This window comes from Melopsittacus undulatus, chromosome W, assembly GCF_012275295.1.
Source record: "Melopsittacus undulatus isolate bMelUnd1 chromosome W, bMelUnd1.mat.Z, whole genome shotgun sequence".
NCBI classification, from domain to species: domain Eukaryota; kingdom Metazoa; phylum Chordata; class Aves; order Psittaciformes; family Psittaculidae; genus Melopsittacus; species Melopsittacus undulatus.
In genome coordinates this window covers 1,473,740-1,616,222 of record NC_047558.1, presented here as the reverse complement: position 1 = coordinate 1,616,222, position 142,483 = coordinate 1,473,740, and the positions used below count along the sequence as shown (strand labels likewise).

Below are 142,483 nucleotides of genomic sequence, written 5' to 3'. Positions count from 1 at the left end.
TGTTCAAGGTTTTTTTCCAGCCAGGTGGAGGAGGGGAGTCCGGGAGGAAGGAGAGACAAGACACCTGACCCAGGCTAGGCAATGAGGTATTCCATACCATAGCACGTGATGCCCAGGATGCATATTGGGAAAGAGAAGGCTGGAGGGGGAGCTCTGGAGAAAAATGGAGGAGGGAGCACATGGTGCTCGGCCAGGCAGGGTGGAGTGAGTTATGGGTCAGTGGCTGGTGGGGTGTTGTATTCTCTTCACTTGCTGTTTGCTGTATCATTATTATTTGTAGTAGTAAATGGCAGTAGGGGTTTTGTGTTATGCCTTAGCAATTAAACCGTTCTTATCTCAATCCGTGGGGGCTACATTCTTTGGATTCTCCTTCCTAACTCTCCGGGAGTAGGGGGACTTGGTTTAAACCACGACAACTATGAAGCAGGAATTAATCTCCAGGATTTGGAAGATCTCTGTCTTGCCATCTTATGCAGCTTCATTTTTCCACTATGGTCTCATTAGCCAAACAAGCAGTTCCATTTTCCTCATTGCAGAAGCATCTCTGGACTTAAAATGATCATGAGGGACTGTACCAATACTCTGCAAGCCCTGACCTCCCTTCACCCCTGTGTTAGGCCCTGCACCAGAGCACTGGGCAGAGGCACTCAAGTGAAATTCATCTGTTTGAATGGACCATGGGTGTGCACAGTGTTGGAGCTCCTTGGGGAGGGAGTAAAGGGGACCCTGGGCTCAGGACAGAGCTTAGAGCTGCCTGCGTTAGGCTGTGCTTATCTGAGCTTACTCATGACAGTGCTTCCCTGGGAGTGACAAGCTCAGTGGTACTGATCTGCACTGAGAGCCTGGCCACAGGCAGACTGGGAGGTGGGAGATGGTAGCACAGTGAATGAGCTAGGTGACCTGGGGTCCAAGGTATGAGTGAGAAAGAGAGAACTGCAGATAGTCCCTTTTGGGGGCAGTGCTGGCACCTCTAGGGGTTGTGTGGAACTTGATGTTTAGGCTATATTGACATAGTGGGTGTTTTCAGGTGTCATGTGGCTATTTCATGTCCTGAACCCAGGACACATGCCCAGTCCTGCACACTAGCCCACTTTCCTAGACCTGGGAGAAACACTTTGGATTCTGCCATGGATTTATCCAACCACTGCTCTGTTTCAGGAGAGTACACACAGGGATGTGGCTGTGCTGAAACCAGGAGGGTGTGTAGGTGGCAGTTTCACTACTTGCTGTGGTTATTGTATATGCTTTACCTGAGTTGCTGTTGCTGCTTTGAGGGAAGGCAGTGCTAGCCAGGCATCTCCAGTGCCCATGCCCTGACAAATATGGGGAAGTGCAGTTGGTTTCTGTTATCCTGGGGCAGCAATAAGTGGGCTTCCACTGCTGGGGGGGCCTCATGGGCCCCCTCAGCAAGTTTGCAAATTACACCAAGTTGTCTGGGAGTGCTGATCTGCTGGAGGCTCTGCAGAGGGATCTGGACAGTCTGGATCAATGGGCTGTGGCCAATATGAGGTTCAATAAGGCAAAGTGCCAGGTCCTGCATTTGGGCCACAACAACCCCATGCAATGCTTCAGGCTTGGGGCAAAGTGTCTGGAAAGCTGCTCATGGAAAAGGACCTGGGGGTGCTGACTGACAGAGCTGAACATGAGCAGCTTGTGCCCAGGCAGCCAAGAAGGCCAACATCATCCGGGCATGTACCAGCACTAGTGTGGCAGCAGGGCCAGGGCAGTGATCATCCCCCTGTACTTGGCACTGGCAAGGCCACACCTTGAATCCTGTGTTCAGCTCTGGGCCCCTCACTACAAGAGACAATGAGGTGCTGGAGCAGGGCCAGAGAAGGGCAACGAAGCTGGTGCAGGGCCTGGAACACAAGTGTGATGGGGAACGGCTGAAGGACCTGGGGGTTTAAACTGGAGAAGGCTCGGGGGGGGGGGGGGGGCCTTATCACTCTCTACAGCTACCTGAAAGGATGATGGAGTGAGGTAGGGCGTAGGCAGGAGTGTCTGCCTTGAGAACTATTCATTCCCTCTTGCACCAGGATGATCATGTCCCATTAGAAGAACTTAGAAAATGCTTTAGCTCTTCTGTAAATTCCCTCTTTTTCTTTTTCCCTGCACAACAGGCTTCACAGAGGATGAAACAATGCCAGATATCTTACTTCAAAAGAGTGAAAAATCATTACCATGTGTTAAGATAGTTGTGTCCATAGTCCATAGATGGAAGATGGGATAAAACACAGTGGTGTTTGTGCTGTGTGTTCAGGAGTGCACAACCCAAAGCAAGTCTAGCTTTTAGTTTCAGGTCCAGGCACTGCTTTGTTGGTGTTGCAGAGTTAGATCTGTGTCCTGCCATCTGTAGATGTATCAAAAGGGTGTCAGAATGAGAGGTCTGACAGCCTGACACAAGATTGTGCTGTGTAAATAACAATGGGCAGATACATCTTGATTAGTAATGTGCTTTCAAAGAAGCAAAGCATTCAAAACTACACACCATGGACATCACCCTGCAAGTGAAATACCCAATGTTACATCACTGCTACTGATACAAGGGTAACCAATGTACAGGGGGGTAATACAGAGAAATTGTACAAGGGAGTTAAAGGAATTCCTTTGCTTAAACAAAAGTATTGTCTGTCCTAAGTACCTGCCATTGCCACCTTGCCAAGGCATTGATTACTGCTGGAGGGGAAGAAGCAGATGCTAGTTCTGCTGACAAAAGCAGATGAAAGGTCCTGCTGATAAACGCCAGGAGAAGCAGACTGGGCGATCAAGCCTTAAGACCATGACAAAAACACAGTTGTTTGTTCCTACTGATAAGCGTCAGGAGAAGCAGACTGGGCGCCAACTAACCCTAAGTCCATGTCTGAAGATTAAAAGGTGTAAAGGTTAAGAAGAGGAAGACTCATTTACTTCATCTTGAAGACCCCTACCCACAGGAGGAAGACTCATTTACTTCATCCTGAGACCCCTGCCCATGATCAGAAGGGGCACTGCGCAAGTGCAAAGGACCTTCTGGCTCATTATAATACGAAGCGGGGATAGATAATACATATGTATAGGCGGATTGAGCAACCTCATGTCTATGTATACCTTAAGAGAATAAATGTAAAGGGACAACAACCCTGAGGTGTGCATGCTTTGGAGGAGCTATCCCCATGCACCTCAGCGCTGAATAAAAGCATACCTACTTTACAACTTTAACTAGTTGTGGAGTCTATCCGCGCATCAATTTGGCGAGCCAGGCAGGAGGCCTCTGTCCGGCTGCAGGATCGGCCAAGGGGTGGACATCCTCGGCGCCACAGGCTGTTTGCCTGGAGGACCTCCACTTCTCGTCTGCTCACTGCGGGGACAGACAACAACCTGTGCCGGCTGCGGAGAAACGGTATGCTTGGGGTTTTGGTAATTTGGGTTTTGGTAATTTAGGTTTTGGTAATTTAGGTGGCCTGTAAGGCGTACGCGTGGCCCGGGGCTGCTGGTAAGGCGCGCAGAGACGTCTGGCGCACAGCGAAGTTCCCCTTGGTTGGTATGGCTTGCAAGCGGGGGGCTCGCCGACCGATAGAGCGGCTGCTAGCGATCCTGGGAGCGGATCGGGTGAGCCCGGGTTTTCGTTGTATCCCAAGTTTTGGGAGCCAGGACGGACCTGCTAGGGGGGCAGGTGAAGGGTAAGCGAACCCACCAGGTTTCTGCTGTATCTCAAATTCTGAGAACCGTGAGGAGGGTAAGCAGAACCATAGTGTGAGTGGGGGATCCCATGTGTAACTTTGTGTTTCTGTGTGACTGAGACGTAGCATAGCTACGAAGTGAGTGTGGAGTCCCAATCCGCGGTTCCGTGTCTCCGCGAGGAGAGCGGCCGGAGACGGACGAAGTGTCTATGTTTTGTGGTCCTGTCTCTGTCCTGTGTATAAGATTAAAAGAAAAGAAAAAAAAAAGGAAGAAAAAAAACACAAACTGGAAAAAAAAATTGTAAAAATGTCAAAAAAAAAAATTAAGAGGCATGATTGCAAAGGAAATTTTGCTGTAACTGAAACTATGATCTAAGAACAGGGGAGCTGATCTGCAGAACTCAGAGATATTGTACTGATCCCCTTAATATCGTAAAACTTGTGTGTAGGTGCTCTCATATTTTCATAAGTGCATTTGCAGAGCACTGAGAAAGAAGCTATAGAGATTTGTAAAAGATTGGCTGAAATGGGAGCCGGTCAAAACAAGGAAATTCTGAAGAAAAGCCCATTGGGTTACATTTTGGCACATTGGAAAGAACTGAGAGGGTCTTCTGGGGCCTCTGTAAACAAGAAAACGTTGGTAAAATATTGTAACCAATGGTGACCTTCATATACTTTAGAAGATCAAGGAAAATGGCCCAAAAATGGAACTTTGAAGTATGATACATTGTTATAATTAATGTTGTTTTGAGGTGACAAGAAAAATGGAATGTATGCAGATGTGACAGTGCAAAATTAATATACCTCTTCCTGATCCCTTAATTTTTGCTTTGGAAAAGAACAGGAAAAACTAAAACCTAAAGAGATGTTATTCAGATTGTGATACTAGGGAAAGTTGTTAAGTTAAAGAAAGTTAAGGAGGGAGCTCGAGCAGCTCCTGTGTGAGCATGGGATGGGTGCAGGGATAGGCAAACAAATGGAAACAGACATGTTGATAGATGGGACTGAAGAGTTGTTGGATAAATGTGGACTGGGAGTAAAGGAGGAAACATGGAAAGTGGATAAAAAGAAAGCGGTTGCTTTGAAACTGGTGGAGAAGGAATGTTGAGCAGAGGTGGAGGAGTAGGCTCTTCTGTGGAACCAGATCCGTGTGTGTGCTATGGGGAGTCTGGACCCTGGAAGTGAGACTGCCCTGGAGGGGAGTGCCATGGGGCGGCTGCAGTGAATGAATTAGAACAAGAATGACATAAAAGCTGGAAAGAAGAGAGTTTATCCCCTCGTTGGGAGGGACCATTTCTTTCTTTTAACTACAGAAACGGCAATAAGAACTGCTGAAAAAGGGTGGACACACGCGTCTGGAGTAAAAGGACCCATAAAAGGAAAGTTGTGACTGAACCCGGAGACACCAAGCTGACCCTCAAGAGGACTCAGATAAGTAACTGAAGGAATTTATATTGACTCCTGTAAATTTTATATGGGAAATGCAGATATAGTTGAAATTATTTTAAGAGCCAAGTGTCCCAGTTGTTTGAAGTATATTATTACTGGTAGGGGAGACCACGAATAGTTTTTGAGAAATCAATTACAGTTCTTTTTGCATTCGGTGTGAAATTACCACCTCGTTGGAATAGTTGTTGTGGGGTATACCTTTAACCTACCAGAGAGGGCAAGACCGGAGGGAGTCGGTGCTGCAGCTGAAAAGGTCTGCCAAGGGCTGCAACCCCTGGGGCTGTGACCGCTGAGCACTATGATCCTGACCGGACCTCTTTTGGTGTCAGTTCTGATAGGAAAACCATTCACAACAACTGTAGAATGCATTACCACAACTAGACAAGGGAGAGTAACCTCTCAAATAATGATCTACCACACCGTTTATGAATGCAAAGGAACAAAGACAGGCAGTTGCATATATAATCAAACTCAGTGAGGACAAATCCAGAAGAAGATTAATTGGAATAAGTTATAATGAAGTTATAACCAATTCGAGTACCTCACTGTCAATTTTTGATGCATGTGATATTATAGATGATAATTTAGATACTAATTGTGGAAGTTTAGAGTGGAGGTGGTACTATAGTAGCCAACCAAAATATATTTGCCCAGGTGGATACCAATGTCACATAAATCCTGATGATGTACCTAGTCAAATGGCTAGATATCAGTCATCACACCTCTGTGGAAGAAAAGGATGGTCTTGTGTATGCTGGAATACTGCAGGCTGGAGATATGACTATAAATGTAAGACTCTATGAGGTTTAATAGCAGGAATAGCTGTACAACCCGTGCCTGCAAGCCAGTACATTTAACTGAAATTTAACTGAAAAATTGGAAACAGAAAAAAAAAAGTAACTAAAATTGGACTTAAACTGGAGAAGACCCAAATGTGATTATTAGTATTAAGATCAAAGAAAAATATAAAGAGTCAATACAACATCATGTATTATCATGAAATAGAAACTGGAGTCCAATATGAAATTCCCACAGTTGCTAAAAAAAATCTCTTTGTAAATCTTGCTGAATATATAGCTAAAGCATTGAATGTAACTAACTGTTGTGTTTTTGGGGGAACTAACCGGGGAGAGAGATGGCCCTGGGAGGCAATGGAGAGTAATATAAGTGACCCTGCAGTCTGGAAAAATCTAAAAGGGAACAAATGGACCAGGCCAACAATGGCAGATTGACTTTACAGAACTGCCAAGGAAGGGGGGTATAGGCATTTGTTACTAAATTGAATAATAATCAAATGGTTTGCTGTCTTGGATTTAAAGGACTCTTTCTTTGCTTAATATTGGCCAAAGAAAACCAGAATTTATTGGCTTTTGAATAAGGAAAATCCTGACACAGTAAGGAAAACTCAACTAATTTGGACAGTATTACCTGAAGGGTTTAAAACCAGTCCAACGAGTTTTGAAATCAGTTAACACTGGAACTAGAAACATGGAATCCACCCACTCAGAGGGACTCTGTTACAATATGTGAATGACCTATGTCTCGTTAATGGTGGGATTATTGAATTTTCTGGGACTGAATGATTATCAGGTATCCAGACAAAAGGCCAAACTAATTCAAACCTGAGTTTCCTACCTAGGATATGAAACAACAGGAGAACAGAGAAGTTGGAACTGCTAGAAAAGAAGCCATTTAACCATCAAGGAGTTCTGTACGTTCCTGGGAATGACTGGATGATGCAGACACGGATACACAATTATGGTGTTCTGGTAAGACCACTATATGAACTGTTAAAAGAAACCTCTCTCTTTGGAATAGACCGATTCTGTAGAGGAGGGATTTAAAACAGCTAATGAGAACTGCAGCTCTGTGACTTCCGGATGTGACTAAATCATTTTGGCTATATTCCTATGAAGAGGGAATAGCTTTGGTCCTTGCTCAGAAGCTAGGACCCTATAAGAAGACAGTGGTACATTTTTCAAAACAGCTGGATGAAGCAAGCAAAGGATAGCCCAGATGCCTAAGAGCTGTGGCTGCAGTTGTCATGAACATTGAAGAGGCTTGCAAATTTACCTTGGGACAAAAGATTACTGTACTAGTGTCCCATGTTGTATTAGCAGTTCTGGAACAGAAAGAAGCCCACTGGTTATCTCCTTCATGGTTTTTTTTTTGGTTTTTAAATTTAAGCTGGTGACTCTGATCAGGAAACTGGAAATAATTTGGCCAATATTGAAGGCAAACAAGAAGCTGAACAATCTAAAATCATTCTTTTAATCCCTGATGGCAAACTAACAATTGAGAAATCTAAACCTAGATATTCAAAGGAGGATAAAAAATTGATTGAAGATCTCAAAGGACAGGAAAAAAGGGGGTTGGGTTCAGATACATGATGGGCGAATTTTAATTCCCTGTAATCAACTCTGGAAGATACTTCAGGAGGAACCTAATAAAACTCATTGGGGTCGCAACTCTTTGTATAAATACTTAGACAGGAAAATTGTAGGAAGGAGAAAATAGAAATCAAATTGATACAACTGGGGAGGAAGCTACCCAGGACAGTACTGGCAAATAAATTTTCCTGAGTTACCGAGAACAGGTTACCAGTATTTGTTGGTGTTAACGGATACCTTTTCAGGGTGGCCAGAAGCATTCCCTTGTAGAATAAATAATGTAAGACAAGTAATTGGAACATCGTTATATGATATACCTTGTTTTGGAGTACCAGAGGCAATTTCTTCCGACCGAGGCTCGCACTTTAGAGCAAAATAGTTACAAGAAACGAGCAGAAATTAGAAGCTGATTGGCAACTACATGTACCATACAGGCCCCAGGTCAGTGGGCAAGTAGAAAAGACAGTTCATCTGATCAAAACATCAGACTGGTAAAATATGTCAGGAAATAAATTAATATTGGTACCAAGCCTTACCACTGGCTCTATTAAGGCTTTGAACTAAACCTCGGTCGAAAGAAAAGGCTAGACCATGTAAAATTTTATATGGAAGACCATATGGAGTCCAACAGGGAGTGCCTCTCCAAGTGGGAGAAGAAAACCATGTGGCTGGAACTCGAAGCAGAGGACTGGAGAGTCCAGTACATAATATACAACCTGCAGATTATGTATACATAAAAGCAGTACAAGTGCTGCACATACTACATGAAGCTTGGCCTAATTAGGTGTATACCCAACTGCTAGTGTCCGTTTGGTGTACACCCACAAGAGGCAACAGGCACAGTAACAGGGGACAGTGAGCATCTTGTGGTTTGGGTCCGCAAGACACAGTGGATGTCTTGTACAAAAGGTTTTACGCACGAGAGGCAGCGGGCGTCCTGTGGTTTACAGACACAGGGGGCAGTGGGCATCTTGTGGTTTGGGTAAAGGTGTAAAACAAGAGGCAGCGGGCGTCCTATGGTTTACAATCACAGGAGGCAGTGGGCATCTTGTGGTTAGGGTCCTGCAAGACACAGTGGGTGTCTTGTACAAAAGGTTTTAGGTGTAAAACAAGAGGCAGCGGGCGTCCTATGGTTTACAATCACAGGAGGCAGTGGGCATCTTGTAGTTAGGGTCCTGCAAGACACAGTGGGTGTCTTGTAGAAAAAGTTTTGGTTTTTAGGCAACAGGCATCTGGTGGTTTGAGTCCTGCAAGATACAGTGGGTGTCTTGTAGAAAAGGTTTTGAGGATTTCAAAGGTATGTGCTGCATGAACGTAATCTGACCATTCTGAATCAATCCATGCTAAGCTGGGAAAACTGCAGGAGAATATGCAAAAGCTTAAAATTGTTGGATGTGAATTGGATGAGGAGTTACTGGATGGTTCAGAGATCTACTTAACCAAGGCCTTCTCCAGGTATAATTTTATCAAAATCACTTCATAAATCAATAGAAGGAACATGGATAGGTCTGTCATAAATAATAGAGTAAAAGAATTTACTCACTTTATAGAAAAAGGGGGGACTGATACAAGGGTAACCAATGTACAGGGGGGTAATACAGAGAAATTGTACAAGGGAGTTAAAGGAATTCCTTTGCTTAAACAAAAGTATTGTCTGTCCTAAGTACCTGCCATTGCCACCTTGCCAAGGCATTGATTACTGCTGGAGGGGAAGAAGCAGATGCTAGTTCTGCTGACAAAAGCAGATGAAAGGTCCTGCTGATAAACGCCAGGAGAAGCAGACTGGGCGATCAAGCCTTAAGACCATGACAAAAACACAGATGTTTGTTCCTACTGATAAGCGTCAGGAGAAGCAGACTGGGCGCCAACTAACCCTAAGTCCATGTCTGAAGATTAAAAGGTGTAAAGGTTAAGAAGAGGAAGACTCATTTACTTCATCCTGAGACCCCTGCCCATGATCAGAAGGGGCACTGCGCAAGTGCAAAGGACCTTCTGGCTCATTATAATACGAAGCGGGGATAGATAATACATATGTATAGGCGGATTGAGCAACCTCATGTCTATGTATACCTTAAGAGAATAAATGTAAAGGGACAACAACCCTGAGGTGTGCATGCTTTGCAGGAGCTATCCCCATGCACCTCAGCGCTGAATAAAAGCATACCTACTTTACAACTTTAACTAGTTGTGGAGTCTATCCGCGCATCAATTTTCGCATCACTACAGTACAGAGATTTTTTAACTTAGAGTTTAAACATCCAAGAGTCTTAACTGAAATGTCACATCTGATTTGGTACCCAGGATGTAAAGCCTGCAGCTGCCCTTGGGCAACCCTGGTAGCAATGCTCTGTGTCAGCTCATCTGCCTGGCAGAAAGATGTGTGGCTTCTCCTGAGCCACAGGACCTGTGCAGCTCTTCTACACTGAGCCATGTGTGGGTTTATACATTCAGCAGGATATCAAATACATCACTGTGGTGGAAGAAGCTCTGGGGATATCTTAGAGCAGCTCCCAGTGCCTAAAGGGGCTACAAGAAACCTGGAGAGGGGTTTTGGACAAGGACCTGTAGGGACAGGCCAAGGGAAATGGCTTTAACCCGCTAGAGGGGAGATTAAGATGAGCTCTTAGGAAGAAGCTCTTCCCTGTGAGGGTGCTGAGGTGCTGGCACAGGGTGTCCAGAGAAGCTGTGGCTGCCCCATCCCTGGCAGTGTTCAAGGCCAGGTTGGACACAGGGGCTTGGAGCAATCTGCTCTAGTGGAGGGTGTCCCTGCCCGTGGCAGGGGGTTGGGACTGCATGAGCTTTAAGGTCCCTTTCATTCCAAACCAGACTGGGATTTTATGGAGCAGCGGGGCCGGGTGAGCCGGCGGAGGGCGGCCCTCCGCGCCACCAGGGAGAGACCTGCAGTGCGGGGCGGGGTCACGTTGCCGGGTGCGAGCGGCGGCGGGGCAATGAAGGAGGAGCGAGGGTTGTAGTTGTTGGCGTTTGGGGCGTTGCGGATGTGAATGACGAGTTGTACGAGGAGAGGAAGGTGTAGGCGCTCGAGACGTGAGAGCGGGGAAGGCCGGAATCGGGAGGGAGGAACAACGAAATTGATATAGCTCAGCCAGATCCCTTAATTTTGGCTGTGGAAAAGGACAGGGAAAAACAGAAAGCTAAGCTGGAGAGATGCTGTTCAGCCTGTGATATTGGGGAAAAATGTTTAAAGCTGAAAAAAAAAACCCAACAAAACTAAAAAACCCCAACCAAACCCAGAGTAATCAGGAAGATAGGTTGGAAAATTATCTATCACAGGTATCTCTGAGGGAAAGCACCCTCTGCATCTGTCCTATCTGATACTGATAAGGAGCAAGAGATTACTGTCACTGGCACCAAGCGGCAGATGCATGTGGGAATTCTTAAAGAGCCAAGGCCACGTAGTGAGCAATCCCGATACCCTGAGCCTTGTTACTGTAAAGTAAGAAGATTCTTGGCAGGCATAAGCAAGGTCAATTGTCTTGTTAGGCCTCTGTAATTTTCCACTGAAAACATGCAGAGGATGATCTCTGCCAAGGTTGTAGTTTCCCACTGTATTTTTAGAGTAAGGTATTTAATCGCAATTATAACAAGTTGTAAACATTAGCTCTGTAAATGATAGTAACCTCTAGACTAACCAATTAGAGCTCAGAATCCAAGGCTGTTACATAAGGGTGTAAGGGTATAAGAAGAACACTGTATCTGAATGAACTTTGGCAATCGCTTGATCACATTTATCGTCTCCGCCTTGTCCGTGACTCCTGTGTCAACAGATGCACATTCTGAGTTAAGAAAAGGTTAAACCAGAAGTGCTGTTGCAGAGGCAGGCATCTGCAGCCCCTGCAGAGCAGGGTGAGCAACTGTGAGGATAAAAAAAAAGGGAAAACCAAGGGGGAAAGGAGGGGAGCTCGCGCAGCTCCTGTGTTTGAGCATGGGATGAGTGCTGAGGCAGGCAGACAAGTGGGAACAGACATGTTGACATACAGGACTGAGGGCTTGCTGGACCCTCACTGGACAAACCCTTTTATTTGTATGAAGTGATATTAATTAATAATGATGATTTTACATTAATGGTGGACAAAAGTCTAAACCCAGCTCAGTTCTTATATGGGAAGCAAAAAGAAGGTTTAACCCATAACTGTTCAGAAGTCATACAATGCCAGACCAAGATTCGGGAGGATTTAATGGTACAGGCTGCCCCGGAGTGTGAAGGAATTTATGTGGATGGATCGTCTAGATGTCTGCAGGGAAAAAGGATGTCAAGGTATGTGCTAGTTAACGGAGAAAAGATGCAAATCATTGAAAGAGGGTAATTACCCTCAGATTGGTCTGCTCAAATGTGTGAGAAATATGCTCTGAAAAGAGCTTTAGAATACCTAGTGCATAGGAAGGGAACTATTTATACTGACTCAAAATATGCATTTGGTGTAGTACACACCTTTGGAAAAATTGGGAAGAACAGGGACTTTTAAATTTAAAAGGGAAGGGGTTGATTCATTGAGGACTTATCCTGGAAGTCTTGGAAGTATTAAAGTTACCTGAAGAAATAGCTGTAGTGCATGTTAGGGGACATCAGAGAGGAATGACACCCGAAATAAGGAGAAATAATTTGGCAGACCAACAAGCTAGAGATGCAGCAGAAAATGGAATTGAGAGAGTCATGTTAGTTCTGGTACCTGAGGAACAGGAATTGGAGATTCCAAAATTCAGTGAGTCAGAAGAGAAAGAGTTAAGTAAAATAGGAGGAGAACAAGATCAACATGGGAAATGGAAACTCCCTGACGGGAGACAACTCCTTAATAAGCCATTAACTAGACAGATATTAGAAAACATACACCAAGAGACTCACTGGGGTACACAGGCCCTGTGTGACCACTTTTTAAAAGAGTATGAATGTATTGGAATTTTTGGGTTAGCAAAACAAATAACTGATAAATGCATGACTTGTCAAAGAGTGAATAAAAAGATTATAAGAAAAACTGCCTCAGGGGGACGTGTATTGGCAATGCGACCCTTTCAGAGCATCCAAATAGATTTTACTGAACTCCCTCCTGTGCAGAGGTGGAAGTTCCTGTTAGCAATAATGGATCACTTAACTCATTGGATAGAAGCAATTCCAGTTGTCAGGGCTACGACAAACATAGTATCAAAAACTCTTTTGGAACTAGTTATCCCTAGATATGGGATGATCAGCAGAATTGATTCGGATAGGGGGACACATTTTACCTCAAAAATTGTACAGCAATTAACCCAAGCCTTGGGGATAAAATGGAAATTACACACCCCATGGCATCCTCAAAGCTCGGGAAGAGTGGAAAGAATGAATCAAACCTAAAAAAGAACATTAACTAAGTTAATGATTGAGACCCAGATGTCCTGGGTAAAGTGTCTACTTTTAGCATTGTTACGAGTTCGAACACAGCCCAGATCAGACTTAGGGGTATCTCCTTATGAAATGATGTTTGGATTACCTTTTATGACAACCCAAAAAGAGACTGCTACTTATGAGGGAGAAGAGGCGAGTATCAGAAGATATATCTCCACAATAGCTCAGACTCTGGAACATTTAAGATTAAAAGGATGGATTCCCCAGTCAACACCTCTGGACTTTAAAATTCATAACATTAATCCCAAGGAGTGGGTATTAAGAACTGGAGTGAACAATCTTTAACTCCAAAATGGGAAGGTCCCTTTCAGGTATTGCTGACAATGGAGGCTGCGATCCGGACCAGAGAAAGAGGATGGACCCATGCGAGCAGGATTAAAAGACCAGTGGAAGAACATATGGAGTGGACTGTCGTATCTGTGCCAGGTGACACCAAACTGACTCTCAAGAAGAGGACCATGTAATAATATATATATATGTAATAACTTGCAAACACAGTCTCAAATTCCCTTGTGAGATACCCCGAGGAAACTGATTCTCCTCCTGGGGAGATAATATTCCTCAAGTTAGGGGATCTGGATTAAATTAACCAGATAGATATATATATAGGGAACTTGCTTAGGCTTATGATTCTGTAATTGAGGTATGAGAGTCTACACTAAGATATGAGACAAAAGGCTAAGTGCGAGTCTATATAATTGGGGTGTTCTGACTAGTCAGCAGAATAGACAGCTATTACTAAGTGCTGACTGCTTACTCTGTTCTGTGACTGGGTGTTATTGGCACCATCGGAGTGGGAGGTAACTAAAGACAAATAAGTATTTACTATAAGGGTCTGTGAATAAAGTTTGTGTGAAAATTGAATGTGAAGAAATAAGATGGCCGAGGGCAAGTCCAGGTTGGCCTCTATGCCTGCCACCAAGAAGCACAAACATACCTCGGCTGTGGGCAGCAACCTCACAGGCCAGAGGGGTGGAGGTATATGTCATACTGGACCTCTAATCATCTTATGGCTACTGTCCCTATCACAAGTACAAACCTCCTCCGATTGCACGGAATGTATAAAGACCACTTTGAGTGGGCACTTGAATACGCAAACTTTAATCTGTCACACCCATTATCAATGCAGTGGAACCCCACTCGAGATGTGTACCCATAACAATACAGAGTATGCCAGATGTGATATTAAAGGCAAGATAATCTGTTATGATCCTAAAATGAAGGCGAAGGAATGGCGGTTGGAAGTGCAGTCTGTGGGGAAAGATGGAATAGTAGTAGGGCGAACTGAAATCACTAATCTAAATAATCCAGTAAGTATAATTTTTGATGCTTGTGAAGCAATAGACAGTGGTAAGTGGGCAGAAGGATGTGGAAGTATGGAATGGGTACGAACCTACTCCTGCGACCGGAAATATATGTGCTCCTCTTGGAGATACAAATCTAAATGGACAAGTACTGATTGTACAAGCAACTGGAATTATTGTTCTTCTTGGACCTGTGTTCTTTGGACCACAGATTATTCTCCGGGGAAGTATACCAAGAGACTAGAGGAGTTAGGATATTGGGTAGTTAAGCTAGAGAGACTGACTGCCCCAAACAAATGCAGGAGAAACCAGTGTAATCCACTGAACCTAACCATAAATAAACCCAGAACCTGGAATGAGGATTGGAAAATGGCCGAACACACTTTTGGCCTGCAGATTGACATCACTGGTTCAGACCCAGGAACTCTAGTCCATATTAAGATCCGGGAAGTTGTACACTCGGACAAGGAGGAGGAACTACTGTTCCATTCTTTCTATCATGAAATGGAAACTGGAGCCAAATATGAAATTCCCACAATTGCCAGAAATTTGTTTGTGAACTTGACAGAAAATATAGCAAAAGTACTCAATATAAATAATTGTTATGTGTGTGGAGGTACCAATATGGGGGAACAATGGCCTTGGGAATTGAAGGAAATTAATATCACTGACAATAGTATATGGAATTCAAGCAAAGTCCAGAGAGCGAAACAATGGGCATTACAAACGAGTATTATTGGCCAGAACTGTTGGCAGAAGCCCCCTGGGAGACAAGGGAGGAAGCCAGTGGGAGATTTGTGAAAACAGTAGAATTTGGAATGAAACAGTAAAAATATGGATAACTTGGGGGCATCCTTCAGATATTGCAGAAGGGTGGAAAAGTTGGACTTTAAATAAGAATCCTGGGGATAAGTGGGAAGCTCCGGAAGGACTATATTGGATCTGTGGAAAATATGCTTACTCTGAATAACCCAGGAATTGGACCGGAACATGTGTTTTGGGAACCAACCGGCCAAGCTTCTTTTTGTTACCAATATGTAGGGGGCAACAATTAGGGGTACCAGTCTATTCTGATGTATCTGAAATACCCCGTGCTAAAAGGGGCCTGCAGATTAGAAACTGGAAAGATGATCAGTGGCCCCCAGAGAGAATCATTGCATATTACGATCCTGCCTCCTGGGCTGAAGATGGATCCTGGGGATACCGGACACCTATATATATGTTAAATCGCATAATTAGGCTGCAGGCAGTCCTGGAAATTGTGACTAACAAAACTGGTGATGCATTAACTATATTACCCAAACAGAACAACAAAAAGCATACAGCGGTATATCAAAACCGCCTAGCCCTGGATTACCTCTTGGCCCAAGAGGGGGGTGTGTGTGGTAAATTCAATCTATCCAACTGTTGCTTACAGATAGATGATGAAGGAAAAGCTATTGAAAAAATAATTACTGAAATGAAAAAGGTCGCACATGTTCCCATTCAAACCTGGAGAGGATTTAACTTGGATATGAAAAAAATAGTGGAACAATAACTGGTGGAACTTCGGGGGTTTAAGAGGAATTCTGCTGAATTTTGTTTTGCTAATAACTGGTTTACTTGTTGTACCTTGTGTTGTTCCCCTAATGAGTAGAATGATTCATAGGACCATAGAACAATTACGGTTTGAGATAATTACTCCTGAGGGAGCAGAATCTAAAATCAGAATGTTAAAAATTCGGTCTTGTGATGATCCCTTTGAGGAGGCAAAACTAATCTTTGCAAAAAAATTAGCAAATGAGAAAAGCCAGAAATGAAAGTTATGGCTCAAGCCAAATGGATTAAGAAAAAGAAAAAGGGGGGATTGTGATAAACACATAAATGTATTGGCTTTCGCAATTATCATAGATGTGGTTATGTGGATATAACTATACATGTTTATAGTAACAAAACCAAAGCTTGATAAAGACACAAGATGAGCAAAACGGAGTCTTATAGTAGAAGAATCTGTATAGGTAAAAAGAAAAAAGGGGGGGTTGCATGCTTGATAGAAGAAAAGCTAGTGCCTGTAAAATATAGAGTTAAAGTATTTTTTTAGCTTAACTTAGGTTGTAGAAAGAGAACAATGTTTATGTTGTTAGTCTGTGGAATTTAGTGGCCCCAATAAACATTAGTTAATTGTTTCACACTGGTCCTCTAAAGTATCTTTAGCTTTAAAGAACAATGTTTGTGTTGTAAGTCTGTGGTGAGATAACAAGATTTAGTGACTCCACTAAACAGGAATGAGTTATTTCACACCATCCTTCTACTTATCAGTTATTTCAGAGACAGAGCCTCCCAAACATCTGCTAGCTTGGGATACTCCTTGTCTGCCTGTCCTGCTATAAATTTTGCAGGAAGGTCACACTGTTTTAAGTCTTTGTTAGTTATCAGAATAATTACAGCTATGGCTGGTTTTAGCGAGTTGTGTGGTTACTGGGGTGTCCAACTGGGCCAAAGGTGAAAAGCACACTGTGAGGAAGACTGCTTACTTCATCTTGAAGACCCCTACTCAGATGAGGAAGACTGCTTACTTCATCCTCAAGACCCCTGCCCACAATTATTGAAGAGCAGTGCACAGGCACCAAGAGGAGGAGACTTATGATAATAAATTACTGGACTTAATTATAATATTCCCTGCCTATATGCAGGAATTATGAATATGTATGTGACTAATGGAATTGTGAAAGTATATAAACCTGTAACAAATACTAATCACCCGCGCCTCTGGCTACAGTCACGCGCCCAGCGCTGTTTGCTTTTGCTTTATTGACTTTGTCCCTCAATAAAACCTTGTTATCTTGTTTAGAGAAGTGAATTCGTATTTCACAGGCCTGCGCACTGCTCTCTGGTGATTGTGGGCAGGGGTCTTGAGGATGAAGTAAGCAGTTTTCCTTGCAGTGTATTTTTCACCTTTTTCACAGTTGGAGGCCCCAGTAATCACACAACTAGCTGAAACCAGCCATATCTTTAATTCTTCTGATAGCTGGCAAAGATTTAGACCAGTGTGACCTTCCTGCAAAATTTATTGTAGGACTGGGCAGATAAGGAGTATCCAAAGCTAGCAGATATTTGGGAGGCTCTGTCTCTAAACTAACTGATAAGTAGAAGGATGGTGTGAAATCATTCATTCATGTTTAGTGGGGCCACTAAATTCCACAGACTTACAACACAAACATTGTTCTTTATCCTCTACCTAAGTTGGGCTAAAAGTACTTTAACCCTATGTTTTCCAGGCACTAGCTTTCCTCATATCAAGCCCTCCCCCCCCCCCCCTTTTCTTTTACCTTTACAAATTCTTTTGCTATGTGACTCCATTTTGCTCAAGAGTTCTGGCCATTTTCAGCTTGTTGTCTAATCTTGTGTCTTTAGTGAGCTTTGCGAACTCATACAGTTATATCCACATAGCAACATCTATGATTTGTGAAAGCCAATACATTTATGTGTTTATCACAACGGGAACGGGGAAGGCCGGGATCAAGAGGGGGAATGGGGAAGGCCGACCCAGCGCTGCAGGGAGGGGCTAGGAGCGCGGGGAGGTGCAGGTCCCGGCACGCTGTGCTCCGGAGGGTCCCGTCGTGTCCTGTTGAGCTGCCACAGGATGGCACCGGCCCGGCTCCTTGGAGAAGTTCTGGGAAGGGGGTCACCCCAGGGGCCTGGGACTCTGGGCCTGGAGCGCAGGAAGAGCTCGGGTGGCACGGTTACCGTCAGGTCTCCATTCGCTCTTACCCCGGTAGGCTCCGTGTCTCACATCGCTGCAGCACCCACCACTGAAGCTCATCTCAGAGCCCATCGGCTTCTGAGCTGGGTCTGGGCACAGGGCCCCGGGAGGGGTCGTGCTGTGAGTCTCTCACTGTGAAATACGAATTCACTTCTCTAAACAAGATAACAAGGTTTTATTAAGGGACAAAGTCAATAAAGCAAAAGCAAACAGCGCTGGGCGCGTGACTGTAGCCAGAGGCGCGGGTGATTAGTATTTGTTACAGGTTTATATACTTTCACAATTCCATTAGTCACATACATATTCATAATTCCTGCATATAGGCAGGGAATATTATAATTAAGTCCAGTAATTTATTATCATAAGTCTCCTCCTCTTGGTGCCTGTGCACTGCTCTTCAATAATTGTGGGCAGGGGTCTTGAGGATGAAGTAAGCAGTCTTCCTCATCTGAGTAGGGGTCTTCAAGATGAAGTAAGCAGTCTTCCTCACAGTGTGCTTTTCACCTTTGGCCCAGTTGGACACCCCAGTAACCACACAACTCGCTAAAACCAGCCATAGCTGTAATTATTCTGATAACTAACAAAGACTTAAAACAGTGTGACCTTCCTGCAAAATTTATAGCAGGACAGGCAGACAAGGAGTATCCCAAGCTAGCAGATGTTTGGGAGGCTCTGTCTCTGAAATAACTGATAAGTAGAAGGATGGTGTGAAATAACTCATTCCTGTTTAGTGGAGTCACTAAATCTTGTTATCTCACCACAGACTTACAACACAAACATTGTTCTTTAAAGCTAAAGATACTTTAGAGGACCAGTGTGAAACAATTAACTAATGTTTATTGGGGCCACTAAATTCCACAGACTAACAACATAAACATTGTTCTCTTTCTACAACCTAAGCTAAAAAGTACTTTATTTTATAGGCACTAGCTTTTCTTCTATCAAGCACACAATCCCCCCCACCCCCTCACCCCCTTTTCTTTATCTTTACAGATTCTTCTACTGTGTGACTCCGGTTTGCTCAAGAGTTCTGACCCTTTTTTTTTTTAACTTGTCTAATCTTGTATCTTTATCGAGCTTTGTTTTTGTTACTATAAACTTGTACAGTTATATTCACATAACCACACCTATGATTTGCGAAAGCCAATACATTTATGTGTTTATCACACTCACCAAGCCCAGTCTGCCGGTGGGTGCCCAGCACCACGGCGCAGCGAGGAGGAGCTGTAGGAACTCGCTGGACATGTTTCTGTGGTGTTTCCGTGGGTGGCCGGCTCCAGGACAGTCATGCCTGGGGCTGAGGTACACGAGGGACTCATTGGGCAGCAGCAGAAGCCGCTGCAGGCTGGCGCTGGGTGGCCATCACCATCGTGTGGGGCCCGTCTCCTGTCAGCCTGGGCTTGTTGCCTTCTGGGGCCATACCATCTCTCCCTGAGGTCTCACAAGCTCATCCCATGCTCTTTCCTGGCTGCAGAGATGGGAAGCAGCTGCTTCATCCCTGGCCATTAAGTGTTCCTGGAGCTCTTCCTCCATAGCTGCTGTTTGGGCACAGCTGGGGCCTTCTTTTTGCAGCCTCCCAGGCAAAGGTCTGCAGGTGTCTGCTGGAATGGCTGTTTCCCCTCCGGTGCTGCCCATAGGTGTTCCCTGTGCTGTGTCTTCTTGCTCTCACTGTTCTGGGTGCTTTGTGCTGTTCCAGTCCACAGCTTTGCCTGGGAAGGACTGTGTCCTACCCAGGTGTTGCCTGAGGGCTCATCTCACAGAGCAGATCCTCAGGACAGCCCAGCACAGGGCTGATCCAAGCCAGAGGGTGAGTTTCAGGTGGGAGCTGTGGCTATGGTGAGCCTGGAGGGAAGCAGCCAGTGCTGTGGGGATGGAGCTGTTCTACTGAGGGGTCAGTGGGAGGCATGTGGGGTGGGAACCACATGCCTCAAACGTTGAGGGTCCTGTGGTGGAAGTTGTATGTGAGTAGCAGGGGAAAATAGCTCTTGGGACATGGTGTTTGCTCAGGAATAAACCCAACCCAGACAGCCTCTTCTTCTGACCTGGGTGTTTAACTTTCCCTCATTTTCTCTTTTCGTTGTAAGAATAGTTTCTTAAGGGTCACTTGTGGCAGATGTGGTGCACTGTCCTCATAACTCCAGGGATACTTCAGCAGCTGCCAGTGTGAGGGGTGATACTCATCCAGAAGCTTTGCTCTGGCTTATTCTGTCCCAGGATTAGGGTTTTGTGGTTGTCTTATACCAACCAAAGTCTGATTTGGGGTTAGATAGTTCAGCTGATTGAGCTGGAAACCCAGTTTGGGAAGGGTGTGAGGAGGAGTAAGGCAAGGGACAACCCTTTCTGCAGGTTTAGATCAGCTAAAACCCATCCTAGAATGGCATCAGCAGCATATGTCTCTGGCATCGAGCGAGGAGGGACTCACTGATTTTCAGTTCAGGTGCCTCCTCATGGAGCAGCTCCTGCTACTTGCAAACTCTGATGCTGTGTGTTGCTTTTTGTTGCCTTTTTGCCTCTTTAGTTACATCCTGAGCTCTTAAATGGGGCTTAAAGCTCTTGAAGAAAGCCAATGAAATTGTTCCTGTTCAAAAAAAGCTCCATACATTAAATCTAGGCAGCAAAAGGATCACTCTGACAGTCTGTGCTGCTGGAGTTCCTCCTGCTGGAGCAGGACTGGAGATGAAGCTGTTTGCCCTAAAGCAGCAGTTTGTGGGAGTGGGTCAGGCTGGAACTGTTGGAGAACTGGGCTTTGGAGTGGGTAGAGCGAGTGACCTGATTCCCCTAGGGCGCACAGTGTTTTGTGGGAACACTGGGGAGGCTGGTCCCCAGCTCTATCTCTGCGTGGCATGAAGAGTTCCCACAGCAGCAGTACACAGATGGAGTTTTAGGTGGCAAAGCAAGGGTGGATATCTGTGTTGGTGGCATTGTTCCGAAGCTCGCCATGCCCAGGTGAGCATGTCCTGTGCCAGGACAGAAAGCTGGTGATGCCCAGCGCTAGCTTTCTGTCCTGGTACCTTAGGCTTAGGAGCAGGGCCTGGATGTTTGTGCTTTGGGACTTGGGCTCTCAAAGACCTCCCAGAGAGGCAGTACACATTACCTTTAGCCTGAGAACAATGCTGATAACACAACAATGTTTTTAGTTGTTGCTAAGTAATGTTTACTCTGATCAAGGACTTTTCAGTCTCATGCTCTGCCAGTGAGGAGGGGCACAAGAAGCCAGGAGGAAGCAGAGACAGGACATCTGACCCAAACTAGCCAAAGGGGTATTCCAAACCATGGAACATCATGCCCTGGATAGAAACTGGGAGGAGTTAGCCAGGAGGCACTGATCACTGCTGAGATCAGTCAGTGGGTGGTGAGACATTGTCCTGTGCATCACTTGGATATTCTGAGTTTTTTTGTTTTGGTTTTGTTTTGTCATGCATTATTATCATATTGTTATTGTTGATATTATTTCGATTATCATTACATTTTACTTTAATTTCAGTTACTAAACTGTTCTTAACTTATCTCAACCCATGGGTTTCACATTCTTCTGATTCTCATCCCCATCCCACCTGGGGTGGGGAAGGAGTGGCAGTGAGCAAGTGGCTGTGTGGTGCTAGATTACCAGCTGGGGTTAAACCATGACAGAAAGGGATCTTTCCCAAGGAGCTCTTCCTGCACTTGGAAAGGGTTATGGCCTGGGATATTCAAACCTTGATGGGGATGTAAACAGAGGCCTGCAATACTGGAAGGACAGGGAGGCTGGTTCTCCCGAGGACACTGCTCATCCCCAGAGTTGTGCAGCCAAGGGTCTTCCCTTGAATCCAACCTCCATGGACCACAACTGGCAGCTTTTCAGTCTCCATCCAGTCCCAACATATGGGGTACTCTGCCTGTGGCTGCCCCAAAGCCAAAGCACCCCATGGCTCCCCTCCATGGGCATTTTGGAGTCCTGGGCTCCCCTCCATGGGCACCCTGGTCCCTCTCCCCCAGAAGTACAGCCCCAGATGGGGTTTGTGGCCAAGGTGTCCCCCTTGTCCTCTCTGCCCACCAGATGTCTGCAGACAAGCCCAGGATGAGCCCAGAACTGTTTCCGTGCAGTGTGTTGGAAAGAGCACAGCAGGTTCTTAACATCCTCATTAGCTGCTTATTTTTTTCCAACACAGTAAATCCTCTCTACAGCAACAGGTTAGTTAATCTGGTTTACATACTGCCATCTCGTGAGTGCTGCAGCCTTGATGCTACTGTGACAAGCTCAGGTTGCACTTGGACAGGAAAATGCATTAAATTCCTTTGTGACTGGGGAAAATAGGGAAAACCAACAAACTCCAAAAGAACAGGCCACCAGGGAAAACCAAACCAACCAACAAAACCAGGGTGAGGAATTGAAGATAAGCACAGCCAGACCACCTCCAGGGGAACCACATAGCACCGCTGGGACGAGAATGCAAAGGTGGATGAACCCAGGAAGGTCAGAGGCTGCACCAACCCTTATATGTATCATGTATATAGGTATCTTTATATATAATCATCTGGAAGGACAAGCTGAGAAAACAAGAGATCACAGCAGTATCTACAATAAAAAGGAGCTACACAGCTTTCAGAGTCACACTGAGAAGGAAGCACATGGCAGAACCAAGTGGGGGACACATGGGGACACTGGTGTTTTGTGGTGTGATACGGAGAAAACTCCAGGAACACGCCAACAAAGTTTAAGTCGACAAGCAGATATTTATTGCGGCTCCGGGAGACACGAGGGATAGCTCCTCCTAGCGTGTCTCAGCCGAACTTCAAACAGACTGTGGTTATATTGGTGCTTAACATGCATATTCATTAAACCTCATACATATTCATTAATCACCAGAGAACTGCTTTACATAATTTCACGCCCATTTTCACATGCGCATAGCAACGTGGTAGTGGTCTTTTGGGGGTCATTTACTTCCAACTTCTGGCAGCCTTTGAAGCACGTGCAGTAGATAATGCTTACACCAGCTTAATTGGTTTGGTAACACTGTAGACATAGCAATCATCCTGTCTTACTTATCAGTTAGGTTAGCTGCAGCCAATCCTGGACATCTGCTTGTTTCAGATACTCTTTATCTACAGGTCCTGTTTTTCTATCCTGCTTTTCTTACACTTATTTTTGTACTAAGGTCATAAGGACCTAAAATTATGCCAACTACAACGGTTTATCTTATACAAGGATTCTCATGTTCTCTAGTTACTCTATTTTTTTTTCTTCTGTGAATCATGCACCTCAGTTATTTTCCATTGCTGCTGTTACAAAGCTATCAAACTTAATCTTACTTAGAACTGATTCTACTTATTTACAAAGGTCTATGTTTCATTTTGTGCCTCCTTGTCTCAGGTGGCCATTCAATAGGGTGGGTCAGGGCATGGGTCTTGCAGCCAAAAGCCCTCATACACATTCTGTGAGCTCTGTGCCCCTTGCTGTGGAGTGGGGATGGGGCCTGGGAGGCAGTTACTTTGGGGGAACTGGGTGGGACCTGCTCACCCAGCTGGTGGAGACCAGTGGATCCCCTCCAGGTCCCTGCTCAGGTCCCCCATAAATCACCCACAAAGGCCTGAGCACCCATTGCCACTGCCCCTGGTGCAGGAGGACCTAGGCTCTGTGCGGGGTAGGGTAGGGATGGCAGCAGGGGCCAGGTGGGTTATGCAGTGACACAGCTCTCCATGCCCAGCACAGACTGGATCCACTGAAGCCAGTGGCTGGATGGGCTGAAAAGCTTGGGGAGAGCTAAGCCCTTGAGAGACACTCCACTCTGTGCAGGTGAGATGCTGGAGGGGGGGGGGGGGGGGGGGAAGAAGGGCTTGGGTGGGCCATGAGTGGCCAGCTCTGTGGGCAAAGCCAGCCACTGGCAAGCTCCCCACATCCATGGGCCACCCCACACTGACAGAATCCTACAGTGATGCACCCTGCAGGGCAGAGAGTGCTGAGAGGTCCTCAGCATTGCAGAGGGGGGTGGGAGTGTCTCATTGCTCATGGCTCCACGCAGTGACACCCACAGGCTGTGGTGAAACTGGAGGGGGATTTGCCATGTCACATCCTAAACACAGTGGCCAGGGACTGAGCAAGTCAGGACACACAGTTTCCCTTTACCCCCGACCAAGGGACCAAGGAAGTGCCAATGCGTGCAAGAGCAGAGGCAGGGGGGACCCTCCTCCGCATGACACTTTCCTGCCCCAATGGCTTCTGGAGCATGGCTGAGCCCACTGCTCCAGGGCAACCTTCAGGGTACATGACCAGGGCACGGGGACAGTTTGAGGGGTGATTTCTCACAATGCTGGGCCAGCTCCAGTGCAGCAGGTCCTGGGTGTGCTGGGGATCCTGTACCAGCTCTCCTCAGGGAGGACTGGTGGGGAGAAAGGGAGCTGCATCCCCGGGAAGGGCCCAGTGACCTCCCCCAATGAGCACTGTTCCCTGTCTTCCTTCTGGCTTGGCCAGATGTTGGTTGATACCTGGGCAACAACCTATCTCCTGTATCTCTTCCATGTCCTGCTGTCCTGTCCCATCCCACCATCCTATCCCCACCTCACCCCTGCTCCCTCCATCCTGTCCCCACCACCACCTACCCTCCAAAGCCAGACCCAGGCAAATGCTGGGAAGGTTGAGGACTGATGCAGAACCATGGTGACCGCTGGACGGAGCCAGGAGCTGAAGGCTGGGATGCAAAGCCCCTCTCCTTCTCCGGTACCAGACAAGGGCCAATGGCCAAGAAGACAAATTGACCCCGAAGGAGCAAGGGGCCTGGTGGAGGATCTTGACAGGGCAGGCATGTGCTGGTGTGATGCTGATGGATAGGAGATGACTCTGGAGAAGACATCAGTGGCAGGTGTGGACCTCAGCACGATATCTCCATGGTGTGGTTGACCTGCCCCATGGCCTCGGTGCTCTCTGAGTGGGTACAGGCACGTGGACGGGTACCATCCACTGAGCTGGTGCTGGTGAGGGAGGCTGTGCGGGAATGCGCCAGCCGGGTCATGCTGGCGAATGGCACTGCACAGGCATACAAACATGAATGAGCTGCTCAGTGTCCTCTGAAAATCCAGCAGGATCTGAGCCAACAGCAACTCAAACAAGCAAAGCCACAGGTCCCACTCCCTGAGGCAAAAGACACTGGGCACTAGCTTGCAGCATGAGGTGGTGTGACAACACAAGCAAGCTCCAGGCTGGCAAAGGACAGCAGGGCAGGGACAGGGGCCAATGACAGGCTGCACACTGGGAACATATCCTGGGAATGTGACCACTGGGCATGAGGCAGTGGGGACCCTGGTCACCATGCTCCAGGCAAGGAGTGAGCCAGGATGGGAGTGCTTTGGTCTCACCAGGGTGTACAGAGATGGTGCCAACCCTCCTCCATCCAGGATGCACAGTGGGCACTGCCAAGACTTGCCCACTTGGTGGGGGATGTCTCTGAATCTAATTTCTCAGCCCTCAGCCATGGGTCAGGGGGCTCATCTCAGGCAAAGCGGAGAAAGATAGAGGACATCTGGCTGAGAAGGGCCATTCCAGCATCCAGGCTGCTCCCAGAGGTGCCCAGGCAGCTCAAGGGCACAGGCTGGACAGCACCATGCAGCAGCAGGCACTTGAGCCTCCACTCAGCTGCTGATCCTTCAGGTGGGCAACTGACAGCAGCAGGGTGTGACAGGGGCAGGGAGGGCAGAGAGATGCCATCAGCCAGGCTGGCTGCTCTGTGAGGCCAGGACACCTCCACCCCCCCCCCCCAGCCCCACATGTGCATGCACACCTTCACACACATATGTGTACACGGACCTTCACACATATGCATGCACAAGTGTGCACACAGACCTGCACATACACATGCATATACACATCCTCATGGACCTACACACACCTACGTGCACACAGACTTGTTCACATGGATTCTGTGTGTCTGTGCGTGCACACAAAGCCCCTGCTTGTGCACGCTCACATACATGTATGTGTGCACACATGCACAGATGTGCTGTCCACACACATATGTACACACAGAGCCCTTGTACACACCTGTGTGCACATGGAGCTTGCTCACACCACACCCCACTCTCTCCCTCCCTCCCCCCCCCAAAAAAAAAAAACAAGGATAAATACACCACAGACACACATGCAGCTCTCCCTCAGGATGGGTACACCAGGGTACCAGGCTCCTCTCCTGCAGCCAGGTCAGCACACACATGCACATGGGCACACATACATGCGCACATGCAGACATGCCAGCCCCAGCACTCACTGTAGCCCATGCCCTGGAGGAAGTACTTGAAGGCCTCTGTCAGCTTGCTGGGCTGCATGAGAGAGCAGAGGTGAAGGACAGCACCAGGGCATGTCTCAGGCCCAGTATACCCAGTTTGGGGACACTGGGAGGGCTCACCTGTGTGACCTGGGGCAGCCCACCGGAGTCAGCCATCTACAGAGACAAGGTCCTGCTTAGTCTGGGAGGGAGCCTTTGCCACCCACCCTGTCCCCTGGTACCCAGGATGACACTGCTGGGGCCACCCTGCTCTCCCCATGGCCAGGATGCACCTAGAATGGGGAGATAGGGACACCCTGCAACCCTGGGGAGGAGGGTAATGGGCACTTGATGGGCAGCAGGGACCTCTTGGCTGCCTCTGCTATTGGCCTACCTTCAGGAAGGTGGTGTTGGTGGGGTCCAGCTTGGAGTTACACTCCACCTGCGGGCAAGAGGGGTGATATCAGCACCCTGGGATGCCCTGAGCCGGGCAGAAGTTGCACATGGGTAGTGCCACTGGCCCATGGCATTTCAGTGGCACATCCCACCCCCAGCCAGGTGGAGACAGGAAGGCAATCCCTGACATGGGACTGAGGGGACCTTTCTCCTGCCAGGCATCCTGTGTGTCACACATATGTACAAGCATGTGTATATCCACAGAGGCACACATGCTGGAGGGGGTTGTGCATGCACTTACACATTACATGCAAATGTGGTCACCTGCACAATACCTGAGGCTGATTAATTGTGCAAGCGTGGACAACACATGCGTGTGCCAGAAGCTCTTTGAGTGCATGTGGCCATGCAGGGAAGGTGCCTGTGTGCCAACACATCTAAGTGTGCACACTGTGTGCATCTGGGCATAAGAGGAAGGGGAGATTTCCAGGTGTGTCAACATGTACGTGCACACATGAGCAGGTAGGTTGGTACATGAGCACGCTCCAGCACATGGGTGCTCACACGTGTCTGAGTATGCACAAGTGTGTGTACCCATGTAGTGATGGGCACTACCACTCTGCAGGTACTACTCCATCACTCACCACCCCTTCTTCAGCAGGTGCATTGTCTCCAACCACCAGCATCACAGGGCAGCTGGAAGTGAGAGGAGGAAAAGGCACAGTCAGGACTCCACTGCCCTGGGACCAACCCTATGCCATGCTGGTGCAACTCCTACCGCAGTGTCTTGGCGTTGGGCACAGTCCCAGGCCGGTTGATGTCCAGATCCCTGCGGCTGATGGAGGAGAAAGAGGGTGAGTGTGAGCCTATGGGCCAATGCTGTCACTGATGCCATAGCACAAGAGCTGCTATGCCCCATAGCACTGCCAGCTCTGGGAAGCAACACCCAGCCCCACTGCCCCAGCATGCTGTGGATGGAGAATGCCATGACCCAAGCAGGGTGCAGCACCCAGTGCAGTAACAAGGCTCCCAATCCCCTGCATGATGGGACAGCATCTCTGTCCCCTTCCCTGTGCTAGCACCCAGTGCAGGAGACAGGGGGCATGTACCCATTGTGGCAGGCTCTGGGACATGGCAAGGCTCTGCATCCCTGGCCAGCACCAGCAGCCAGCTCTACACTGCTGCCTGTGCCAGAGGGTGATGGCAGCACTGAACGAGGCCAGGCATCCCACCAGTACTGGAGCCTGGTGCAGATAGGAAGCCCAGGGCACTCACCTGTTGTACATGTTGAGGAAGAGCTGGAGGTTGAACTGGTTCACCACGCTACTGATCTGCTGCCGGTAGCTCTGCACCAGCTCTGTGTTGTTCATCAGCTCTTCCTGTGCCAGCAGGGATGGGGATCAGGGCAGGGATGGAGATCAGGGTAGGCACTGCCTGATGCCATGCAGACACCCCACTCTGCCCCAACCTGCCTATGCTGTGCCAGAGAGGGAAGATGCTGGGCCAACGCAGCTGGGCACAGTGGAGCTGCAGGCAGCATTCCCAGGAAGGATGTGGGCGTGAGTCACACACTTGTGAAGGCTAAGCCCCAGATCAGGCAGGACTTGACTAACCTCATCCCTGTGTATATAGGGCAGGTCCAATGCCACATGGCAGGGCACAGCCCGCAGGGATGCAGGATGAGAAGCTGGTGACCATCAGGATGCATTGGGATCCCTTACCTGGCTGAAGAGGTGGGAGAGGACAGTATCCAGCAGCGTGCTGGTGAAGCCAGAGAGCTGTGGAGGGAGCACAGGGAGTTACAGCGCCACTTGGCTGGCTCCTGCCCCAGGGAGTGGGGTCAGGGCTCTGCCCACCTTGGCAGCTGCCCAGTCAATCCAGCCTTTGCCGTTGGGGTCAATGTTCATGAGGACCAGTCCTTCAACCAGGTTGGGGAAGATGAGCTGCAGCAAGCAAGAGGGGCAGTGATCAGCAGGGTAGGGCAGCCCCCACCAGCACCACTGCCCACTGCACTGAGAACAATGGGAGACCTGTGGCAAGACCTGGCCACCATGACCACACTGCTATCCTGGGCCCCCATTCCTCCAGGAGCCTTCACAGGGTAACAGCCTGCCCAGGGGTGTCAGATCCTGGTCTTCCCCATTCCCTGGGCTGACAGCTGCTACAGGTAACTCAGGGCCAGCCCAGCCCAGCCCCAGCTCACCGCAAACTTGGCCAACACGTAGGCTCCTGCCCCAACACCAATCCCGATCACGTACTTGAACCTGGAAAGTGAAGAGGTGCGTATGGGGGGCCAGTGGGCTCCAGAATGGGTTCCCTGGGGCACCCCTCCACCTGCAGCACAAGGGCACATGTAGGATGCCAGCTTACTGGGACACATCCCCAGCCCCACAGCATTGGCCTCTGCCCATCTCCCTGCCCAGCACCCCCAGCTGGCAGTGTGGAGGGGAGGTGACTTACCCAAAGTGCTGCACCACACTGGGGAGCATGGCAGCCAGCTGGTCCATGGTTGGGTACTGGTACCTGCAGCACAGGGGGGCACAGGATGATGTTATGAGATGCAGAGCAGGAAGGCTGGGACAGGACAGCAGGGCTGCCTGGAGTGGGCAAGGAATTGTCATCCACCTGCAATCCACCCCGTTTGTCTGCCACTGGCTTTGACACAGTTCAGAGAGACCTGCAGGCAGGGTATGACTGCTCAGGCAGCAGCAGCCCATGGGCAGGGTGGTGACATTCCAGCAGGCAGGGAGGCAACATCCTGTGTGCATAGTGAGCCCCTGAATCCGGCACCTACCCCTGAGGGAACTGCGAGGCTCCTGCCTGCTGGCCCAGTGCATCCACATGGCACACCACAAAGTGCTTTGTGATCTCCTGCATGTCCTCGTAGTTGAAGAAGGTATTGAAGCAAAGCTTGTCTGTCAAAGGGTAGGCAGGGATCAGACACTAAACACCCTGGCACGAAGGCCAGAGAGTATGCAGAAATGTTACCTACCCTCCCACTGCCCTTCAACCAGGAGGTGACATGTCACCAAAGCCCTCCCATCCCCTTCCTGCCAGGCTCCTTGTCCCCACAGCAGAGACCACAGCCACTGTTAGCAAGTCCTGCATCTATACTGGTGCTGGGAAGCATGGAGATGGACAGACACAGCCAGGAGAATGAGGAGTTTGGGATCGGCCTTGTCATCTTGGAGATGTATACTGGAGAACACAAAGCCCAGAACTGCAGGACCACCCTGGGCAGCAGGATCAGCAGCCTGGGGTATTATGAGCCCTATCCAAAATCCCCAGCATGGGCTCAATCAAACATGGGATTTGAGAAACAGTTGCAAATCTCCCTGCTTGGAAACAGTCAAAGAAATAGCCCTGGTGCTGCTGTGGACAGGCCACCACCATTGCAGTGGGATACAGCCATTGTCAGGGCTTGGAGGGGTTCTGTCCCATGGCATCAGTGCCAGGACACACCTCCTAAAACATAGGGGTGAGGCAGGTTTTAAGGGCCATTGCAACCAACATGGTGCATCCCTGGAAGTGAGAGTGCTCATTTCCACTCATGCTGACTCAGCCTCAGCTCCTCCTCACACAGGGCACTGGGCATCCCAGCTCAGCTCAGCTTAGGGATACAGCCCAGGATCTGGGCTGCAGGTCTAATCATAGAATCAACCAGGTTGGAAAAGACCTTCAAGATCACCAAGATTACCCAGCACTGCCGAGGCCAACACTAACCCATGGCACTAAGGGACTTGGCAACATGCTTTGTGAACACTTCCAGGGACAGTGATTCCACCACTGCCCTGGGCAGCCTGTTCCAATGCCTAACCAGCCTCTCAGTGAAGAAAATGTTCCTCATCTCCATCTAAACCAGATAGCACAGAATCCCCAGATCAGGTCTCTCCTTCCCTACTCTTCCCCATCTCCTTCAGACCCCACGATAGGGTGCGTGCTCTGGATTCCAATGAGCAGGCAGCAGCAGAAAACCATCCAGCATCCCCCATGTCCCATCCCTCCTGATATGGCCAGTGCACAGCCAGCAGCAAGGTGGCCAAGCACTCCTGGCCTGGGCTTTGGGTTGTGCTGAGCATCCAAACCCTCCTGGTGCTATCAGATACCTGGGGGCATCCAAAGCAACCTAGGGACCCTCCATGGGAGGGGGCAAATGAGCTGAGCTGGGGCTATGGCTGACATCCTGCACCCACTGCAGCCCCAAGCTTGCTCCCTCCTACCCCTGCACCCCATGGCTCAGGGACCTGCACTCACGGTTGAGGCCCACATCGTGGTATGTCAGGATGGCCGGGCGATTCCCCTTGGGAGAGCCCTGGATGACCACGTGCAGCAGTCCATAGGGGGTCTCAATGTCATGTTCCTGAGGGAAGAGGAGAGATGGGGTGATGCGTCTCCCCCAAAACATCCTCTCATGCCCCATCACCCCAGTCCTCACCCCGGGCAGCTGGGGCCCATGGGAGCACAAGGGAAAGAGGAGCAGCCATTACAAGAAAAACCCAAGCTTTGGGCATCTCTGCGATTGCAAATCACAAGGAAGGAAAGGGAGGACTTGGGATAGGATAATGGGATTTAGGATCATGGTGCATCATGGGGTGGGATCACAGGATGGGATCAAGGGGTAGAAGTTTGGGATGGGATGGGAAGATCCAAGATGTCTTGGGAGACAAGGATCATGGAACAGGACAGGTTGACCACAGCATGGGACAGGAGATCTTCAAGGGCCTGAGACTGAGGGAGATTGGCAACAGAGTGGGGATGACAGTGTGGCCCAGTTGGGCTGGATTCGTTGTGCCTGGGACAAATAGGCAGAGGTCAGACCCCAGACACTGCCCTGAGAAACTCTGCAGCCTGATGCCAAAATCACAGCTAAAGTAACTTAAAACATCTTGGTCTGACATGGCTGTGCCCCCATACAGAGACCAGGGCTGCCCTTTGCCTCAGTTTCCCTGCCTGGGAGGGCTCACAGTCATCATTCCCAGCCAGCAAGGGAAACTGAGGCTGTGAGCTCCCTGGGGACTAGGGACCAAGGTCCCTTCTGGATGCCCATCCCTGCCAGCCAGTGACCTCGAATCCAGGATCTGGTGGGAACAGGAACATCATGGGGTGGGCAGGGGATACTGGCACAGTCCTCACTGGGGGAACTGACAGCCTCACAGATGGGCTGGTGGGAGGGGAGCAGGAATGTGGATGCTCCTACGGGTTATGTGCTGCCAAAGACTCTGAAGGACACAGGCCTGAGGTGGGAGGAACTGCCTGAGGACATGGTCTTCTCACTGCAATGCCTCCCCTCACTGAGATCCATTGTCTGTGGGGGGATACAGTGCCTGAGGGCAGCTCAAAGGCTCTGTGGAGACCACACTGATCCCCAAAGGCACCCCAACCCCACCCCTCATCCACAGCTGCCCCTCCACTCCCCAGGGCTGTATCAGACATCAGGTAATGAGCAGAGACATCCCTCTGCACCAATGGTGGGAAAACTGAGGCAGAGGAAGGGCTTGGCCCAAGGTCATAGAGCAGGAGGCATCCATGTAGTCTGACCTTGGGCACAGGGCTGCCTCATTGCCATCACTGTGTCCATGGTCCCCATCATAGCTCCAACAGCTCAGGCTACATTCCCACCCCAAAATCACATGCCCATGGTGGCAGCTCCTTCCCCAGCACCCCCTCCCCTCATCATTCCCCCCCCCCCCCCCCGCCAGGCACATCCCTGCCCATGGTGCAGCCTCTGCAACATTCCTGGGTACCACAGCCCTGCCCTTTGCCGCAGGGATGCTCTCGGGGGGGGGGGGGGGGGGGGGGGGGGGAAGAAGATAGGGATGCAGGGGATGCAGGCAGCGAGGAGTGGAGAGCACTGACAACCCATGGCCCTAGCAAGAAGCAGAGTACGGTGAGGTGGAGGAGTGTCACAGCACCCATAGGTGACTCAGGCACCCAGCCCTGTACAGATCACCCAGTTACTGCTGCGGTACTCCCCCTCTGCACCAGCCTGTTGCCATCACTGCAGAGACCAAAAAGCATCCAAGAGATTGCTTCAAAACAGCAGGAGACGCTCTCTCTCTGCAGATCTGGGGTGGGGAAGAGGCAAGGTACTACCCATCCCCCCATCAGCAGCCTCTGCAGCCACACTCAGCCTGGGTGCAGCATCTCAGCTGGGCTCGAGGAGGACATGCTCAAGGACACTGCATCCCTGAAGCCTGTGGCACATCAGATATGCAGCAGTGGGGCTGCGAAAAGCAAAAGCTCCTCAGCAGCAGGTCCCCCCTCACCAACCTCTGCCTGCCCCACTCCAAGCCCTGCTGGCTACAAAGGTCCAGCCTCAACTAGCAGGGGAGGTACTTGAGGCAGAACTCAGCAAAGGGAGGGCAGCAAGCACGTTGCGGTGGTACCTACCCCATCCCAGCACTCAGGCATGGTGAGGAACTGGGAGGACAAGGATGCTCAGGCAGAGTAGAACAAGAGCAGGGTCCTGGTGCAGGGCACAGCTGTGCAATGGACTGGATGAAGCAGAGCTCTGCACTAGCTCAGCCCCTCACCTGGCTTTATAGCAGAGCCCCAGCCCTGCGCTAAGCCCTGCCTCTGCCTCCCTTCCCCCTCAACACAGGTTGAGCTCCATTGCGGGAGTGCTGCAATGGAGCCAGCACTCAGCCATTGGCTGCCAGCGGAATTAGTCATGCTCCAATTAGCCCCAAATATCCTTGTTTATGAAGGAAAAACTGCCTGGCGCCATGCAGAACCTGCTCCATCTTCCCTCCTCGGGCACAGCAGGACAGGCCAGGGTGCCTGGGCACCAGCACACACGTGTGGCTCCAGCCACATGAAAACATGCAGAATCATGCTGGACCTGCAGCCTGCAGCAATGCACATGCATCAGGAATCACAGCTCAAGCCCTGTGAGCTCAGCTTCAACCAGCAGGCTTGTTCCCATGGAGCCTCTGATGTCTAATAACAGGGCTGAGCTCCTTTTCTTTGGGGAGAGCCCTTTCCCTGACCTGGGCAATTGATCACCCAGAGCTGGTGGGGAGCCACCAAATGTGGTGTCCTGCAAACAAGTCAGGGGGTCTGAATGTTGAAGAAAGGATGGACAGAAGGGCAGAGGGATGGCATCCACCTTGCCTGCCCCAAAGAGGTTTTCCTCTGCATTGCTTTGTCCTGCCTGGAGCTCAGAGCCAAGCCCAAGATCCATCTCTGCTAAGGAAGGACCGTGTGAGGGGTAAGCCCAGCTTCCAGTGGGTTCTGGCACAGGTACAGAACTGTTCATGGGTCCAGGTGGAATTCTTGCTTTCCTCAGCCCTGCTGCCTGTGGAGCCAAAGAGCACAAGCAACCACAGCCTCCAGGGAAAAGCAAGATATGCAGAATCGCATGAGCAGGCAGAAAAAAAAAATCAGACAGTGGCAAAATAGAGGGAGAAGGGGTGGAAAAGCTGAGGTGAAGCAAGTCATGAATGCAAAAGGGCTGCAGGGACACGGGAGGGCTGAGAAAGGCTGACTCCACTTGAATGACACTGAATGTCATTGCCACCCCACTGGCTATGAGACCATCCGCTGGCAGGTGGCCCAGAACTTCAGCAAGGCCAGGGCCACCAGGTCCCAGGGCAGAGGCTCCTGCCCCCTGCATTCCAACAACTTGGCTTATTCCAGCAGCCCCAAGGGCTTTACTGTGGCTGGTGTGAGAATGGGGTCCCCTGCTCCCCCCCACAACCCCCCAGGCCAGAGCATCTTGGCAAAGGAGCAGTGATGGCTCTGGGGAGGAGCAGAGGGACAGCCAAGAGTGTAACTGGGGCAGGATTAAATACCCCAAAGAGATGAGGGAAAAGTGCTGGGGTGGGGGAAAAAGGGGAGGTTGCCACTGCACAGACTGGGGAGCTCATCCCATCCAACCCTGAGGCTCTTGGAGGGGAAACAGGAGGGCTCAGGGCCTGGGTGGTTTGGGAATGCTGCTTTGATCCTTGCCCAGGTCATCCTTTGGGTACCGAGGTGCATTGCTGGGACATTTGCTGTCTGGACCCACTCCACATGGGCACCAGCAGGGACATGGATCAGTGTCACCATGGGCCAATCCCTGAAATACTGGCATGCAAAGGTTGTCCTGGGAGAGTTGTTGCTCTTTAATATCCCCTGCATGCCAACCAAGCCCTGCCCCAGCACAGGTGAGTGAGAGCCATACTGGTGCCCATGGTGTTTTCTTCACCCTCCTCACCCTCACATCAGTGACACCAGGATTCATTTCCCCTCCAGTTGTCAACAGGGACCCTGAGCAAGCAGAGCAAGGAGTAGCCCAGACCTACACAGCCTGTCACTCCCAGCCCCAGCATCTCCCCAGATTTAGGGCTACTAGGAATGGTGTTATTTCTTTTCCACCACTGCCATCTTTTAAAAAATTAATAATTCATACTTTTAATAATTAATAATCTCTCCAAGAGAGACACCAGAAATGTCCTACTCTGCAAACCACCAGCCCAGCATCCTGATAGAAGTTCTTGCTCCCCAGCTGGCTGTACCTGCATGGATGATGGAGACTGAGCAGGCGGGTCCCAAAAGCCTGGGCATCACTTTGGATCTGACAAGAGGGACTTGTGCTCCCTTGCTCCTCTCCCAAGGTGAATGAAATCCAGATTCATTTCACCCTTGCAGGTGCTGCTGTTTCAGTGCCAGACCTGGCAGGGCTTAGACAGCACCATCCAAGCCCACCCTCCTGGTGGTCCCAGCCACTGGCAAAGCAGCAACATAGAACCTGAAGCCAGTCACTGGTGTCCCTTGGGAAGGGGGGATGCTTTGGGAGAGGGATAGGGAGCAAGCTGGGGTCTGGCAGCTTCATTGCCCTTTCTCCCCATCTACTGGTACCCTGGTCTCTGCAGGGGGAGCCTAGTGCAGGATGAGCTTGGGCAGAAGCGTGATGGTTAAGCCCACCAAAGTGTGAGCCAGGCATAAGCTGAGCTCCACAAGCCTTGAGGCTACGTCGTAGGGCTCCTACAGAGAGGTGAAATGGAAGTACAAGGTGAGCAGGTGCCAGCCAGGGAGCAGAGGGGCCCTGCTCTCCAAAACAGAGCCTCAAAAAAAGAAAGGCTTTCAAACATCCTTATGCAAGCAAGGAGCTGGCATTGCCTGGGAAACCATTGCCATGGCAATGGTGGAGGGGCTTGAAAAGCAGCTTAGCCCTCCTGAGAAGAAACTGACTCTTTTAAAGAGGTTTTGTCCCCAGCCCTTTGCCAAGTGCCCACAGCTACACCCAGTGCCAGCACAGAGATGCCTGGTACCATCCCCTCCTTCTGGCATCTGCAATGGATGTGCATCCCCATGTACAGATGCTGACCAGGCAATGTATCCCCATGAAAGAGGGGGACAGCAGCACCCCTAGGTCCACCCAGAAACATGCAGCCTTCCCCAGTGTCCTGGGTTCAGCAGTAGCAGTCATTTTTCTCCTTCTTGGTAGCTCGTGCAGCGCTGTGTTTTGACTTTCGAGCTGGGAATGGTTGCTGATAGCACATATGTTTTGAGTTACTGCTTAAATGTTTGGTTTGTCCAAGGACTTTCTGAGCCTCATGCTCTGCAAGGGAAGGGAGAGGAGGCCAGGAGGAAGGAGAGACAGGACACCTGACCCAGGCTAGCCAAAGAGGTATTCCATACCATAGCACATCATGCCCACGATGTAACCGAGAGTTACCTGGAAGGGCTAGGACTCTGGAGGATGGAGGAGGTATCGGTCGGTGCTCGGTTGGGCAGGGTGGAGTGAGTTATGGGTTGGTGGGTGGTGAGGTGTTGTATTCTCTTCACTTGTTATTTCCTTTATCATTAGTAGTAGTAGTAGTAGCAGTAGTGATTTGTGTTGTACCTTAGTTATTAAAGTGTTCTTAACCTGTGGGAGCTACATTCTTTGGATTCTCCTCCCCAACTCTCCGGGAGTTGGGGGAGCAAGGGGGGGAGTGAGTGAATGAGCTGTGTGGCTTAAACCACAACACCCAGCCTCAGAATTACATCCCCTGTGGGACCCAGGTTGGGGGCACCACCCTGTGGCTGGTCCTATCTTCCAGTCCATGTCTTCTGTGGAGAGGAAGACATCTGAGTTGTCCTGGGAAGAGAAGGAGTCCTTAGGGACAGAGACGTCCTCCCTCCTCTCACCCAACTCATGAAACCCCCTGACACCATGAGCACCCACTCCCCAGAGCAGCGCTGGCTGCAGGGGGACATGATGTCCACACATGTGCACACACATGCACACATCTACAATACCCGTACACACACACTACCTGCCAGTGCACACTTACATATCTGCATGAACATACATACATCATCTATCAGTGTGCACTTGCACCCCTCTCCCCCCCCCCCCGTGTGCTGGGCTGCACCCTAGAGTGTGAGCAGCAGGTCAAGGGAGGGGATTCTCCCCCTCTGCTGCACTCTGGGGAGACTCCCCTTGCAGTCCTGATCCAGCTCTGGGGCAGCAGCACAAGAGGGACGTGGAGCTGTTGGAGCGAGTCCAGAGGAGGCCATGGAGATGCTGTGAGGGCTGGAGCAGCTCTGCTCTGGAGCCAGCCTGAGAGAGATGGGCTGGTTCAGGCTGGAGAAGAGAAGCTGCATGAAGACCTCAGAGCAGCTGCCAGTGTCTGAAGGGGGCCTACAAGGATGCTGGAGAGGGGGGCAGGGGGGTTGGAACTAATTGATCTTAAGGTCCTTTCCAACCCTATGATTCTATGATTCTAATACCAGAACACATCTGCACACATGTACACTGAAAACCAACACATGTGCACATGTGCACCCAACACCAGAACACACACACCTCCCCAGGCTCCCACTTTAGCACCTACATCCTGAGGAGCCAGAGCCTCTGGGGTCACCACTCACCAGCTCGGCATCCTGGCCCTGCAGCCGTAGCTTCTCCTCAGTGAAGTGCAGCACATGCAGCCCCACCATGGTCATCTCATGCAGCAGCAGCCCTACAATGGAGGTGTCAGGGCAGGTTCTGCCTCCAGCCCCTTCACCCCATCCCCTGAAGCCTCCTGGGTCCCCCTCCCCATGGCACAGGACCCAAAGCAGCTTCACTCCAAACATCTACCACAGGGACTTGGTGCTTCAGCTTTTCCATAGGCCTCAACGAGCCCCTCTGCTGGGAGCTGGAAACAGTCACAGGGCAGGCAGTGCCTGAAGGTCCAGTTCTTCTAGTTAGGGACAGACCAACCTCCAGGGCACGGTCCTTGGCAAACTGTGAAACCAACCTGGTCTATCTACACTGGTCAGCCCTGTAAGCAGTCAATACAGGGCAACATCCCAATTCCACCCCATCTTCCAGCATCACCTGGAGAGAGAAAATCCAGCTTTTTTTCTGGGTTTAGGCTGCAGACAGACATGGATGGGACAGAGGGAGCTCTTCCTGCACAGCTAGGAAGAGGGATGATGATTCTCAGCTATGCTGGGAGGCAGAAGGATGCTCCAAGCAGCAGGGGAGCAGAGAGACTCTGAAGTTTGTATTTCACTGATGGAGAAAACCAAATGTGGAGCCTTTACTCCCAAATTATTCTTCTTTCCTGGGAAGCAGGTGCTGGCCAGTGGACAGCTCACCCCAAGGCTTGTAGGGACAGACTTCACCATGGTGCTGACTCTCAGCAGAGGTGTGATACTGGATGCTGTTGACAAGGGACTTTGTACCCCCAGCACCAGCATCTCCAAAAACACCCCCAGGCACAAGTCCAGCTTAGAAAGCAGAAGAGAACAAGGGGATGCCTGTGCCCCTGGCAGCTGGCTCCACACAGAAGGTGACAGATGTGGGGGACAATCCAGGCTCCCCTGTGTATAGATGAGGTGGGTAACTGGCAGGTCCCAGTGCAAGGGGATTATCTGAGCTCAGGCATGATCTGGACCTCAGGTCTTTGCCTTCACAGCCTCCATTTCCACCCCTTCCCCAAGGCCAAGCCTTTGGACAAATTGCTGCTCTGAATGGGCCAGCACCAGCCCTATCCTACCTCCATTGGCTGCCCACCCCCTGCAACGTCCCTGGAGATACTGGGGATGGAATGGGGCTGCACTAGCACCACAGCAGGCACAGACCCTGCTCCATCCACAGCTTAGGCCAAACCTGCTCCACATTTGCCCACTTTCAAACCTGGGTCAGCCCAGATGACTGATGTGGAAAGGCCAGGCAATGGTATGAGCATTGCAATGCCACCAGGAATATGGGAGTGTCGTGGTTTAAAGTCCACACACTCCTTTGTTTCCCCTCTCCCCCCCCTCACCTTCCCACTCCCAGAGGGATGGGAAGGAGAGCCAGAGGAATACAACTCCCACGGATTGAGGCAAAATCAGTCCAGCAATTAAGGTATAACAGAAATCACTACCGGTACCAATAACAAATCAATGTTAGAGGAGACAAACAGGGAGAGAGAATACGATACCACCCGCCGCCATGAGGCCAGCCCGGAAGAGAGAGAGCTCCCCCCTCCCCTCCTGGCCAGCTTCCAGTTCCCTCTCCGAGCCCAGCCCAGAGGAGAGAGCCAACCCCTCCCCTCCCGGCCAGCTTCCAGTCCCCTCCCAGAGCAGGACGTGCTGTGGTATGGAATACCTCCCCGACTAGCCCAGACCAGGCGCCCTATCTCTCCCTCCTCCCTGGCAGAGCATGAGCTACTGCTGAACCCATGACAGGGAGCTAGTCATAAACTCCCCTCCAAAGCTGGATTTGCTCATCCAGCTGGGTTTTGCATTCAAGACCCAAGCAGGCTGTGCCACCCGGTTGCTTTCTTCACACACTGCACTTTGTTTCCTGGGAGTCATCCAACAAACCACAACTGTTAGGAAGGAGAAACACCATGGGGAAGCCTACATGGAGTCCCAGGGCACCCAGCACTGGGGTGTCCATGTCACCTCCTGCACCGAGGGCCCCACTGCACAACGCCCCAGTGGGGAGAGGTGCCACAGCCCCATGGAGGGGCACCTTCCTAGGACATGCTGCTCTAGGCTAGGCTGATGCTGGGCAAATGGCTTTGTGCAAGGGGACAGCCCTCGCCTGCAGCCCACCAGTGCAGCCTAGATGATGCAGCCCTGCAAAGCCACCAACCGACAGCCCCCAACCCCATGGGACACCATCCCGGGGTTAAAAAAATGGGAAGAAAATCAGCCTCACCAGTAGCTGGGTCTGGAAGAGAGCAGGAGCATCCCACACTGAACACAGGCACCCATTGTTGTAGCCGCAGCCCTCAGCGCAGCTGGAAACAACACTTAGTGTATAGTGAGTGCCTTTAAGTAATTAAAGCCTCCAGCTAATATGGGAGGGAGGTGGCCTAGTCACAAGGGACGTGGCAGAGCTCTGTGCCAACTTACATTCTCAGCGCAGGGTGGACAGTCCCTCCGGTGGTGCTGAGTGTGGGAATGGAGCAGGGATTGGTATATCGGGGAGTCCCATGTGTGCAACAGCCTGCAAGCTTTGCTTCCCATGGCACCCTTGTTCCTGCCCCTGCCAGTGCAGCAATGGGGCTGTGGGCAGCCTTACACAGCCTCTCTGGGCCACTGTCACCCTGGAGGGCTGGTGAGGAAGCCATGGCTCTGGGTCTCCTGGCCAAGACAACTTGGTTCCCATCATTCTGGGTCTATGTGACTGGCAGTAAGCCCTTTTCCCTCCAGCTTGCCCCAGTGCTCCTCCACAGCACCCGTTCCAAGCACACCTATCTCTGTTCCCACTCTGCCTTCCCAGTGTGGTTCCACCATTTCCTGGGCACAGCCAGAACACACCTCCTCCCTAATCCCAAATCAGTCCCAAATCCAGAGTGACACCAGTGCTCTGTTTTGGACGAGTGCTCTGATTTGCTGGGGCCCTGGCACTATAGACAGGGATGGAAACAGCCACATTGGCTTACCTTCCCCAGGGATCTGCAGCCTTTATTGGCTTATTGGAGGAGAACAAGCTAATGACAAGGAAATACACTGTTGTTGTTATTATTATCATCATCATCATCATCGTGATGAGGCTATGAGAAGGGTTTAATATTGGGCATCATGTCTGATTGGAGCCGGGGTGCAGGATGAACACCCCCAGCTTGCTCTGCCTCCATGGCGGGGGGCACAGGTCTGCACCCCAGCACACACCCCCAAAGCCAGCCCAATGTGGGGAGTGTGGGAGAGGGCAGGACCCAGCTGGGGGGGATCCAGTGCCACCTGTGAAGGGCTGAGCACTGTGGACATGGGAAACAGCAGTGGATCTCTGCAGGAGGCAGGGACTAAGGGGAACTCCAGCCCCATCCCCGGGGGGCCCAGGCGCCGCAGAGATGCTCCAGCAGCCCCACAGGCACTCCACATACCACCCCCTGGCCGTCTGTGTGCAGGGAGGCTGCCGGCTGGGTCCTCCCCCCCAGTACCACCAGGCTGGGTTTCCCCCTCTGCAGCCCCGGCACCACCCTGACCCCAAAAAGCAGCATTCACCCAATATGCCCGGTCTGAGCCAGTTCGACCTTGTGCCGGAGAACCTTCATCCCGGGTGGCAGGGCCTGACGGGCTGGAGCGAGCAGAGCCGGAGCCGGGGCTGGTGTGGTATGCTCAGGGCGGCGCTGGGGCGAGGCTGGGGGCGGCCCCGCCGGGCCGGAGGGTGCCAGGAGGACAATGGGCCTGGCCCGGGGCCGGGGGTGATTAAACGGGAGATGAAGCGCTGGGAGAATGGTATACATCACCCTGTAGGGAACCATGGAGGTCCCAGCACTGGACCATGATGGCCAATGTTATAAATTGAGACCACAACGGATCATAATCCAATTAAAATTTTATTAATTATAGGAAGTAGAATATGAGCAAAGACAGCGCTGGACGGCAGGGGAGTCTGCGCTCCGCCTACTGCCGTGTTGAGCAGTTCAAAAAGCCCTCCCTTATACATCTTTTACTTCCGTGTTCATGACGTAGTTGAGGTGCTCTGCGCATGCTTCAGCTGTTTCTAGGGGGTCGACCTCTGCCTCCCGGTGGTCGGTGAGGCCGAAGTAAGAAGTCTTCCTCCTTTGTTCCATAGTTGACCCTTCATTTATGTCCTTATATGGAGTGGTTTGTCTTATTTCTGCCAGTTCCTGGAACATCTTGCAAGCCAGTTTCTGTAACATCTTGTGGTCATCTTATGTTTGCATAAACGGTTTCTGGTTTAATTGGTGTAAGCGATTGTGGTTTATCTTATCTTGCATAAACTGTGTCCGTTAACTGTGTGCATAAGCAATTTCATATCTTTTGTTGTCTAACCTTTATATTGGGCTTAACATATATATACCTAACATATATCTTAATAAACAATACCTTATTCTTTAGTTTTTCACAGCCAATGAGTCCAAGGGGTCCCTGTGGTCACAGGATCCCAGAAACAGGGGACAGTGGGAGCCCTGGGGAGCCCCAGGAATGGGGGCATGCCTGGGGGTTCTGTGGGGTCCCTGAGAGCAGGGGATGGTGATGATCAAGGTGCCCAAGGAGGATTCCAGGACAAGAAGGGACCTGTGCTACCTAGAACAGTCATTTCACAGCTACAGGTTGGGCAGCAAAGAGATTCAGAGCAGCCCTGCGGAGAAGGACTTAGGGGTGTTGGTCGATGAGAAAATGAACATGAGACAGCTTCAGTGTGCACTCACAGCCCAGAAAGCCAACTGCATCCTGGGCTGCATCAAAAGGAACATAACCAGCAGGCTGAAGGAGGTGATCCTGCCCCTCTACTCTGCTCTTGTGAGACCTCACGTGGAGTATTGTGTGCAGTTCTGGTGTCCTCAACATAAAAAGGACATGGAACTGTTGGAACAAGTCCAGAGGAGAGCCACGAGGATGATAAGGGACTGGAGCACCTCCTATATGAAGACAGGCTGAGCAAGTTTGGGGCTGTTCAGCCTGGAGAAGAGAAGGCTGCGTGGAGACCTCATAGCAACCTTCCACTATCTGAAGGGGGGCTATAGGGATGCTGGGGAGGGACTCTTCATCAGAGACTGTAGAGGTAGGACAAGGGGCAATGAGTTCAAACTTAAATAGGGGAAGTTCGGGTTGGATATAAGGAAGAAGTTTACTATTAGGGTGGTGAGTCACTGGAATGGGTTGCCCAGGGAGGTTGTGAATGCTCCATCCCTAGCAGTGTTCAAGGCCAAGCTGGATGGAGTCTTGGGTGACGGTTTAGTGTGAGGTGTCCCTGCACATGGCAGGGGGCTTGGAACTTGATGATCTTAAGGTCCTTTCCAACCCAAACCATTCTGTGATTCTATGATTCTGATTATGGCCAAGAGATCTAAGGAGTCTGGGGAGTGGGAGCATGTAGGACAAAGGAGCTGAGAGCATCCAGAAACAAGAGTAAGGATGACAAGGCACCTGGGTGTCCTCTGGAGCAGGGGGTTGTAGGTTCCCCTGAACATAGGTTGGTCATGATCAAGGATCCCAGGTGGTGCCAGGATAAGATGGACCTGTGCAATGAAGGTTCCCACAGTAAGGCCATGATGGTCTGCGGGGTGCCAGGGAGTGAGGATGGTGGTAACCATGGTGTCTGAACTACCACCCGGGAGTGGAGGCCATACTGGAGGAGTGATGATCCCCCACATATTGATGCTGGGGTGGCAGCTATTTGGGGTAGAGCAGGAGGTTGTGGGGTGGCCATTTGGGTCAGGCAAAATCAGTGGCTGTGAACACCACCATGGGGGTGGTTGGAGAGTGTTGGTCCCACAGTAGGGAAGATGTAGGACCCTCATCTTCTGTGTGAGGTATGGATGCTGGTGGTTGCCCCCTCTGCCCTGGCTGTGATCCTGCATTGTCAGGGGCCACCAGCTCTGCAAAGTAGCCAGTCTGAGGAGGTTTGCCCACCACCTGTCATGGTTTAAAACCAAAATCGCACAGCTCGTTCACTCACTCCCCCCCCTTGCTCCTCCAACTCCCGGAGAGCTGGGAAGGAGAATCCAAAGAATGTAGCCCCCATGAGTTGAGACAATAAAAGTTTAATAACTAAGGTATAATGCAAATCACTACTTCTACTACTACTACAAACAGTAATGATAAAGAAAATAACAAGTGAAGATAATACAACACCTCACCACCCACCGACCCATAACTCACTCCACCCTGCCCAACCGAGCACCGACCGATACCTCCTCCATCCTCCAGAGTCCTAGCCCTTCCAGGTAACTCTCGGTTACATCGTGGGCATGATGTGCTATGGTATGGAATACCTCTTTGGCTAGCCTGGGTCAGGTGTCCTGTCTCTCCTTCCTCCTGGCCTCCCCTCCTTCTCTGGCAGAGCATGAGGCTCAGAAAGGCCTTGGACAAACCAAACATTTGAGCAGTAACTCAAAACATATGTGCTATCAGCAACCATTCCCAGCTCGAAAGTCAAAACACAGCGCTGCACCAGCTACCAAGAAGGAGAAAAAATGACTGCTACTGCTGAACCCAGGACACCACACTTGTAAGGATGCCCATAGTCTGTCAGGATCTGGTACAGTTGCTAAAACAAATTTGGGGAGGGAGGAAGAAAAAAAAAGAGAAGCAAAAATAAATACTTTAGATTAATAAATACAAGAGATTTAGATTAATTCTATGTCCTGTACCCCACTTGCCTCCTATAACTGACCCCATTACAGATCCCTTGTGAATGCTGCTGCTCCCAAGGGCTTGTCCTGGTCTCAGACCTGCCAGGGCTACACACTAGGAAATCCAGACAGGGTGTAAGAGCCCCCGTGAAATACTACTGGAATCATTCAGCCCTGCCATGACTTCTTTCCAGCAGGAGACAGGAAGGCTGCCTGTTCAAGGAGAAAAGGGTATGCTCTTCAGATCACACTGGGTTGGCACAGATGATCTCAACTCTCAGTTCACATGCAAAGTCACCACGGTGTGTCCTCCTGCAGCTACTCCTGCAATTTAACCTGCACTATGCCACCAGCACTGTCACTGGAGATCTCATCACCCTGCTGCTCCCACACCAAGTCATAACTGGCTCCAGGTTTGCCATCTGCTCTGTCACTGGCAGCAGCGCCAGCCTGACCCCTGGACTGTGCTCTCACACAGGTAGGGCAAGGTGAGATAGTCACAGGGCTGCAGCAGGACCAGACCTCTCCTGCCCTTCCTAACAGACAAGGATCATCCCACAGCTCAGTCAAATCACCGACTGCATCAGGACTGGAGCCAGCTGCCATCATGGAACCACTTGGAAGCTTCAGGAAAAATCCCAAAGCAGGGGACTGAAATTTGCATTCCAAGAAAGCAGCTGTAGCCCTGGATCCTCCCCAGGCCCGTGCTGAGATCCTCAGGATCCTGCCTTACTTAGGGCCAGCTCCAAACAGCCCCCCACTCAGTATTGCTCTGGGAAATCATTTGACAACACACAAGCATCACTTACACAGAGCTTTACCAGCCTCCAGGCCACAAGCTGCACTGTAACCTCATGAGCTGGGATGATCCTAATGTTTCTGAGCAACCCACTGAAGCAAGTGAGCAGGGAGCAAAAAAGACATAGCCACAAGCTACAGCAGGGATAGATTTCTTGACCTGGTTGTGCATGGCTGTGGTGCATGACCCACAGCCAACAGAGGACAACTGAGCCCTTCCAGGACTTTGTTTAAATAACTTGCTTGGGTAACAAACACTATGGGAGGGACACATGCTTAAAACATGTCTTTTTGGGAATCAACACCCTGTTCAACTTCACCTGGCAACACCAATGCACCTGAGGAAGGAGGAGGGCTGGAGAGGCAGTGGCAGAACAAAGCCAGACCCCATTTTCCCCATTCCCTGTCTCCTCTGCCTCTCGCTACCTGCAAGCAGGGAGAGATGGAAGGGAGCTCACCGATGCCTTTCTTCCCAGGCCCACAATGCAGTCGCTTCTCTGACTCACAGCCTTTAGCAGAGGGAGCTGTCGAGGAACCAGCTTTAAAGAGACCTCCATGGAAGAGCTGTCTGTGAAACCCAGCACCTCTGACCTGTGCACTGTGCAGACAGTGTGATTAGCAACACCCAGGCTTCATGTGTTGCAGGATACAGTCCTGAATGCACAAGGCTCTGAAGGACAGAACCAAGGTTTCCACTGCAAGTAGGTCCCACACAGCAGCTGCCCCAAGGCTGACAGTGGGCTCCAAATCCCCTTTGCCCAGCCTAGCAGGGCAGAGCAAATACCTCCTTTACAGACGTGTCCCATGCTCTGCTCTTACAGCTGGCTCTATCAGAAAACTATCAGAAACATCACTGTGGGCATCACTCAGACCCAGCTCAAACATCTGCCCAAGTAGTTTGCCAGCACACAAACACAAGGCATCGGGAGGTGTGGGCTGGTCTCTTTTTGCCATACAGAGCAGGAGGAAAGGCCAAACTCACCCACAGGCAGCCTCTACTCTCTACCTTTTGGTGATATTTTGGCACACACCATGTAACTTGGCAACTGGGTCAATTGCTGAGGTGAGTAGCTGGAGAGAGGATGCCTTCAACACCTGAGCACAGGGAAGCTCAGCATCCAGGAGCCTCAACTCACAGCACCGAGGGAGCCTCAAGTCCTCAACAGGACTTGCCCAGGAGCCAGCAGGGACTCACAGGGAGCAGCGCCAAGAGGGACAATGGTAGATTTAAACAGGTTATCATAGACCATTGCCAGTCAAATGCTGAGGTGAAAAGCTGCAGGACGCTGTCAATAGACTAAAAGATGCCAGGGAAGCTGAGAGGAAGCAGGACTGCTTGCTCCAGGCCCAAACTTGTAGGGGCCTCAAGTTCATGCAGGAAAAGAGGGCATTAACCCAGGAAGCTGGGAACTAGTAACAAAAAAAGGAGGAAGAGGACAATTAAAAGCAAGGGGCTTCCTCCTAAATCTCATGTCTCCACCCAGAACCCCTTCACAGTTCTGCAGGGGGCTAACAAGGTAACACACACATTGCAACATAACAACCAGCTGATGTAAAGATCATTACTGGTGCCACCAGGAAAAAGTAGTGGGTCATAGTAGTAGGGGACTCTACTTTGAAAGGAACAGAGGCACTCATCTGTCAGCCTGACCCAGTCTCAAGGGAGGTGTGTTGCCTACCAGGGGCTCAGATCAGGGATGTTGCAGAGAGGCTACCTGCTCTAGTAAGTCCCATGGACTATTACCCACTTCTAGTGATCCATGTGGGTGCTAGTGATATAGACAGCAGTAGCCCAGAGAACATAAAGAAGGACTACAGAGCCCTGGGAGAGGTGATTAGGGGCTCTGGAGCTCAGATTGTCTTTTCATCAATTCTCCAGGATACAGGGGAAGACATTAAAAAGGCAAGGAGGATTGGACAGGTTAATAAATGGTTAAAAGGGTGGTGTCATAGTCAGGGGTTTCAGGATCTAGAACATATGACTCAATTTCGGAGGCCAGGTCTACTGGGGGCTAGCGGAACTGGTCTGACAATAAAGGGGAAGAGCAGTTTTGCTGGGAGGCTTGCCAGACTTGTCAAGGATGCTTTAAACAAGATGTGTTGGGGGAGGGGGGCATCATTCCATCCCAACACACCCAGTCAGTTGCCAGCACCTATAATAAATGCTCGGAGCAATGTAGAAATATTCCAGCTGCTCCAGCCAATGAGCTGACTTCATTTGGAGCTCGGCTCAGATGCCTCTATACAAACACCTGTAGCATTGGGAACAAACAAGAGGAATTAGAGATGTGTGCACGTCTACGGGGATATGATATAATAGGCATCACAGAAACATGGTGAGATGGCTCCTATGACTGGAGTGTTGGAATAGAAGGTTACAGGCTCTTTAGAAAAGACAGGCCCTGCAGGGGGGGGGAGGGGGAGTTGCCCTTTATGTTAGGGATAGGCTGGAGAGTACGGAACTCTGTCTGGGGACAGGTGAGCAGTCAACAGAGTTTGTGGGTCAGGGTTAAAGGGAGAACAGAAATGGGAGACATTACTGTGGGGATCCATCACAGACTGCCTGATCAAGAGGACTCTGTGGATGAAGCAATCTATAGGCAAACAGAAACAGCCTCATGCTCGCAGACCCTTGTTCTCATGGGGAACTTCAATCACCCTGATATCTGTTGGAGGGATGGTACAGCCCGGCACAAGCAATCCAGGATGTTCCTCAGTTGTGTGGAAGACAACTTCCTTCTAATAATAGAGGAGCCGATAAGGAGAGGTGCCCTGCTTGACCTCATGCTCACCAACAGGGAAGGGCTTGTTGGAAATGTGATGCTCCAGGTTGTAGTGATCACGATATGGTCAAATTCAAGATCCTCAGGACAGTGAGAAGAGCGTGCAGTAAGCTCACTGCCCTGGACTTCAAGAGAGCAGACTTTGGCCTCTTCAGGAACCTGCTTAGTAAGGTTCCATGGGATATAGCCCTAGAGGGCAGGGGGGCCCAAGACTGTTGGCTGATATTTAAGGATCACCTGCTACAAAATCAGGAGTGTTGCATCCCGACTAGAAGGAAGTACAGCAGGAGGGCCAGGAGACCTCCTTGGATGGATAAGGAGCTGCTGAGGAAAATTCAAAGGAAAAAAGAGGCTTATAAAAGGTGGAAGCAAGGACAGGTGGCCTTTGATGAATACAGGGATGTTGTCCGGGAAGTTAGGGACCAAGTTAGGAAATCTAAGGCCCAATTGGAGCTAAACTTGGCTAGGGATGTTAAAGATAACAGGAAGGGATTCTATAGGTACATTGCAAACAAAAGACAGACAAGGGATAATGTGGGCCCCCTCCGGAAGCTTTCAGGAGAACTGGCTACCCTGGATTTGGAGAAGGCTGAGGTTCTTAATGACTTTTTTGCCTTGGTCTTCACTGGCAAATGCTCTGACCACACCACACGTCTTGGAAGGCGGACACAAGGGACTGTGAGAATGATGACCCTAGGCCCACTGTAAGAGAGGATCTGGTTCGAGACCATCTTAAGAACCTGAACATACACAAGTCCATGGGACCCGATGAAATCCATCCGTGGGTCCTAAAGGAGCTAGCAAATGAAGTTGCAAAGCCACTGGCCATCATATTTGAAAACTCATGGCAGACAGGTGAATTTCCCGACGACTGGAAAAAGGGAAATATAACCCCCATTTTCAAGAAGGGGAAAATGGATGACGCAGGGAATTACAGACCAGTCAGTCTCACCTCTGTGCCTGGCAAAATCTTGGAGCAGATTCTCCTGGAAGGCATGCTAAGGCACATGAGAAAGAGCAAGGTGCTTGGTGACAGCCAGCATGGCTTCACTAAAGGGAACATGGACAGTGGGACTGAGTGCGTCCTCAGCAAGTTTGCCAATGACACCAAGCTGTGTGGTTCAGTTGATACGCTAGAGGGAAGGAATGCCATCCAGAGGGACCTTGACATGCTTGTGGGGTGGGCTGATGCCAACCTCATGAACTTTAACTATGACAAGTGCAAGGTCCTACACCTGGGTCAGAGCAATCCCAGGCACAGCTACAGGTTGGGCAGAGAAGAGATTCAGAGCAGCCCTGTGGAGAAGGACTTCAGGGTGTTGGTCAACGAGAAAATGAACATGAGCTGGCTTCAGTGTGTGCTCGCAGCCCAGAAAGCCAACTGTATCCTGGGCTGTATCAAAAGGAGCATGAGAAGCACGTTGAAGGAGGTGATCTTGCCCCTCTACTCTGCCCTTGTGAGACCTCACTTTTTTGTGTGCATTTTTGTGTGCAGTTCTGGTGTCCTCAACATAAAAAGGATATGGAACTGTTGGAACAAGTCCAGAGGAGGCCACGAGGATCATCAGGGGACTGGAGCACTTCCTGTATGAAGATAGGCTGAGAAAACTGGGGCTATTCTGCCTGGAGAAGAGAAGGCTGCGTGGAGACCTCAGAGCAGCCTTCCATTATCTGAAGGGGGTCTATAGGAATGCTGGGGATGGACTATTAACATTAGGGACTGTAGTGATAGGACAAGGGGTAACAGGTTCAAACTTAAACAGGGGAGGTGTAGATTGGATATAAAGAGGAAATTCTTTCCTGTTAGGGTGGTGAGGTACTGGAATGGGTTGCCCAGGGAGGTTGTGAATGCTCCATCCCTGGCAGTGTTCAAGGCCAGGTTGGATGAAGCCTTGAGTGATATGGTTTAGTGTGAGGTGTCCCTGCCCATGGCAGGGGGGTTGGAACTAGATGATCTTAAGGTCCTTTCCAACTCTAACTATTCTATGATTCTCTGATTCTAATTGTAGACTGATCCATTATTGCCTGAGGAGGGTTAAACCCTTATTTTCTATGAATGAGCAACACAGCCAGCTATGTGCAGGGAGCAGCATCTGCAAACCAACAGGGTGGCTGCAAGAAGCTGTCAGAGATACTACTTTGGGGTAAAGCATCCCAGCCACAGCAGCCACACAAGGGAAGAGAAACTCTCATACTTCTTCATTGCCTATGCAGGGCAACAACTCTTTTTGGACTAACCTTGGATGTACAAGAATAAAGCACATACTTCCCTCACGGGAACCTGGTCTGAGGTACAGGCAGTGTGGAAGATTTGAGTCAAAAACTTGCTGTCCTCACAACTCCCAACAGGCTGAACATCCTGAAACAACCTTTCATCACTCACCTTTTTTGCCCATCTCTTCTTCAGCTGCAAACTTGCTAGTGTGTTTTAAGATCAAAACAGCAAGCCCAACCTGAAACTGCTGAAGACCTGGTTCTGTCCCCTTCTTTCCCGAGGGAATTTCCCTTTTGGAGCAATGGAAGGTGCAGTACCAGGTACGCTTACAGACTACACAAAACAAGAGAGTTGGTGGCGGTTGACAGGCATCTCATTGCTAGTTTGAAACCAATTAGCAAAAAACATTTAATTTCACTGATTTAATTTCACTCAATTGACTGCAAAGCCCTGCAGTGCAGCTTTCATTTAAAGCAGATGACTGTGGAATAGCTTGAGTGCTACCAGATGAAAAGTAATACAGCAGGTCTGAAGAGAAGCACTAGCCCTGTACACAAGCTGCGGTGCTCATGCAGCAGCATGCACATGTAGTCTAGTTCCAAGGATGGAACTGATCATCCCTAAAACTAGTTTAGTTCTAAGGATGATCAGCATCATCCCTGCAAGTACAAAGCCATCACTTTCAGACAGGACTGTCCTGGGTTCAGCTGTAACAGTTATTTTTCTCCATCCTAGTAGCCGGTGCAGCGCTGTGGTTTTGACTTTAGCCTGAGAAAAATGCTGATAGCAACAACTAAAAACACTGGTGTGTTAAGTAATGCTTACTCCTATCAAGGGCTTTTCAGTCTCATGCTCTGCCAGGGAGGAGGGGCAGGAGAAGAGGGGAGGAAGCAGAGACAGGACATCTGACCCAAACTAGCCAAAGGGGTATTCCATACCACAGCACTTCATGCCCAGCATATAAACTAGGGGGAGTCACCCAGAAGGCCCAGGTCACTGCTTGGTTTGGGCTGGGTATCAGTCAGTGGGTGGTGAGCAATTGTATTGAGCATCACTTGGGTTTACTGGGGGGTTTTCCCTTCCCTTTTTAGTTTTATGTTCTCTCCCCTTGTTATTTCCTTTATCATTATTATTGGTGGTATCAGTAGTGTTTTTGTGTTATACCTTAGTTACTGGACTGATCTTATCTCATCCCGTGGGAGTTACATTCTTTCCATTCTCCTCCCCATCCCTCCAGGAGCAGGGGGAAAGAAGGGGGGAGCGAGCGAGAAGCTGCAGGGTTCTGAGTTACCGTCTGGGCTTAAAGCTTAAATCATGACAAGGACTCAGCCAAGCAACTTAAGAAAATGTAATCAGCTCTGGGGAGATATCTCATAAATCTGCTGTTTAGACTGTCATTTAAAAATAGCCAAACCATGTGTAATACAAGCTGGTGCTTCTTATCCAGAATCATCCATAGCCATTGATTAGGCCCCACAGAGCCACAGCTTCTGGAGAGCTGAGGAAACCAAGCAGCTGTTTTCCCAGGTGCCCAGATATGAACAATGTCCTGCCATCTGAATGGGCAAAGGGGTGAAGGTATTAACAATAAGCAAATAATAGTAACATTGAAGGAAAGAAACTGCTGGACAGGAGATAACTAAGCTTGTGAGCAACTACTGCCAACAGGACAGAGAAAACCACAATCCTGTAAACCAGTCAGCAACCTGCTGCCCTGGGAAACCCTCGTGCACTCTGAAGGCGATCTGCCAGTGAGAGGCACAGACACTTAACTCCAGCATAATTTGGCTGCTCAGGGAGATCAGGACTGTGGAGCAGAGGGGACAATGACTAGAGCTGGGTGCTCTCCAGCTGCTTCATGTATAGAGGTATAGGGCAAGCCAAGACCTCCAACACAAGTCATCTCACCTACTTTGTGTGTTTTCTGCTTGGCAAGGGCACTTCAGAGCACGGGAAGAGACAGCTTGGGAGCCTCTATGGAAGATATCCACAGGTACCCTCTGTAACCTGTAATTACACTCAGTAATCTGCCAGTTAGCTGTAGCCCCAAGAACCTACCCAAAAGAAGCAGCAGAGCCCATGGGAGTGTAGCTCCAATAACCCACACGTCCCATATGTAACTAGTGAAACTGAGGTTACAAATAAGATCTGAGCATGAACAGCCATACTATCTGCCCTGGAGGACATGCCTGCATTCCCAAGACAAGTTATTCCTGCTTTGTATCAATCAACATCAGAAGCATCAATACTTTCTGTCTTGGACTTGCACAGCTGTGAATCTGGGATTCCTTGAGGAGCCAGGCTCTCTCCTAAAAGCCTAGAAATGATCTGCTGCAAACTCATAGAGCTGTTTCTAATGCAACAGCATGTCTGGGACAGCTGACCTACCACGGACACCCAGCCCTGCATTTTGCAGTTCAGAGTCCCTGTTGGCCATCAGTCTCAAGTTACTATTTAACACTCCACTTACATGGGGGAAGCAAAGATATCACTGAAATAGGTGTAGCTGCTAATTAGATATTTCTTGTGTGGTTCAGCTCACTGCTGTCAGCCAGAAGCATTTCAGTCATACAGGCAGTGGTAGTACACTCAGAGAAGGACCCACTTCATTTTGGGAAGGAATAATACCCTTTAGAGCTCCCCAGAAATCTGAAGAGCCATGGAATATGCTGCAGGCTGAGGCAAGCAAAAAAGCTCTTCAGATGTATTCAAAGCTGTTCAGTCCCCTGCTACCAGGCCCATGGGCAGTGGGAGATGTTCTCTCCAGCCTCTGCACCCCACAGGCCCCAGGTCTGAAGGATTCCAGCACAAACTGGTGTCACCTACTCCATCAACTGCACTGCTGTAAACAGAGAACCACAGCACAGGGATTAATTTGGGCTGAACATACAGCATAGCAGTAATTACTAAATTGAGAGGGGAGTATAAATATCTAACTCGTTGAACTTATTCCTCCAAGTTGGGAGGAGATTCAGCTTTTTATCCCTTCTCACCTAGAGCCTGTTTACATATTTCTAATTTGCAGGGAGAAAGGAAGCTGAAGCTGACATAGGTGAAAACTCCAAACTCCCCCCACAGTTCTCAAGGAGTAACAGGCAGCCCAAGATGACAGCACTCAACAGAAACAGAAAGCCTCCCCTCTCCACACTCAGGAAGACTCACCTTAAAATCTGTGTTATTGATGTACTCAAACACCAGAGCAGGGGTCTTTGACTGCAAAAGAGAAAGAGTCATGGTTTAAAACACCCTTTTGACCTTCCTTTGCTCCAAGAATCACAGAGTCCCAAGGGTTGGAAGGGACCTCAAAAGACAATATAATCCAACCCCCCTGCAAGAGCAGGGTACCCTAGAGTACATCACACAAGAACTTGTCCAGGTGGGCCTTGAATATCTCCAATGTACGAGACTCCACAAACCCCCTGGGCAACCTGTTCCAGTGCTCTGTCACTCTCACAGTAAAGAAGTTCTTCCTGATGTTAACGTGGAACCTCCTATGCTCCAGTTTACACCCATTGCCTCTTGTCCTATCCCTGGATATCACTGAAAAAGCCTAGCTCCATCATCCTGACACTCACCCTTTACATATTTGTAAACGCTGATGAGGTCACCCCTCAGTCTCCTCCAAGCTAAAGAGACCCAGCTCCCTCAGCCTCTCCTCATAAGGGAGGTGTTCCACTCCCTTAATCATCTTTGTGGCTCTGTGCTGGACTCTTTCAAGCGATTCCCTGTCCTTCTTGAACTGAGGGGCCCAGAACTGGATGCAATATTCCAGATGCGGCCTCACCAAGGCAGAGTAGAGGGGGAGGAGAACCTCTCTTGCCCTACTAACCACACCCTTTCTAATGCACCCTAGGATGCCATTGGCCTTCTTGGCCACAAGGGCACATTGCTGCCTCATGGTCATCCTCCTATCCACCAGGACCCCCAGGTCCCTTTCCCCTTCACTCCTTTCCAGCAGGTCAACCCCCAACCTGTACTGGTACATGGGGTTGTTCTTCCCCAGATGCAAGACTCTACACTTGCCCTTGTTGAATTTCATCAAGTTTCTCCCTGCCCAACTCTCCAGCCTGTCCAGGTCTCGCTGAATGGCAACACAGCCTATTGGTGTGTCAGCCACTCCTCCCAGTTTAGTGTCATCAGCGAACTTGCTGAGGGTACACTCAGTTCCCTCATCCAGGTCATTGATGAAAATATTGAACAGCACTGGTCCCAGCACCGACCCCTGAGGGACTCCACTAGTCACAGACCTCCAGCTAGATTCTGCCCCATTGACCACAACTCTCTGCCTTCTTCCTTTCAGCCAGTTCTTGATCCACCTCACTACCTGATCGTCAAGCCCACACTTCCTCAGCCCCAAGAAAGCTTTTGCTTCCTGCCCAACACTCGCTTCAGAGAGTGGGACAGGAGCAGGACAGTGAGAGAAACACAGCCCTGCTCCCGCAGCAGACAGAGGCAAGCTCCACTGAGACTCCCCACACCAAGAATGAACATGGCATTTTGGTCAGTGCTGCTCTTTCCCATGTCCCAGAGCAGAGACAGCACCGGACAAGGCAAAGTGTGTTGCAAGCCATCACAAAAGGAAGGTCACCAGGACTGCCAATGGAGCATTATTTTCTCTCTGTGGCTGCCAGCAGGCTGGAGTCACAGACTTCAGCCAGCTGCTACTCAGATAAACTTCCCAGGAATCAGGTAATTGTGACAATGCAAAGGCCAACCGTATCCTGGGATGTATCAAAAGGAGCATGAGAAGCACGTTGAAGGAGGTGATCTTGCCCCTCTACTCTGCCCTTGTGAGACCTCACTTTTTTGTGTGCATTTTTGTGTGCAGTTCTGGTGTCCTCAACATAAAAAGGACATGGAACTGTTGGAACAAGTCCAGAGGAGGGCCACGAGGATCATCAGGGGACTGGAGCACCTCCTGTATGAAGATAGGCTGAGAAAGTTGGGGCTGTTCAGCCTGGAGAAGAGAAGGCTGCGTGGAGACCTCATAGCAGCCTTCCAGTATCTGAAGGGGGGCTATAAGAATGCTGGGGAGGGACTCTGCTTTAGGGACTGTAGTGGTAGGACAAGGGGCAGTGGGTTAAAACTTAAACAGGGGAAGTTCAGGTTGGATGTAAGGAGGAAGTTCTTTACTGTGAGGGTGGTGAGGCACTGGGTGACATGGTTTAGTGTGAAGTGTGCCTGCCCATGGCAGGGGGGTTGGCACTAGATGATCTTGAGGTCCTTTCCAACCCTAACTATTCTATGATTCTATGACCTCTAGTCACTGGGCAGGACAGCAAACAGAAGGATGAAAAGTGCTTAATATCCAATTGCCCAAGGAGATACTTCCACATGCCAGACAGAAGTCGGAAGGCCACAGGCTCTGCTTTCTTACAGAACATTTGTAGGGCTACAAAACTTCTCCCCTCATGGAAAACTCACAGAAAGAGTGTAAAAGAGTCTGGGGAACATGGAGAGGAACATGAGCCCATGCAAACCAACCCACCTCAGGAGACCCTGATGATCTGGACACCACTCACCCCCGGCTGCACAAAGGCACAGGCAGCACCTAACCCAAGCTGAGAGCAGGAGCCAAGGGGCAGCTCCTCATGCCTGCAGCTGGTGGGAAGGCAACACATGGGCACCTACCACTGGATCCTTGACAGTGTCAACCAGATTAATGATGTTGGTGCCACCACGTAGATTCTCCAGAATCTTAACCTCGCGTTTTATCTTCTTTTTTTTCACTGGCTTAAATAGACAAAAGAAATTAGAAGTGAGAGTTCTTTCAGAAATTAACATCGATTTCTGCCACCATTTTTTACTGGATCATATCACCCCTCCTCTTCTCTCTGCTCCCACCCTCACCGTGGAACATCTTTAGCATGAACTAGGACTTCCCTCATCAGTGAAAGCTTTCCACTGATCAGGGGAAAATCAAACCACTCCAGACAAACATAATTGTGACTCCTGTGACTCCAATAACTGTGGTTAAAAGCATCCTAGACTCCTCTGTGGAAATTTCAGCACACTCATTCTGTGTTAAGCATCTAGAGCACAGGACAAGTGTGGCGTACCTCATATCTCAGCTTATGTTTACCAGCACAAACCAGTTCTTTACTCCTTAATCCCAAACATTTTTCCCAACAAGTACTTTAATCCAATGGAACAACAACCTGAGAGTCTCCAACACTAAGATTTCTCATAAGCTCAGACACTGCTAGACCTAACTGCATGCAACCACCCCAAGAGCATACACCCAACTGCATAGCATCTCTATACCATGATTAGTTTTAAAGCCTACAGACATTTGAAACAGTTTTGGCTCCCCAAATCTGCACAGACCCAGGAACTCCCTCTGCAAAGTAAGCTTTTTTTCTGGCCATCACCCTATGCAGAGTGACAAAGACCATCTGCTCCCAAGGCAGGGCATCCACTCCCAGGACAGCACTAGCTCTGTGCCTGCTTGGAAGAAAAGGCAGCTTAGAGCAGCTAGAAGGTGAGCCTTGGTTAGTGACTGGTGTGGGCATCACTGGTTGCAAGTCACGGGGTCTAGCAGCCCTTCACTGCAGAGCTGGAACATCCCCTCCTGCACCATTGGTACCACTGCAGAGCCATCCTACAGGGACTGGTAAAGCCACTGCTCTGAGGTTTGCTGATGAAAACCTTCCTCTCCAGACATTTTGCTTTCTACAACATTCACCACTCAGCATGGAGGCTGCTGTATGAGGAGGGGAACAACAGGGAAGAGCAAAGAGGTACAAGGCACCTTACCAAAGTGAAATACGCTATCAGATGTGAAGGACAAGGAGCCACAAGAACTCAACAGTTTCTGCTCACCACCTCACCTCTGCTGCAGCCTCCCACTTCAATGAGGGCTGCAGAGTGCCAATGGGGCAACTCACAATCCTGTCGCAGGCAAATCCAAGGCAATCCCTGGTTTCAGATCCCTCACAGGAATGTACAAGCAGATGGGAGAAGGAACAGAAGCTTTTTATAAAGTGGGAAAGATGGTGTTTAAGTGATAAAATATGCTGTCTTTCTAGGCTCTTTCAGGTGGCTGAAACCTTCAGATTTGAATCCTGCCCTTCTCCCCTTCCAAGTTAAAAGGCAGGAGCTAGACTTTCAAGCCAAAATATGAGAATCTCAGCCTGAAGCAGAGTGCCAAAAATAACGCCAATGCTGACACAGGGAGCATCAGCACCTCATAACACCACTGTGGAAAACGGTAGCAAGGCCACCAGCTGTTAGAGCTGGGGAAGGGGTGACCAACAGCCTGGGGCAGGACCAAGACACAGCTGGAGCGGGTAGGAGGTTGAACAGACAGGAAGAAGCAGAAGGGGGATAGAAACTAAAAGTGACAGGATAAGGGGAATAGCTTTAACCTGCCAGAGGGGAGACTGAGATGAGCTCCTAGGCAGAAGTTCTTCCCTGTGAAGGTGCTGAGGCACTGGCACAGGGTGCCCAGAGAAGCTGTGGCTGACCCATCCTTGGCAGTGTTCAAGGCCAGGTTGTACAAGGCTTGGAGCAACCTACTCTAGTGGAAGGTGTCCCTGCCCATAGCAGGGGGTTGGAACTGGATGAGGTTTAAGGTCCCTTCCAACACAAACCAGTTGAGGATTCTATGATTGCTGAACCTGAGAGGAAGATGTTTCATTAGTGACTAATTTCATTCATGTCAGCACAGGGACAGACATCACCCTTGCATCACCCACGTGCACTCATCTTACCAGAAGGCCAAGATGGAATTAGAAGATGTAATTTGGTTACTCTGCTTGCCCAGCCTCTCTGCTGCAGCACCTGCACTGGACTGGGAGCTCAAACCATGCCTAGGACAGCCAGGAGGACCCAAAGCTCACTTTGAAATACCTTCTCCATTGTACTTCAAGTTATCTCATAGGCCTTTTGCATCAGGTGGGTACGGGAAGATATCCCTCCGAGATTTCCCTTTCTCCTTTCATAGCAACCAACACTCCCACTGGGGAAGAATATGCTGTCTTCCAGTCACTTCCCCGTGTTTCCACCTTTTTCAGGACAGAAAAATTATATCTTGCATGATCTCCACCAAGAATCTACCCCTACCCACAATTCGCTTAAAAAAAGACACAGACAGAATCATCACTTTCTGGAAAAAAAGGAGAGAAGTTTTGTTGATTTTTGTTTGTTTTTTTCCAATGAAATGCCTGCAGATCATCCCCAACATCACTGAGGGAAAACACTCCAGCAAACACTGTCTCAGCAAGAGGGCAAGTTCAAAGCTTCTCGCTGTTTGCATGTTTTCCTGCTTAGCTGCAGTAGCACTGAGCTCAGGCCGGGTTGTCTGCACAGGGCTATAGTGCCTCCATGCTGGTATGAGCCCTGGACAGGGTGGGAGCACGGGAAGCCATACTCACGGAAGCGGGAAGAAGTGCACCCTCACAGCACTCTCCCTGTCTGAAGCCAGTACTCAAAATGAGGTGTTCTGCCACTAGGTAAATAGGGAAGGGGTGGGGATGGATAAACGCCATGGGCTGAATGTCAGCTTAGAGGAAAAGGTATTGCCTGGAAGTTTCCTCAAGGAGCAATGCAGGGGAACGGAGGATTTTCCCATTTTAGACCTCAGCAGTCATGCTGCAAGTGGAGGGGCCAGAACTGCTGAACCCAGCAATGATACCGCAGGCAAAGGGGAGGTGGCAGAACACAAGGCCCTGGGACTTTTCATTTCCCCCACCTCCAGAAGAAACCTACAGAGATTTCATGAAAAAAAGAGGATAAAAGCCATAAAACTAACAAAAATGCTCCAGCACGGCCCAGTTCCTCCTCAAAGCTCCTGTTGCAAGGACCACAGTGCCATCTCAACCTGACAGATATGAGCTGGGACCCCCAAGCCCGCTGCAGGTACCTCTGCACCCCTTGGCCACCCTTCCACAGCAACACCCAGTGTGCTGATGGTGCCACGAGGACCTGTGGTGGAGGACAGCTGGTGATGGATGGAGCACACAGCCGCCACCAGCAGAGAGGGAACACTGAGATGAGCAGCAAGGGAAGCAGAGGTCTGAATCCAAGCTCTGGGGCAGGTCAGGGTTAAATGCATGGCCAACATGCATGTACATGGGGCTACTGTGGGGGCACAAGAAGAAGCTGCCCAGGGCAGATGTGCTGGCTGCCCACCTTGGCAGTTGAGCAGTGCAGTAGGTTCCACCCTGAGGCATGTGTGTTCCAGAGGAGCCAGAGCTAGATTTAGCCTTGGTTGTGCACGTGATGTTTGCATTGGTGCCCTTAAAGACATTGTTTGGAGCATGTGGCTGCTGGCCCTGCCTCGTTCAGCCGTGGACCTTTGATGGTCAAGCTGTTCAAAAAGGGGAGAAACAAGGAGCATTAGCAGTTGATGAGACATAATCCTAAGGGCCTATTTCCAAACATGCCTAGGAGCCATCTCTCAGAAAACAGCAGTGCATAGAAAGCAGTGAAAGGGTGACCTTGGTGGCCATGGAGATGTGCTTGTGCTGAGGCAAAGATGTCTGCCAGGCAGAGCTGCTCCACGGGTGTGGGACCATGTGCTGTGGATCCATGAACAGAGCAAGGGGCTATCAGGCTGACTTGGGTTCAGGGCACTGGTGCTGGAGCACTCTCTGTTGGTGACGGGCCCAATTCTGCATCTCATTGCCTGCCCACCATAGGGCAGGCATGATTTGCCCCAGCCTTGCATTCACAGGGCAGCAAAAGCCCCACAGCTTGCTGGCTCCAAAACAAACAGGGCCAGAATGACAGAAGGGCAATTGGATCTGTAATGGATGGGAACCTGGCTGGGAGTTGATTCCCTCTCATGACTGAGAACCATAACAAAGGATGTTGTTTGCCACAGTGTATTCAGCAGAATATATATGTTTGTGATCATCATGACTGTTTGTTGTAAAGAAGCAGGAAAACACAGGTATGCAGCTGTTCCATGACCTTCATATTTGGCCGCACTGGGGTGCCTGGCCAATGCTCTCAGAGTGGACAGTGGTGAGATCATGAGAAACTGCACGGTCCCACAAGTAAACAATTAGAGATCTGGCATAAAGCTGGTGGTTTTGATAAGGGTATAAAAGCAGGACCCTCTTGTGGCCATGGCAGAAGCCTCACCTATGGGTGGACGCACTGCATAGGAATTTTCCCAATTACCTGAGACTCCTGGCATCAGCTGCAATGGGGCTTCCCAGCTGGAAGTGTGGGCCTGGATGATGATTCAGTGGTAATTGGTAATGTATGTCTTCTTAATATCTGTTCCTTCTATACAGTAATGATTTGATGCATTGCTAACTTTGTACTTATATACATATATCTCTGATTTGCTTTATTGTACTTATTTACTATATAAAGATATTTACCTAATTCTCATTAGTGTGCTTGCTTTTAGTGTGCTTATTGGCTTTAGTGTGCTTGTTTAATAAACTGCATATTTGTCGTGGTTTGAGCCCAGCTGGTAACTCAGAACCATGCAGCCACTTGCTCACTCCCCCCCCCCCCCCCTTTCTTCCTCCCCCCACTCCCGGAGGGATGGGGAGGAGAATCGAAAGAATGTAACTCCCACGGGTTGAGATAAGAACAGTCCAGTAACTAAGATATAACACAAACCACTACTGCTACCACCAATAAAAATAATGATAAGGGAAATAACAAGGAGAGAGAATACAATTGATCACCACCTGCTGACCGATACCCAGCCCGACCCGAGCAGCAATCTGGGCCTTCCAGGCAACTCCCCCCAGTTTATATAGGGGGCATGACATGCTGTGGTATGGAATACCTCTTTGGCTAGTTTGGGTCAGGTGTCCTGTCTCTGCTTCCTCCTGGCTTCCTGTGCCCCTCCTCACTGGCAGAGCATGGGACTGAAAAGTCCTTGATCAGAGTAAGCATTACTGAGCAACGACTGAAAATGTTGGTGTTATCAGCATTGTTCTCAGACTAAAGTCAAAAACACAGCACTGCACCAGCTACCAAGAAGGATAAAAATGACTGCCTCTGCTGAAGCCAGGACAATATTATACAGCTAGTGTGGGTCATTTTGTGGCATACACTGCCTGTCAGCAGAACAGGACCTTGGACACCCCAAATAGATCCCTCAAACCCTGGCTAGAGCCCTCAGGGACAGCTCAGTCCCCCCCCAGAACCACTGGGCTTCATGCAGGACAAGTTCGCAGCGTGGCGTGAGCTCAGGGCATGGGCTGCATGCAGGCAACAGGCAGGAGCCAGCCACACCACTCTCCAGCTGGGATGAAGAAGCTGCCTGGGAAGATGCAATCCTGCAGGGAGCTCAGCATCCTCTCCCTGCAATACAGCCTAGGATGGGGTGTGTTGCTGCTGGTACAGGGATGTGCTGTGCCCTGCAGCACAGAGCTGGAGCCAGCAAGCTGCCAACCCCCCCCAGCCACCTCATGCTCTCCTGGTGCAGGGCTAACTGTAACTTTCCATCCTGGCAGCAAGCTCTGCCCTAAAAAGATGTTCTTCTGTGTCCCTCTAATAGGGCTCGGCCCCATTCAATGTCCTCTGTTCATTTAGACCCCAAGTCCTCCCCTTTCGCTGTTCGAGCTACCCAACAGGCTGTTCCTCCAAGCCCTGCTCCTCCTTGTGCTCACAGCCCTTCTGTCTCAGGCAAACGAAAGTATTTTCTCCTAAAAATGGGGGAAATAAAAGCTCAGCAACCCGCCAAGAAAGAGTCCAATGGTTCAACTGCACTCTTGGTAGAGGAACAAGGCAGCCCTGGGGACTTTGCCATCAGCCATTCCCAAAGCTACCTCTGCACAGGCACCTCTGCCTGGAATTGGAGGTCTGGGTCCATCAGCTGCATGATCATGTCTGCCCAGCAACTGATTCAAAGGCCAAGCTCTTGCATCTGGCAAGTCAAATGCCACTCCAGCACACAGCCAGTACTGCACTGGAGCTAATTGTTCACAACCAGAGAAAACTCTGCTGACTCCCTTCCTGTCCCCAGATCCCAGCACTGCTGAAGCCACAGGCAATCAGCAGCATATCCTCCAAGTGCCAGGATTAAGCCTGTGTTCCTACAACTGTCTCCCAGTCACCTGATCTGTCTCTCCAAGGATGTTGGCTCCAAACATGCATGGATTAAATGTGAACTGAAGCTATAACTGAAGGCCTCCAACCATCTGCCTCTCCCAGCAGGGGTAGCTTCTGAAACACCAGCCCTTGCAACCAGAGTATTTTTAACAGTTTTATTAAACCAGGCTACGAAAAACAGTGTTTCAGGTTGTTTCTCCTACCACAGCTCAGTCCCCCTGCCCTGGGAGGAGGACTTATAGCAGAGGAATGGAGCAGGCACATAGACAAAATAAACTACTCCTGAGTTTGATCTGCCTGTGTTTGCAAAGCAGCGTTTTATACTGGTGCAGACTCCAACTCCATCTGTTCCCATGGCAGAGGCATTTCAAAGCTTTCCTCCATGCTGGGATTCTCTAGTGACCAGTATGAGTCAAACCCTCACTGTAGCCCTTCCCTGTGAGACAGGCTCCAGCAGAGTCCCTCTGCTCCATACAAACACCTATTTCCATGAAATCTGTAGAAACTTGACAGCCTGGAGACTTCTGTCACATTTGGTTGAAATTGGCCAACCAGTACAAAAACTACTAGGGGGGAAGAGGGGGAGAAAAGATGACAGACAGCAGGATTGTATAAAGCTTGTTTCCATAGGAAACCAGGCTAAAAGACATACTTCAGTTTAACCATGTCTACACTGGGAACAGTTTAATTACTTCAACTACAGCAGTATCCTTAGAATATCACTGTCTAGCACAAGCCAGATCCCCAGGAACCTGCTTCCTTAGGCAAACTTGAAGTGAGGTGGCTGTGGATGGTGAAGACAAACATGCAGCTCATGGCTGTCCACTGTGCAGAGGGACGAGGTGGACTCCAGACACAGTGTAGGCTTAAATTTTAAACTAACAATAGTGTGTGCACCTTTAACATAGTAGAATAGACTAAATCGTTCTAACTTACTAACACGTAGAGAGAAAGGAATGTTCAGCTGATGGGGGAAGGAACATCATGGGACTGATAACTAGGAAGACAGTAAATAAGACCAAGGATGCCAGACTTCAAGATAGCAGAGTGGCGCCCAATGCGGAGCAAGAGTGGAACAGAACAGAAGCAAGGACATGCCAGCTGCTAACTCAGCACTAAGACCTTGTGAGCATGCGCAAGCACTGAGGTCATTCAGTAAACACGGTGAGGAAGAGTTGCTGAGGTGAGTAGCTTGAGAGAGGACGCCTGCAACACCGGAGCGGAGCGGGGGGACATCAGCGTCCAGGAGCCTCACCTCAGAGCGACAAGAGCCACCGAGGAGGGAGCCTCCAGTCCTCAACAGAACTTGCCCAGGACCCGGCAGCTCAGCTCACACGAGGAGCTGACTCACTGGGGGCGGAGACAGGAGGAATGGCACCAGCTGTGAGTGGTTAAAAACCTACCCAGGGAGCGCGGTGAACAGAGTGGGTCGAGGTAGTTTACGCGGGTAGGCGAGCGGGATAACCGCCTGATCAGGAGGACTTGCCTGGAGCGCAGGAGGAGGAAGGAGTGCTTGTTTGCGTGGAGAGACGTAGACAGATCGATCGACCAGATAGATCATGGTCACAACACGATCAAAAGCTGTAGTGAGGAATAATGTGGGTATCCAGACTGAACCTTCCTGTAGACATGCGGCCGTGCAGGTCTCTGGCTGCAGGGAATGCCTGAGCCTGGCACTTGTATTGGAGGGAGCCAGTGACACTGCTTGTGTTCGCTGTGAGCAAAAAATGATCTGCTCAGGCAGGTGGTTGAACTGAGGGAGGAGGCAGAAAAGTTGAGAGCCATCAGGGAATGCGAAAGTGAAATAGATTGGTGGAGCCACACCCTAAGGCAGGGGCAGAGGGAAGTGGCTGAACAAGTGATGGATCCCCTTCCCTCCTACCATCAGACAGAAGGAGAGAACTTAAGGGACAAGGAGGTATGGAGGGAGGTCCCTCCTCGGAGAGGTAAGCAAAAACCCTCGCAATCCCTTCCTCCCTCCCAGTTGCCCTTGAATAACAGGTATGAGGTCTTGGAACTACAGGGCCAGGTAAATGGAGATGGAAGGGTAGATCTATCTAGTGAGTCACCTAGGGCTTGTCACTCACCACCATGCCTTAGAACTTCCCCAACCAAGAAGAAGAGTAATTGTGGTGGGTGACTCCCTTCTGAGAGGAACAGAAGGGCCCATTTGTCGACCGGATCCATCCCACAGGGAAGTCTGCTGCCTACCTGGGGCTCAGATTAGAGATGTTAAAAAGAAACTCTCTGATCTGGTGCAGCCCTCTGACTACTATCCGCTGCTGGTTTTTCAGGTTGGCAGTGATGAAATTATTACAAGGAGGGCAAGGGCAATGAAGAGAGACTTCAGGGCCCTGGGACGGCTGGTTAAAGGGTCTGGAGCACAAGTGGTGTTTGCCTCCATACCTCTTACAAGCAAGGGTGAAGAGATAAATAGGAAGAGTCTGCAGATTAATGTATGGCTACGTGACTGGTGCCAAAGGCAGGGGTTTGGGTTTTTCAATCATGGGCTGCTATATGAGACACCTGGTTTGCTGGTGGCAGGTGAGATACACCAGTCCCAGAGGGGAAAAGGGTTTTGGGGCAGGAGTTAGCAGGGCTCATTGACAGGGCTTTAAACTAGATATGAAGGGGGGAGGGGATTTAACTGGGCCTGTTAGGGACAAGCCCAAGTGAAACATGCTAGGGCTCGAAGGATGGTGGACTAGGGAGGACTATCAATCTATTGTTTCATCTGTGGGAAAGGATAGTTGTTTAGACCCTGTCCCGCAGGGGAAAAGGGTACTAGGGCAAGTGTTAGCAGAGCTCACTCACAGAGCTTCAGGTTAGATTCAAAGTGTGAGGGGGTTGTAGCTGGGCTTGAACTAGTGGGGCATTGTTCTAGTATTAATGAAGACCAGAAGGCCTCCTGCCTCCCAAGGGTGCCATCAGTATGCTCTGCTCGCTCCCTGAAATGCCTGTACAGCAATGCACGCAGCATGGGGAATAAACAGGAGGAGTTAGAAGTCTGTGTGCAGTCTAAAGGTTGTGACCTAGTGGCAATTACAGAGACATGGTGGGACAGCTCACATGGCTGGAATGTGGTCATGGATGGCTATGTCCTTTTTAGGAAAGATAGGTCAGCAAAGCGAGGTGGTGGAGTTGCTCTTTATGTGAGAGAGCGACTAGAATGTATTGAGTTCTGTCCAGGGGCAGATGAGGAGCAAGTGGAAAATCTGTGGGTACGAATTAAGGGACAGGCTGGTACAGGTGATACAGATGTGGGGGTCTATCATAGACCTCCTGATCAGGACGAAGGAGTTGATGAGGCTTTGTACAGGCAACTGAAAGCAGCCTCGCGACTACATGCCTTGGTCCTCATGGGGGATTTTAACTACCCCGATATTTGCTGGGAGACTCACACAGACAATCATTCACAGTCTATGAGGTTCCTCCAGTGCACTGATGATAACTTCTTAGTGCAGATGGTGGACAAACCAACTAGGAGAGGAGCGCTGCTAGATTTAGTACTCACCAACAAGGAGGGTCTGGTTGAAGTGGTGATGGTCACTGGCAGCCTTGGCTGCAGTGATCATGAGATGGTGGAGTTTAGGATCCTGTGTGGGAGGAATAGGATACCTAGCAAGGCCACAGTTCTGGATTTCCGAAGGGCCAACTCTGTCCTCTTCAATCAACTGCTAAGGGAATTCTCATGGGAAAGGGTACTAGGCGGTAAAGGGGCTCATGATAGTTGTTCAGCATTCAAGGACCACTTCTTCCAAGCACAGGATCAGAGTGTCCCAATGGGCAGGAAATCAAGTAAGGGAGCTAGGAGACCAGCATGGTTAAACAAGGAGCTGCTGGGTAAACTCGTGTGGAAAAAGAGAATCTATGGATTATGGAAGGAGGGGCTGGCCACCTGGGAGGAATATAGGACTGTTGTTAGAGGATGTAGGGAGGCAATTAGGACAGCTAAGGCCTCCTTGGAACTTAATCTTGCTAGTCGAGTTAAGGACAGTAGAAAGGGCTTCTTCAAATACATAGCAAATAAAACTAAAACAAGAGGCAATATAGGCCCACTGCTGAACGAGGTGGGTGCCCTGGAGACAGAGGATATAAAGAAGGCAGAGGTGCTGAATGCCTTCTTTGCCTCTGTCTTTACTCCTGCAGACTCTCCCCGCGGGCCCCAGATTCCTATAGCCCCAGAAGGAGTCAGGACAAAGGAGGAGTTTGCTTTGGTAGATGAGGATTGGGTTAGGGATCAGCTATGCAATCTGGACATCTATAAATCGATGGGTCCGGATGGAATGCACCCACAGGTGCTGAGGGAGCTGGTGGAGGTCATTGCTAGGCCACTCTCCATCATCTTTGGTAAATCGTGGGAAACGGGAGAGGTGCCTGATTGGAGGATGGCAAATGTCACGCCAGTCTATAAGAAGGGCAAGAAGGAGGACCCGGGTAATTATAGACCAGTGAGCCTTACCTCCGTCCCTGGAAAGGTGATGGAACAACTTATTCTTGACACCATCTCTAGACATATCAAGGATGCGGGGGTCATTAAGAACAGCCAACATGGTTTTATGAGGGGGAAGTCATGTTTGACCAACCTTATAGCCTTCTATGAGGAAGTGACTAGGTGGAGGGATGATGGTAGAGCGGTAGATGTGGTTTTTCTTGATTTCAGTAAGGCATTTGATACTGTCTCCCACAGCATCCTCATAGATAAGCTAAGGAAGTGTGGGCTTGACGATCAGGTAATGAGGTGGATCAAGAACTGGCTGAAAGGAAGAAGGCAGAGAGTTGTGGTCAATGGGGCAGAATCTAGCTGGAGGTCTGTGACTAGGGGAGTCCCTCAGGGGTCGGTGCTGGGACCAGTGCTGTTCAATATTTTCATCAATGACCTGGATGAGGGAACTGAGTGTACCCTCAGCAAGTTCGCTGATGACACTAAACTGGGAGGAGTGGCTGACACACCAGAAGGCTGTGTTGCCATTCAACGAGACCTGGACAGGCTGGAGAGTTGGGCAGGGAGAAACTTGATGAAATTCAACAAGGGCAAGTGTAGAGTCCTGCATCTGAGGAAGAACAACCCCATGTACCAGTACAGGTTGGGGGTTGACCTGCTGGAAAGGAATGAAGGGGAAAGGGACCTGGGGGTCCTGGTGATTAGGAGGATGACCATGAGGCAGCAATGTGCCCTTGTGGCCAAGAAGGCCAATGGCATCCTAGGGTGCATTAGAAAGGGTGTGGTTAGTAGGGCAAGAGAGGTTCTCCTCCCCCTCTACTCTGCCTTGGTGAGGCCGCATCTGGAATATTGCATCCAGTTCTGGGCCCCTCAGTTCAAGAAGGACAGGGAATCGCTTGAAAGAGTCCAGCGCAGAGCCACAAAGACAATTAAGGGAGTGGAACACCTCCCTTATGAGGAGAGGCTGAGGGAGCTGGGTCTCTTTAGCTTGGAGGAGACTGAGGGGTGACCTCATCAGCGTTTACAAATATGTAAAGGGTGAGTGTCAGGATGATGGAGCTAGGCTTTTTCAGTGATATCCAGGGATAGGACAAGGGGCAGTGGGTGTAAACTGGTGCACAGGAAGTTCCATGTGAACATCAGGAAGAACTTTTTTACTGTGAGAGTGACAGAGCACTGGAACAGGTTGCCCAGGGAGGTTGTGGAGTCTCCTACGTTGGAGATATTCAAGGCCTGCCTGGACAAGTTCTTGTGTGATGTACTCTAGGGTACCCTGCTCTTGCAGGGGGGTTGGATTATATTGTCTTTCGAGGTCCCTTCCAACCCTTGGGGTTCTGTGACAATCGGTGCCCACCAGAGACCCCCACTGAGCAAGAAAGCACATGCTTAATTAGGATGTAAATATTATTAGTTTCTGGAAAAGCTGTGAATATGCATGAGTACGCTAAATATAGAGCTGCTGTCGGCAAGTATTGGGCATGCTCACCTTTGCAAAGCTATTTGCATGTGCGCCCAACACTGCAATAAAGAATGCTGCTTTCTGAAATGGAAAATTGAGTCTTAAGAGAGGTTTTGTGACCGACTTTTATGGTAACAACAGGAGGATGGTTTCTACTGGACCCAGCAGCTCTCACTCAACTGTCCCCTGCCAGCCACCCTTTGCTGCAGGTTTCCTACTGTACCAGCCCAAAGGATCCCATGAGGGGTCCTCAACCCACTTGAAAGTCAGGCAGAGGAGGCAGTGGCAGTGGCCAGTGCTATCCCAGCTGCCTTTGCCCAAAGCTTGGGAAGCATCACATGATGCCATCCCTCTGCAGAAAATGGAGTGGAATGGAGTAAGTTGTTGCTTTTCAGTCAGGCAGATGCAAAACACTGAGAGATCAGATCCCTGGTCATTTTCTATGAGATCATGTAAACTTGTAAGCAGGGAAGTAGTCCAGCTGCAGCAAACATCAGATGGGAGAATTAACACTGTTTGCTAAAATAAACCTTTGAATACAAGGCTGCAACCATCACTTTCTTTCTCCAAGTAATAAATACCTGCTCAGTTAATCATCTTTTTTAATTTTTACCAGCCTTCTCCAGCATTTCCAACTGAGAGAGAAAAGTAGTGATCAGGAAGGCATGTGAAATATGAGTTAAATCCAAAGCATAAAAATCATTTTACATAAGCCAAAGGCACAGCTGAGGAGCACACTGTTCTGAAGGAGTCACTGAAGGCACTGGGTTCTGCCCAGCAGGTGCTCTGAAACAGAACTGGGGTTAGCACAGCAGGGAAGAAGGTTTAGCAGCCTAAAGATACAAATCCATGACAAACTAAAGTAATTTATTTCACCCTCCCACAAAGATCTACTCTTTGCTCATCAAAAATGAATAGCCCAGAAACATCATGATGCTTCCAGTGAACGAGCAGGGAAAGCACAACACACAATGTCCAAGGATAGAAAAAGGCTGGAGCAGTATCCTTATGACAGGATTTAAACATTTAAAAGCTGGCACTAGAAGCTCGTTTGTCTCTAGCAAGTATTATTGAAAGGATCACAATAATCAGCCTATAAAGCCTGATGCCAATTGCTCAACAGGAAAATTGGCTTCAGAGCCATCAATGGGAAACCAAAGAATTGTAGTCAGAAGAGCTACAAAACAAGGAGCCTACTTGTGTTACTACTGTCAGTTGTTTGCATCTTACAACTTCCATTATGGGAACTCAAACTTGGGAGGCATCAGGAGAGACAGACAGCTGTGGGAACAGGTCTGGTGCAGGAAGAGTTCTCCCACCCCTAGGAGGCACTTCTGGAGGTGCCATTTCCCAGGTCCTCACCTGCAGAGCTCACCTGTAGCCCCTCTGTGACATTCTGGGCTGCCAGAGGCCCATCTGTTCTGAGCAGCCCCCTCCATGGCTGCCTGCATCCTCCCTGTTGCTCTCAGCCCTGCTGTGCTGCTCCTGTGACAGCCCCTTCCCAGAGACAAGCCAGGCTTTAAAGACCCATCAGCAGAGCAGAGTCAAATGACTGAGTGACTGGCTGTGTTTAGCAAGCTAACAGGCATGAGGCAGAGCAGAGACAGCAGGGTCTCTCTTCAAAGGCCAGAGACAGGCACATTCTCAAAGGTACCCATCCCAATGGAGCAAAGTTGCTCACTCTTACCCTCCTTGGGAGAGCAGGATAATGCCATTTCCAAGAGCTGGCTTTTCTGGCTGTGAGCTGCCGTGACGGTTTAAGGGGAGGGTGATGTTGTGGGAAGACTTGATTTTTCTCAAAGATTCCACAGTTCACCCATCACCAGCAGCTGTGTTTGGGGTCACAGGAGCAGGATGCACCTCTCCACTGGCTGGTTATGAACAGCTTGGCTGGGAAGTGGGCCCCACTCCTGCTGGGGTACCAGAGAGTCTCACCAGCACATATCAAGGTTGCCTCATGATGAGATTTAGTGGAAGACTGAGATGAGATCTTAGGAGGAAGCTCTTCCCTGTGAGGGTGCTGAGGCGCTGGCACAGGGTGCCCAGAGAAGCTGTGGCTAACTCATCCTTGGCAGTGTTCAGGGCCAGGTTGGATGGGGCTTGGAGCAACCTGCTCTAGTGGAAGGTGTCCCTGCCCGGGGCAGGGGGTTGGAACTGGATAAGCTTCAAGGTCCCTTCCAACCCAAACCAGTCTGGGATTCTGTGATTATCGTGACCAGGACATACCAGCAGCTGAGGGCACTTGGGTCCCACTTTCCCATGGGCATGGAGGCCCGTGGGCTGGCTGGGCAGATTTTTTTAAAGCAAATTATATTTGGCTTCTAACATTGGTAAGAAGCACACTCAGGTGATCCCAGCAATCCTCCTGATGAGACAGCACGATGACCCTGGCGCAAGGCCAGATATGGGTTTTCCCCTCTGTGCTCAAACTGCAGGGAGCCCTGGTGAGATGGGCACCTACCACCTCTCCCTGAAGGGTGGCAGATGCCCACTGCATTCAGTGGACAGGTCAGCAGGCTGCCCATAGAAATAAGCTGCAGAAATATTCCAGGCAAGCTGAGTCTATTCAGTCTATGCTGCCCAAACTCCCAGGACCTCCTCAGCACATCTGAGACAGAGCCAGGCTGGGGCCTTGGCCCAGGCTCATGGGTGGGTGGTGGAGCTAAGGAGGGGCTGTCACACAGGAGGTACAGCAAAGCCTTGGGCAAAACCAGCCAGGGAGTGAATTGCCCCAAGGGAATTGAAAAATCATGAAAAGAGAAGAGCCTGGAGCACAGGGAACACATGGGGGTTTCCAGGTACCAGCTTCTCTGCGAGGTGCCTGGGTCAGGAGGGGGATGCAGTGGGGCAGAGCAACACATGGAGAAAGGGCTCCAGCACAGCCAGTCCTTGCCTGGGCAGGAGAAGGCATCTGGAGGGGCCCAAACAGCCACCCACAGTTCTTCCTCATCCTGAAAACCTTCAGTGAGGAAGCAAATACCAGCCAAATGCCCAGCTCCGCTTGCCTGCACCCCTCCAGCTCTGCCCCTGACCTCCTTGGCCCGCAGCTGATCAATACCTCTAGCTCTGGGGGATCCATCAACACTAAGGATTTCATCTCACTTCTTACTAATGCACTCCCTTGTTGTGCTGCATTTGGGCCATGGACTTGGCAGATGCTGGGAGAGAGGCAGAGGGCTGGCCAAAGGCACCATCACATGCTGTCCCAGGACAGCAGGTTAACTCTTAGCATCCCCCCTTTGCCACATAACCCTCTCCACCACAGAGGCAGGTCTTCAGCCCATCCTCCCACAATTCATGGCTCACTGGAAAACCATAAACCCTCAGCTCTCCAGCTCCTTGGAAAGGCACATTCAGCATGTCTGAGTGCCTCAGACAGGATTTTGGTGCTCTTAACCAAAACACGACAACGTGTCCTCACAATCCCTCATTGCCTTATCACAGAGCAACTGCTCCTCTCCAGAGAGCCCCCATAAAACTCCTTGTGCCTGTCTGGAGATGGGGGGACTTGAGGACACCCTGACCCACCAGTGATGGGAAGCAGGAGCCAACATTTGGAACCCTTCTCTTGAGTAACCCAACTTTTAGCCAGGATGAAAAAGCAGGCACTTGTTTAACAGTGGGGAGCTGAAGGTGTCCCCTTGCCCTGCACACAGCCTCCATCCATCCTGCAGGTCCAGCCCCTCAAGGTAGCCAACCTGCTGTCCTTTCAGCTCCTGCCATTCCTGCCTGAGCTGGAGCACTGAATTGCAGCAGCTTCCCAGTTAAGGAGCTTCCCCCAGGAGCACTTCTGCAGTCGTGTGTGGGAACACCAACCCAGCCATGCAGCACACACCTCCCTTCCCACTCATCCTCTCCTTCCTTTTTTTATCCCAGTCCCTTTTAGGAGAAGCACAAAACAAAACTAAGATGAAGTCACCAAACTGATTGGGGAGGGCTGGATACCAGTGCTGTCCAGGCACCCTCCCAGCTTGAGGGGAGGGGGGTGATGCTAAATCCAGTCCTTGTCTAAAGCAGCCTTGGAAGGAGTGGCTTTCACCAGTGGGTGCCAGACATCCATTCAAACCCACTTCTCTTCCAGCCTCCACATCCTCTGCAGCAGGGTGTCACACATCCCTGGGGTAAAGTCATCCTTGACGTGCTGCTGGCTGTGTGACAGTACCACCATTTTACAGCTGGTCCTGGCAGAGCTTCTGAAGCCCCATCCCACATCCTGGGGTGCACCAAACAGGGGCCTCTTGGCCAGCCTGGCACTGACCTTCACTGTGAATCCAGTCACATGCACCCTGTCAATAACTAAACATGAGATAACAAAATGAGCTGTCACAGCCAATTAACATGCTGGACTTAATCTGCTTGTGGGCTTCCAGGGTGGCGGTGAGGGGTCAGCTCCAGAACAGCGGGGCTGGGGAGAGGCAGGGTGAGGGCTGTGGATCACAGCCACCCTGTCCGCTGGCTTCCTTGGCCAAGAGCCAGGGGCAGAAGGCTCCTGTGGGTGCTTCCCTGGCAGCACACAGATGTGGCATCATCTCCCTAGCATGTGGGCATCCCAGCCCATCAAAACAGCAGAGGGATGGACAGCCACAGGGTAACTGGTGCTGAGACACCACACACAGAGCTTTAGCCCCAAGGAAGACCCACTTATTAGAAGAGCAGACAGCTACAACTGCCAAACCCAAAAGGGTCCCACTTAAAGCCAAGAGGGATCTCAATGTCTGTTGTTGAGTGCCTCTCAATTAATTAACATCCTGCTGATTTTGCAATTGAGGCTCCTGCTAAGGAGATTAAATTGGTCTCTGCCACAAAGCAGATGCTGTTCCCAAGGCCTGATTCGCAGTATTTTTCTTTCCCTGTTCCATCCTGCCCTGTTAACTCAGCTGAAGGCCCAGGGTGGGGACAGTCTTTCCAGACAGGACTTGGAGGGCTCTGGGGCTGAGGGTGGAATTGCTTTGCAGGGGTTAGATGCCACCATGGCCTGCCCAGGGAAGGCCTCACTTGGAGGATGCTGGTGTAAATCCAGAGCAGTGTTCATGAGAGGCCAGGAGGAGGCGACGGTCGGCTCACTTCATTCTGCCTGTGTCAGCATGGGGCAGTCTCACAGCTGGGCAGCTAAAGCTGGTGGAAGGAAGGTCACCAATGCAGTCAAAAGCTCCAGCCAGAGGGACCAACATCATCCAATCCTATTTCCTTGTGCAATCCCTTCTGCACACCAGTACGGGAGCCATTTCAACCCCCATCTAGAACATGCTGATGTATGTGCGACTCTAAAGCTTTTAGAGACAGAACATCATTTACCAGAGCCTACCTCCCCCAAATGGTTCCTTAGCTATTAGAGCAACAATTTGAGTTCAGCGCTGGAAGGACCTTGCAGCAGTGCCTGGTATGAGCAGCAGCTCTGGAGGGTTCACACAGCCCAAAAGAGGGAACAGGGGAAAAACAAAGCCAAACAAATAAGAATGCACTTGTGAAATCACGTACATGGCTGAAAGTTGCTGCTCATGGACTCAGCACAGAGGGACAAAAGCCATCAAAGGAGAAAGGGGCTATTTCATCATGCTGCAGAGCCTCCATTTCACTGGTCCCTCTCCTTGTAACTGCATTCTTGCCCTTAGCTCCACCTGGGTGTTGTACCTATGCAGACAATAACCATACAAGTAGGCAAAACAGTCTCTATGGGTTTAATGCTTTGCAAGCAGTGTACATAGACACATGTGTACATCAGGAAAGCAGGATGACTCCTGCACAGAGGGGACAATATGGATGCTGTCATCTCCGCCTTAAGTGGACACTCAGATCCCAGAATCAGAGAATTGTTTAGGTTGGAAAACACCTTTAAGATCATCAAGTGCAACTGTTAACCCAGCACTGCCAAGTCCACTACTACCTCATGTCACTAAGTGCCACATCTACATGTTTTCTAAAGATGGTGGTAATCAGTACAAGAAGGTTGTGAAGGATGCTGAGGTATGGCTGAAGCTCACCAACAGCCACAGCTGTAGGTAACTTTAACAGCAGTGTTCTTACCACAGATAATCACCCATAAAAGTTGCAAGCGGTGTGGAAAGTTTATCTTTGGCTTTTAGAGTGGCAACTCGCAATGCTGTTCACATCTCTCAAGAACACTGTTACTCCAGAACAGGTGATTCACTTTTAAGGCATACGAGGAGCCTGGCAGACACTTTGGAGCTGCATTAGCAGAAAAACAAAATGGGAAGTTCATCAGAGACAGGCCAAAGGTTGCAGACTGACCTCAGGAGTCCAGCAAAATTCTAAATCTAAGTGGTTAGATATGAATGAACAGAGCTGTGCTTTTAGATACCTGCTAAAGCACTGAACCTGCTTTAGCAGGGGGTTGTACTAATGATCTCCAGAGGTCCCTTCCAACCATAACCATTCTGTAACTGGATATAGATGATACATGGCTCACTGGAAACAAAGATGGCTTGAACCTCCTTTATACATGCCAAGGAACGTCAGACCTCATCCTGGGAGTCAAACCTTAGCGTCAAATTTAAGCAAGACACAAAAGCACATATAGGATATGCTCACCCATTCCCTCTTCCCAGCCTGGCCCACCCCTAAGCACGCAGGAAGCATGCCCACAGCTGAACCCAGGCCAGACAGATCAAAAAGCCCACAAGGGCCTCCTATACTAGTCAGGGACTGGGGGAGCACTGCTGCTGGCTAATACTGCCTGTGAGTGGTAGGAAGGTCTGTACAGTGCAGATTCCTCCACTACCTTCCAAGATTACTTCAGACCCACAGCTATTTTTTGCTGAGTCTTTGCTCCCCAAACACGTTGCAAAGGTGGGGAGCTGCTCTCTGCCTTACTTCTCAAGACCAAAGCTTTTTGGAGGATGCTTAGCAGGGGTGTCTGTGTGGCAAACCAGGGCTCCTGCCTTGCTGCTTTGCACTCACTGTCCTACATGGTGTGTCCTGATGTGCTGCTGCAGTGGGGCGAGAAGCAACCTGCATGCTTGGTTTGCCTTCTTTTAAAAGGGCTGCAGAATTTTCTGGGAAAAAGTGACACCAGGAGCACCCTACGTGCAAGAAAAGGCACTTGGGCCAGGAACTGGTAATGTTAGGGTCATCTACATGATCTCCATTCTGCTCCTATGCTGACACATTATGACCACAACTAGCTGCATGAGCACATACCATTTTCCTGCAGAATTAGGCCTGGTCCTGCACTTGGGGTAGCAGAACTTAAAGGCAATGCTGGCTACTCGCCAGGGAAATGAGGCATCTTGCTTTGTGTAAACCCAAAAGGCCTGAGGCACTGTGATACCAGAGCCATTAGCTCCCTGTCCTTATCCAATACTAAAGTTTTCATAGGGCACTTAAACAAACAAGGCAAGTGGCTGCCAGAAGAGGAAGATTTACCTCCTTCATGCAGCACTAGAACTAGGACCTATGCTGTAGTCTGTTTTACTGAGGCTAAGGGACTTGTCCGAAGTCACACAGGAAATTTCTGTGGCTCAGTTCTGCATCAGAAAAAGATAACATTTCCTGACCTCTCTGGAGGATGGTACAAGATGTTCAGGCAGCACAACATCAAAGAAGGGGGGAAAAGCAGGGGAAGTACTTGTTACATGCTAACTTGAGCTTGGCAAGGATAAGCTGCTTCAAAGAGCAAGGCTGGCAAGAGACACCAGTCACCTCCCATGCGGCACAGATATTAAAACAGTGACTCTTGCTAAAAAAAAAAAACACCAACAAAAAACAACAAAAACACTCATAAATTGTCCTCTCAAAAAAAACTTAAAGAAGCAACTGTACTAAACAGTCACATCCATCACCAAACAAGTCTTCCCCTTTGTCCCTGCCCTAGAGCCATACAAAACCCCAAAGGTTTCTGGTTGCATTTCCTACCTCAGAGGATCCAGCCTGAATTAGGAGGAAAAGAGACCCAGCCTCTTTGCTAAGGTTCCACTATAGATACACGCAATTACATTCACAATTAAGTTTGAGTCTAGCTACAGGAAACCAGAGGCACTTTCCACAGATCAGAGCAATGTTACTGCCGCACTTCACAGTCTTTTGTAACGTACACACCACAGTGCTCCGAAACTCAGTTTCCACTGACAAGGAAGTTTATCCTATTTATCTGGACTTCCTACTTTTCCTTATTCACTCTCAGGAATGCTGTCTGCATGTTAATGCAAGTGGGGGGAGCCAGGGAAACTGTTGGCAACACCAACCACTTCAGATCTGGGACAATTCAGTCCCCTGCTTGCAGGGTATTAAGACAACACATTCAGGCCCCAAGGAGAAGGAGCACCCAGCCACTCTCAGATGACTCTTGCCAGTTGACTTACAGTCCAATGCTGAAGAGCTCCCTAGACATAACAGAGTTTGGCTGCTGCAGGGAGAGGAGCATTGCTCCAGGAGAGGCTCTTTAGGTTGGGAAGAGGCAGGGAGGAAGATTCCTGACAACTTCCTCCACAGTCCCTTCCCAGCCCTGTGGTGCCTTTCTATGTGGGACAAGACCCAGGATCTCAACAAACCACAGCAATCCTAAAGAGACCACCAGGGGCTCCAGAGCAGCGTGCAGAAGAGCAGTTTGCTCAGCCTAGCTACAAGCCATCTTGCCATAAAACCCAGCTCTACCTTTGACTACTCTCATAGAAGAAATTCCTACCTGCCCCTACTTTAAACAAACAAACCAACCTTCAAACCACATAAAGCATCCAAAGGAGGGGGAGGACCCAACAGCATGCCAGAGGAACTCAGCTCAGCAAGAAGACGTGAGCCTCACCACTGCCCTGATGTCGGGCTCAGCCACAGGGGCTCTCACAAGAAGCTCACCTGGCTACCACCTTGACTACAGCCAAAGCAGAAGTGTGTGCACCTCCTCCCAGAGGCATGCAGGAGGTCACTCCTTGCCTAGGACAGCCCATGACAAGTTCTCTGGGAAGCCAAGGAAGATCCCAAGGAAGCAGCAGGCACTGTGAGCGAGTGGGATACCAGCAGAGACAAACAGCCACACTATGTGGTGGATCTAGCAAGTGCAGACCTGAAGAGATGTGTGTCTCAGGTAGCTACTAGTCTTGGTGGCTGCAAGGGCAGGTTAAGCTCAGCCCTCCCTGCACACTGTGGATCAACATGTGCCCAAATTCTTAGGACACCTATGGTCAGGCACCAGCTCCCACATGCTCTTGGGAAACAAGTGACAAGTGCTGCTGGTCCAACAAGTGACAGCCAAACCAAGCCCAAAAGCACCTCCACTCTAACCTTTCATTTCCACGTCTTTAACACCCCTGTCCATCCCCAGATCACCAACACAGACTGCTGCTAGGATAATTACCACAGCTCACTGGGAGCTTGCTGCTTCAGGTAAGGCATGCCCTGCGGTGCCTGAGCTATGCATTCAGCCATCCTAAACTACAACCGGTTACTGCTGCATGAAGGTCCCCACAGCTTAACACACCAGAACACAGGTCACTGACGCTGCCAAACTTAACATGGCCTCTTTCAGTCTCCTCAAGTGTCCATGGTGGTTCTGGCCTGTCTAGTGAAGTTCTTTTCCATGTCAGATCCTCTGAAGAACTCAACATTGCCTGCTTTTTCGGCTGCTGAGCATCCCACACACTGGCTCTGAAAAGGCTCCATGCCAGCTGTCTAGAGGTTAACAGAAGGAATCCATGTTCCAAACTTCACATTCCTGTTGACACGGCAGTCCCTGGGCTGTTTTAGACAGGTATTGTCTAAAATTTGTCTAATATTGACACAGTTTACCAAACACAGGCAGCATTTGCAATGCTGTTCAAATGTCAGGACTCGCAGCTCTCCTCCTCCAGAGGAGCTCTCAGCCCACAGCTATGCTGGACAGGAGAGGTGGGGACATCAAAACATCACTACAGCATGCAGGACACCAAACCTATTTCCAAACCCACCATCCCAACATCCTTAATGTGAAAACAAGAGACTTGGCATGAAGGAAGAGACACAGCAGTCCTGGAGCCCTGCCAACCGTGCTCATCTCCCCTCCCCACACTTCCAGCCACCTTTAGTCCCTACAACACCAATGGGACACTCACCTTGAGGATTTTCACGACCACCCTCTCATTGTTGGTGATGTTGATGGCCTCAAATACCTCACTGTACTTGCCTCGCCCGAGCTTTCGAACCAGCTGGTAGTCGTCCTGATTGCTGCGGGCACCAAGAAGAGAGAGGGGTACACACACAATAACCTACAGGGCAGCAGGCCAAAGCGGGGGGGAGGGGGGGGGGGTGTTCTCCCAGCTCCCCCCGCACCCCCCCGGAGAAACCCCAAAACAGGGAGGGGTGAATCGGTCACGGAACCCTCCCGGTGGACTCAGGCCCAGAGGGTGCAGGGCCGCCGGGGAAAAGGATTGGGGGGTGGGGGTTGACCCCGCAGGGCGCTTTACCCCCAGCTTGGGACGTGCGCCTCATAGTCCCAGTACTCGCGGCTCCTCAGACTGTTCACCTCGGCGTACACCCGCGCCCGGCTGCCGGCACCCGGGCCGGGCATGGCAGCGCCGAGCGTCGGTCGCAGGAGGAGAGCGCAGGGCCGGCGCGAGAGGCCGGCGAGGCGGGGCGCGACGCGCAGGAAAGCAACTGCGGGCGGCAGAAAGTCCAGTCCTGAACGAGGCGGCAGGGACGGGGCCAGCCCGGGCGCGGTAGGCGCAGGGCCCGTACAGAACGTGCCGAGATCCGGACCCGGTGCTGACGGCTGCAGCCTAGGCCAGCCGCAAATGCCGCGCGACGAAGCCGGAAAACACGCCCTCGAAAGAGACGCCTGCACAAAAGCCTGCCACGCAGCGACTCCCGGCGGCGCGAAGGTTCATCCCGCCCAGTCGCTCGCCGTCATGCCGTCATACACTCACTCACTCACTCACTCACCCACCCACCCACTCACTCACCCACTCACCACGCCCCGCCGCGCCCCGCCCCGCCCCATCCTCCCTCCGCCATGGCAGCCGTCACTCACCCGTCAGGCCCCCATCACCCTCCTGTCACCCCCCTGTCAGACTCCTACGGTCACCACCACGGCTCCGTCACCACCTCCGTGGTGGGTGGGTGGGTGGGTGTGTGACGGCGAGCGACTGAGCGGGATGGACCTCCGCGCCGCCGGGAGTCGCTGCGTGGCAGGCTTTTGTGCAGGCGTCTCTTTCGAGGGCGTGTTTTCCGGCTTCGTCGCGCGGCATTTGCGGCTGGCCTAGGCTGCAGCCGTCAGCACCGGGTCCGGATCTCGGCACGTTCTGTACGGGCCCTGCGCCTACCGCGCCCGGGCTGGCCCCGTCCCTGCCGCCTCGTTCAGGACTGGACTTTCTGCCGCCCGCAGTTGCTTTCCTGCGCGTCGCGCCCCGCCTCGCCGGCCTCTCGCGCCGGCCCTGCGCTCTCCTCCTGCGACCGACGCTCGGCGCTGCCATGCCCGGCCCGGGTGCCGGCAGCCGGGCGCGGGTGTACGCCGAGGTGAACAGTCTGAGGAGCCGCGAGTACTGGGACTATGAGGCGCACGTCCCAAGCTGGGGGTAAAGCGCCCTGCGGGGTCAACCCCCACCCCCCAATCCTTTTCCCCGGCGGCCCTGCACCCTCTGGGCCTGAGTCCACCGGGAGGGTTCCGTGACCGATTCACCCCTCCCTGTTTTGGGGTTTCTCCGGGGGGGTGCGGGGGGAGCTGGGAGAACACCCCCCCCCCCTCCCCCCCGCTTTGGCCTGCTGCCCTGTAGGTTATTGTGTGTGTACCCCTCTCTCTTCTTGGTGCCCGCAGCAATCAGGACGACTACCAGCTGGTTCGAAAGCTCGGGCGAGGCAAGTACAGTGAGGTATTTGAGGCCATCAACATCACCAACAATGAGAGGGTGGTCGTGAAAATCCTCAAGGTGAGTGTCCCATTGGTGTTGTAGGGACTAAAGGTGGCTGGAAGTGTGGGGAGGGGAGATGAGCACGGTTGGCAGGGCTCCAGGACTGCTGTGTCTCTTCCTTCATGCCAAGTCTCTTGTTTTCACATTAAGGATGTTGGGATGGTGGGTTTGGAAATAGGTTTGGTGTCCTGCATGCTGTAGTGATGTTTTGATGTCCCCACCTCTCCTGTCCAGCATAGCTGTGGGCTGAGAGCTCCTCTGGAGGAGGAGAGCTGCGAGTCCTGACATTTGAACAGCATTGCAAATGCTGCCTGTGTTTGGTAAACTGTGTCAATATTAGACAAATTTTAGACAATACCTGTCTAAAACAGCCCAGGGACTGCCGTGTCAACAGGAATGTGAAGTTTGGAACATGGATTCCTTCTGTTAACCTCTAGACAGCTGGCATGGAGCCTTTTCAGAGCCAGTGTGTGGGATGCTCAGCAGCCGAAAAAGCAGGCAATGTTGAGTTCTTCAGAGGATCTGACATGGAAAAGAACTTCACTAGACAGGCCAGAACCACCATGGACACTTGAGGAGACTGAAAGAGGCCATGTTAAGTTTGGCAGCGTCAGTGACCTGTGTTCTGGTGTGTTAAGCTGTGGGGACCTTCATGCAGCAGTAACCGGTTGTAGTTTAGGATGGCTGAATGCATAGCTCAGGCACCGCAGGGCATGCCTTACCTGAAGCAGCAAGCTCCCAGTGAGCTGTGGTAATTATCCTAGCAGCAGTCTGTGTTGGTGATCTGGGGATGGACAGGGGTGTTAAAGACGTGGAAATGAAAGGTTAGAGTGGAGGTGCTTTTGGGCTTGGTTTGGCTGTCACTTGTTGGACCAGCAGCACTTGTCACTTGTTTCCCAAGAGCATGTGGGAGCTGGTGCCTGACCATAGGTGTCCTAAGAATTTGGGCACATGTTGATCCACAGTGTGCAGGGAGGGCTGAGCTTAACCTGCCCTTGCAGCCACCAAGACTAGTAGCTACCTGAGACACACATCTCTTCAGGTCTGCACTTGCTAGATCCACCACATAGTGTGGCTGTTTGTCTCTGCTGGTATCCCACTCGCTCACAGTGCCTGCTGCTTCCTTGGGATCTTCCTTGGCTTCCCAGAGAACTTGTCATGGGCTGTCCTAGGCAAGGAGTGACCTCCTGCATGCCTCTGGGAGGAGGTGCACACACTTCTGCTTTGGCTGTAGTCAAGGTGGTAGCCAGGTGAGCTTCTTGTGAGAGCCCCTGTGGCTGAGCCCGACATCAGGGCAGTGGTGAGGCTCACGTCTTCTTGCTGAGCTGAGTTCCTCTGGCATGCTGTTGGGTCCTCCCCCTCCTTTGGATGCTTTATGTGGTTTGAAGGTTGGTTTGTTTGTTTAAAGTAGGGGCAGGTAGGAATTTCTTCTATGAGAGTAGTCAAAGGTAGAGCTGGGTTTTATGGCAAGATGGCTTGTAGCTAGGCTGAGCAAACTGCTCTTCTGCACGCTGCTCTGGAGCCCCTGGTGGTCTCTTTAGGATTGCTGTGGTTTGTTGAGATCCTGGGTCTTGTCCCACATAGAAAGGCACCACAGGGCTGGGAAGGGACTGTGGAGGAAGTTGTCAGGAATCTTCCTCCCTGCCTCTTCCCAACCTAAAGAGCCTCTCCTGGAGCAATGCTCCTCTCCCTGCAGCAGCCAAACTCTGTTATGTCTAGGGAGCTCTTCAGCATTGGACTGTAAGTCAACTGGCAAGAGTCATCTGAGAGTGGCTGGGTGCTCCTTCTCCTTGGGGCCTGAATGTGTTGTCTTAATACCCTGCAAGCAGGGGACTGAATTGTCCCAGATCTGAAGTGGTTGGTGTTGCCAACAGTTTCCCTGGCTCCCCCCACTTGCATTAACATGCAGACAGCATTCCTGAGAGTGAATAAGGAAAAGTAGGAAGTCCAGATAAATAGGATAAACTTCCTTGTCAGTGGAAACTGAGTTTCGGAGCACTGTGGTGTGTACGTTACAAAAGACTGTGAAGTGCGGCAGTAACATTGCTCTGATCTGTGGAAAGTGCCTCTGGTTTCCTGTAGCTAGACTCAAACTTAATTGTGAATGTAATTGCGTGTATCTATAGTGGAACCTTAGCAAAGAGGCTGGGTCTCTTTTCCTCCTAATTCAGGCTGGATCCTCTGAGGTAGGAAATGCAACCAGAAACCTTTGGGGTTTTGTATGGCTCTAGGGCAGGGACAAAGGGGAAGACTTGTTTGGTGATGGATGTGACTGTTTAGTACAGTTGCTTCTTTAAGTTTTTTTTGAGAGGACAATTTATGAGTGTTTTTGTTGTTTTTTGTTGGTGTTTTTTTTTTTTAGCAAGAGTCACTGTTTTAATATCTGTGCCGCATGGGAGGTGACTGGTGTCTCTTGCCAGCCTTGCTCTTTGAAGCAGCTTATCCTTGCCAAGCTCAAGTTAGCATGTAACAAGTACTTCCCCTGCTTTTCCCCCCTTCTTTGATGTTGTGCTGCCTGAACATCTTGTACCATCCTCCAGAGAGGTCAGGAAATGTTATCTTTTTCTGATGCAGAACTGAGCCACAGAAATTTCCTGTGTGACTTCGGACAAGTCCCTTAGCCTCAGTAAAACAGACTACAGCATAGGTCCTAGTTCTAGTGCTGCATGAAGGAGGTAAATCTTCCTCTTCTGGCAGCCACTTGCCTTGTTTGTTTAAGTGCCCTATGAAAACTTTAGTATTGGATAAGGACAGGGAGCTAATGGCTCTGGTATCACAGTGCCTCAGGCCTTTTGGGTTTACACAAAGCAAGATGCCTCATTTCCCTGGCGAGTAGCCAGCATTGCCTTTAAGTTCTGCTACCCCAAGTGCAGGACCAGGCCTAATTCTGCAGGAAAATGGTATGTGCTCATGCAGCTAGTTGTGGTCATAATGTGTCAGCATAGGAGCAGAATGGAGATCATGTAGATGACCCTAACATTACCAGTTCCTGGCCCAAGTGCCTTTTCTTGCACGTAGGGTGCTCCTGGTGTCACTTTTTCCCAGAAAATTCTGCAGCCCTTTTAAAAGAAGGCAAACCAAGCATGCAGGTTGCTTCTCGCCCCACTGCAGCAGCACATCAGGACACACCATGTAGGACAGTGAGTGCAAAGCAGCAAGGCAGGAGCCCTGGTTTGCCACACAGACACCCCTGCTAAGCATCCTCCAAAAAGCTTTGGTCTTGAGAAGTAAGGCAGAGAGCAGCTCCCCACCTTTGCAACGTGTTTGGGGAGCAAAGACTCAGCAAAAAATAGCTGTGGGTCTGAAGTAATCTTGGAAGGTAGTGGAGGAATCTGCACTGTACAGACCTTCCTACCACTCACAGGCAGTATTAGCCAGCAGCAGTGCTCCCCCAGTCCCTGACTAGTATAGGAGGCCCTTGTGGGCTTTTTGATCTGTCTGGCCTGGGTTCAGCTGTGGGCATGCTTCCTGCGTGCTTAGGGGTGGGCCAGGCTGGGAAGAGGGAATGGGTGAGCATATCCTATATGTGCTTTTGTGTCTTGCTTAAATTTGACGCTAAGGTTTGACTCCCAGGATGAGGTCTGACGTTCCTTGGCATGTATAAAGGAGGTTCAAGCCATCTTTGTTTCCAGTGAGCCATGTATCATCTATATCCAGTTACAGAATGGTTATGGTTGGAAGGGACCTCTGGAGATCATTAGTACAACCCCCTGCTAAAGCAGGTTCAGTGCTTTAGCAGGTATCTAAAAGCACAGCTCTGTTCATTCATATCTAACCACTTAGATTTAGAATTTTGCTGGACTCCTGAGGTCAGTCTGCAACCTTTGGCCTGTCTCTGATGAACTTCCCATTTTGTTTTTCTGCTAATGCAGCTCCAAAGTGTCTGCCAGGCTCCTCGTATGCCTTAAAAGTGAATCACCTGTTCTGGAGTAACAGTGTTCTTGAGAGATGTGAACAGCATTGCGAGTTGCCACTCTAAAAGCCAAAGATAAACTTTCCACACCGCTTGCAACTTTTATGGGTGATTATCTGTGGTAAGAACACTGCTGTTAAAGTTACCTACAGCTGTGGCTGTTGGTGAGCTTCAGCCATACCTCAGCATCCTTCACAACCTTCTTGTACTGATTACCACCATCTTTAGAAAACATGTAGATGTGGCACTTAGTGACATGAGGTAGTAGTGGACTTGGCAGTGCTGGGTTAACAGTTGCACTTGATGATCTTAAAGGTGTTTTCCAACCTAAACAATTCTCTGATTCTGGGATCTGAGTGTCCACTTAAGGCGGAGATGACAGCATCCATATTGTCCCCTCTGTGCAGGAGTCATCCTGCTTTCCTGATGTACACATGTGTCTATGTACACTGCTTGCAAAGCATTAAACCCATAGAGACTGTTTTGCCTACTTGTATGGTTATTGTCTGCATAGGTACAACACCCAGGTGGAGCTAAGGGCAAGAATGCAGTTACAAGGAGAGGGACCAGTGAAATGGAGGCTCTGCAGCATGATGAAATAGCCCCTTTCTCCTTTGATGGCTTTTGTCCCTCTGTGCTGAGTCCATGAGCAGCAACTTTCAGCCATGTACGTGATTTCACAAGTGCATTCTTATTTGTTTGGCTTTGTTTTTCCCCTGTTCCCTCTTTTGGGCTGTGTGAACCCTCCAGAGCTGCTGCTCATACCAGGCACTGCTGCAAGGTCCTTCCAGCGCTGAACTCAAATTGTTGCTCTAATAGCTAAGGAACCATTTGGGGGAGGTAGGCTCTGGTAAATGATGTTCTGTCTCTAAAAGCTTTAGAGTCGCACATACATCAGCATGTTCTAGATGGGGGTTGAAATGGCTCCCGTACTGGTGTGCAGAAGGGATTGCACAAGGAAATAGGATTGGATGATGTTGGTCCCTCTGGCTGGAGCTTTTGACTGCATTGGTGACCTTCCTTCCACCAGCTTTAGCTGCCCAGCTGTGAGACTGCCCCATGCTGACACAGGCAGAATGAAGTGAGCCGACCGTCGCCTCCTCCTGGCCTCTCATGAACACTGCTCTGGATTTACACCAGCATCCTCCAAGTGAGGCCTTCCCTGGGCAGGCCATGGTGGCATCTAACCCCTGCAAAGCAATTCCACCCTCAGCCCCAGAGCCCTCCAAGTCCTGTCTGGAAAGACTGTCCCCACCCTGGGCCTTCAGCTGAGTTAACAGGGCAGGATGGAACAGGGAAAGAAAAATACTGCGAATCAGGCCTTGGGAACAGCATCTGCTTTGTGGCAGAGACCAATTTAATCTCCTTAGCAGGAGCCTCAATTGCAAAATCAGCAGGATGTTAATTAATTGAGAGGCACTCAACAACAGACATTGAGATCCCTCTTGGCTTTAAGTGGGACCCTTTTGGGTTTGGCAGTTGTAGCTGTCTGCTCTTCTAATAAGTGGGTCTTCCTTGGGGCTAAAGCTCTGTGTGTGGTGTCTCAGCACCAGTTACCCTGTGGCTGTCCATCCCTCTGCTGTTTTGATGGGCTGGGATGCCCACATGCTAGGGAGATGATGCCACATCTGTGTGCTGCCAGGGAAGCACCCACAGGAGCCTTCTGCCCCTGGCTCTTGGCCAAGGAAGCCAGCGGACAGGGTGGCTGTGATCCACAGCCCTCACCCTGCCTCTCCCCAGCCCCGCTGTTCTGGAGCTGACCCCTCACCGCCACCCTGGAAGCCCACAAGCAGATTAAGTCCAGCATGTTAATTGGCTGTGACAGCTCATTTTGTTATCTCATGTTTAGTTATTGACAGGGTGCATGTGACTGGATTCACAGTGAAGGTCAGTGCCAGGCTGGCCAAGAGGCCCCTGTTTGGTGCACCCCAGGATGTGGGATGGGGCTTCAGAAGCTCTGCCAGGACCAGCTGTAAAATGGTGGTACTGTCACACAGCCAGCAGCACGTCAAGGATGACTTTACCCCAGGGATGTGTGACACCCTGCTGCAGAGGATGTGGAGGCTGGAAGAGAAGTGGGTTTGAATGGATGTCTGGCACCCACTGGTGAAAGCCACTCCTTCCAAGGCTGCTTTAGACAAGGACTGGATTTAGCATCACCCCCCTCCCCTCAAGCTGGGAGGGTGCCTGGACAGCACTGGTATCCAGCCCTCCCCAATCAGTTTGGTGACTTCATCTTAGTTTTGTTTTGTGCTTCTCCTAAAAGGGACTGGGATAAAAAAAGGAAGGAGAGGATGAGTGGGAAGGGAGGTGTGTGCTGCATGGCTGGGTTGGTGTTCCCACACACGACTGCAGAAGTGCTCCTGGGGGAAGCTCCTTAACTGGGAAGCTGCTGCAATTCAGTGCTCCAGCTCAGGCAGGAATGGCAGGAGCTGAAAGGACAGCAGGTTGGCTACCTTGAGGGGCTGGACCTGCAGGATGGATGGAGGCTGTGTGCAGGGCAAGGGGACACCTTCAGCTCCCCACTGTTAAACAAGTGCCTGCTTTTTCATCCTGGCTAAAAGTTGGGTTACTCAAGAGAAGGGTTCCAAATGTTGGCTCCTGCTTCCCATCACTGGTGGGTCAGGGTGTCCTCAAGTCCCCCCATCTCCAGACAGGCACAAGGAGTTTTATGGGGGCTCTCTGGAGAGGAGCAGTTGCTCTGTGATAAGGCAATGAGGGATTGTGAGGACACGTTGTCGTGTTTTGGTTAAGAGCACCAAAATCCTGTCTGAGGCACTCAGACATGCTGAATGTGCCTTTCCAAGGAGCTGGAGAGCTGAGGGTTTATGGTTTTCCAGTGAGCCATGAATTGTGGGAGGATGGGCTGAAGACCTGCCTCTGTGGTGGAGAGGGTTATGTGGCAAAGGGGGGATGCTAAGAGTTAACCTGCTGTCCTGGGACAGCATGTGATGGTGCCTTTGGCCAGCCCTCTGCCTCTCTCCCAGCATCTGCCAAGTCCATGGCCCAAATGCAGCACAACAAGGGAGTGCATTAGTAAGAAGTGAGATGAAATCCTTAGTGTTGATGGATCCCCCAGAGCTAGAGGTATTGATCAGCTGCGGGCCAAGGAGGTCAGGGGCAGAGCTGGAGGGGTGCAGGCAAGCGGAGCTGGGCATTTGGCTGGTATTTGCTTCCTCACTGAAGGTTTTCAGGATGAGGAAGAACTGTGGGTGGCTGTTTGGGCCCCTCCAGATGCCTTCTCCTGCCCAGGCAAGGACTGGCTGTGCTGGAGCCCTTTCTCCATGTGTTGCTCTGCCCCACTGCATCCCCCTCCTGACCCAGGCACCTCGCAGAGAAGCTGGTACCTGGAAACCCCCATGTGTTCCCTGTGCTCCAGGCTCTTCTCTTTTCATGATTTTTCAATTCCCTTGGGGCAATTCACTCCCTGGCTGGTTTTGCCCAAGGCTTTGCTGTACCTCCTGTGTGACAGCCCCTCCTTAGCTCCACCACCCACCCATGAGCCTGGGCCAAGGCCCCAGCCTGGCTCTGTCTCAGATGTGCTGAGGAGGTCCTGGGAGTTTGGGCAGCATAGACTGAATAGACTCAGCTTGCCTGGAATATTTCTGCAGCTTATTTCTATGGGCAGCCTGCTGACCTGTCCACTGAATGCAGTGGGCATCTGCCACCCTTCAGGGAGAGGTGGTAGGTGCCCATCTCACCAGGGCTCCCTGCAGTTTGAGCACAGAGGGGAAAACCCATATCTGGCCTTGCGCCAGGGTCATCGTGCTGTCTCATCAGGAGGATTGCTGGGATCACCTGAGTGTGCTTCTTACCAATGTTAGAAGCCAAATATAATTTGCTTTAAAAAAATCTGCCCAGCCAGCCCACGGGCCTCCATGCCCATGGGAAAGTGGGACCCAAGTGCCCTCAGCTGCTGGTATGTCCTGGTCACGATAATCACAGAATCCCAGACTGGTTTGGGTTGGAAGGGACCTTGAAGCTTATCCAGTTCCAACCCCCTGCCCCGGGCAGGGACACCTTCCACTAGAGCAGGTTGCTCCAAGCCCCATCCAACCTGGCCCTGAACACTGCCAAGGATGAGTTAGCCACAGCTTCTCTGGGCACCCTGTGCCAGCGCCTCAGCACCCTCACAGGGAAGAGCTTCCTCCTAAGATCTCATCTCAGTCTTCCACTAAATCTCATCATGAGGCAACCTTGATATGTGCTGGTGAGACTCTCTGGTACCCCAGCAGGAGTGGGGCCCACTTCCCAGCCAAGCTGTTCATAACCAGCCAGTGGAGAGGTGCATCCTGCTCCTGTGACCCCAAACACAGCTGCTGGTGATGGGTGAACTGTGGAATCTTTGAGAAAAATCAAGTCTTCCCACAACATCACCCTCCCCTTAAACCGTCACGGCAGCTCACAGCCAGAAAAGCCAGCTCTTGGAAATGGCATTATCCTGCTCTCCCAAGGAGGGTAAGAGTGAGCAACTTTGCTCCATTGGGATGGGTACCTTTGAGAATGTGCCTGTCTCTGGCCTTTGAAGAGAGACCCTGCTGTCTCTGCTCTGCCTCATGCCTGTTAGCTTGCTAAACACAGCCAGTCACTCAGTCATTTGACTCTGCTCTGCTGATGGGTCTTTAAAGCCTGGCTTGTCTCTGGGAAGGGGCTGTCACAGGAGCAGCACAGCAGGGCTGAGAGCAACAGGGAGGATGCAGGCAGCCATGGAGGGGGCTGCTCAGAACAGATGGGCCTCTGGCAGCCCAGAATGTCACAGAGGGGCTACAGGTGAGCTCTGCAGGTGAGGACCTGGGAAATGGCACCTCCAGAAGTGCCTCCTAGGGGTGGGAGAACTCTTCCTGCACCAGACCTGTTCCCACAGCTGTCTGTCTCTCCTGATGCCTCCCAAGTTTGAGTTCCCATAATGGAAGTTGTAAGATGCAAACAACTGACAGTAGTAACACAAGTAGGCTCCTTGTTTTGTAGCTCTTCTGACTACAATTCTTTGGTTTCCCATTGATGGCTCTGAAGCCAATTTTCCTGTTGAGCAATTGGCATCAGGCTTTATAGGCTGATTATTGTGATCCTTTCAATAATACTTGCTAGAGACAAACGAGCTTCTAGTGCCAGCTTTTAAATGTTTAAATCCTGTCATAAGGATACTGCTCCAGCCTTTTTCTATCCTTGGACATTGTGTGTTGTGCTTTCCCTGCTCGTTCACTGGAAGCATCATGATGTTTCTGGGCTATTCATTTTTGATGAGCAAAGAGTAGATCTTTGTGGGAGGGTGAAATAAATTACTTTAGTTTGTCATGGATTTGTATCTTTAGGCTGCTAAACCTTCTTCCCTGCTGTGCTAACCCCAGTTCTGTTTCAGAGCACCTGCTGGGCAGAACCCAGTGCCTTCAGTGACTCCTTCAGAACAGTGTGCTCCTCAGCTGTGCCTTTGGCTTATGTAAAATGATTTTTATGCTTTGGATTTAACTCATATTTCACATGCCTTCCTGATCACTACTTTTCTCTCTCAGTTGGAAATGCTGGAGAAGGCTGGTAAAAATTAAAAAAGATGATTAACTGAGCAGGTATTTATTACTTGGAGAAAGAAAGTGATGGTTGCAGCCTTGTATTCAAAGGTTTATTTTAGCAAACAGTGTTAATTCTCCCATCTGATGTTTGCTGCAGCTGGACTACTTCCCTGCTTACAAGTTTACATGATCTCATAGAAAATGACCAGGGATCTGATCTCTCAGTGTTTTGCATCTGCCTGACTGAAAAGCAACAACTTACTCCATTCCACTCCATTTTCTGCAGAGGGATGGCATCATGTGATGCTTCCCAAGCTTTGGGCAAAGGCAGCTGGGATAGCACTGGCCACTGCCACTGCCTCCTCTGCCTGACTTTCAAGTGGGTTGAGGACCCCTCATGGGATCCTTTGGGCTGGTACAGTAGGAAACCTGCAGCAAAGGGTGGCTGGCAGGGGACAGTTGAGTGAGAGCTGCTGGGTCCAGTAGAAACCATCCTCCTGTTGTTACCATAAAAGTCGGTCACAAAACCTCTCTTAAGACTCAATTTTCCATTTCAGAAAGCAGCATTCTTTATTGCAGTGTTGGGCGCACATGCAAATAGCTTTGCAAAGGTGAGCATGCCCAATACTTGCCGACAGCAGCTCTATATTTAGCGTACTCATGCATATTCACAGCTTTTCCAGAAACTAATAATATTTACATCCTAATTAAGCATGTGCTTTCTTGCTCAGTGGGGGTCTCTGGTGGGCACCGATTGTCACAGAACCCCAAGGGTTGGAAGGGACCTCGAAAGACAATATAATCCAACCCCCCTGCAAGAGCAGGGTACCCTAGAGTACATCACACAAGAACTTGTCCAGGCAGGCCTTGAATATCTCCAACGTAGGAGACTCCACAACCTCCCTGGGCAACCTGTTCCAGTGCTCTGTCACTCTCACAGTAAAAAAGTTCTTCCTGATGTTCACATGGAACTTCCTGTGCACCAGTTTACACCCACTGCCCCTTGTCCTATCCCTGGATATCACTGAAAAAGCCTAGCTCCATCATCCTGACACTCACCCTTTACATATTTGTAAACGCTGATGAGGTCACCCCTCAGTCTCCTCCAAGCTAAAGAGACCCAGCTCCCTCAGCCTCTCCTCATAAGGGAGGTGTTCCACTCCCTTAATTGTCTTTGTGGCTCTGCGCTGGACTCTTTCAAGCGATTCCCTGTCCTTCTTGAACTGAGGGGCCCAGAACTGGATGCAATATTCCAGATGCGGCCTCACCAAGGCAGAGTAGAGGGGGAGGAGAACCTCTCTTGCCCTACTAACCACACCCTTTCTAATGCACCCTAGGATGCCATTGGCCTTCTTGGCCACAAGGGCACATTGCTGCCTCATGGTCATCCTCCTAATCACCAGGACCCCCAGGTCCCTTTCCCCTTCATTCCTTTCCAGCAGGTCAACCCCCAACCTGTACTGGTACATGGGGTTGTTCTTCCTCAGATGCAGGACTCTACACTTGCCCTTGTTGAATTTCATCAAGTTTCTCCCTGCCCAACTCTCCAGCCTGTCCAGGTCTCGTTGAATGGCAACACAGCCTTCTGGTGTGTCAGCCACTCCTCCCAGTTTAGTGTCATCAGCGAACTTGCTGAGGGTACACTCAGTTCCCTCATCCAGGTCATTGATGAAAATATTGAACAGCACTGGTCCCAGCACCGACCCCTGAGGGACTCCCCTAGTCACAGACCTCCAGCTAGATTCTGCCCCATTGACCACAACTCTCTGCCTTCTTCCTTTCAGCCAGTTCTTGATCCACCTCATTACCTGATCGTCAAGCCCACACTTCCTTAGCTTATCTATGAGGATGCTGTGGGAGACAGTATCAAATGCCTTACTGAAATCAAGAAAAACCACATCTACCGCTCTACCATCATCCCTCCACCTAGTCACTTCCTCATAGAAGGCTATAAGGTTGGTCAAACATGACTTCCCCCTCATAAAACCATGTTGGCTGTTCTTAATGACCCCCGCATCCTTGATATGTCTAGAGATGGTGTCAAGAATAAGTTGTTCCATCACCTTTCCAGGGACGGAGGTAAGGCTCACTGGTCTATAATTACCCGGGTCCTCCTTCTTGCCCTTCTTATAGACTGGCGTGACATTTGCCATCCTCCAATCAGGCACCTCTCCCGTTTCCCACGATTTACCAAAGATGATGGAGAGTGGCCTAGCAATGACCTCCACCAGCTCCCTCAGCACCTGTGGGTGCATTCCATCCGGACCCATCGATTTATAGATGTCCAGATTGCATAGCTGATCCCTAACCCAATCCTCATCTACCAAAGCAAACTCCTCCTTTGTCCTGACTCCTTCTGGGGCTATAGGAATCTGGGGCCCGCGGGGAGAGTCTGCAGGAGTAAAGACAGAGGCAAAGAAGGCATTCAGCACCTCTGCCTTCTTTATATCCTCTGTCTCCAGGGCACCCACCTCGTTCAGCAGTGGGCCTATATTGCCTCTTGTTTTAGTTTTATTTGCTATGTATTTGAAGAAGCCCTTTCTACTGTCCTTAACTCGACTAGCAAGATTAAGTTCCAAGGAGGCCTTAGCTGTCCTAATTGCCTCCCTACATCCTCTAACAACAGTCCTATATTCCTCCCAGGTGGCCAGCCCCTCCTTCCATAATCCATAGATTCTCTTTTTCCACACGAGTTTACCCAGCAGCTCCTTGTTTAACCATGCTGGTCTCCTAGCTCCCTTACTTGATTTCCTGCCCATTGGGACACTCTGATCCTGTGCTTGGAAGAAGTGGTCCTTGAATGCTGAACAACTATCATGAGCCCCTTTACCGCCTAGTACCCTTTCCCATGAGAATTCCCTTAGCAGTTGATTGAAGAGGACAGAGTTGGCCCTTCGGAAATCCAGAACTGTGGCCTTGCTAGGTATCCTATTCCTCCCACACAGGATCCTAAACTCCACCATCTCATGATCACTGCAGCCAAGGCTGCCAGTGACCATCACCACTTCAACCAGACCCTCCTTGTTGGTGAGTACTAAATCTAGCAGCGCTCCTCTCCTAGTTGGTTTGTCCACCATCTGCACTAAGAAGTTATCATCAGTGCACTGGAGGAACCTCATAGACTGTGAATGATTGTCTGTGTGAGTCTCCCAGCAAATATCGGGGTAGTTAAAATCCCCCATGAGGACCAAGGCATGTAGTCGCGAGGCTGCTTTCAGTTGCCTGTACAAAGCCTCATCAACTCCTTCGTCCTGATCAGGAGGTCTATGATAGACCCCCACATCTGTATCACCTGTACCAGCCTGTCCCTTAATTCGTACCCACAGATTTTCCACTTGCTCCTCATCTGCCCCTGGACAGAACTCAATACATTCTAGTCGCTCTCTCACATAAAGAGCAACTCCACCACCTCGCTTTGCTGACCTATCTTTCCTAAAAAGGACATAGCCATCCATGACCACATTCCAGCCATGTGAGCTGTCCCACCATGTCTCTGTAATTGCCACTAGGTCACAACCTTTAGACTGCACACAGACTTCTAACTCCTCCTGTTTATTCCCCATGCTGCGTGCATTGCTGTACAGGCATTTCAGGGAGCGAGCAGAGCATACTGATGGCACCCTTGGGAGGCAGGAGGCCTTCTGGTCTTCATTAATACTAGAACAATGCCCCACTAGTTCAAGCCCAGCTACAACCCCCTCACACTTTGAATCTAACCTGAAGCTCTGTGAGTGAGCTCTGCTAACACTTGCCCTAGTACCCTTTTCCCCTGCGGGACAGGGTCTAAACAACTATCCTTTCCCACAGATGAAACAATAGATTGATAGTCCTCCCTAGTCCACCATCCTTCGAGCCCTAGCATGTTTCACTTGGGCTTGTCCCTAACAGGCCCAGTTAAATCCCCTCCCCCCTTCATATCTAGTTTAAAGCCCTGTCAATGAGCCCTGCTAACTCCTGCCCCAAAACCCTTTTCCCCTCTGGGACTGGTGTATCTCACCTGCCACCAGCAAACCAGGTGTCTCATATAGCAGCCCATGATTGAAAAACCCAAACCCCTGCCTTTGGCACCAGTCACGTAGCCATACATTAATCTGCAGACTCTTCCTATTTATCTCTTCACCCTTGCTTGTAAGAGGTATGGAGGCAAACACCACTTGTGCTCCAGACCCTTTAACCAGCCGTCCCAGGGCCCTGAAGTCTCTCTTCATTGCCCTTGCCCTCCTTGTAATAATTTCATCACTGCCAACCTGAAAAACCAGCAGCGGATAGTAGTCAGAGGGCTGCACCAGATCAGAGAGTTTCTTTTTAACATCTCTAATCTGAGCCCCAGGTAGGCAGCAGACTTCCCTGTGGGATGGATCCGGTCGACAAATGGGCCCTTCTGTTCCTCTCAGAAGGGAGTCACCCACCACAATTACTCTTCTTCTTGGTTGGGGAAGTTCTAAGGCATGGTGGTGAGTGACAAGCCCTAGGTGACTCACTAGATAGATCTACCCTTCCATCTCCATTTACCTGGCCCTGTAGTTCCAAGACCTCATACCTGTTATTCAAGGGCAACTGGGAGGGAGGAAGGGATTGCGAGGGTTTTTGCTTACCTCTCCGAGGAGGGACCTCCCTCCATACCTCCTTGTCCCTTAAGTTCTCTCCTTCTGTCTGATGGTAGGAGGGAAGGGGATCCATCACTTGTTCAGCCACTTCCCTCTGCCCCTGCCTTAGGGTGTGGCTCCACCAATCTATTTCACTTTCGCATTCCCTGATGGCTCTCAACTTTTCTGCCTCCTCCCTCAGTTCAACCACCTGCCTGAGCAGATCATTTTTTGCTCACAGCGAACACAAGCAGTGTCACTGGCTCCCTCCAATACAAGTGCCAGGCTCAGGCATTCCCTGCAGCCAGAGACCTGCACGGCCGCATGTCTACAGGAAGGTTCAGTCTGGATACCCACATTATTCCTCACTACAGCTTTTGATCGTGTTGTGACCATGATCTATCTGGTCGATCGATCTGTCTACGTCTCTCCACGCAAACAAGCACTCCTTCCTCCTCCTGCGCTCCAGGCAAGTCCTCCTGATCAGGCGGTTATCCCGCTCGCCTACCCGCGTAAACTACCTCGACCCACTCTGTTCACCGCGCTCCCTGGGTAGGTTTTTAACCACTCACAGCTGGTGCCATTCCTCCTGTCTCCGCCCCCAGTGAGTCAGCTCCTCGTGTGAGCTGAGCTGCCGGGTCCTGGGCAAGTTCTGTTGAGGACTGGAGGCTCCCTCCTCGGTGGCTCTTGTCGCTCTGAGGTGAGGCTCCTGGACGCTGATGTCCCCCCGCTCCGCTCCGGTGTTGCAGGCGTCCTCTCTCAAGCTACTCACCTCAGCAACTCTTCCTCACCGTGTTTACTGAATGACCTCAGTGCTTGCGCATGCTCACAAGGTCTTAGTGCTGAGTTAGCAGCTGGCATGTCCTTGCTTCTGTTCTGTTCCACTCTTGCTCCGCATTGGGCGCCACTCTGCTATCTTGAAGTCTGGCATCCTTGGTCTTATTTACTGTCTTCCTAGTTATCAGTCCCATGATGTTCCTTCCCCCATCAGCTGAACATTCCTTTCTCTCTACGTGTTAGTAAGTTAGAACGATTTAGTCTATTCTACTATGTTAAAGGTGCACACACTATTGTTAGTTTAAAATTTAAGCCTACACTGTGTCTGGAGTCCACCTCGTCCCTCTGCACAGTGGACAGCCATGAGCTGCATGTTTGTCTTCACCATCCACAGCCACCTCACTTCAAGTTTGCCTAAGGAAGCAGGTTCCTGGGGATCTGGCTTGTGCTAGACAGTGATATTCTAAGGATACTGCTGTAGTTGAAGTAATTAAACTGTTCCCAGTGTAGACATGGTTAAACTGAAGTATGTCTTTTAGCCTGGTTTCCTATGGAAACAAGCTTTATACAATCCTGCTGTCTGTCATCTTTTCTCCCCCTCTTCCCCCCTAGTAGTTTTTGTACTGGTTGGCCAATTTCAACCAAATGTGACAGAAGTCTCCAGGCTGTCAAGTTTCTACAGATTTCATGGAAATAGGTGTTTGTATGGAGCAGAGGGACTCTGCTGGAGCCTGTCTCACAGGGAAGGGCTACAGTGAGGGTTTGACTCATACTGGTCACTAGAGAATCCCAGCATGGAGGAAAGCTTTGAAATGCCTCTGCCATGGGAACAGATGGAGTTGGAGTCTGCACCAGTATAAAACGCTGCTTTGCAAACACAGGCAGATCAAACTCAGGAGTAGTTTATTTTGTCTATGTGCCTGCTCCATTCCTCTGCTATAAGTCCTCCTCCCAGGGCAGGGGGACTGAGCTGTGGTAGGAGAAACAACCTGAAACACTGTTTTTCGTAGCCTGGTTTAATAAAACTGTTAAAAATACTCTGGTTGCAAGGGCTGGTGTTTCAGAAGCTACCCCTGCTGGGAGAGGCAGATGGTTGGAGGCCTTCAGTTATAGCTTCAGTTCACATTTAATCCATGCATGTTTGGAGCCAACATCCTTGGAGAGACAGATCAGGTGACTGGGAGACAGTTGTAGGAACACAGGCTTAATCCTGGCACTTGGAGGATATGCTGCTGATTGCCTGTGGCTTCAGCAGTGCTGGGATCTGGGGACAGGAAGGGAGTCAGCAGAGTTTCTCTGGTTGTGAACAATTAGCTCCAGTGCAGTACTGGCTGTGTGCTGGAGTGGCATTTGACTTGCCAGATGCAAGAGCTTGGCCTTTGAATCAGTTGCTGGGCAGACATGATCATGCAGCTGATGGACCCAGACCTCCAATTCCAGGCAGAGGTGCCTGTGCAGAGGTAGCTTTGGGAATGGCTGATGGCAAAGTCCCCAGGGCTGCCTTGTTCCTCTACCAAGAGTGCAGTTGAACCATTGGACTCTTTCTTGGCGGGTTGCTGAGCTTTTATTTCCCCCATTTTTAGGAGAAAATACTTTCGTTTGCCTGAGACAGAAGGGCTGTGAGCACAAGGAGGAGCAGGGCTTGGAGGAACAGCCTGTTGGGTAGCTCGAACAGCGAAAGGGGAGGACTTGGGGTCTAAATGAACAGAGGACATTGAATGGGGCCGAGCCCTATTAGAGGGACACAGAAGAACATCTTTTTAGGGCAGAGCTTGCTGCCAGGATGGAAAGTTACAGTTAGCCCTGCACCAGGAGAGCATGAGGTGGCTGGGGGGGGTTGGCAGCTTGCTGGCTCCAGCTCTGTGCTGCAGGGCACAGCACATCCCTGTACCAGCAGCAACACACCCCATCCTAGGCTGTATTGCAGGGAGAGGATGCTGAGCTCCCTGCAGGATTGCATCTTCCCAGGCAGCTTCTTCATCCCAGCTGGAGAGTGGTGTGGCTGGCTCCTGCCTGTTGCCTGCATGCAGCCCATGCCCTGAGCTCACGCCACGCTGCGAACTTGTCCTGCATGAAGCCCAGTGGTTCTGGGGGGGGACTGAGCTGTCCCTGAGGGCTCTAGCCAGGGTTTGAGGGATCTATTTGGGGTGTCCAAGGTCCTGTTCTGCTGACAGGCAGTGTATGCCACAAAATGACCCACACTAGCTGTATAATATTGTCCTGGCTTCAGCAGAGGCAGTCATTTTTATCCTTCTTGGTAGCTGGTGCAGTGCTGTGTTTTTGACTTTAGTCTGAGAACAATGCTGATAACACCAACATTTTCAGTCGTTGCTCAGTAATGCTTACTCTGATCAAGGACTTTTCAGTCCCATGCTCTGCCAGTGAGGAGGGGCACAGGAAGCCAGGAGGAAGCAGAGACAGGACACCTGACCCAAACTAGCCAAAGAGGTATTCCATACCACAGCATGTCATGCCCCCTATATAAACTGGGGGGAGTTGCCTGGAAGGCCCAGATTGCTGCTCGGGTCGGGCTGGGTATCGGTCAGCAGGTGGTGATCAATTGTATTCTCTCTCCTTGTTATTTCCCTTATCATTATTTTTATTGGTGGTAGCAGTAGTGGTTTGTGTTATATCTTAGTTACTGGACTGTTCTTATCTCAACCCGTGGGAGTTACATTCTTTCGATTCTCCTCCCCATCCCTCCGGGAGTGGGGGGAGGAAGAAAGGGGGGGGGGGGGGGGAGTGAGCAAGTGGCTGCATGGTTCTGAGTTACCAGCTGGGCTCAAACCACGACAAATATGCAGTTTATTAAACAAGCACACTAAAGCCAATAAGCACACTAAAAGCAAGCACACTAATGAGAATTAGGTAAATATCTTTATATAGTAAATAAGTACAATAAAGCAAATCAGAGATATATGTATATAAGTACAAAGTTAGCAATGCATCAAATCATTACTGTATAGAAGGAACAGATATTAAGAAGACATACATTACCAATTACCACTGAATCATCATCCAGGCCCACACTTCCAGCTGGGAAGCCCCATTGCAGCTGATGCCAGGAGTCTCAGGTAATTGGGAAAATTCCTATGCAGTGCGTCCACCCATAGGTGAGGCTTCTGCCATGGCCACAAGAGGGTCCTGCTTTTATACCCTTATCAAAACCACCAGCTTTATGCCAGATCTCTAATTGTTTACTTGTGGGACCGTGCAGTTTCTCATGATCTCACCACTGTCCACTCTGAGAGCATTGGCCAGGCACCCCAGTGCGGCCAAATATGAAGGTCATGGAACAGCTGCATACCTGTGTTTTCCTGCTTCTTTACAACAAACAGTCATGATGATCACAAACATATATATTCTGCTGAATACACTGTGGCAAACAACATCCTTTGTTATGGTTCTCAGTCATGAGAGGGAATCAACTCCCAGCCAGGTTCCCATCCATTACAGATCCAATTGCCCTTCTGTCATTCTGGCCCTGTTTGTTTTGGAGCCAGCAAGCTGTGGGGCTTTTGCTGCCCTGTGAATGCAAGGCTGGGGCAAATCATGCCTGCCCTATGGTGGGCAGGCAATGAGATGCAGAATTGGGCCCGTCACCAACAGAGAGTGCTCCAGCACCAGTGCCCTGAACCCAAGTCAGCCTGATAGCCCCTTGCTCTGTTCATGGATCCACAGCACATGGTCCCACACCCGTGGAGCAGCTCTGCCTGGCAGACATCTTTGCCTCAGCACAAGCACATCTCCATGGCCACCAAGGTCACCCTTTCACTGCTTTCTATGCACTGCTGTTTTCTGAGAGATGGCTCCTAGGCATGTTTGGAAATAGGCCCTTAGGATTATGTCTCATCAACTGCTAATGCTCCTTGTTTCTCCCCTTTTTGAACAGCTTGACCATCAAAGGTCCACGGCTGAACGAGGCAGGGCCAGCAGCCACATGCTCCAAACAATGTCTTTAAGGGCACCAATGCAAACATCACGTGCACAACCAAGGCTAAATCTAGCTCTGGCTCCTCTGGAACACACATGCCTCAGGGTGGAACCTACTGCACTGCTCAACTGCCAAGGTGGGCAGCCAGCACATCTGCCCTGGGCAGCTTCTTCTTGTGCCCCCACAGTAGCCCCATGTACATGCATGTTGGCCATGCATTTAACCCTGACCTGCCCCAGAGCTTGGATTCAGACCTCTGCTTCCCTTGCTGCTCATCTCAGTGTTCCCTCTCTGCTGGTGGCGGCTGTGTGCTCCATCCATCACCAGCTGTCCTCCACCACAGGTCCTCGTGGCACCATCAGCACACTGGGTGTTGCTGTGGAAGGGTGGCCAAGGGGTGCAGAGGTACCTGCAGCGGGCTTGGGGTCCCAGCTCATATCTGTCAGGTTGAGATGGCACTGTGGTCCTTGCAACAGGAGCTTTGAGGAGGAACTGGGCCGTGCTGGAGCATTTTTGTTAGTTTTATGGCTTTTATCCTCTTTTTTTCATGAAATCTCTGTAGGTTTCTTCTGGAGGTGGGGGAAATGAAAAGTCCCAGGGCCTTGTGTTCTGCCACCTCCCCTTTGCCTGCGGTATCATTGCTGGGTTCAGCAGTTCTGGCCCCTCCACTTGCAGCATGACTGCTGAGGTCTAAAATGGGAAAATCCTCCGTTCCCCTGCATTGCTCCTTGAGGAAACTTCCAGGCAATACCTTTTCCTCTAAGCTGACATTCAGCCCATGGCGTTTATCCATCCCCACCCCTTCCCTATTTACCTAGTGGCAGAACACCTCATTTTGAGTACTGGCTTCAGACAGGGAGAGTGCTGTGAGGGTGCACTTCTTCCCGCTTCCGTGAGTATGGCTTCCCGTGCTCCCACCCTGTCCAGGGCTCATACCAGCATGGAGGCACTATAGCCCTGTGCAGACAACCCGGCCTGAGCTCAGTGCTACTGCAGCTAAGCAGGAAAACATGCAAACAGCGAGAAGCTTTGAACTTGCCCTCTTGCTGAGACAGTGTTTGCTGGAGTGTTTTCCCTCAGTGATGTTGGGGATGATCTGCAGGCATTTCATTGGAAAAAAACAAACAAAAATCAACAAAACTTCTCTCCTTTTTTTCCAGAAAGTGATGATTCTGTCTGTGTCTTTTTTTAAGCGAATTGTGGGTAGGGGTAGATTCTTGGTGGAGATCATGCAAGATATAATTTTTCTGTCCTGAAAAAGGTGGAAACACGGGGAAGTGACTGGAAGACAGCATATTCTTCCCCAGTGGGAGTGTTGGTTGCTATGAAAGGAGAAAGGGAAATCTCGGAGGGATATCTTCCCGTACCCACCTGATGCAAAAGGCCTATGAGATAACTTGAAGTACAATGGAGAAGGTATTTCAAAGTGAGCTTTGGGTCCTCCTGGCTGTCCTAGGCATGGTTTGAGCTCCCAGTCCAGTGCAGGTGCTGCAGCAGAGAGGCTGGGCAAGCAGAGTAACCAAATTACATCTTCTAATTCCATCTTGGCCTTCTGGTAAGATGAGTGCACGTGGGTGATGCAAGGGTGATGTCTGTCCCTGTGCTGACATGAATGAAATTAGTCACTAATGAAACATCTTCCTCTCAGGTTCAGCAATCATAGAATCCTCAACTGGTTTGTGTTGGAAGGGACCTTAAACCTCATCCAGTTCCAACCCCCTGCTATGGGCAGGGACACCTTCCACTAGAGTAGGTTGCTCCAAGCCTTGTACAACCTGGCCTTGAACACTGCCAAGGATGGGTCAGCCACAGCTTCTCTGGGCACCCTGTGCCAGTGCCTCAGCACCCTCACAGGGAAGAACTTCTGCCTAGGAGCTCATCTCAGTCTCCCCTCTGGCAGGTTAAAGCTATTCCCCTTATCCTGTCACTTTTAGTTTCTATCCCCCTTCTGCTTCTTCCTGTCTGTTCAACCTCCTACCCGCTCCAGCTGTGTCTTGGTCCTGCCCCAGGCTGTTGGTCACCCCTTCCCCAGCTCTAACAGCTGGTGGCCTTGCTACCGTTTTCCACAGTGGTGTTATGAGGTGCTGATGCTCCCTGTGTCAGCATTGGCGTTATTTTTGGCACTCTGCTTCAGGCTGAGATTCTCATATTTTGGCTTGAAAGTCTAGCTCCTGCCTTTTAACTTGGAAGGGGAGAAGGGCAGGATTCAAATCTGAAGGTTTCAGCCACCTGAAAGAGCCTAGAAAGACAGCATATTTTATCACTTAAACACCATCTTTCCCACTTTATAAAAAGCTTCTGTTCCTTCTCCCATCTGCTTGTACATTCCTGTGAGGGATCTGAAACCAGGGATTGCCTTGGATTTGCCTGCGACAGGATTGTGAGTTGCCCCATTGGCACTCTGCAGCCCTCATTGAAGTGGGAGGCTGCAGCAGAGGTGAGGTGGTGAGCAGAAACTGTTGAGTTCTTGTGGCTCCTTGTCCTTCACATCTGATAGCGTATTTCACTTTGGTAAGGTGCCTTGTACCTCTTTGCTCTTCCCTGTTGTTCCCCTCCTCATACAGCAGCCTCCATGCTGAGTGGTGAATGTTGTAGAAAGCAAAATGTCTGGAGAGGAAGGTTTTCATCAGCAAACCTCAGAGCAGTGGCTTTACCAGTCCCTGTAGGATGGCTCTGCAGTGGTACCAATGGTGCAGGAGGGGATGTTCCAGCTCTGCAGTGAAGGGCTGCTAGACCCCGTGACTTGCAACCAGTGATGCCCACACCAGTCACTAACCAAGGCTCACCTTCTAGCTGCTCTAAGCTGCCTTTTCTTCCAAGCAGGCACAGAGCTAGTGCTGTCCTGGGAGTGGATGCCCTGCCTTGGGAGCAGATGGTCTTTGTCACTCTGCATAGGGTGATGGCCAGAAAAAAAGCTTACTTTGCAGAGGGAGTTCCTGGGTCTGTGCAGATTTGGGGAGCCAAAACTGTTTCAAATGTCTGTAGGCTTTAAAACTAATCATGGTATAGAGATGCTATGCAGTTGGGTGTATGCTCTTGGGGTGGTTGCATGCAGTTAGGTCTAGCAGTGTCTGAGCTTATGAGAAATCTTAGTGTTGGAGACTCTCAGGTTGTTGTTCCATTGGATTAAAGTACTTGTTGGGAAAAATGTTTGGGATTAAGGAGTAAAGAACTGGTTTGTGCTGGTAAACATAAGCTGAGATATGAGGTACGCCACACTTGTCCTGTGCTCTAGATGCTTAACACAGAATGAGTGTGCTGAAATTTCCACAGAGGAGTCTAGGATGCTTTTAACCACAGTTATTGGAGTCACAGGAGTCACAATTATGTTTGTCTGGAGTGGTTTGATTTTCCCCTGATCAGTGGAAAGCTTTCACTGATGAGGGAAGTCCTAGTTCATGCTAAAGATGTTCCACGGTGAGGGTGGGAGCAGAGAGAAGAGGAGGGGTGATATGATCCAGTAAAAAATGGTGGCAGAAATCGATGTTAATTTCTGAAAGAACTCTCACTTCTAATTTCTTTTGTCTATTTAAGCCAGTGAAAAAAAAGAAGATAAAACGCGAGGTTAAGATTCTGGAGAATCTACGTGGTGGCACCAACATCATTAATCTGGTTGACACTGTCAAGGATCCAGTGGTAGGTGCCCATGTGTTGCCTTCCCACCAGCTGCAGGCATGAGGAGCTGCCCCTTGGCTCCTGCTCTCAGCTTGGGTTAGGTGCTGCCTGTGCCTTTGTGCAGCCGGGGGTGAGTGGTGTCCAGATCATCAGGGTCTCCTGAGGTGGGTTGGTTTGCATGGGCTCATGTTCCTCTCCATGTTCCCCAGACTCTTTTACACTCTTTCTGTGAGTTTTCCATGAGGGGAGAAGTTTTGTAGCCCTACAAATGTTCTGTAAGAAAGCAGAGCCTGTGGCCTTCCGACTTCTGTCTGGCATGTGGAAGTATCTCCTTGGGCAATTGGATATTAAGCACTTTTCATCCTTCTGTTTGCTGTCCTGCCCAGTGACTAGAGGTCATAGAATCATAGAATAGTTAGGGTTGGAAAGGACCTCAAGATCATCTAGTGCCAACCCCCCTGCCATGGGCAGGCACACTTCACACTAAACCATGTCACCCAGTGCCTCACCACCCTCACAGTAAAGAACTTCCTCCTTACATCCAACCTGAACTTCCCCTGTTTAAGTTTTAACCCACTGCCCCTTGTCCTACCACTACAGTCCCTAAAGCAGAGTCCCTCCCCAGCATTCTTATAGCCCCCCTTCAGATACTGGAAGGCTGCTATGAGGTCTCCACGCAGCCTTCTCTTCTCCAGGCTGAACAGCCCCAACTTTCTCAGCCTATCTTCATACAGGAGGTGCTCCAGTCCCCTGATGATCCTCGTGGCCCTCCTCTGGACTTGTTCCAACAGTTCCATGTCCTTTTTATGTTGAGGACACCAGAACTGCACACAAAAATGCACACAAAAAAGTGAGGTCTCACAAGGGCAGAGTAGAGGGGCAAGATCACCTCCTTCAACGTGCTTCTCATGCTCCTTTTGATACATCCCAGGATACGGTTGGCCTTTGCATTGTCACAATTACCTGATTCCTGGGAAGTTTATCTGAGTAGCAGCTGGCTGAAGTCTGTGACTCCAGCCTGCTGGCAGCCACAGAGAGAAAATAATGCTCCATTGGCAGTCCTGGTGACCTTCCTTTTGTGATGGCTTGCAACACACTTTGCCTTGTCCGGTGCTGTCTCTGCTCTGGGACATGGGAAAGAGCAGCACTGACCAAAATGCCATGTTCATTCTTGGTGTGGGGAGTCTCAGTGGAGCTTGCCTCTGTCTGCTGCGGGAGCAGGGCTGTGTTTCTCTCACTGTCCTGCTCCTGTCCCACTCTCTGAAGCGAGTGTTGGGCAGGAAGCAAAAGCTTTCTTGGGGCTGAGGAAGTGTGGGCTTGACGATCAGGTAGTGAGGTGGATCAAGAACTGGCTGAAAGGAAGAAGGCAGAGAGTTGTGGTCAATGGGGCAGAATCTAGCTGGAGGTCTGTGACTAGTGGAGTCCCTCAGGGGTCGGTGCTGGGACCAGTGCTGTTCAATATTTTCATCAATGACCTGGATGAGGGAACTGAGTGTACCCTCAGCAAGTTCGCTGATGACACTAAACTGGGAGGAGTGGCTGACACACCAATAGGCTGTGTTGCCATTCAGCGAGACCTGGACAGGCTGGAGAGTTGGGCAGGGAGAAACTTGATGAAATTCAACAAGGGCAAGTGTAGAGTCTTGCATCTGGGGAAGAACAACCCCATGTACCAGTACAGGTTGGGGGTTGACCTGCTGGAAAGGAGTGAAGGGGAAAGGGACCTGGGGGTCCTGGTGGATAGGAGGATGACCATGAGGCAGCAATGTGCCCTTGTGGCCAAGAAGGCCAATGGCATCCTAGGGTGCATTAGAAAGGGTGTGGTTAGTAGGGCAAGAGAGGTTCTCCTCCCCCTCTACTCTGCCTTGGTGAGGCCGCATCTGGAATATTGCATCCAGTTCTGGGCCCCTCAGTTCAAGAAGGACAGGGAATCGCTTGAAAGAGTCCAGCACAGAGCCACAAAGATGATTAAGGGAGTGGAACACCTCCCTTATGAGGAGAGGCTGAGGGAGCTGGGTCTCTTTAGCTTGGAGGAGACTGAGGGGTGACCTCATCAGCGTTTACAAATATGTAAAGGGTGAGTGTCAGGATGATGGAGCTAGGCTTTTTCAGTGATATCCAGGGATAGGACAAGAGGCAATGGGTGTAAACTGGAGCATAGGAGGTTCCACGTTAACATCAGGAAGAACTTCTTTACTGTGAGAGTGACAGAGCACTGGAACAGGTTGCCCAGGGGGTTTGTGGAGTCTCGTACATTGGAGATATTCAAGGCCCACCTGGACAAGTTCTTGTGTGATGTACTCTAGGGTACCCTGCTCTTGCAGGGGGGTTGGATTATATTGTCTTTTGAGGTCCCTTCCAACCCTTGGGACTCTGTGATTCTTGGAGCAAAGGAAGGTCAAAAGGGTGTTTTAAACCATGACTCTTTCTCTTTTGCAGTCAAAGACCCCTGCTCTGGTGTTTGAGTACATCAATAACACAGATTTTAAGGTGAGTCTTCCTGAGTGTGGAGAGGGGAGGCTTTCTGTTTCTGTTGAGTGCTGTCATCTTGGGCTGCCTGTTACTCCTTGAGAACTGTGGGGGGAGTTTGGAGTTTTCACCTATGTCAGCTTCAGCTTCCTTTCTCCCTGCAAATTAGAAATATGTAAACAGGCTCTAGGTGAGAAGGGATAAAAAGCTGAATCTCCTCCCAACTTGGAGGAATAAGTTCAACGAGTTAGATATTTATACTCCCCTCTCAATTTAGTAATTACTGCTATGCTGTATGTTCAGCCCAAATTAATCCCTGTGCTGTGGTTCTCTGTTTACAGCAGTGCAGTTGATGGAGTAGGTGACACCAGTTTGTGCTGGAATCCTTCAGACCTGGGGCCTGTGGGGTGCAGAGGCTGGAGAGAACATCTCCCACTGCCCATGGGCCTGGTAGCAGGGGACTGAACAGCTTTGAATACATCTGAAGAGCTTTTTTGCTTGCCTCAGCCTGCAGCATATTCCATGGCTCTTCAGATTTCTGGGGAGCTCTAAAGGGTATTATTCCTTCCCAAAATGAAGTGGGTCCTTCTCTGAGTGTACTACCACTGCCTGTATGACTGAAATGCTTCTGGCTGACAGCAGTGAGCTGAACCACACAAGAAATATCTAATTAGCAGCTACACCTATTTCAGTGATATCTTTGCTTCCCCCATGTAAGTGGAGTGTTAAATAGTAACTTGAGACTGATGGCCAACAGGGACTCTGAACTGCAAAATGCAGGGCTGGGTGTCCGTGGTAGGTCAGCTGTCCCAGACATGCTGTTGCATTAGAAACAGCTCTATGAGTTTGCAGCAGATCATTTCTAGGCTTTTAGGAGAGAGCCTGGCTCCTCAAGGAATCCCAGATTCACAGCTGTGCAAGTCCAAGACAGAAAGTATTGATGCTTCTGATGTTGATTGATACAAAGCAGGAATAACTTGTCTTGGGAATGCAGGCATGTCCTCCAGGGCAGATAGTATGGCTGTTCATGCTCAGATCTTATTTGTAACCTCAGTTTCACTAGTTACATATGGGACGTGTGGGTTATTGGAGCTACACTCCCATGGGCTCTGCTGCTTCTTTTGGGTAGGTTCTTGGGGCTACAGCTAACTGGCAGATTACTGAGTGTAATTACAGGTTACAGAGGGTACCTGTGGATATCTTCCATAGAGGCTCCCAAGCTGTCTCTTCCCGTGCTCTGAAGTGCCCTTGCCAAGCAGAAAACACACAAAGTAGGTGAGATGACTTGTGTTGGAGGTCTTGGCTTGCCCTATACCTCTATACATGAAGCAGCTGGAGAGCACCCAGCTCTAGTCATTGTCCCCTCTGCTCCACAGTCCTGATCTCCCTGAGCAGCCAAATTATGCTGGAGTTAAGTGTCTGTGCCTCTCACTGGCAGATCGCCTTCAGAGTGCACGAGGGTTTCCCAGGGCAGCAGGTTGCTGACTGGTTTACAGGATTGTGGTTTTCTCTGTCCTGTTGGCAGTAGTTGCTCACAAGCTTAGTTATCTCCTGTCCAGCAGTTTCTTTCCTTCAATGTTACTATTATTTGCTTATTGTTAATACCTTCACCCCTTTGCCCATTCAGATGGCAGGACATTGTTCATATCTGGGCACCTGGGAAAACAGCTGCTTGGTTTCCTCAGCTCTCCAGAAGCTGTGGCTCTGTGGGGCCTAATCAATGGCTATGGATGATTCTGGATAAGAAGCACCAGCTTGTATTACACATGGTTTGGCTATTTTTAAATGACAGTCTAAACAGCAGATTTATGAGATATCTCCCCAGAGCTGATTACATTTTCTTAAGTTGCTTGGCTGAGTCCTTGTCATGATTTAAGCTTTAAGCCCAGACGGTAACTCAGAACCCTGCAGCTTCTCGCTCGCTCCCCCCTTCTTTCCCCCTGCTCCTGGAGGGATGGGGAGGAGAATGGAAAGAATGTAACTCCCACGGGATGAGATAAGATCAGTCCAGTAACTAAGGTATAACACAAAAACACTACTGATACCACCAATAATAATGATAAAGGAAATAACAAGGGGAGAGAACATAAAACTAAAAAGGGAAGGGAAAACCCCCCAGTAAACCCAAGTGATGCTCAATACAATTGCTCACCACCCACTGACTGATACCCAGCCCAAACCAAGCAGTGACCTGGGCCTTCTGGGTGACTCCCCCTAGTTTATATGCTGGGCATGAAGTGCTGTGGTATGGAATACCCCTTTGGCTAGTTTGGGTCAGATGTCCTGTCTCTGCTTCCTCCCCTCTTCTCCTGCCCCTCCTCCCTGGCAGAGCATGAGACTGAAAAGCCCTTGATAGGAGTAAGCATTACTTAACACACCAGTGTTTTTAGTTGTTGCTATCAGCATTTTTCTCAGGCTAAAGTCAAAACCACAGCGCTGCACCGGCTACTAGGATGGAGAAAAATAACTGTTACAGCTGAACCCAGGACAGTCCTGTCTGAAAGTGATGGCTTTGTACTTGCAGGGATGATGCTGATCATCCTTAGAACTAAACTAGTTTTAGGGATGATCAGTTCCATCCTTGGAACTAGACTACATGTGCATGCTGCTGCATGAGCACCGCAGCTTGTGTACAGGGCTAGTGCTTCTCTTCAGACCTGCTGTATTACTTTTCATCTGGTAGCACTCAAGCTATTCCACAGTCATCTGCTTTAAATGAAAGCTGCACTGCAGGGCTTTGCAGTCAATTGAGTGAAATTAAATCAGTGAAATTAAATGTTTTTTGCTAATTGGTTTCAAACTAGCAATGAGATGCCTGTCAACCGCCACCAACTCTCTTGTTTTGTGTAGTCTGTAAGCGTACCTGGTACTGCACCTTCCATTGCTCCAAAAGGGAAATTCCCTCGGGAAAGAAGGGGACAGAACCAGGTCTTCAGCAGTTTCAGGTTGGGCTTGCTGTTTTGATCTTAAAACACACTAGCAAGTTTGCAGCTGAAGAAGAGATGGGCAAAAAAGGTGAGTGATGAAAGGTTGTTTCAGGATGTTCAGCCTGTTGGGAGTTGTGAGGACAGCAAGTTTTTGACTCAAATCTTCCACACTGCCTGTACCTCAGACCAGGTTCCCGTGAGGGAAGTATGTGCTTTATTCTTGTACATCCAAGGTTAGTCCAAAAAGAGTTGTTGCCCTGCATAGGCAATGAAGAAGTATGAGAGTTTCTCTTCCCTTGTGTGGCTGCTGTGGCTGGGATGCTTTACCCCAAAGTAGTATCTCTGACAGCTTCTTGCAGCCACCCTGTTGGTTTGCAGATGCTGCTCCCTGCACATAGCTGGCTGTGTTGCTCATTCATAGAAAATAAGGGTTTAACCCTCCTCAGGCAATAATGGATCAGTCTACAATTAGAATCAGAGAATCATAGAATAGTTAGAGTTGGAAAGGACCTTAAGATCATCTAGTTCCAACCCCCCTGCCATGGGCAGGGACACCTCACACTAAACCATATCACTCAAGGCTTCATCCAACCTGGCCTTGAACACTGCCAGGGATGGAGCATTCACAACCTCCCTGGGCAACCCATTCCAGTACCTCACCACCCTAACAGGAAAGAATTTCCTCTTTATATCCAATCTACACCTCCCCTGTTTAAGTTTGAACCTGTTACCCCTTGTCCTATCACTACAGTCCCTAATGTTAATAGTCCATCCCCAGCATTCCTATAGACCCCCTTCAGATAATGGAAGGCTGCTCTGAGGTCTCCACGCAGCCTTCTCTTCTCCAGGCAGAATAGCCCCAGTTTTCTCAGCCTATCTTCATACAGGAAGTGCTCCAGTCCCCTGATGATCCTCGTGGCCTCCTCTGGACTTGTTCCAACAGTTCCATATCCTTTTTATGTTGAGGACACCAGAACTGCACACAAAAATGCACACAAAAAAGTGAGGGTCTCACAAGGGCAGAGTAGAGGGGCAAGATCACCTCCTTCAACGTGCTTCTCATGCTCCTTTTGATACAGCCCAGGATACAGTTGGCTTTCTGGGCTGCGAGCACACACTGAAGCCAGCTCATGTTCATTTTCTCGTTGACCAACACCCTGAAGTCCTTCTCCACAGGGCTGCTCTGAATCTCTTCTCTGCCCAACCTGTAGCTGTGCCTGGGATTGCTCTGACCCAGGTGTAGGACCTTGCACTTGTCATAGTTAAAGTTCATGAGGTTGGCATCAGCCCACCCCACAAGCATGTCAAGGTCCCTCTGGATGGCATTCCTTCCCTCTAGCGTATCAACTGAACCACACAGCTTGGTGTCATTGGCAAACTTGCTGAGGACGCACTCAGTCCCACTGTCCATGTTCCCTTTAGTGAAGCCATGCTGGCTGTCACCAAGCACCTTGCTCTTTCTCATGTGCCTTAGCATGCCTTCCAGGAGAATCTGCTCCAAGATTTTGCCAGGCACAGAGGTGAGACTGACTGCTCTGTAATTCCCTGCGTCATCCATTTTCCCCTTCTTGAAAATGGGGGTTATATTTCCCTTTTTCCAGTCGTCGGGAAATTCACCTGTCTGCCATGAGTTTTCAAATATGATGGCCAGTGGCTTTGCAACTTCATTTGCTAGCTCCTTTAGGACCCACGGATGGATTTCATCGGGTCCCATGGACTTGTGTATGTTCAGGTTCTTAAGATGGTCTCGAACCAGATCCTCTCTTACAGTGGGCCTAGGGTCATCATTCTCACAGTCCCTTGTGTCCGCCTTCCAAGACGTGTGGTGTGGTCAGAGCATTTGCCAGTGAAGACCAAGGCAAAAAAGTCATTAAGAACCTCAGCCTTCTCCAAATCCAGGGTAGCCAGTTCTCCTGAAAGCTTCCGGAGGGGGCCCACATTATCCCTTGTCTGTCTTTTGTTTGCAATGTACCTATAGAATCCCTTCCTGTTATCTTTAACATCCCTAGCCAAGTTTAGCTCCAATTGGGCCTTAGATTTCCTAACTTGGTCCCTAACTTCCCGGACAACATCCCTGTATTCATCAAAGGCCACCTGTCCTTGCTTCCACCTTTTATAAGCCTCTTTTTTCCTTTGAATTTTCCTCAGCAGCTCCTTATCCATCCAAGGAGGTCTCCTGGCCCTCCTGCTGTACTTCCTTCTAGTCGGGATGCAACACTCCTGATTTTGTAGCAGGTGATCCTTAAATATCAGCCAACAGTCTTGGGCCCCCCTGCCCTCTAGGGCTATATCCCATGGAACCTTACTAAGCAGGTTCCTGAAGAGGCCAAAGTCTGCTCTCTTGAAGTCCAGGGCAGTGAGCTTACTGCACGCTCTTCTCACTGTCCTGAGGATCTTGAATTTGACCATATCGTGATCACTACAACCTGGAGCATCACATTTCCAACAAGCCCTTCCCTGTTGGTGAGCATGAGGTCAAGCAGGGCACCTCTCCTTATCGGCTCCTCTATTATTAGAAGGAAGTTGTCTTCCACACAACTGAGGAACATCCTGGATTGCTTGTGCCGGGCTGTACCATCCCTCCAACAGATATCAGGGTGATTGAAGTTCCCCATGAGAACAAGGGTCTGCGAGCATGAGGCTGTTTCTGTTTGCCTATAGATTGCTTCATCCACAGAGTCCTCTTGATCAGGCAGTCTGTGATGGATCCCCACAGTAATGTCTCCCATTTCTGTTCTCCCTTTAACCCTGACCCACAAACTCTGTTGACTGCTCACCTGTCCCCAGACAGAGTTCCGTACTCTCCAGCCTATCCCTAACATAAAGGGCAACTCCCCCTCCCCCCCCCTGCAGGGCCTGTCTTTTCTAAAGAGCCTGTAACCTTCTATTCCAACACTCCAGTCATAGGAGCCATCTCACCATGTTTCTGTGATGCCTATTATATCATATCCCCGTAGACGTGCACACATCTCTAATTCCTCTTGTTTGTTCCCAATGCTACAGGTGTTTGTATAGAGGCATCTGAGCCGAGCTCCAAATGAAGTCAGCTCATTGGCTGGAGCAGCTGGAATATTTCTACATTGCTCCGAGCATTTATTATAGGTGCTGGCAACTGACTGGGTGTGTTGGGATGGAATGATGCCCCCCTCCCCCAACACATCTTGTTTAAAGCATCCTTGACAAGTCTGGCAAGCCTCCCAGCAAAACTGCTCTTCCCCTTTATTGTCAGACCAGTTCCGCTAGCCCCCAGTAGACCTGGCCTCCGAAATTGAGTCATATGTTCTAGATCCTGAAACCCCTGACTATGACACCACCCTTTTAACCATTTATTAACCTGTCCAATCCTCCTTGCCTTTTTAATGTCTTCCCCTGTATCCTGGAGAATTGATGAAAAGACAATCTGAGCTCCAGAGCCCCTAATCACCTCTCCCAGGGCTCTGTAGTCCTTCTTTATGTTCTCTGGGCTACTGCTGTCTATATCACTAGCACCCACATGGATCACTAGAAGTGGGTAATAGTCCATGGGACTTACTAGAGCAGGTAGCCTCTCTGCAACATCCCTGATCTGAGCCCCTGGTAGGCAACACACCTCCCTTGAGACTGGGTCAGGCTGACAGATGAGTGCCTCTGTTCCTTTCAAAGTAGAGTCCCCTACTACTATGACCCACTACTTTTTCCTGGTGGCACCAGTAATGATCTTTACATCAGCTGGTTGTTATGTTGCAATGTGTGTGTTACCTTGTTAGCCCCCTGCAGAACTGTGAAGGGGTTCTGGGTGGAGACATGAGATTTAGGAGGAAGCCCCTTGCTTTTAATTGTCCTCTTCCTCCTTTTTTTGTTACTAGTTCCCAGCTTCCTGGGTTAATGCCCTCTTTTCCTGCATGAACTTGAGGCCCCTACAAGTTTGGGCCTGGAGCAAGCAGTCCTGCTTCCTCTCAGCTTCCCTGGCATCTTTTAGTCTATTGACAGCGTCCTGCAGCTTTTCACCTCAGCATTTGACTGGCAATGGTCTATGATAACCTGTTTAAATCTACCATTGTCCCTCTTGGCGCTGCTCCCTGTGAGTCCCTGCTGGCTCCTGGGCAAGTCCTGTTGAGGACTTGAGGCTCCCTCGGTGCTGTGAGTTGAGGCTCCTGGATGCTGAGCTTCCCTGTGCTCAGGTGTTGAAGGCATCCTCTCTCCAGCTACTCACCTCAGCAATTGACCCAGTTGCCAAGTTACATGGTGTGTGCCAAAATATCACCAAAAGGTAGAGAGTAGAGGCTGCCTGTGGGTGAGTTTGGCCTTTCCTCCTGCTCTGTATGGCAAAAAGAGACCAGCCCACACCTCCCGATGCCTTGTGTTTGTGTGCTGGCAAACTACTTGGGCAGATGTTTGAGCTGGGTCTGAGTGATGCCCACAGTGATGTTTCTGATAGTTTTCTGATAGAGCCAGCTGTAAGAGCAGAGCATGGGACACGTCTGTAAAGGAGGTATTTGCTCTGCCCTGCTAGGCTGGGCAAAGGGGATTTGGAGCCCACTGTCAGCCTTGGGGCAGCTGCTGTGTGGGACCTACTTGCAGTGGAAACCTTGGTTCTGTCCTTCAGAGCCTTGTGCATTCAGGACTGTATCCTGCAACACATGAAGCCTGGGTGTTGCTAATCACACTGTCTGCACAGTGCACAGGTCAGAGGTGCTGGGTTTCACAGACAGCTCTTCCATGGAGGTCTCTTTAAAGCTGGTTCCTCGACAGCTCCCTCTGCTAAAGGCTGTGAGTCAGAGAAGCGACTGCATTGTGGGCCTGGGAAGAAAGGCATCGGTGAGCTCCCTTCCATCTCTCCCTGCTTGCAGGTAGCGAGAGGCAGAGGAGACAGGGAATGGGGAAAATGGGGTCTGGCTTTGTTCTGCCACTGCCTCTCCAGCCCTCCTCCTTCCTCAGGTGCATTGGTGTTGCCAGGTGAAGTTGAACAGGGTGTTGATTCCCAAAAAGACATGTTTTAAGCATGTGTCCCTCCCATAGTGTTTGTTACCCAAGCAAGTTATTTAAACAAAGTCCTGGAAGGGCTCAGTTGTCCTCTGTTGGCTGTGGGTCATGCACCACAGCCATGCACAACCAGGTCAAGAAATCTATCCCTGCTGTAGCTTGTGGCTATGTCTTTTTTGCTCCCTGCTCACTTGCTTCAGTGGGTTGCTCAGAAACATTAGGATCATCCCAGCTCATGAGGTTACAGTGCAGCTTGTGGCCTGGAGGCTGGTAAAGCTCTGTGTAAGTGATGCTTGTGTGTTGTCAAATGATTTCCCAGAGCAATACTGAGTGGGGGGCTGTTTGGAGCTGGCCCTAAGTAAGGCAGGATCCTGAGGATCTCAGCACGGGCCTGGGGAGGATCCAGGGCTACAGCTGCTTTCTTGGAATGCAAATTTCAGTCCCCTGCTTTGGGATTTTTCCTGAAGCTTCCAAGTGGTTCCATGATGGCAGCTGGCTCCAGTCCTGATGCAGTCGGTGATTTGACTGAGCTGTGGGATGATCCTTGTCTGTTAGGAAGGGCAGGAGAGGTCTGGTCCTGCTGCAGCCCTGTGACTATCTCACCTTGCCCTACCTGTGTGAGAGCACAGTCCAGGGGTCAGGCTGGCGCTGCTGCCAGTGACAGAGCAGATGGCAAACCTGGAGCCAGTTATGACTTGGTGTGGGAGCAGCAGGGTGATGAGATCTCCAGTGACAGTGCTGGTGGCATAGTGCAGGTTAAATTGCAGGAGTAGCTGCAGGAGGACACACCGTGGTGACTTTGCATGTGAACTGAGAGTTGAGATCATCTGTGCCAACCCAGTGTGATCTGAAGAGCATACCCTTTTCTCCTTGAACAGGCAGCCTTCCTGTCTCCTGCTGGAAAGAAGTCATGGCAGGGCTGAATGATTCCAGTAGTATTTCACGGGGGCTCTTACACCCTGTCTGGATTTCCTAGTGTGTAGCCCTGGCAGGTCTGAGACCAGGACAAGCCCTTGGGAGCAGCAGCATTCACAAGGGATCTGTAATGGGGTCAGTTATAGGAGGCAAGTGGGGTACAGGACATAGAATTAATCTAAATCTCTTGTATTTATTAATCTAAAGTATTTATTTTTGCTTCTCTTTTTTTTTCTTCCTCCCTCCCCAAATTTGTTTTAGCAACTGTACCAGATCCTGACAGACTATGATATTCGGTTTTATATGTATGAGCTGCTGAAGGTGAGTGGCATTGCATGTGGAAGTCTGGATGGGGACACGAGGAATGAGAGAGGTGGTAGTAGTAGGGCACATGGGACACTGCTACTAAACAGTTGCCTCATGTTCAGTGCAGAATCCATGTCTCATAACCTGGGAAGGTTTGGGAAGAGATCTGGTTATCTAGCTTGTTGCTGTGAGGTATTGCAGCTGAACTGGGAACCTTTGGTCACTTCCAAAAGTGTCCAATTCTCTGGGGTCTGTTTTTTCCCTGTGGAGCATTTGTGATTATTAGATAGCAGGTAGAGCTGTGCTTGGTCCCTGTGTTTCTAGCACTGTTGGGTTGCTATGAGGAAAATCTATTCCCTCCCAGTCAGACCCAGTACAAACATTGGGAGCTATTTGCAGGGCTGGGGAACTGGGGACTCTTCAGCATGCTGAGGAGAGCAGGAGGGATTTCCACCTCCAGGCTTGCTTCTGCTGCAGTATTCAAATAGAAGGTGTCTTCTGCCCACTTGGTCTTCAGACCCCTACATCTCTGGGTGAGGGATCTAAGACACTTCAAGCCCAAGTTGTGGTCACAGAACCCCCATGAATGTGGTCTTGGGGAATGAAGCTTCTGGTTGTGCTGGCTGTTGTTGATATAACACTGGTGTTTTCCTTTGAGACCTCCTAGCCAAGGCTTTCCCTGCCTCTCTGATGAAGGAGGCAGGAATTTAGGGTGCCCTAAATACTTCCTCTTGACTAGCCTGGTTTGCACCTCCCCATGGAAATGCTCATGGAGTCACATGGCAGATCTGATGCACTGCCCCTCTAGGGTCTGCAGCCACAAGCCATGGGAGGCAGCAGGATATAGGGAGAGCTTACAGGTTTCAGCTGAGCCCAGGGCTATTCTGTGCTGACCTGCTGGAGCAGCAGCTGGGTTGTATCAGGTCCCAGTAGGGCCTCAGGACTTTGGGCTGGCACTTTGCAGGCCCCCTGCCTCTGTAAATGTGTAGGACAGGCTAGGGAAAGCCCTTTGTGCTTCAGGGCTTCATGACTGCAAGAGATTTCCTGCATTACATCTAGAGGCCTTGAGGAAGGCTTTCTTCTCTGCAGTCTTAAGCTTACTGCACCTGCCTGCAAGGGAAAGACCTTCCTACTGAGGGCAGCCCTGGATTAGAGTGGGAAGGGTGGTGAGGTTTAGATGATCCAGCCTAGAGACAAGCAAGACACTAGAACAGCTTCATCCCTGAAAGCAGTCTGTCTGGCCTGTTACAGATTTCCTGTACTGGAGATCTCAGGACTGCCATTTGCTGTGAGGCCACATGCCAGTGCAGGGATAACCCTGAGGCCTTGCTATGATGGAAGCTGCTGCCTCCTCTGCTTCCTGGTGCAGCTGGGGCCCAAGGACAACATTATGTCCCTGGCACTGATGTCTTGGATATTGAATGACTGCAGGCCGTACCCTCCTTCCGTGCTGCTGGAGGTCTTGGAGCATGTGATAGATGTTGATGGATGGGTGTCCCTCCCCCTTGGAGATGGGAAAACAACATTCTCACCCCTTTGCTCAATGTAACAGCTGCAGGAGGGTGAATGGCGCATGGTCACGGAGCTGGAGAGTTTGTGTACTCCTGCCTTCAAGCTTTAGGTAGCTTTGCTCACCCTCACGTGCCATCACTTGCCTTTTGTAAGTGCAGGTTTGGCTTAAATGAGCAAGGCAGAGGTGACTTTTTAGCTTAAGTGTGTTTTGGGACATAGGTGGAAAGCAACACTTGAAGGCCATAAAGTCTATGTATGTAAGAATCATTCTTTCCTGGGGAATAGAAAGGAACCTAGGAAGCACAGTGCTCACCAGGCTGGAGCACTGGGATGCCTCTCTGCATCGTGTTCTTCAAAGACTGTGCAGGGAGCACATTTTCAGGATCTGGGACTGCAGTAGGACACAATGTCTTGTTGCCAGCTTGTCAGTTCCTCACGTACAGCATAAGAGGTGAAGATGCCAGTTTCTCATGCCAAGGTTGCAGCACTTGCTGTGCACAGGGCAGTCGTGCCCCTGGCTGAGAACTGACTGTTCTACTGCTCTGACCGTGGTTACAGACTTGTCTAATGTATGTGCTTGTGTGTGCCAGGCCCTGGATTACTGTCACAGCATGGGGATCATGCACAGAGACGTCAAACCCCATAACGTCATGATAGACCACCAGCAGAAAAAGGTACTGTGGTACCAGGGCTTACAAACAGGGGGTTTCCAAGGAAACTGGAAACTCTGCCACCTCTGTACCCATAGCCCGGGCAGCTGGACTTACCCTTGTAACCTTTCTTTACCACCTCCCCTCCACTGTTCTGATGTAGGAGATGGACAAAGTCCCACTGGGTGTGCACCACAGTGGGAGTCCATAGCTTAGAGGTTGTTCTTCACCCCAGCCAAGCATGCTGGATTTCTTTGCTGAGAGGAGCAGGTCTGGGCCATCAGTCTCCAGCTGGGGAGGCTGCAGAGACCCTGGGCAGAAGGAGGGTGGCCTTGTCTGAAATACATGTGAATGTTTTTCCCTAGGGAACATAAGCTCATCCTGTAGTACTATGGTGGTTGTACAGGCAAGGTGAGGTTTATGAGGGAGAAGTCTCTTCCTAGACCTGCTGTCCTTCAGTAATGCAGAAGGTTGTTCATCCCTTGACCGTGAAGGAGATGGTCTGGCTTGCAGGATGTACTGGGCCCCCTCCTACCTTGTTTCTTGCTTTCAGTCCCCAGTTAAGATCAACTCTGCCTTTGGGCCAGTGCCTCTAAACAGCAGGATAAGGCTGTGAATAGGCTTTTGCCTGTTCCCTGGTGCACAGGGACCTGTCTGCTGTGGCTGCTGGTGAGGACTCAGTTGCCTGGCAGTACCAGTGTGCTTGGACTCAGGCAGAGGAGCTCTCAAAGCTGGGCTTTGCCCCAGCAGCTAGTGATGGGAGAAGAGACTGACCAGAACTCTAAGAGCATCTCCTGTCCTCGGAGCACCTCCCTGCATCCCAGGCTCCATGCAAGCATCACAGCATTGAGAGGGTTGGCCAGTGCGGCTTCACCTAACTGGCTCATCCTGGGGCTCCTGACTCTGTGTCTCTTTATTGCATGTTCAGCTGCGGCTCATAGACTGGGGTTTGGCCGAATTCTACCACCCAGCTCAGGAATACAATGTCCGTGTCGCCTCTAGGTACTTCAAAGGACCAGAGCTGCTTGTGGACTACCAAGTAAGAGTCTGCCTCCTCCTTGCTAGCCAGTGATACCACCTGTGGCTGCACTTTGGCCACATTTGGGGTGTCTGTGTCTGCCAGGGCAATGCCTGGGTTGTAAAGAGGCTGACTGAAGTGAAAAAGCTGAGATTGCCTGTGCAGCTGGGGAACTGGGCTGTGGTGAGCATGCCTCTTCTCACAGCTTCTCCTTTTTTCCCTCAGATGTATGACTACAGCTTAGACATGTGGAGTTTAGGTTGTATGCTGGCAAGCATGATCTTCCGAAAGGAGCCTTTCTTCCACGGCCAGGACAATTATGACCAAGTAAAGACTTTGCTACCTGGCTTATTCCATGACATGTTTGTCACCACCTCATCTCTGTGTGTACAGTGGGGAGGTTCTGGGGATCAGACCACCAGGCTGGGAGGATGTTGCTATGTGCTTAGTTAAGCCATCTGGGATTATGCTTCACTGGCTTCTGTAGGAGACTTTGTTTTCTGCACATGTTGCAAAAACAAGTTTCAAGGGAGATATTCTTTCCATCTGGGATGTTTCCAGAAGGAGAGCTCCTTAGATTTGGGTAGCTCTGCCTCTGCAAAAGAGTGGTGGCCTGTCCTGCTCCCTCTCAACATGCCTTTTTTTCCAGCTGGTTCGCATCGCAAAGGTCCTGGGCACAGATGAGCTGTATGGGTATCTCAAGAAATACCACATAGAACTGGACCCGCACTTCAATGATATCCTGGGCCAGTAAGTGGAGAAGCAAAATGCTGCCTTTTTTCTTTGTAACACAGAGGTAAATGGATGTCCATCCCCTTGAAGGACTCTCAGAAAAGGCCTGCTTTGATCTTCAGGGTCATAGTGCTGCTTGCAGGCCTCTGTCTGGCTGCTCATGTCATCTTAGGAGGTCACAGAAATGCAGACATTTTGCTTTTGCCTCTCCTATGATCCACGAGCTATCCTCTGTTTCTTCCTTCTCCTGCTCATTGACATTCTAGAAGTGGAGATGTAGACACTGGGGTTGAGTGCGGGCTGAGGGGCTAAACATCTCCCAGATGAGGTTTCTGGAAAGGACAAGAGGTGCGTGGCATAGCAAGGACAGCTCCCAACAAGCTGGCTGGCAAGCCAGAGCACCTCTGGTCCCAAGGGTATCACCCTGACTGCTGCATCCTGTTGCCTAGGTCCTGTAGGCAGAAGGGAATGTGCAATATTGGGCCTTTCCCAGGTGTAGGACATCCACACAACAGTATACATGAAGAAGAGGGCTCTCCCCCTTTGGCAAGTGCTTGCTGAGCAGTAGCTTGTGCAGGGAAGAGCTATAGCAGAGTCTGCTGTAGCCCTGTCTTCTCAGAGGTGGATAGTGGCAGGGCTGTGCTGGTGGGATCTGGGCAGTGACTTCTGGTCCCTTTGTAGGCATTCCCGGAAGCGCTGGGAGAACTTCATTCACAGTGAGAACAGACACCTGATCAGTCCTGAAGTTCTAGACCTCCTGGACAAGCTCCTGAGATATGACCATCAACAGAGGCTGACCGCCAAGGAGGCGATGGACCACCCCTATTTCTGTGAGTGTGGAGAAGCTGATATGGAGAGGGGTCTCTGTGGGGCAAATTCCAGCTCCCTGCTCTGTGAAAGCCTTGGAAGCTCTGTGGGTTTTGAGGGCAGTTCTCTGGGAGGGTTTGCCAGGGTGGAGCTTTCACTTTATTAAATGCTGTTTCCCCTTCCTGCCCGATCCTGTTCTGCAGATCCAGTGGTGAAGGAGCAGTCCCAGCCCAGCTCAGAAAATGCTGTGCTCTCCAGTGGCCTGACAACAACACGATGAAGTCTGGAAAACAATATTTAATTCAAGATGTTTACAAATAAAAGCAAAACCTTCAGTCACACAGTGAAGGGAAAAGAACCAAGAACCCCCCCTCCCCTTCCCCTCCCTTTTATACTTGGCAGAAATCTAACTGGGGGGGGGGGGTGTCATAAACCTCAGTTCCTCTCTGGTGGTTGTGGCTAATGTAACTCTAAACATGTGGTACCAAAGCCCTGGGCAAATGGTCTTGCAAGAGCTAAACATGTAGTGATATCCCCAGGGCTCAATGCAACTGATTCTGGTCCTTCCACCATCAGCCCTTAACATGCCTCTTTCTTAACATGCCTTTCTGACTTGTAGACTGGAACCAAATTCAGGCTGGGGGTCAGCAGGTGCAACTCTTGTTTGGTGGTCCAAGTCCTACTGCTCATTCTGGGCTTGAATTTGGCCCTTGAATTCCAGTTTCAGTTGTTGAATACTGGGGTGGTTGGGGGGAGGTTCAACAAAAAACAGCCCCACAAACCCAGCAGTATCTCAGGATTGGTTTGGAGCATTAAAATGAAGGTGCTGATCCATGTTTCTGGGAAGAGGTGAGATTCCCCTCTCCAGGTATGTTTGACAAGGGCTCTCTCTGAGAGGAAACTCAATAGACCTGCTTTGAAAACTTGTGAATGTGAGGGCTACTCTTGAGGCCAGAGAGAGGAGGGACTGTCCAGACATTCCCACTGAGCTCAGGAAAATCAGTGTTGCAAGATTTCTTGTGCTAGGTGTGCAACCACGTACCTCATGACGTGGCTGCTATGAAAATTCGTGCCAGAGCACAGTTCTGGAGCAGTTCAGTGCTGTAGGATGGAGGAGTGGAGAGAGGAGGCCAGGGAGGGGGAAGGATCAGCAAGCAGCAGCGTGGTCTGTTGGGGAGGGGGTTGTGCAGCTACTGATCCAGGACTTGGGATCCCACCTCCTGTTTTAACCAAGCCACCCATTTGTTGAATTCTGGGGTGCCAATCCTGTTGCAGGGGGTAGGGGGTTCATCTTGTGGGCTCTTTAATCAAATCCCTCAATGGCTTTATAGCCCCATAGTTCACAGTTGCCTCCTCTACTTATTCTATGACTTCATCAAGTGGTTCTGGTGACACTCAAACCTAGAAGCTGGAGAGTGTTTTCCCACCAGCACCTAAACACAGAATTTCCTTCTGCGGCATTGGCGAAAGAGTTGATTTTTTTTATAAGGTTGCAATGTTTCTATTTCACACAACTGTTTACATTCCATATTTCAATAAAGTTCTATTGGCACCGATAGCAGGTCAATCCATTTGTATAATTCACCAAAACAAATAAATATCTATATGTCTGAACGTCTGCAGTCTCCAGTCTATGGGATAGCCAGAAGGAGTGAGAGCTGAAGACATGGCCTCCTCGAGGAGGTCAGGTTGGCTCTTCCAGGCCCTCTTGTCTGAGTATTTTGGGATCACTTAGTCTTTGGTTGCAGTTTTTCATGCTGTCAGTTCTGAGACTTTCACTTTTTCAGGTTATGTCTCCTTGCATGGGGCCACAGAGGAGGTGCAAGGTTTGGGGTCGGCTCTTGTACGTTGGACTGCAGCAGCCAGTGCCTGAGGTCCCAGTCTCGGTCTCTGTTCCATGGCTGCTCAGATGAGAAGTCGCTGGCACATGGCTGGAAGCTGGGGGCCTCTCCATGTGCAGACCCTCATACTTGTCTCCTCTCAGCCCGGGTGGATGGCTCTTTCTGAAGAAGTGGTGAGCAGGGAGTAGCTCTTTCCTTCAGTTGTCAGTGTCTGGGCTGAGGAACAGCTCTGATGCTGCCATCCTACAGGACTCTCACTGACATGAATTCTCCTGCAGATTCTGCTGAAGGCTTTGGTGCTTCCAGCCCTCTCCTTCCATCTCCCACCCCTTACAGGCTGCTAGGCCTGAGGGCATGGAGTGCCCTTAAGCTGTGCTAATGCTAGTGGGGTTGGTTTGGGGTTCTTACATTAATTTCTGAACTGATTTTAAATGTGTATTGAATTGCTCCATTGAGGAGAGGTAAGATCAGGTGTTTCTCATGGCCTGTCCAAGTTGCTGCGGGGAAAACTTGTTTTCCAGCTTTTGTGTGTTGGCATTCCCAGCTTTTGGAGAGTTGTCATGGTTTAAACCAAGCCACACAGAGCTTGTGCACTCACTCCCCCCCCTTTGCTCCCCCAACTCCCTGTGAGTTAGGAAGGAGAATGCAAAGAATGTAGCTCCCACGGGTTGAGATAAGAACAGTTTAATAACTAAGGAATAACACAAATCACTACTGCTACTACTACTACTAATAATAATGATAAAGGAAATAACAAGTGAAGAGAATACAACACCTCACCACCCACCAACCCATAACTTACCCCACCCTGCCCAACTGAGCACTGCCCGACCTCCTCCAACCCCTAGAGCCCTAGCCCTTCCGGGTAACTCTCGGTTACATCCTGGGCATGACATGCTATGTTATGGAATACCTCTTTGGCTAGCCTGGGTCAGGTGTCCTGTCTCTGCTTCCTCCCGGCCTCCCCTCCTCCCTGGCAGAGCATGAGGCTCAGAAAGTCCTTGGACAAACCAAACATTTGAGCAGTAACTCAAAACATCACTACTATCAGCACTATTCCCAGCCCAAAAGTCAAAACAAAGCACTGCTCCAGCTACCAAGAAGGAGAAAAAAAATGACTGCTACTGCTGAACCCAGGACAAGAGTCAAGGCAGAAGAGGCATGGGGGAGAAGGGATTCAGTGTGGGAATTATGAATAGGTGAAAAACATTTATTATTGTATACAGGTGCTTGACAGTGTCCAAACTTGATGGTGGGATTTCATGGTGGTGCTTCAAGAAGTCTCAGTTCTGTAAACTTGAGTAAGCAAATCTTTCATTATGCCCTCAAGCAGAGGAAGAGATGCTTTTTCCAGCCATTGGAATGGATAAATGGCTTTCCCTGGTTGCAGTAACCAAAGAGGCTAGAACAACCTTCCCCATATCTCCCCACATCCTACCTCATCTCTAGGGTAGGATGAGCTTCAACAGATCCATCCTGGAGGGAGACACAGGAGCTGAGCAGGTGTAGCCTGGGACTGAGGACCCCAAGGGCAGTATGGACACTTGGTTGCAGTTCAGGCTGGTTCCTCTTCACACCCAGCACTTGGAGCAGGAAACACTGCTCTCCTCTAGACCTCAGCAAAGTCTTGTCCTGCTTGAAGGCACAGCTGGGAGCTGGAGAAGACCATGTCTTCCCCAGTTTGTCTGTGCCTGTTGCAAGTGTTCTACGGCACAATGTAAGCTTTTAGCGGGACTAGAGGAGATGGTTGTGGCAGCAGAGGGAGACAACACAGAAGGTTGGGGAGAAAAATGTGTCTGACTGCCTGTGAATGTGCTGCTTTGCTGGACTGTATCTCCCCCTTGCCCTGCCTTCCCCTCTACCCCATCACCCCTTCCAAAGCAGCTAAGGATCCCTCATGGTCACCACATCCACAGGGATATGCAAACGGTGGCCGGGTGGCAGGACGTGGGGCAGCGTGTCCAGCCATCTCCTCATTGAAACAAGGGGAACAGAAAATCACAAAATGGAATTTATAAACCTTCAGAATTAGTATTAAGCAATGTTCAGTTCAATGGCTTTGTAACAGTAGCAGTGGAAAATTACTGAGGTGCATAATACATAGAAAAAATAGAGTACAGATAGAGAACATACTGGCACAAGATAAATTGTTATAGTTGATGTGGTCTTAAGAAAAACAGTCTAGAAAAACAGGACACAGGGATAAGGAGTATCTGGGAATAGCAGGTGTCCAGGATAGGCTGTGGATAAACTAACTGATAAGTAGGAGGATAGGGGGATTATTATGTCTCTGGTGCTAGTGAACCAATTAAACTGGTATGAGCATCTACTGCGCGTGCTTCAAAGGCTGCCAGAAGTGATGAAGATTGTTGGAAGAAGTAAACGACCCTCAGAGACCACCACTACAGTTCTGTACGCATGCGGGGAGCTTTCTAGAAAATGATGTAATCCATACGTAGCCTCATGAATATGTATGTATGCCCAGGGACTATATAAGGATGGCTTGTGTAGTAATAGAGAGACACACGTTAGGAGGAGTTATCCCCCGTGTCTCCCGGCGCCGCAATAAAGAATACCTGCTTGTCAGCTTGAAAACTTTGTTGGCAAGTTTGTTCCTGGAGTTTTCTCTGAATCAATTTGGCACCCCAGATGGGACCCTCTCTGCTCGGCTGCAGGACCCGCTGAGGACAGGGCTCCCTAGGGCCCTCGGGAGTTTTTCCCGGAGGGACCCCTCGACTCATTCGGATCACTGCGGGAGCAGACAAGGACCATCTTCATAAAAGGTATTCTTTTCTTTTCTATAGTCTGTAAGGTGCAGGGGGCATCTTGCATAAAGACTGCATTGGTAATTGGGTTGGTTTGGTATGCGTACGCAAGGTTTGGAAGCCTTCCGTAAATCGAGATAAGAAATCTCGTAGGTAAAGGCGTATACCCGGCTGCTAGCGTCCGTTTGGTATACACCCACAAGAAGCAGGGGGCTCCTTGTGGTTTGGGTTGTACAAGACGCAGTGGGAGTCTTGTAGAAAAGGTTTTGGATTTTACTGGTATATACCCTCAAGAAGCAGGGGGCTTCTTGTGGTTTGGGTCCTGCAAGATGCAGGGGATGTCTCGTGGAAATGGTTTTGGATCTTGTTGTGGCTTGTGACATTAAGGATTTTGGTCTTGTGATTTTGGTATTGGTGACAGGATATTATAACTGTGTTATTAACTGTGGTTTGTTTGATAGAATTTTAGTCTCTGTCTGTTTCAAGTGTTGTAACTGTGTGGAGTGTGTCTGTGGGATCCCGTGTGTGTGTGAGTGAGAGATTAATAATGGAAAATCAGCAGAGTGAAGAGATCATGCAAAAGAGTCCTTTAGGGTGCATTTTGGCAAACTGGAAAGAACTGGGAGGGTCTCCTGGGGGCTCGGTAAATAAGAAAATGTTGTCCAGCTGTTTTGAAACATTTTGTAACCGATGGTGGCCTTTGTATACTTTGGAAGATCAGGAAAAATGGTCTAAAAATGGAACCTGAACTATAATACATTGTTACAATTAATGTTGTTTTGAGGCCGCAAGGAAAATGGCATGAAGTAATGTATGCCGATATGTTCTTCACTTTAAGAGACCACGTGGAGTGACAGACGCAATGCAAAATTAATATGGCTCCACCAGATCCCTTAATTTTGGCTTTGGAAAAGGACAGGGAAAAACTGAAAGTTAAGATGGAGAGATGTTGTTCAGCCTGTGATACTGGGGAAAGATGTTTAAAGTTAAAAAACAGTAATCAGGAAGATAGGCTGTAAAATTATCTATCACAGGTACCTCCGAGGAGCACCCTCTGCATCTCTCCTCTCTGATACTCGTAAGGAGCAAGAGATCACTGTCACTGGCACCAAGCGGCAGATGCACATTCCGAGTTCAGAAAGGGTTAAACCAGCAGTGCTGTTGCAGAGGCATCTGCAGCCCCTGCAGAGCAGGGTGAGCAGCTGTGAGGAAAAAAAAAAAAGGAAAACCAAGGGGGAAAGGAGGGGAGGTCGCGCAGCTCCTGTGTTTGAGCGTGGGATGCTGGGTGCTGGGGCAGGCTGTTGTGGAACAGACATGTGCACGGACGGGACTGAGGGGTTGTTGAATAAATGTGGACAGGAGGAAGCATGGAGAGCGTATAGGAATCAGGAACGAGTAGAAAAGAAAAAGCCGGGTCGTGCTATAGCCACGGCTGCGGTGGTTGCTTTGAAACTGCGGGGGGAGAGTTCAGACGCTGGAAGCGAGACTGCCCTTGGGGGGGGTAGTGCCATAGTGTGGCTCCAGCGACTGAATTGGAACCAGACTGACAGGGACCTGGGGAATCTACCCTGGCAGATCCACTGGTTAGATTAAAAGTAGAAACTAAAGGAAATAAAGTGGAATTCTAGTGGATAGAGGAGCAACTTATTTGGTGTTAAATCTGAGAGAAAGGAATTTGTTACAGATGTGGGAGCTACTGGCCACCAAGAAAAACAGAAAAAAACAAAAACCAACTCACAACCAACCCGAGGCATTCTTTCTGAAACCCTTAAAGTACAAATTGGAAAAAAATAGGAATGCATAAATTTTTATGCATGCCAAATTCTCTAAAATATTTCTTAGGGTGAGAAGCAACATTTAAAGAAGGCAGAATGGAATTTAGAGTTAAAAACAAACAGTTAATTGCAGTTTTGAGTTTATCTTTAATTCAACAGAAAAGCAAACACGAGAACCTCCCTGAAATAGAAGAAATCCTTAATCAGGTATGTCTGGGAGTATGGGCATCTGAAATTCCAGGTAAGGTGAAAAACGCTTTGCCTGTTAAAGTGGAAATAAAAGGGGGGGCCTGCCCAATTAGAATAAAACAATATCCCTGAAAATTAGAAGATCAAAGGGAATTTAAAAAAAAAAAGTCATTGATAAATTTTAAAATATATATTATTAATTGAATGTGAATTGGAATATAATATTCTGGACAGTAAAGAAATAGGATGATAAAAGTTGTAGATTGATTCAAGATCTCAGAGCAGTCAACAAAACTGCAGAGGATGTTTGTCCAGTAGTAGCTAATTTGTATGAATTATTGACTAAATTGAATAATAATCAGAAATGTTTTGCCATCTTGGATTTAAAGGATGCTTTCTTTTGCTTACCATTGGCCAAAGAAAGCCAAAATTTATTTGCTTTTAAATGGGAAAATACTGACACAGGAAGGGAAACTCAGTTAACTTAGACAGTATTACCTAAAGGATTTAAAACAGTCCAGCAATTTCTGGAAATCAGCACGAGAACTAGGATCATGGAAGCCACCTGCTCAGATGGGGACTCTGTTACAATATGTGGATGACCTATTAATTGCTACAGAAATAAAGGAAGAATGTATCCAGTGGACAGTGAAATTATTAACTTTTCTGGGACTGAATGGTTATTGGGTATCCAGGCAAAAGGCCCAACTAATCCAAACCCTAGTTTCCTACCTAGGATATGAAATAACAGGAGGACAGAGAGAACTTGGAGCTTCTAGAAAAGAAGCCATCTGTCAGACTCCACAACCATCAACTGGCAAGGAGCTCCGGACATTACTGGGAATGACTGGATGGTGCAGACTTTGGATCCATGATTACGGTGTTCTGGTAAGACCACTATATGAACTGTTGAAGGGAAATCCTCCCTCTTTAGAATGGACTAATTCAGCAGAGGGGGATTTTAGAAATTTAAAAACAGAGCTAATGAGAGCTGCAGCTCTGTGACTTCTGGATGTAACTAAATCCTTTTGGCTATATTCCTATGAAGAACAGGGAATAGCTTTGGGGGTCCTTGGACCCTACAGAATCTAGGACCCTACAGAAGGGCAGTGACGTTTTTCAAAACAGCTGGATGAAGCAAGCAAAGGATGGCCCAGATGCCTAAGAGCTGTGGCAGCAGTTGTCATGAATATTGAAGAAGCTCACAAATTCACCTTGGGACAAAAATTACTGTGCTAATGCCCCATGTTGTATCAGCAGTCCTGGAACAGAAAGTAGCCCACTGGTTATCTCCTTCATGTTTTTTTTTAAATACCAGGCCACCCTTGTGGAACAAGATGATATAGAAAGTGTGGTCACTAATGTTGTCAATCCAGCATCCTTTTGCAGGAATAATCGACAGAACCACTAACACAAGACTGCTTGGCCACCATAGAGACTATATATTTGAGCTGACCAGACTTGAAAGAAAAACCTCTGGAAGATGCTGATTCTTGGTTTACTGATGGTAGTAGCTTCATGAAGAATGGTAAACGAAAGGCAGGATATGCCATTAACACCACTCCACAGGTAACAGGGGCTAAACCTTTACCCTCGAACACTTCTGCCCAGAAGGCAGAAATAATAGCATTAATGAGAGCCCTGGAATTGGCTAAAGACAAAAGGATAAATATTTGGACTGATTATGTACATGGTGCTATCTGGAAAGAATGAGGACTTTTGAACAAACATGCTGCAGAAATTCTACAATTACTGGAGGCTGTTCAGCTACCTGAAGAAGTAGCTGTTATATACTGTAAAGGACATCAACAAGGTGACTCTGATCAGGAAATTGGAAATAATTTGGCGAATTCTGAAGCCAAACGAGCAGTTGAACAATCACAAATCATGTCCTTAATCCGTGATGGCAAACTAACAATTGAAAAATCTAAACCTAGGTATTCAAAAGGGGATAAAAATTGATTGAGGATCTAAAAGGACAGGAAAATAAAGAGGATTGGGTTCAGATACCTGACGGGCGAATTGTAATCTCCTATAACCAACTCTGGAAGTTAGTTCAGGGAGAACATAATAAAACTCATTGGGGTAGCAACTCTTTATATAAATATTTAGACAAACAAATTGTAGGAAGAAATCTATACAACACAGTTCAATCAGTGACAAAACAATGTCAGCTATGTCTTAAGAATAAGCATAAAACTGAAAATAGAAATCAAACTGGGACAATTGTAAGAGGAAGTTTCCTGGGACAGCAGTGGCAAATAGATTTTTCTGAATTATCAAGAAAAGGGGGTTATCAATATTTGTTGGAGTTAACAGATACTTTTTCTGGCTGGCCAGAAGCATTCCCTTGTAGGATAAATAATGCAAGACAACTCATTAAAACATTATTTAATGAGATAATACCTTGCTTTGGAGTACCAGCAGCAATTTCTTCCAACCGAGGTTTGCAGTTTAGTGCAAAATTGTTATGAGAAATTAGCAAAAATTGGAAATTGATTGGCAAGTACATGCTCCATACAGGCCTCAGGCCAGTGGGCATGTAGAAAAGATAAACTATCTGATCAAACAACAAATTAGGAAAATGTGTCAGGAAATGAAATTATATTGGCACCAAGGTTTACCACTGGCTCTATTAAGAATTCGAACTAAACCTCGGTGGAAAGAAGAGCTTAGCCCATTTGTAATTTTATATGAAAGACCATAACAGTCCCAAGTTAAAGGAGAAAGTCTGCAGGAAGTGGGGGAAGGCTATCTCTGACAGTTTTTGGTCAATCTGGGAAAAGAATTGGAAGAGATAAATAAGAGAGTAGCAGGGACAAGAGCAAGAGGTTTGGATTATCTGATTCACCCTTTCAGATCTAGAGACTGGGTTTATGTTAAGAATTTTTCAGGAGATCCTCTACAGGACAACTGGAGTGGACTGTACCAGATACTACTGACCATCTTTACAGCAGTGAAGATAAAGGAACAACCTGCTTGGATACATTATTCAAGAATAAAGAAAGCACCAGAACCAGAGAAGACGTGGCAGATCGAACCTTCAGTACTCTTACATAGGAAATTGCGTCGGTGATAATTTGGACTCATATGATAACTGGTGCATAAGCTTGAGACCAGAATTTATACCTGAAATTAATGCAAAATGTTACTGAAGTTTTAATCATAGTGACTGTTGGGTGTGTGCACAGTTGCCTAAATCAAGAGAAAGCCTGGAACTCCCATTAACTGGAGTTCCAATTCCTAACACTGTTTCATGGACAAATCTGTGGGTGAACACTAGCAATTTGTATTCAAGTGAAAGGTTAAAATTTGGAATAGTTAATCCTAATCCAGGCAATAAATATTACACCTGTGCACAAAGATGTATTACACCAGGAACCAGGGTAGGAGATTATACTTGCTTAAATGCCACAGATGTAGGTCACCATTCAAATTGCAATTACACTATTAATATAGATGGTATCGTAGTTCAGTGGTGGCCCGTTCCTAAAGGGAAAGGATGGTATTGGTTATGTGGAGAAAATGCTTATAAAACTTTACCCCCAACTGGAAGGGGGCATGCACCTTAGGTGCTATAATACCCAATTTTACTATTATCAACAGGTATCCTTCCGGAACCTGGATTAGAAGTTTTGTTAAACAGATTAAGCAAAGGTTTAACCCTATTATTGAACGGCACACTGCATTTCATAGTTTTGTGAGAGGGCTAATTCCATCTTTGGGAGCAAGTGAATTAGAGAAAGCAATTGTAAATATCTCAGCAACCATAGAGGAAATGGAAAGTAAAGATATTGATATAATGCAGGCAGAACAACAAAACATAACGAGCCTATCTAAAGAGGTATAAAACCAAATGGCTCCAGACATGTTATTGGCATCATCATCCCCTAGTGCTGGAGGAGCTTTGTTGAGCTGGTGGTGCCCCAGATGCTCACACTTCCCTCCTCCTGTCTCTCCTCAGGTCTGCTGCTGTTTTTCCCAGTTTTCCATAGCAGAATGAGAAACAAACCAAAGGTCCTGTCAGTGTGTGTAGAGTGATGGAGGGTGGACTGCACAGCGTGGGCAGGGCTAAGAGCGGGCACCCACCTCTGATCACAGCCCCTCCCTGCCACAGAAAGGACTCAGTCAGAGACCAATATGATCAGACAAAAAGCCATTTATTGCAAAGCATTAACTCCTTATATACTATTGCTTACACACACCTACAGCAATTTGGCATATCATGATTGGATACTTGTCTAGAAGGCCCTTAGTGACTAATATATAATTGGTTAAGCACAGGTGTGAGAACTTGACCTCGAACACTTGCCAACAGTCCACAGTTCTCATCACTCAGTGAATTACAGCTTCTTCTTATCTTGCTTGCTTAAGCTTTCTCGGGCCTCCCACAGCCTTGCTGTATCCCTCGGAGTTATTCAGAGCTCATGTACCAAATATCCATTTTCCTGTGAGAACACTGTATCCACACCTCCCTGTGATCATAGAATCATAGAATAGTTAGAGTTGGAAAGGACCTTAAGATCATCTAGTTCCAACCCCCCTGCCATGGGCAGGGACACCTCACACTAAACCATATCACTCAAGGCTTCATCCAACCTGGCCTTGAACACTGCCAGGGATGGAGCATTCACAACCTCCCTGGGCAACCCATTCCAGTGCCTCACCACCCTAACAGTAAAGAATTTCTTCCTTATATCCAAACTAAACCTCCCATGTTTAAGTTTGAACCTGTTACCCCTTGTCCTATCACTACAGTCCCTAAAGAATAGTCCCTCACCAGCATTCCTATAGGCCCCCTTCAGATACTGGAAGGCTGCTATGAGGTCTCCACACAGCCTTCTCTTCTCCAGGCTGAACAGCCCCAACTTTCTCAGCCTGTCTTCATATGGGAGGTGATTCTTCTGCCTGTGGTTCCTTGTTGAGCTCTTCTGACCCAGAAAGCATAGGAATGTGAATGAAGGGTGTGCAAAGCAGTTGTTGGTTAGTTGTTCCTTTCTCCGTTCTGCCTGTTCCCCCCAACCTCTGGTGGACCACGGTCAGCCAGGTTGCTCCTGTCCTTGCCAGGGCACAGAGGTGGCAGAGGTTGTAGTGTCACAATAGACACACCCCTAGATTATAATTAAAAGAATTCGATATTGTGCAATAAAAGTTTTAAACGAAGCACATGAAGAGAAGTATTCAGTGGGGTGGAGCTGTGGGGCAGGACACTGGGGAATGCTGGGCCATGCTAGGACAGGCTGGGTGAGGAGAGCAGGAGAAACTAGTTGTACACAAGATCACCATAGGCAAAGGAGCCACTTGCAACCTTTGGGGTGTCCCTCCTTAGGCCCCCACACTCTTCTGGAGGTGCCTGAGTGCTAATACTGGTGCCTGCTTTACCCAGCCTGTTTGCACCCCAGTTAATTGCCCTGGAAATTGGTCTGATTGGGACCATATTGAAATTTGTGAGAATTGTACGAGTAATTTATGGAAACTTGTGAAAATTAAAGAACCAGTAGAGCAATATAGGGGTTAACTTTCAAAGTAGCGCTCAAGCACCCTGGTGCGGGGCTTGAGCTAGCCCTTACACTATCTGTCATCACAATAGTTTGTATATCCAAGCTAAGTGTTCTGCTTGGTTGCAATATATTCTCTCTTTTGGTCAGAGACAAGAGGTTTATTTACAGAACTGTTTAGAATTCAGGTGTATCCATTGTGGGTGCAGCACTTCGTTATACCTTTTACTCTGGGTAAAATGTTATTGTTGTAGGGCTAACTGTATCATATATCTTTAAAGGATTACAATGGGAGGACAACAGAGTGGGGGAATTCTCAGAAAGAGCCTGTTAGGTTGCATTTTAGCTCATTGGAAAGATATAAGGGGAGGGCCACCAGGAGAAAATGTGAATAAGACTATGATCAAATATTGTAATCAATGGTGGCCTTTTATATAAATTGAAAGATGGAGAAAAGTGGTCTTTCAATGACAATCAATGTTGTTCTTAAAGCGATAAGGAAAATGGGATGAAGTGATGTATGCAGATATGTTTTTCACTTTAAGAAACCACCAAGCATGACAGATTGAATACGAAATTGATACAGCTCAGCCAGATCCCTTAATTTTGGCTGTGGAAAAGGACAGGGAAAAACAGAAAGCTAAGCTGGAGAGATGCTGTTCAGCCTGTGATATTGGGGAAAAATGTTTAAAGCTGAAAAAAAACCCCAAAAAACCCAACAAAACTAAAAAACCCCAACCAAACCCAGAGTAATCAGGAAGATAGGTTGGAAAATTATCTATCACAGGTATCTCTGAGGGAAAGCACCCTCTGCATCTGTCCTATCTGATACTGATAAGGAGCAAGAGATTGCTGTCACTGGCACCAAGCGGCAGATGCATGTGGGAATTCTTAAAGAGCCAAGGCCACGTAGTGAGCAATCCTGATACCCTGAGCCTTGTTACTGTAAAGTAAGAAGATTCTTGGCAGGCATAAGCAAGGTCAATTGTCTTGTTAGGCCTCTGTAATTTTCCACTGAAAACATGCAGAGGATGATCTCTGCCAAGGTTGTAGTTTCCCACTGTATTTTTAGAGTAAGGTATTTAATCGCAATTATAACAAGTTGTAAACATTAGCTCTGTAAATGATAGTAACCTCTAGACTAACCAATTAGAGCTCAGAATCCAAGGCTGTTACATAAGGGTGTAAGGGTATAAGAAGAACACTGTATCTGAATGAACTTTGGCAATCGCTTGATCACATTTATCGTCTCCGCCTTGTCCGTGACTCCTGTGTCAACAGATGCACATTCCGAGTTAAGAAAAGGTTAAACCAGAAGTGCTGTTGCAGAGGCAGGCATCTGCAGCCCCTGCAGAGCAGGGTGAGCAACTGTGAGGATAAAAAAAAAGGGAAAACCAAGGGGGAAAGGAGGGGAGCTCGCGCAGCTCCTGTGTTTGAGCATGGGATGAGTGCTGAGGCAGGCAGACAAGTGGGAACAGACATGTTGACATACAGGACTGAGGGCTTGCTGGACCCTCACTGGACAAACCCTTTTATTTGTATGAAGTGATATTAATTAATAATGATGATTTTACATTAATGGTGGACAAAAGTCTAAACCCAGCTCAGTTCTTATATGGGAAGCAAAAAGAAGGTTTAACCCATAACTGTTCAGAAGTCATACAATGCCAGACCAAGATTCGGGAGGATTTAATGGTACAGGCTGCCCCGGAGTGTGAAGGAATTTATGTGGATGGATCGTCTAGATGTCTGCAGGGAAAAAGGATGTCAAGGTATGTGCTAGTTAACGGAGAAAAGATGCAAATCATTGAAAGAGGGTAATTACCCTCAGATTGGTCTGCTCAAATGTGTGAGAAATATGCTCTGAAAAGAGCTTTAGAATACCTAGTGCATAGGAAGGGAACTATTTATACTGACTCAAAATATGCATTTGGTGTAGTACACACCTTTGGAAAAATTGGGAAGAACAGGGACTTTTAAATTTAAAAGGGAAGGGGTTGATTCATTGAGGACTTATCCTGGAAGTCTTGGAAGTATTAAAGTTACCTGAAGAAATAGCTGTAGTGCATGTTAGGGGACATCAGAGAGGAATGACACCCGAAATAAGGAGAAATAATTTGGCAGACCAACAAGCTAGAGATGCAGCAGAAAATGGAATTGAGAGAGTCATGTTAGTTCTGGTACCTGAGGAACAGGAATTGGAGATTCCAAAATTCAGTGAGTCAGAAGAGAAAGAGTTAAGTAAAATAGGAGGAGAACAAGATCAACATGGGAAATGGAAACTCCCTGACGGGAGACAACTCCTTAATAAGCCATTAACTAGACAGATATTAGAAAACATACACCAAGAGACTCACTGGGGTACACAGGCCCTGTGTGACCACTTTTTAAAAGAGTATGAATGTATTGGAATTTTTGGGTTAGCAAAACAAATAACTGATAAATGCATGACTTGTCAAAGAGTGAATAAAAAGATTATAAGAAAAACTGCCTCAGGGGGACGTGTATTGGCAATGCGACCCTTTCAGAGCATCCAAATAGATTTTACTGAACTCCCTCCTGTGCAGAGGTGGAAGTTCCTGTTAGCAATAATGGATCACTTAACTCATTGGATAGAAGCAATTCCAGTTGTCAGGGCTACGACAAACATAGTATCAAAAACTCTTTTGGAACTAGTTATCCCTAGATATGGGATGATCAGCAGAATTGATTCGGATAGGGGGACACATTTTACCTCAAAAATTGTACAGCAATTAACCCAAGCCTTGGGGATAAAATGGAAATTACACACCCCATGGCATCCTCAAAGCTCGGGAAGAGTGGAAAGAATGAATCAAACCTAAAAAAGAACATTAACTAAGTTAATGATTGAGACCCAGATGTCCTGGGTAAAGTGTCTACTTTTAGCATTGTTACGAGTTCGAACACAGCCCAGATCAGACTTAGGGGTATCTCCTTATGAAATGATGTTTGGATTACCTTTTATGACAACCCAAAAAGAGACTGCTACTTATGAGGGAGAAGAGGCGAGTATCAGAAGATATATCTCCACAATAGCTCAGACTCTGGAACATTTAAGATTAAAAGGATGGATTCCCCAGTCAACACCTCTGGACTTTAAAATTCATAACATTAATCCCAAGGAGTGGGTATTAAGAACTGGAGTGAACAATCTTTAACTCCAAAATGGGAAGGTCCCTTTCAGGTATTGCTGACAATGGAGGCTGCGATCCGGACCAGAGAAAGAGGATGGACCCATGCGAGCAGGATTAAAAGACCAGTGGAAGAACATATGGAGTGGACTGTCGTATCTGTGCCAGGTGACACCAAACTGACTCTCAAGAAGAGGACCATGTAATAATATATATATATGTAATAACTTGCAAACACAGTCTCAAATTCCCTTGTGAGATACCCCGAGGAAACTGATTCTCCTCCTGGGGAGATAATATTCCTCAAGTTAGGGGATCTGGATTAAATTAACCAGATAGATATATATATAGGGAACTTGCTTAGGCTTATGATTCTGTAATTGAGGTATGAGAGTCTACACTAAGATATGAGACAAAAGGCTAAGTGCGAGTCTATATAATTGGGGTGTTCTGACTAGTCAGCAGAATAGACAGCTATTACTAAGTGCTGACTGCTTACTCTGTTCTGTGACTGGGTGTTATTGGCACCATCGGAGTGGGAGGTAACTAAAGACAAATAAGTATTTACTATAAGGGTCTGTGAATAAAGTTTGTGTGAAAATTGAATGTGAAGAAATAAGATGGCTGAGGGCAAGTCCAGGTTGGCCTCTATGCCTGCCACCAAGAAGCACAAACATACCTCGGCTGTGGGCAGCAACCTCACAGGCCAGAGGGGTGGAGGTATATGTCATACTGGACCTCTAATCATCTTATGGCTACTGTCCCTATCACAAGTACAAACCTCCTCCGATTGCACGGAATGTATAAAGACCACTTTGAGTGGGCACTTGAATACGCAAACTTTAATCTGTCACACCCATTATCAATGCAGTGGAACCCCACTCGAGATGTGTACCCATAACAATACAGAGTATGCCAGATGTGATATTAAAGGCAAGATAATCTGTTATGATCCTAAAATGAAGGCGAAGGAATGGCGGTTGGAAGTGCAGTCTGTGGGGAAAGATGGAATAGTAGTAGGGCGAACTGAAATCACTAATCTAAATAATCCAGTAAGTATAATTTTTGATGCTTGTGAAGCAATAGACAGTGGTAAGTGGGCAGAAGGATGTGGAAGTATGGAATGGGTACGAACCTACTCCTGCGACCGGAAATATATGTGCTCCTCTTGGAGATACAAATCTAAATGGACAAGTACTGATTGTACAAGCAACTGGAATTATTGTTCTTCTTGGACCTGTGTTCTTTGGACCACAGATTATTCTCCGGGGAAGTATACCAAGAGACTAGAGGAGTTAGGATATTGGGTAGTTAAGCTAGAGAGACTGACTGCCCCAAACAAATGCAGGAGAAACCAGTGTAATCCACTGAACCTAACCATAAATAAACCCAGAACCTGGAATGAGGATTGGAAAATGGCCGAACACACTTTTGGCCTGCAGATTGACACCACTGGTTCAGACCCAGGAACTCTAGTCCATATTAAGATCCGGGAAGTTGTACACTCGGACAAGGAGGAGGAACTACTGTTCCATTCTTTCTATCATGAAATGGAAACTGGAGCCAAATATGAAATTCCCACAATTGCCAGAAATTTGTTTGTGAACTTGACAGAAAATATAGCAAAAGTACTCAATATAAATAATTGTTATGTGTGTGGAGGTACCAATATGGGGGAACAATGGCCTTGGGAATTGAAGGAAATTAATATCACTGACAATAGTATATGGAATTCAAGCAAAGTCCAGAGAGCGAAACAATGGGCATTACAAACGAGTATTATTGGCCAGAACTGTTGGCAGAAGCCCCCTGGGAGACAAGGGAGGAAGCCAGTGGGAGATTTGTGAAAACAGTAGAATTTGGAATGAAACAGTAAAAATATGGATAACTTGGGGGCATCCTTCAGATATTGCAGAAGGGTGGAAAAGTTGGACTTTAAATAAGAATCCTGGGGATAAGTGGGAAGCTCCGGAAGGACTATATTGGATCTGTGGAAAATATGCTTACTCTGAATAACCCAGGAATTGGACCGGAACATGTGTTTTGGGAACCAACCGGCCAAGCTTCTTTTTGTTACCAATATGTAGGGGGCAACAATTAGGGGTACCAGTCTATTCTGATGTATCTGAAATACCCCGTGCTAAAAGGGGCCTGCAGATTAGAAACTGGAAAGATGATCAGTGGCCCCCAGAGAGAATCATTGCATATTACGATCCTGCCTCCTGGGCTGAAGATGGATCCTGGGGATACCGGACACCTATATATATGTTAAATCGCATAATTAGGCTGCAGGCAGTCCTGGAAATTGTGACTAACAAAACTGGTGATGCATTAACTATATTACCCAAACAGAACAACAAAAAGCATACAGCGGTATATCAAAACCGCCTAGCCCTGGATTACCTCTTGGCCCAAGAGGGGGGTGTGTGTGGTAAATTCAATCTATCCAACTGTTGCTTACAGATAGATGATGAAGGAAAAGCTATTGAAAAAATAATTACTGAAATGAAAAAGGTCGCACATGTTCCCATTCAAACCTGGAGAGGATTTAACTTGGATATGAAAAAAATAGTGGAACAATAACTGGTGGAACTTCGGGGGTTTAAGAGGAATTCTGCTGAATTTTGTTTTGCTAATAACTGGTTTACTTGTTGTACCTTGTGTTGTTCCCCTAATGAGTAGAATGATTCATAGGACCATAGAACAATTACGGTTTGAGATAATTACTCCTGAGGGAGCAGAATCTAAAATCAGAATGTTAAAAATTCGGTCTTGTGATGATCCCTTTGAGGAGGCAAAACTAATCTTTGCAAAAAAAATGAGCAAATGAGAAAAGCCAGAAATGAAAGTTATGGCTCAAGCCAAATGGATTAAGAAAAAGAAAAAGGGGGGATTGTGATAAACACATAAATGTATTGGCTTTCGCAATTATCATAGATGTGGTTATGTGGATATAACTATACATGTTTATAGTAACAAAACCAAAGCTTGATAAAGACACAAGATGAGCAAAACGGAGTCTTATAGTAGAAGAATCTGTATAGGTAAAAAGAAAAAAGGGGGGGTTGCATGCTTGATAGAAGAAAAGCTAGTGCCTGTAAAATATAGAGTTAAAGTATTTTTTTAGCTTAACTTAGGTTGTAGAAAGAGAACAATGTTTATGTTGTTAGTCTGTGGAATTTAGTGGCCCCACTAAATGTGAGTTAATTGTTTCACACTAGTCTTCTAAAGTATCTTTAGCTTTAAAGAACAATGTTTGTGTTGTAAGTCTGTGGTGAGATAACAAGATTTAGTGACTCCACTAAACAGGAATGAGTTATTTCACACCATCCTTCTACTTATCAGTTATTTCAGAGACAGAGCCTCCCAAACATCTGCTAGCTTGGGATACTCCTTGTCTGCCTGTCCTGCTATAAATTTTGCAGGAAGGTCACACTGTTTTAAGTCTTTGTTAGTTATCAGAATAATTACAGCTATGGCTGGTTTTAGCGAGTTGTGTGGTTACTGGGGTGTCCAACTGGGCCAAAGGTGAAAAGCACACTGTGAGGAAGACTGCTTACTTCATCTTGAAGACCCCTACTCAGATGAGGAAGACTGCTTACTTCATCCTCAAGACCCCTGCCCACAATTATTGAAGAGCAGTGCACAGGCACCAAGAGGAGGAGACTTATGATAATAAATTACTGGACTTAATTATAATATTCCCTGCCTATATGCAGGAATTATGAATATGTATGTGACTAATGGAATTGTGAAAGTATATAAACCTGTAACAAATACTAATCACCCGCGCCTCTGGCTACAGTCATGCGCCCAGCGCTGTTTGCTTTTGCTTTATTGACTTTGTCCCTTAATAAAACCTTGTTATCTTGTTTAGAAAAGTGAATTCGTATTTGACAACCCGCAGCTCTGGGAGAGCCTGGCTGCAATCCTGGTGGCTGTCCAAGCTGTGCTCTGCTCTTAGATGTTAATGGATCACTTGAAACTCTGATCTAAAACCTCTAGCTGGACTCTGTATGACTATACATGGTCATTTCTCTTCCCCTGTCCCATTCCTTCACTACTTGTGTGTTTTCTCCTACACTGAAGCTGCCCAGGCTAAAGGTTCCCCTGAGACAAGCCTCTTGACTGGCAAAGAGATCCCTGCTGCTGATCCCAGGGAGGGGACCTCAGGTGAGAGAGGCCATGTGCTCCTGCTGGCACAGAACCATTTGGTGCTGGTCACACACAGCCCTGGCAGTGTGAGTACTCCCACAAAGCCTGTAAGTGGTGCAGGTAGGAATTTGCCAACACTGTCCTCGTACATTACACCCAGAGACAGGATCACAGAATTCCAGACTGGTTTGGGTTGGAAGGTACCCCAAAGCTCATTCAGTTCCAGCCCCCTGCCACAGGTTGCTCCAAAGCCCCTGTGTCCAACCTGACCTTGAACACTGTCAGGGATAGGGCAGCCACAGCTTCTCTGGGCACCCTGTGCCAGCACCTCAGCACTCTCGCAGGGGAGAAATGGTAAGATCTCATCTCAATCTCCCCTCTGCCAGGTTAAAGCCATTCCCCTTTGTCCTGTCCCTACAGGCCCTTGTCCAAAGCCCCTCTCCAGGTTTCCTGCAGCCCCTTTAGGCACTGGAGCTGCTCTCAGGTCTCCCCTTAAGGAGCCTTCTCTTCTCCAGCCTGAACCAGCCCATTTCTCTCAGCCTGGCTCCAGAGCAGAGCTGCTCCAGCCCTCGCAGCATCTCCGTGGCCTCTTCTGGCCTCGCTCCAACAGCTCAATGTCCCTCTTGTGTTGCTGCCCCAGAGCTGGATCAGGACTGGAGGGGGGATCTTCCCAGAGCGCAGCAGAGGGAGACAATCCCCTCCCTCGACCTGTTGCTCACACTCTAGGGTGCAGCCCAGGAGTAGTTCCGAAATGCTGAGGAAACACCATTGTGCCAGCAAACATGAGGCAGTGCTTGGACAACCTCTTGCACCTGCTTGGGAGCGCCAGCAGCTGCTTTCTGCTACTCACACTCTGTGGTAGTACTATCCAGAAATGCAGGTCCACAGGCACAAGGCTAAGCCATGAGCATGTGTCACTTGTGTCTTAATGGAATTGCTGGCAGTTAGTAGTCACACAGGACTTCCAATGGGCAGGCGGGATGGCTGGTTGGCAGGATGGATGGCTGGCAAGACTGGGGCTAAAGGAAGCAGCAAAGCAGAGCAAACACTATCCAGATAGTCCACTCCAATCCTGTAAAACCAGCACAGAGAAAAACAGAGGTCCCTAGGACAAACCAGGAGAGGTGGAACTGGGAAACGCTCCATGAGCAAAGTGCAGTGCTGGGAACAAAAAAACAGAGCAGCATCTTCTATCTGATGCTTGTGAACTGCAGGGGGAGAACTGGGACGTTTTAAAAACCAATCAGACTGCTCTGGGTTGGGAGGAATCATAAAGCTCATTCAATTCCACCCCCCTGTCACGGACAGGAACAAACCGCACCCACCGCAGTCTCACGTGTTCAGTGTATGCAGCAGCAGCCATTTTGTTAGCTACGGCTATGTGGCGTCCAACGGGGCTGCCCTTTGTTGAGGGCATGAGAGGAGGGACGAAGTGGTGTCTGTGCGACTCCCGCCCGCGCGGACCCCGGCCCTGAGCAGGGCTGTGCCCGCCGTTACTCAACGCCGGGAGCCAGGCGCTGGGCCCGGCGGGTCGCTACCCAAACAGCCGGTGCTGCCCGGGGCAGCCCACGGCCTCCTCGCGAGGCTACGCTGCCGTGACCGGCGGAGGACCCTATCCAGGATTACAGGCATCGACCACCGCTTTTGTCATGACACCGCGGGCTCCCACACCCCCAGGTCCCTCCATGGAAGTAGATCCGGCAGCAGCAGTGCGGCATGATAAGTAGTTCCGTGCTGACGGCGGTGCTACGAGTGGGGAGTGTGTTTTCGCAATTCGGAGGGATCTGTGGAAAGAGTGGGGTTCCTGTGGGTCGTCCCAGCGGCGGGAGTGGTGTCTGGTGTGTCTGCTATGTTCAAAAACACGTTCCAGAGCGGTTTTCTCTCGGTGCTGTACAGCATCGGAAGCAAGCCGCTACAGATCTGGGATAAGAAGGTGAGGCCGTGCCGGGAGCCGTGGGAGTAGACTTCCAAGGCGGGTCTAGTGTTGTAGTCCGTGGGGCCGTGTTCTGGTGCTTGCATTTGCGTGGGCGTCTGTGCCTGAGGCGTTAGTGCGAGGTGATGAGGACTCTCCGGCGCTGTTTATTGTGGAAGGGAATGTGTCTGTGTCACTGAATCTTTTGTTCTGGCTTTGCTGAACAGAGCCCTACCAGGGCAGCAGTCAGCCCGGGGTCAGGAGCTGCAGCACTGCCAGAGTTTGCAAATAGTGGCAAACGCTGGGAATATGCAGCAGAAAGCAAACTGGAGAGGGCTCTGCTCTAGACAGCTCTTGAGAGAGCTGGGCTTCTTCAGCCTAGAGAAAAGAAGTTCCTTAAGGGGAGACCTTAGAGGCGCCTTTCAGTTCTTAAAAGGGACCTACAAGAAAAACGGGGAAAGGCTTCTTAGCAGGGCCTGTTGCGATAGGATGAGAGGTAGTGGTTTTAAACTAAAAGAGGGAAGACTGAGGCTGGATGGGGGTGTGAAATACAAGCTCACTCCTCTAATCGAGATAACGGGTTTATTGAGGGGCAAAGTTAATAAAGCAAAAGCAACAGTGCTGGGCGGGTGACCATAGCCAGAGGCGCACTGATTAGCATTTGTTACAGGTTTATATATTTTCACTATAGCATTAGACATATACATATTTATAATTGCCGCGTATAGGCGGGGAATATTATTGTTAGCTCCAGGAACTTATTATCATAAGTCTCCTCTTCTTGGCGCCTGCACACTGCTCTCTGGTAATTGTGGGCAGGGGTCTCAAGACCTCAAGGATGAAGTAAGCAGTCTTCCTCACAGTGTACTTTTCACCTTTGGCACAGTTGGAGGCCCCAGTAATCCCACAACTAGCTGGAACCAGCCATATCTGTAATTCTTCTAGTAGCTGGCAAAGATTTAGACCAGTGTGACCTTCCTGCAAAATTTATTGCAAGCAAAACAGGACTGGGCAGACGAGGAGTATCCAAAGCTAGCAGATGTTTGGGAGGCACTGTCTCCAAACTGATAAGTAGAAGGATGGTGTGAAGTAATTCACTCATGTTTAGTGGGGCCACTAAATCCTGCTATCTCACCACAGACTTACAACACAAACATTGTTCTTTATCTTTGACCTAAGTTAAGCTAAAAAGTACTTTAACCCTATGTTTTCCAGGCACTAGCTTTCCTCATATCAAGCCCTTCCCCCTTCTTTTCTTTTACCTTTACAAATTCTTTTGCTATGTGACTCCATTTTGCTCAAGAGTTCTGGCCATTTTCAACTTGTCTAATCTTGTGTCTTTAGTGAGCTTTGTCTCTGTTATTGGGAACTCCATACAGTTATATCCACATAGCAACACCTATGATTTGTGAAAGCCAATACGTTTATGTGTTTATCACATGGGGAAGTAATTTTGTACAATGAGGGTAGTAAAACACTGGCACAGGTTGCCTAAGAGAGGTGGTGGGTGCTCCATCTCTGGAGACATTCAAGGCCAGGTTGGATGTTGTTCTGGGCAGCTTGATCTAGTTGAAGATGTCTCTGCTCATTGCAAGGGGACTGGACTAGGTGACATTTGAAGGTACCTTCCAACCCAAACTGTTCTATGAGCTTATGTAGTGGCTTCCCCAGGGAGCTGGATGTAAGAGCAGCCGGGCTCTGCTCTCCTGCTTGACCTGCTTTAAACAGGCTTGCTAAAGGCATTCAGCTGCACGTCCCTCTGGTGTTGTTGCCCCAGAGCTGGATCAGGACTGCGGGGGTGGTCTCCTCAGAGAGCAGCAGAGGGGGAGAAACCTCTCACTCAGTCTGTTGCTCACTCTCTGGGGTGCAGCCCAGCACACGGGGGGGGCGGGGGGGTTCTCCTGAACAGATCTATAAATTCCCTGGAGTTGCTTTTGTTACAAAGGAGGGATCTGGTTATCCTCTGAAGATCCTCCTTCTAAGCTTAATGTTTTCTGGAACTATCTGTTGGGCTTGAGGCAGAGTTAAGGGCAGGCTGAGCTGACTATCAACCTTAGTAGCAGTAGCTGCTGATCCAGGCCGAGGCTTCTGGAAACTGCTTTGTATAGAGGCAGCCTGGGAAGTGGGCTGCTCACAGGGCTTATCTCTTTCTTCCAGTAAATGTATGCGGTGTCACTCAAGTACGTCCCTCTGAAGAACTGAAATGTGAAGATGAATTGCTAAACCTGTAAATCATTTTGTAGTTCGTCACTGGAGCCATCCCATTAGAAGTTTAATACATCCTATGGATTAGCGTTGGTGATAGGTACTACAGAAATTAATTCATGGAGTTGGAAGAAGCATTGCTATTTGCTGATCTAGCACTGGGGAAGAGCAGAGGGCTTAATTAGCAAAAGTGCTTTAAATGGAGATAAATTTGAGGGAAGTGAGCTGCCTCATTAAAACAATAAATCCTCAGCCCCTGGGATTCAGCCACATTGCTTGTGGAGAAACATGAGTTTGTGTTGGCCCTGGCCTCCCTGAGCTTTGTGGGGAGCTGGCTGCATCCAAGTAGCCAAATGCCTGTGCCTCTCAACAGAGCAGATGATGCCTCTGTGCTGGAACTATGAAGAATTCCAACCAGGCTCTCGTTTGGTCCTGCTCTTCCACAGAGGCAGCCAGCCATGCCACCAGTAGGGACCAAGACCCGTGTCTGGTTGGTGGCTCCCTTTGCTTGCCCCCTTATTACTCTTACTTGTTTTTACCTCTTATCCCACTCTAGTTTGATCTTCATCTGACGCTTTAATGTTTGTTTGGTCCTTGGGTCAATGGTATTCACTGTAACATGTCTGGAGAGACCAAAGTCTTGCACTGGGTGTCTGTGTAGCATGCTGGTCTGTAAACTCTTGCTTGGAGTCCTGGCACTCTGAGGCAGTGAGCAAAGCCTTGGAAACAGT

At 49.2% G+C, this 142,483-nt stretch overlaps 3 protein-coding genes across 9 annotated transcripts in view; 2 read left to right on the top strand and 1 right to left on the bottom strand.

The window, feature by feature from the left end:
- Nucleotides 1-23,767: 23,767 nt before the first annotated feature.
- LOC117438002 (protein NDRG4-like) lies at nucleotides 23,768-78,582 on the bottom strand. Of its 6 annotated transcripts, none has more exons than XM_034073321.1 (18): nucleotides 78,250-78,582; nucleotides 77,840-77,951; nucleotides 55,504-55,605; nucleotides 53,035-53,085; nucleotides 30,827-30,932; nucleotides 29,367-29,487; nucleotides 29,033-29,095; nucleotides 28,776-28,836; nucleotides 28,429-28,515; nucleotides 28,294-28,350; nucleotides 27,848-27,951; nucleotides 27,351-27,407; nucleotides 27,217-27,268; nucleotides 26,571-26,618; nucleotides 26,318-26,353; nucleotides 26,180-26,231; nucleotides 24,522-24,945; nucleotides 23,768-24,301 (listed from the first exon to the last, which is right to left on the bottom strand). In XM_034073321.1, exons 6-17 carry the CDS (start codon nucleotides 29,447-29,449, stop codon nucleotides 24,791-24,793), a joined length of 855 nt encoding a protein of 284 aa, XP_033929212.1. In that variant the 5' UTR covers nucleotides 29,450-29,487; nucleotides 30,827-30,932; nucleotides 53,035-53,085; nucleotides 55,504-55,605; nucleotides 77,840-77,951; nucleotides 78,250-78,582; the 3' UTR covers nucleotides 23,768-24,301; nucleotides 24,522-24,790. The 6 variants fall into 6 exon arrangements, with proteins under 6 accessions (XP_033929212.1, XP_033929208.1, XP_033929213.1 ...); XM_034073317.1 differs by having other exon boundaries at nucleotides 78,191-78,436; XM_034073322.1 differs by lacking the exon at nucleotides 78,250-78,582 and having other exon boundaries at nucleotides 55,504-55,601; nucleotides 77,840-77,860.
- A 472-nt stretch (nucleotides 78,583-79,054) lies between these two features.
- Nucleotides 79,055-119,874, top strand: LOC117435847 (casein kinase II subunit alpha'-like). Of its 2 annotated transcripts, XM_034073323.1 has the most exons (11): nucleotides 79,055-79,297; nucleotides 79,537-79,648; nucleotides 101,882-101,983; nucleotides 104,402-104,452; nucleotides 113,497-113,556; nucleotides 115,644-115,727; nucleotides 116,632-116,742; nucleotides 116,947-117,048; nucleotides 117,371-117,471; nucleotides 118,135-118,283; nucleotides 118,464-119,874. In XM_034073323.1, the coding sequence occupies exons 1-11, from the start codon at nucleotides 79,194-79,196 to the stop codon at nucleotides 118,538-118,540; spliced, it is 1,053 nt and encodes a 350-aa protein (XP_033929214.1). In that variant the 5' UTR covers nucleotides 79,055-79,193; the 3' UTR covers nucleotides 118,541-119,874. The 2 variants fall into 2 exon arrangements, with proteins under 2 accessions (XP_033929214.1, XP_033929215.1); XM_034073324.1 differs by lacking the exon at nucleotides 116,947-117,048.
- A 19,123-nt stretch (nucleotides 119,875-138,997) lies between these two features.
- Nucleotides 138,998-142,483, top strand: part of LOC117438007 (cilia- and flagella-associated protein 20-like) — a 12,444-nt gene continuing 8,958 nt past the window's right edge. Inside the window, 1 exon segment of the mRNA XM_034073336.1 lies at nucleotides 138,998-139,568. Coding sequence (XP_033929227.1) covers nucleotides 139,485-139,568 — 84 coding nt within the window. The 5' untranslated portion in view covers nucleotides 138,998-139,484.

Bases quoted from the DNA above. Each gene is read 5' to 3' on its own strand.
- LOC117438002 (XM_034073317.1), bottom strand. From the start codon at position 78,294: ATGCCCGGCCCGGGTGCCGGCAGCCGGGCGCGGGTGTACGCCGAGGTG. The intron at 55,606-77,839 runs GTGAGTGTCCCA...TGTCTATTTAAG, and splicing joins TGGTCGTGAAAATCCTCAAG to CCAGTGAAAAAAAAGAAGAT. The intron at 27,952-28,293 runs GTAAGGGATCCC...CTGCTGGCACAG, and splicing joins TCTCCCACCTCTTCAGCCAG to GAAGAGCTGATGAACAACAC.
- LOC117435847 (XM_034073323.1), top strand. From the start codon at position 79,194: ATGCCCGGCCCGGGTGCCGGCAGCCGGGCGCGGGTGTACGCCGAGGTG. The intron at 79,649-101,881 runs GTGAGTGTCCCA...TGTCTATTTAAG, and splicing joins TGGTCGTGAAAATCCTCAAG to CCAGTGAAAAAAAAGAAGAT. The intron at 113,557-115,643 runs GTGAGTGGCATT...TGTGTGTGCCAG, and splicing joins ATATGTATGAGCTGCTGAAG to GCCCTGGATTACTGTCACAG.